The sequence below is a fragment of the Pleurodeles waltl genome, chromosome 3_1 (assembly GCF_031143425.1).
Source record: "Pleurodeles waltl isolate 20211129_DDA chromosome 3_1, aPleWal1.hap1.20221129, whole genome shotgun sequence".
NCBI classification, from domain to species: domain Eukaryota; kingdom Metazoa; phylum Chordata; class Amphibia; order Caudata; family Salamandridae; genus Pleurodeles; species Pleurodeles waltl.
Genome location: NC_090440.1, coordinates 1,479,925,501 through 1,480,069,679, shown reverse-complemented (window position 1 = coordinate 1,480,069,679; position 144,179 = coordinate 1,479,925,501).

Genomic DNA, 144,179 nt, shown 5'->3' with positions numbered 1-144,179 from the left:
CAGTGTATTGGGAGGCATATCTGAGTCAGGTTTACAAAGTGTGTGGTGGCGTCCTCCTCGCTAGCTACTTCAAGACGTTTAAAGCAGTGGTCCAAGTAACGAGATACTAAAGGCCTCATTTACAAGAATCTGAGACATCGGCTCCCATCCATCAGATTTCTTGCGCTGCCCTATGACCCCTTAACAACACCATGGATGCACTGTATTTACAATGCAGAGCTCCATGGCATACATTTTCACAGATGCGTCAGGAATTCTGATGCATCTGTGGCTCGAAACTGACGCATTGCGGGACTCGCATCAAAAAACTGGTTCTACCCTAACAAAGCGATGAAGGGTCGGTTTGTAAATGTGGAGCAGTGTAAAGCACTGCTTGCTCCTCCGTTGCGTAAAAAAAAAAATGATGCAATGGTGGTGCAAAGGCCTTGTAAATGAGGCCCTAGGAGTCCCTTGACACTTGCCTTGGTGACTGTCCCTCAAGGACTCCATTGACTATCTTCTATATGTGCACCTTTGATACTCTGCTGGTTCACACCACTCGTTGTAAAGTATAACTTAGCACCATGATGCAACAACAGTCCTTTAATGACCCGAGGTGTGTGTAATGCTGCATGCAAATACGTTTAGCACCTGTTTTAAAAATGTAGAGACATTCAGTTATTTTTCTCGTATCCATTTTAAACTGTGTCCTATATGGTGATCGGAATGGTCCCTTTTCTATGGAACCGTGAATGGTTTCTTGAAAATGCGCCAAAAAGCTAGATGTATTCTGATGTATATATCTTTGTACTATATTTACTCTCGGTTATGATATTTACTTTTATTGTTTATTATGACTAATTCTTGTGTTCTGCTTGATTTTAGTTTCAATTTTAAATTTTCGTTTTACAGATTCAAAATATGCAGTCACTATAATCAAGCCGTTAAAGATTTCATGAGTCATAAGCCTTACATTTGATTAAAACAACACACAGAAAATTACTAAGGATACATTGGCTTGTAATATTTACAGAACTAAAAAGGAAATGCACAGGTGAAAGGCCTTTTCCACCCAATCGTCTTGATGTTAATATTATACAAAGGGACAAAAAGGAAGTATGCTTGGGCGCGAGAATCCAAAAGAGAGACCAGATGGGAGGCAATGACATCTTTGTCTAAGACCAAAGATGTACCGTATGTAGAGTTCTGGACAACTTGAGTTTTTTTTATAAGACAGCAAGAGAGGCCAAGAAATAGTGAGTTGAAGTAGTCTAGGCCGTCTAATATAATTGATTAAATAATAGTTTTCCTGAACCATGAAAGAAGAATTAGGGCAATCATATTGAGCACCTTTAAAAAATGGAAACATGTAGAGGTGACTTTGGGCCTAGCATGAACGCCAAGATTGGCATAGATGATATTGTTGTGTTATATTCAAACAATTATTCTACTTGATAATTCCAGAGGAGATGATATGAAAAGTACAACTCATATAAAATTTGATATCGCCTTTGGAACCTATTGGCTTTGCCAATGCCTTTTGGTGATACTGCAGAGCATCTTCAATATGGTGTGCAGCATGACCACATCATTTTACAGGACCAACCATGCGTCATTACGCATGAGTGCCTACAAATTGACGTAAACGTTTTTTTTTTAACTTACCAATTTGCTGCGTCTCCCCCAAAACATAAATAAATAAATTACAAAAAAGGACTGTGAATGTGGAGGGCAATGGTGGAAAGAGTCTGGGGATCAATAGGGAGTGGCCATGGTATAGGGAAAGCAGCATATAAGGGAGAGCAACATGGAGGAGTATGCATACGAGTGAGAAAAGCAACATGAAGCATAGGTAAAGCAGGGAGATTGGTAGGCTAAGTATATAAGAGAGCTTGCAACACGAGGAAGACAGTAATATGGAGAGTGTGGAACAGTTATTTGGCAGGCAAGAGAGCAGGAAAATACATGCACTCACGTGAGGTGCTTAGGCAAAAATAAAAAAATTGGGGCCATATTTACAACTCTGGTTGCGTTGCTGTTGCACCACACAATGTGGTGCAACAGGGACGCAGCACCTAAAGCAGATTTAAGAACCCAAGCAGGGACACCTTAATGTGGACTTGCATGGCTTCATAAATGTAAAGTATCATAACGAGCCAAAAAACGCTGCATTGCATTAGTCTGCCTTCAGAAGGTGTTCCATGGATGATGCATGCGTGTTCTCACACAACTCCCATGGATTTTGATGCATTCACAGATTTAAAAGACGTTATGAACCTGGGAATGTGCCAAAATGCTACACCTTCCCAGGGGAGGTGTAACGAGGAGAAATCTCTTTATTGGCATATCTTCTGCTGCACACATAGAAAGAGGAAAATGCTTCTGTGGATGGTTTTTGTGCAGGTAGGTGTCGCTTTCTGCTAAAAAACAATCCTGCATGCAACGCAGGCACCATGCTGCAAGGGTGCATGTGTTAGTGCTCCGCTGCCAAAAGGGTTCCAGCACAGGGGAAAAGGCAGGAATGTGCTGTATTCTTTAAAATACTACTCATTCTTGTCCTTTCCCTGTGAATCAGTGAAGCACAACAAGGTGACTTGCTGCGCTGCACTCTGTCACTTTTCCATAAATATGGCCCTAGTTCTCAAAAACAAAGAAGTGAAATGATAGAAGCCAGACAATTGGAAAAATTGTAAAAAGGCTATGCTTTAAGTGAGGGATGAAAAAATGGATGGCAAAGTTAGAAACACAGAAAGCTACTGAATAACAGGTGCACAAATGGGATAGACAATCAAGCGAAATAATGTTGACCAATGGGCAGGCTTTAATCCCCTGTATGTTCTTAGTAAGAGCTCAACAGATCTTTTGCAACCACACAGCTTGCTCTGTCTTTTAGGCTCAACCTAAAATTGATTGCTTTTCAATGTATCAGGTGTGACATGATTGGAGGGATTAAAATTAAAAAGATACTTATACTTTCAAGATATCATGAACACTAGCAGAACGACCCTTTGAAGGTCAACAAAATTGAATTGAGATTATTTTTTGCACTATGATATAATCTCAGAATAAAGATCAATAGACGGACCTTGATTTTGCATGCATAGAGCAACTTAGGAACCACTCATAAATGACTCCCTGTACAGGGCAAAAGCTAGGACTCATTTTTGTATTTGATGTGACAGAGAAACACACAGCCACTAGAGTTCAAATGACCCAAAGGCGTGAAAAATCCTCTCACCCAGGGGCACCTGTTTCCCCCCCACTAGTAATAAACCACCATACATGATTCATATTCCTCAAGATCTGTACATTCTCTGAAATTTCAACTTCATCAGAATATACTCTGAAAGAGTGATAGATGAGGGACTGAGAATAAAGGATGTGGCTACAGAGAAAGGGATTGATAACATCATCAAATATATAGTGTTAGGAATATAAATAATATTGCAAATTAATGATATCAATGAGTAACCTATCAATGTTCTTTCAGAGGCACATAGTAATATGTCACAGTTCTAAGTCTAGTCTCCGTACCAGTACTCTGTGCTTCTAAGTGTAGATAAGTTTTAACCACTTATTTTAATGACCTGTTCTATACTTTTTCCAGAACATTTCCTGCAATACTTAAGTAAGAATGTAAAATAATTCAATGCCTCATGGTCTGAATCTTCAAAATGTTCTCCATCAACAATTTTTAGAATTCAATGGCTTGCTATAAAAGTTCCTGAAATGTTTCCCACAAACAATGCAGTGAATTATATGAAGAATGCTGTATAGTATAGAAGGTGGGATCATCTATGGGGGGCTCATGTACGGAAATAAGAAATGTGTGTGCCATGCCAGAAGATATTTTACCATTCTGTTCTATCAGGTGACTGGAGGATGGCAGACAAGGACCCAAATATATGGCTGAACCAGATGTCAAAAAGAGTCCCTTGAAACTCGAGGCAAAGGATCAAGGGAGATGATCTAAAAATGGTGCACAAAGATGATACATTAACGCAAAGACCAACAGCGATGAAAGCAGAACGGCAGCCTCCCACTGAGTAGCATTTAGCAGGTGTGATTTCATTTTGTAAGTATAAAATATACATGATGAAAGCCACAGCAAGAATTGTGGGGCATGCAGTCCAATATTCAAAGACAATACAGCTCACTTTAGAGGATTGAATACCAAGAAGCTTGCTACCCTCAGAAGGCATACAATTGACTCAGGGCTTACACTTTTGTGTAGGGTCCTAACACCTTCAGTGGGCAGTCAACATTAATGGAACTGTGTATTGTCATAGAAGAAAGCAGTACAGCTAAGTTAAGGAACTTGCTATCCCATCTGGAATAAGGACTCCTCATGCTGCTCTTATATCCAACCATTCCTGTTGGGCATGATCACACATGTCATGAAGTGACAGTGCAGCTGTCAACTAGGGATCTAACAAAAGTGATGAAACTGATCTAGCCAAAACAGGAGAGATTTGCACTTCCTAAGGCGGAAACCGAACAGGAACTTTTGTAGATGAGTTCCACCTCCTGAGAATGGGTTGAAGTCTATGTATCTACACAACTGAGGGTCGTGGTGGGGATGGAAAATAGCAGACAAATGCACAGAAAGAAGCAAACAGGGACAAATAAGCTAACCGGTGATGGAGAGTGGGATAAACAATTCAAGTGTTAGTCTTTTCCATAGAGAATTGAATATTGGCAAACTAAGGGCTTGATTACCATTTTGGTGGTCTGTGGTTTGCCATGGCAGCAGAGCGGTTCGACTGCCATCGGCTTGGCGGTCAGACCACCGTATTACGATACATACAGTTTCTTAGAGGAAAGACCTCTGCGGTCCCCCCGACACACTCCAGGCAGCGCAGACCACTGTGGTGGCTAGACAGGCCGCTCTGGTCAAAGGAGGCAGTGTTTTCACCAGACACATTATGATGTTGCCTTCTGCCAACATGACTGTGGCTGTCCAATAACCACATTCCAGCTGGCAGAAACGGAGAGTATAAAGGAAAGAACTCACCTGCAGGTAGCGTCATACCTCCTGTGCTGCCACTGAGCCAATCACACATGTGCTTCTGATGATGAACGGTATGAGCATACACCTACCTGTGTCATTAGGCTCAACAACAGATTGTCGTGTCATCATCCACATGAAATGTGGGTCACACTATGTGGTCCTAGTACACTAGTCATTGTGACCTGGGTTGGAGTCATTCACAAAGAATGACACATTCACAGCCATAAAATGAACCCTTAGGCAGGTCACTGAAACTGCACTGCCACACTCCACAAAAACACATGTCTGCTTATCGTAGGCACAGGGACAGTGAGGTGTACAGAACATTGTGTCACACAACAAAAAACACCACATCATCATCACATCTACCAACTCAACTGACACCCTCACATTGCTCACATGCCATGGACTGACCTTGGATTGAAAACACATATGTAGGGATGTTTTGTGTAACCCAAATACACCTCTAATGAAACATCCCTGTAATGACCCACACCTATCACCCACATTACAACACAATGGAATTTCAGTGGGGTGCACAAGATTTAGTGAGACAAAATATCCAAAGGGCACAATGTAAACACTACCTGCACAATAGGGATGGGGGCAATGGGAGCGCTCCTGGAAGGATGTTGCCCTGAGACACATTTCACTGTGCACATGCCCTAAAACACCATTTGCATTTGCACAGGAACTGTTCCTACATGTATCTCAGGAACAAACAATTGTAGAGCAAATTGACATGCCAATCTGCCAAATTGCAAGGCAAAGATGCGAATACACCAGATAGAATGTGGGTCATACATGTAGATGAAGTAGCTGAAAGGTACACACATCAAAATGAACACATGGTCAGTCAAATGTAAAGGAAGGTAGCACAATTGAACACCCTCCATGTCTGGACAAACAAAACTCAGGTTCCCACACATGAGACGAATGTCCAGTCCCTATGAGGGGAACAGCATACATGCAATTGGCCAACCCAAGATGAAATACTTACTATTTCAAACATTATACAATTGAAAGACACCTCAATTGGATTACCACCCACATATCCATGCAGTAAATATCTAACCTTGTCGTCCTGGGTGACAGTAGCACTGCCTACAAAGTCAGATTTGGCCAACCACAGCAAATGTATTAGCAATTCAGGCGAAACACACACAGCTACAGGCATACAACACAAAATATTCAGTAACAACAGAAAACTAGAAATGTAATGGAAGGCCAAATGTGTATAGAAAAAGAACAACATCTTGGGTTTATTCAATGCAAATGATTCAGGTCAAAGGCCATTGGCCAGTCAATATTAGTCCATACACCATACTGTGCGCAAGATTGACTCCTCCACACTAAGGGGTATCAAGTGGGCATGCAGGCACCTCAGGGACCTTGCTTGGGTGGGGTGGGGTTGGACTTGGGATGGATGAGTTTGGGTTTGAGAGGGGGAATGTTTCTTTGGGAGGAGGGGTATGGGTGCTTGTAGGGTGGACAGGTGTGACACAGGAGATCTTGGAAGTGGAAGGAATGGTTTGGTATGTGGGTGGGGCATCTTGGGTTTGGCGGGGTGGAGAGAACAGGGGAAAGGGCAATGTCAAAAAGTAAACTTTCTTTGGGAAAATGGGTAGAGTCAACAGGAGGGACTGGGGATTTGGAGTTTGAGTGAGTGGTAGTCTTGTCTGTGGGTGTTGATGCTGCTGGTGAGTGCATGTATGAGGTATGCATGTGTTTGGGTGGTATCTGTTGCATGCATGAGTGTGGGCACTTGCATGTCATGGGGACTATCAGGTGGAGGTGCTGGGTGATGTGAAAGTGGTGGATATGTCTGTGTCTGTTGGGGTGGTGTCTGTGGGTATGGTGGAAGTTGTAAATGTGTCTGTGTCGGTTGGGGTGGTGTCTGGGGTATAGTTGATGTGATGGATGTGTCTATGGGTGTTGTAGTGGTGTCTGGGGGTATGATGCCTGAGGTGTGTGGGTTGTGCAGTGTCTTTGTGTATGGTGGATGCAGTGGATGTGTCACTGGGTGTTGTGGTGGTGTCTGTGGGTATGGTGGTTGTGGTGTGTGGATCGGTGTCAGCAGTGGGTTGTCTGTAAAAATAGTGGCTTTTGTGGTGTCTATCGATGACTATTGAGTTCCTCGCGTGCTGGTGTTTCTTGTGATGCTTGTGTCTATGTGTGCTGCTTGCCAGTTTTTAGGTGGGTGTATGCAGATGTGTCTGTGCTTGGGACAGGTAGGGAATAGGGAATTTGGATTGGGAAGAGGGAGGTAGCTGGAGGAGGATTGTGGGGGGTGGATGGCTGTCATCAGTGAGGAGGCTAGAGTCTGAAAAGATCTCTGTAGACCAGACATGTCACTGTGAATCTTCTTGGGATGCATTTGTCTGCTGAAGTTGGCTTACCAAACCATGGATGGCATTCACAATGGCAGTCTGCCCGACTGAGATACTCCTCTGGAGGTTAAGAGTCTCTTTACTCAGGAACGCAGGGGTAACAGGGACTGGGGGTGAGGTGTTTGGGGCGAAGGCAATGCCCACCCTCCTGGGTGAGTGGGTACGGCCAACTGGGTGGGGAGCAACAGGGAGGGTTGCAATAAAACTGGGGGTGGCAGACAAGGATGATACCGGAGCAGGTCCTGATGGGTCCACCACCACTAGAGAGCAGCCCCTGGAGGTAGAATCTGAAGATGATGAGCTCAATCCTGCGTCTTCTGTAGCACCCTCTGGGCCACTGGGTCCCTCTGTGTCGGTGGTGTCATGAAAGGACATACTGTGGCCAGATGCTTCCCCACTTCGTTCTGCACTGTCTCCTTTGCTTGCCTGGGATGATGCTGCAAATACTAAGAGAAATGGAGTCACTATATGTTCCTGATCACATTTGACCAACAGCTGTGATCAGCAAACATTATCATGATGGAAAGTAGTCCCCAGCAGCAAACTCCATCAAAGTGGCACCTACATTTACCACACAATATGCATGCATGCATGCCACATGAACTGTCAACAGTTGTCCACAGGACAATTTGAATCTCAGACAACTCCAATTGCATGGATGAATTGTGCAACACAGGAACCATTGAACAAGTAGGATACATCATCACCTTCTATGGTTTGCCTCATAGCGCATACTTCAGTTACCTATTATCATACAATAGTAGGCCAGTGCCAAGTTCAGTCCACAGATCCCCCACAAAGTCACGCATACATCTATTTGACACATACACAATACGACAATAATAGTAAATGAAGGTTCAAAATTCTGGCATGTTGCTGAAAGAAGTATAGTAGCCTGAAGAAGGTGGCATGGAAATACCCATGTTACAGTGGAAACAAATCATCAATGCTCACTTCACCATGTGTAAAGTGTCCTAATGGAGTCATGGAGGTTGTACTAATGTTGCTCAGATATCCTAAACATCTAGCATGGAAATGTACACTGTAGACAAAATGTGCAAATTGTCAGACATATGTGTCTGCAAAATTCACAACACAATGAATCAGCTAGCCCCAGGGAAATCACCTCATGTGTATGGCACGCCTTACAATGACATACTCGGATTGCATCAGTAGAAGTCAATAGTCCTTTTAATGTTGGAGAGGTCCAGGGAATCTCAAGTACTTGTAGAATGCCCACAAAATGTTGCCCAATGGAACACTACATCACTGTCTCCATTTTGGTCCGGCAAACCCAAATGTCCATAGATGAATGGTTGTACCTAACCACATATGATTCCCCCATCTTTGAAGGAACAGCCATTACACACCGCACATCACATTCCAGCAGCAAGCAGAGGCAATTCAGAGAGTGGAATGGCTCTCCCAGTACAGCTCTCACAGCACCGCCCCAGCCCCGCCACAGCACTGATCACTAGGCTCAGGCCCTGGGATTCCTGTCCTTCCCAGCTTCTTGGCTCTCTTGGAGTGTATTGGAGTATATCGTGTTTAAGCGGGTGAGCAGGGGAAGCGAGCTGGGGAAGCAGTGAAGCGGCCCCCTCTGGCCCCCGTTCAACAGCTCAAGCCGACTATAAACCATTATTCTCAGGGGATAATTACCGGCGGTAAGCCTCATTTAAAGCTGGACTGGGCCAGGTCAGGTGGGGTGGACAGGTTTAAGAAGGACCTTAGTTTGAGGGTTGAGGGCAAAGATTTACAGTAAGGCCTGTGCAGTTCCTTGCCCACCACCCCTTCAGCCACCTTGCTGGCACAAGCATAAGCATAGGCACGCTGTTCGCTGTTCACTGCTCACCGATCATGGCTCACCGTGCAGTACGTTCTTCAACCCAGCAACAGTACTGCTTGATTGAGTCTGTCTGTGCCTGCTCAGCTGGAGTTTTGAACTGGCAGAGACTTTCCGTTTTAATATATTTTTTTAATTTTTAAAATTTGAAAACATTTATCTTGATGCAAGGAGTCAAGTACTGCCATCCTAGGAAGGTATGAGGTTTTCAAGTACAACCGCTGTAGCTGGCAGATGCTGAAGCCCTAGGGTCCCACGGAAACAGCCTGGTTAGACTAGGTACGGCTTGCACTGAATCTAGTGTAACCCACTCGCTAGCCCCAACTCCATCAATTCCACCAACTGAGCTTCATTTGAGCCTGATAACTAGCTCCTACTGATGGTTGGTGTGCAGCCGCTGCAAGGAATCAAATGTTGCCATTCTAGGAGGATAGGAGATGTGTGAGTGCAGCGGCCGTAGCTGGCAGCTGCAGAGTGTGTGCCCTAGGCTTCCGCTGAAGCGGTCTGGTCAGACTGACTGTGGCTTGCGGTGAATCTAGTATGACCCACTCGCTATGCCCGACACAATTAATAACACCAAGTGAGCTTCAAGTGAGCAGGCAAACTAGCTCTTGCTGATGTTTGGAGTACTGACGCTGCACGGAGGTTGCAGCACATCAATCCTTTCTGATGTTGGTCCCCTGTATAACATGTTTTAAGCTTTGGACTGCAACCACAGTACTGCAAAATGTTTTATTCAGTAGCCGACTGTAGCCTATAGTACCTGACTGCAACAGCACGTAGGTGTCCTTCCCACTCGTTAGTGGTGGTCAGCCAGGAGGAGGCTTGGTGGCAGAGCTCGTATCATTTGGACTCACAGAAGATAGGAAAAAGGAAAAAAGCTGCAGATCGTATCAATTAACCCGGGCCTAAGTACCGTGGGATAATGAGATCAGGGAATTTCTGCCAGCCACCAATGGGTAAATCTCACAGGCAAGCCTTACTGTTAGAAACGGGGGGCCAGATGTACCAAAGGATTTTACCCATTCTGTGTCCATGGGAAAAAGGTTTAGTACATATGGCCCCGGGTCCCTAGTTGGCAGAATTATACACCCTTGTCTGAGTAGGGACCACAATCCTAGTCAGGGTAAGTCACAACACAACCTAAATTATCATGTGCCCATCCTCTGGTAGCTTGGCACAGAGCAGGCAGGCTTAACTTAGAAGGCAGTGTGTAAATTATTTGTGCGATAGCTCATACAGTAACACAGTAAAAACACCACAAAAATACACCACACAGCTTTAGAAGAATAGATATTATTTATCTGAATAAAGTAAGGTCAAAACGGTGAAAATCCAATGTACACAAGTGAAGTTATGGACTTTTAAAGATTAAATCCCACTAAAGCACTGAGAAATACAATAGCTCCAACTGGGGTTATCACTGTATCATTGATGGAGTCATTCCCAATAGTCCAATGCCACAGGCACCGGTCACAGAGTCACACGGACCCCTAGGCCCACTGCCTTTGAAAACGAGTCGTGGAGGTGATGCGTCGCTAGAGCCTGTGTTGCATCAGTCCCTTACAGCATCTGGGGAGGTGAGATGTCGGTTCCGCACTGCTAGGCAGGGGGAGGAGAGGCAAGGCATTGGTTCCATCCAGTTGCAGCAGGAGGAGGTGGTGCGGTGTCGGTGGTGAGACGTTGGTTCCTTGTGACACTGCGGGGTCAATGGATCCAGTAGGTCAATATGCAATGTGTTGACTTCACAGTGTCACAATCACACTGAAGGACAGCAGTATTGCAGCAATATCGGACTTGCATTGCAGGACACGGTCGTTGTGTGCTGCGAGGACCACAGAGCAGGCAGCAGTGTGGCATCGGGCATTGCTGAAGTTGGTCCTGGAGTTGCTAAAGTAAGAAAACTAGCTAGTAGGTGCAGTTTTGTTGGCCCTGAGACTACAGAACAGGTGGTAAGCTCAATCCATCCCCTTGGAGAGCACGTCTGGGGAAGGCTGAGTTCTTCCAGCAAAGTCAGAGGCCAACAGGCAGCAGGGCAACAAGCAGGGCAGCAATCCTTCTCAGCAAAGAAGTCCAGTCGAGTCCTTTGGGCAGCCAAGCAGTTCCTCTAACAGGGTTCAGGTGTAAATCCAGAAGTGTGTGGTTTGGTGGGGTCAAGGACCCAGTATATATACATCCAAAAATGCCTTTGAGGTGGGAAAGACTTCAAAGAATGATTTTAAAGTGCACAGGTTCCCTTTTCAGCACAGTCCTGTCTACCAGGATTTCTGTGGGGCATTATCAGTCCTTTTTGTGAGGACAGACCACTGGCCTTTTAAGTGTAAGAGAGAGCCCCTCAACCCTTCCTGACCAGGGAGACCCACTCAGTATGCAGATGAATGCAGATGTGACTGAGTGTCCTATGTTTATGGCTGTCTTGGTAGAATGCACAAGGGGAGCTGTCAACTAGCCAGACTAGACGTGGATTGGAGACAGGCTGTACGGCACAGATGGCAGTAAGTGCAGAGAAATGTTCACTTTCTAAAAGTGGCATTTCTAAAATAGTGATATTAAATCCAACTCCATCAGTAAGCAGGATTTCCTATTACCATTCTGGCCATACTAAACATTACATGGCTACTCCTTTCAAATCAGACTCTAACTCTTACAAGTATAAGAGGGTAGTTCTAATGCTAGTCTATGAGAGGAACAGGCCTCACATTAGTGGAAAACGAGTTTGTGAGTTCTTCACTACCAGGACATGTTTAATTCATAAGTACATGTTCTGCCTTTTACTTACAGGCACCCTGCCCTATGGGTTACCTAGGGGTGACTTATATGAAGATAAAGGGTAGATTAAGGCTTGGCAAGTAGTTTTAACTGGCAAGTTGAAGTGGTAGTGAAACCGCACACACACAGGCCTTGACATGGCAGGCCTGAGACGTGGTTAAGGGGCTACTTATGTGGGTGCCACAATCAGTGCTGCAGGCCCGCTAGTATTGAGGAGATGTGGACTAAATTTCAATGGTCTAGCAAGCAGCCCAACAGTAAAAGTTTCTGGATATTAGCAAACAACATAATGAAGGGTCAGGAACATCACCAAAATGCAGGCTGTGCAGAGGAGACTTGGTCAGTGTACGTGATAGATATGCATGATCAGCAAAATTTAAGTGCACAAGAATCAGCACCTTCAGAGAGACCAATAGATACAGCTCAGGCAGAGGTGAGAGATGTGTATGCCTCGGATGGCAACAGAAGGGTTATTGGAGAAATTGGACACCAACAAACCCAGGATATTTTGAGCGCACAAGAATCAACAGCTACAGAGAATCTGACAGAAAACTTGGATAGAGAGGACACTAAAAAAGAATTTAAGACAGACGGAGCAGCAGGACCCAATGGCCTCCCCAACACACTGTTTAAGCAGAACGCACAGTTTTGGGCAAAGTTCTTTGCACTGCTCTTCAACTACATTTAGCCTCAGAACAGCATTGCAACGTCCTGGAAGGGGAGCATTTTTCACCCCTTATATAAAATGGAAGTCACACCCAGCTGTGCAACTCCAGGCTGATAGCATTGACAGATGTGGAGGCAAAAATGTATGCGTCATGCATGTTAGAAGAACTTTCAGCCTGGTTGGAGATTAAATGTCTCATATCAAAAGCCCAAACTTGGTTTAGGGCTGGCATGGGAACAATAACTAGCTTTGTAACTTTGGGCTTCTTAATGGAAAAGGCCTAGATGAAAAAGACTAGGGCCCTGATTTATACTTTTTTTGTGCTATATTAGCATAACTTTTTGACGCAAAATCGGTGCAAACTTACAAAATACAATTAACCCCTGCTTACCCCCTTGGTAGCTTGGCACGAGCAGTAGGCTTAATTTCCGAGTGCTAGGTGTAAAGTATTTGTACCAACACACACAGGGGCATATTTATACTCTGTGTTCAACGGATTTGAGTCATTGTTTTTTTTAATGCAAATTTGGCGCAAACTTAACTCCATATTTATACTTTGGCGCTAGATGGGGTGAGAGTCATTTTTTTACCGTGGAAACCTACCTTGCGTTAATGACATGCAAGGTAGGCGTTCCCAGGCAAAAAATGACTCAAAGGCATTTGCGCCTTATTTATACTGCCATGCAAAACTAATGCATGAGAGGTCCTTAAAAAATGACTGTAAACTGCTTTAGAGTCATTTTTTAACACCTGAGTCAGGGCAGGCGTTAAGGGACCTGTGGGCTTATTTCCATGGTCTCCGACCCTGGAAGCAGTCCACAGGTGCCCTTCCCTGCACCCAGGGAAACCCCTTGCCACCCTCGCCGACCCCTGGAGGACACCCATGGATTGGGGGACCTATCTACAATAAGTAGAGGCAAGTTTTTTTTTTACGTAGAAGTGGCATAGGGGGCCCTAACTTGGATCCCCCTACATGCCACTGTGCCCAATGGCCAATCCCAGGGGACAGAAGTCCCCTGGGCATGGCCATTGGGCAGGGGGGCATTACTCCTGTCTTTCCTAAGACAGGAGTCATTTCCATGACGGTTGTGCGACCAAAAAAATGACGCTAGTCAGGTTATAGTCAATATTTTGGACTCTAACCTGGCTTGCACCATTCTTTGGCGCAGAACCCCCAGTCTTCCCTACACTTCCGCTGCCCGGTTAGAGTCATGTATTTTGACGCTAACCAGGCCGCAGTGCTGGCTAATGTCATTCCATAAATATGACGCCCGGCTGGTGTGTTGGAATGGCGGTGGCCGGCGCTATGCTTTTTTACGCTAAATATGGGCCACAGTAACCTAATGTAATCATATAAAATTACACAACATAGGTTTAGAAAAATAGGAAATATTTATCTAAACAAAACATGACCAAAACGTCAAAAATCCCCAAAACACAAATCAAGTTATCAATAACAATGCTAAAAGAGCCTTTATGTAATTTTAAACACACACTAACACTGTTAGCGTGAAAATGTACCTTGGGTGCATCAAAAATAACCCCGCCCGGGCGAGCGTGGGTCAATAAAGGGCTTGCGATGCGGCGATTTCACTCACGAGCAAGACCTTGTGTTGTTTCTCCTTTCGTCGGGTCGGGCGTGTTGTTTCTTCTCTCCACAGGAGGCCAATGCGTCGATCCGGTCAGCACTCTCGGGTGCGGGCAGGCCTTGCATCGTTTTCACATGCCCAGCAGTACTTGTGTCTGAAATCCAGCTGCACTATGATCTGAAAACCACGTAGCGCGGCTTGCGATCTCACCATCCTCCTTCAGCGATGCTGTGTCGTTTCTCCAATCCCGTGCTTCGATCTTTGGGTCATGTTGCAAGCGAACATAGATTTTCAGCTGCAAAGCCAGCGGCGTGTTGATTTTTCAGCCGCAGCTCGGTGTCGTGTCAATCTTTTCCCCGCACGGCAGTCAGTGCGTGGATTTCTTCCTCTTAGGCTGCCAGCTTCTCCTTTCAGGGTCCCAGGAACTGGATGGGCACCACTTGGCAGGGAAGGAGTCTCTCCAGAGACTCCAGGTGCCAGCAGAGAGAAGTCTTTGCTGTCCCTGAGACTTCAAACAACAGGAGGCAAGCTCTAAATCAAGCCCTTGGAGATCTTCACAAGAAGGAAGACACACAAATTCCAGTCTTTGCCCTCTTACTCTGGCAGAAGCAGCAACTGCAGGATAGCTCCACAACGCACAGTAACAGGCAGGGCAGCTCTTCTTCCTCAGCTCTTCAGCTCTTCTCCAGGCGGAGGTTCCTCTTGGTTTCCAGAAGAGTTCTAAAGTTTGTGGTTTTGGGTATCCTTCTTATACCCATTTTCTCCTTAGAAGTAGGCCTACTTCAAAGCAAAGTCTCTCTTGATTGTGAAATTATGCCTTGCCCAGGCCAGGCCCCAGACACTCACCAGGGGGTTGGAGACTGCATAGTGTGAGGGCAGGCACAGCCATTTCAGGTGCAAGTGACCACTCCTCCCCTCCCTCCTAGCACAGATGGCTCATCAGGGAATGCAGACTGCACCCCAATTCCCTTTGTGTCACTGTCTAGTGTGAGGTGCAACCAACCCAAATGTCAAACTGACCCAGACAGGGAATCCACAAACAGGCAGAGTCACAGAAATGGTATAAGCAAGAAACTGCTCACTTTCCAAAAGCGTCATTTTCAAACACACAATCTTAAAATCAACTTTACTAAAAAACGTATTTTTAAATTGTGAGCTCAGAGACCCCAAACTCCATATGTCCATCCGCTCCCAAAGGGAATCTACACTTTAATCATATTTAAAGGTAGCCCCCATGTTAATCTATGAGAGGGACAGGCCTTGCAACAGTGAAAAACGAAATTAACAGTATTCACTGTCAAGACATATAAAACACATTACTATGGCGCTCATTCCTACCTTGGCGGGCGGCGGTCGCCGCCCACCTGGCGGGAACCGCCAGAAGACCGTACCGCGGTTAAAAGACCGCGGCGGTCATTCAGACTTTCCTGCTGGGCTGGCGGGCGACCGCCAAAAGGCCGCCCGCCCGCCCAGCGGGAAAGCACCAGCAACGAGGAAGCCGGCTCCGAATGGAGCCGGCGGAGTTGCTGGTGTGCGACGGGTGCAGTTGCACCCGTCGCGATTTTCAGTGTCTGCCAAGCAGACACTGAAAATCTCAATGGGGCACTGTTAGGGGGCCCCTGCAGTGCCCATGCCAGTGGCATGGGCACTGCAGGGGCCCCCAGGGGCCCCACGACACCCGTTCCTGCCATCCTGTTCCTGGCGGTTTTTACCGCCAGGACCAGGATGGCGGGAAGGGCGTCGGAATCCCCATGGCGGCGCTGCTTGCAGCGCCGCCGTGGAGGATTCACAGGGGCAGCGGGAAGCCGGCGGGAAGCCGGCGGGAAACCGCCGGCTTCCCTTTTCTGACCGCGGCTTTACCGCTGCGGTCAGAATAGCCCCAGAAGCACCGCCAGCCTGTTGGCGGTGCTTCCTCCGTCCCCTAACCTGGCAGTCTCGGACCGCCAGGGTAGGAATGACCCCCTATATGTTCTACCTTAACCATATACTGCACCCTGCTCTTGGGGCTAACTAGGGCCTACCTTAGGGGTGCCTTACATGTAAGAAAAGGGGAGGTTTAGGCCTGGCAAGTGGGTACACTTGCCAAGTCAAATTTACAGTTTAAAACTGCAAACACAGACACTGCAGTGGCAGGTCCAAGACAAGATTACAGAGCTACTCATGTGGGTGGCACAAGCAGTGCAGCAGGCCCACTAGTAGCATTTGAGTTATAGGCCCTGGGCACCTCTAGTGCACTTTACTAGGGACTTACTAGTAAATCAAATATGTCAATCATGGATAAGCCAATTACATACACATTTTGTAGATGAGCACTTGCACTTTAACACAGGTTAGCAGTGGTAAAGTGCCCAGAGTAACAAACACAGCAAAAACAGAGTCCAGCACACATCAACAACCTGGGAAATGGAGGCAAAAATCTAAGGGAGACCACGCCAAGGATGAAAAGTCTAACACGTGTTCCTCCCAACTGAAAGTGGGTAGTAACTACCCAACCTCTTGGGAGTTCTCATCACTAAGGTGGAAGAACCTGGACAGACCATTAGCATTGGCGTGTTCTGTACCAGGATGGTGTTTTACCGTAAAGTTAATCCCCTGTAGGGAAATGGACCACCTCAACAGTTTTGGATTCTCACCCCTCATCTGCATTAACCATCTGAGGGGCCTGTGGTCGGTCTGAACCCGGAAGTGAGTCCCAAACAAGTAGGGTCTTATCTTCATCAGCGCCCAGACCACAGCAAACGCTTCACGTTCTATGGAACTCCACCTACGTTTCCTGGGAAGTAACCTCCTGCTAATGAAGGCTCTGAGTTGATCTAGGCCCTCTTCATTAAGCTGTAAGAGTACTGCTCCAATACCATGCTCTGAAGCATCTGTTTGCAAAACAAACTCCTTGGAGTAGTCAGGTGCCTTCAGCACAGGTGCTGTGCACATGGCAGACTTCAGGGCATCAAAAGCGGTCTGGCAAGCTTCTGTTCAGATCACCTTTTTCGGTTGCTTCATAGAAGTCAACTTAATCAAGGGGGTGACAATGGTGCCATAACCCATGACAAACCTTCTGTAGTATCCTGTGAGACCCAAAAAGGCTCTCACTTCAGTCTGGGTCTTGGGAGGCTCGCAAGCCAGAATGGTATTGATCTTCAGCTGTAGGGGTGCCACCTGTCCGCTTCCCACCTAGTGTCCTAAGTACACCACAGAACCCTGCCCTATTTGGCACTTTCTTGCCTTAATAGTGAGGCCTGCCATCTCCAGGCCCTCTAACACTCTCCAGAGGTGTCATCCAGGTATGCGGCACTGAACTCATCCAGCCCAGCCAACACCTGGTTGACCAACCTCTGAAAGGTGGCAGGGGCATTCTTCATCCAAAATGGCATGACTTTAAATTGGAAGTGTCCATCTGGGGTAGAGAATGCTGACCTCTCCTTGGCCCCTTCAGTTAAGGCAATCTGCCAGTACCCAAATGTTAAGTCAAAAGTACTGAGGTACTTGGCAGCTCCTAACCAGTCAATGAGCTCATCAGCTCGGGGGATGGGCTGTGCGTCAGTCTTGCTGACCGCATTGAGTCCCCGGTAGTCCACCCAGAACCTGAGTTCTGGAGTGGCACCAGGTGCAGCAGCCTTTGGGACCAATACCACTGAGCTGGCCCAAGGACTGCTGGAGTGCTCAATAACGCCTAGGGTTAGCATTTTGGATACTTCATCCTTAATGCAAGCCCTGACCCTGTTAGTCACCCTGCAAACCTTTTGTTTAATGGGTGTACTGTCTCCAGTGTCCACATCATGTGTGCACAAGTATGTGACTCCTGGGATCAGGGAAAACAGTGAGGCAAACTGTCCCAACTCGTGGCGACAGTCACACTGCTGCTCCTTAGTCAGGGAGGGGGAGAGGATCACTCCCGCCACAGACCCATCTTTTTCTCCTGCAGACAGGAGGTCAGGAAGAGACTCACTCTCCTCCTCCAACCGATCATTTCTCGCAAGGAGCATGGACAGTTCAGTCCACTCAAAGTGCGGTTTGAGGCGGTTGACATGCAGGACCCTTAAAGGGTTCCTTGGAGACTACAAGTCCGCCTGGAAGGTGACTTAATTCTTGCACTCCAACACCTCAAATGGCCCAGTCAACTTATCCTGGAGCACCCTAGGTACCCCTATCAGATACCACTTCCTTGGGGAACCCCATCTGGGTACAACCCCCCACCAGTGCACAACCCACCACAGGGGAAGCGACTGACCTCAGAAGAATGGCTTCTGGGTACCGGGTGGCATGGTCCACCAAGACCGGGATGACCCTGTTGCCCAAGGCTGTCTTAGGGTCTAGAGGCCCCACAATGTCAATACCTAACCTCTCAAAGGGAGTACTGACCACAGGTAAAGGTTGGAGGGGAGCCTTACATTCCCCACACACTTGCCATTTGCCTGGCAAATTGGCCAGGACCTCCAGTATGCAGCAGAATGCTTGTGCATCTGGGGCCAAAAGAAGTGGGAGACAAGCTTCTTATAGATCTTGTCCTGCCCCAGATGTCCTGCCAAAGGGACATCATGAGCCAATCCCAGTAGGAAGACCCTGAAGCACTGGGGTACCACTAGCATATGAGCTGAGGCAGGCTCAGGAACCTTAGGCCCACTATACAGGAGATCATCCTCCCAATAGATCAGGTGAGTACTGGGCTCCTCGCCAGCCGCCTGGGCTGCAGCCTGCCGCCACAATCCCTCAAGAGTAGAACAAATTTTCTGTGCTTCAAAGAATGCTTCCCTGGTGGGGCCCCCATCCTGCTGCCACTGCAACAGCTCAGGGACCTCCCCAAGTTTAGCCACCTGTTCCCCTGTAGGCTCTGGAGCATCCTCCTCAGGCTCTGCCTCCTCCCAGATCGTGGGAACTTCTGGGGCTGGTTTCCCATGTCCCCTGCCCTTCCTCTTCTTGGCGGTCCCCTGGGCCACTGTTTCAGGCTCCAGTGGCTCTTGACCACACTGACAGGCTGGCATTGGATACACATACCCACCCAGGAAGACTCAACATCTCCAAGTGAGACCTGTCTTCCACCTCCTTCCAAGGGGAATCCTCCAGGTCATTGCCTAGCAAACAATCAACAGGCATGGTTGGACTCACAGCTACCTTCAAGAAACCTAAGACCCCCCCCATTCAAAGGGAACCTGTGCCAACTGGACAGGTGCTCTGAGTTGTCGACTGCAACTACTTGGTGAAGTACCCGGGGATCAAACTGCTCTTCAGACACCAGTTGACTCCTCACTGTAGTCACACTGGCTCCTGTGTCTCTCAGAGCCTCCCCCCTCTGTCCATTGATGGTCACCCACTGCCTGTACTTCTTAGTGTTCTCAGGCACGAGGGTTCTCTGGACCACCTCACTGTGCCCTAGTGAGACAAGGGTCATCTCAGCTGGTTCCCACCCACCTGGAACCAACTCCACCCTTAGCGCTACACCGGCCAAACCCTGGGACGTGGCACCAGTGTGTGCCCGTGTACTTTTGGGGCATTTGGGGTCCCCCCTTACATGACCCACCTGGTCACCTGCACAGCACTTACGTGGGGGACCACCTGCCACTGGCTTTCCGTTTGGAAAACCATGGTTGCTTCTCACTGGGGGGGTTGGGAATCCTTACCCTGGGAATCAGTTTGGGGCCCTTTGGTGAACTCCCCCTGTTTACCCTTACCCCCCCTTTCTTCTGAGAGGGACCCTGCCCACCCTTGGCGTGGTCTCCCCCATACCTCTTTTGGACCCTGGTGCTCTCCCAGCGGTCCACTTCCTGCACAAGCTTCCTGGGATCAGTCAGCTTGTTGTCAATCAGGTGCTGGCACAGCTCTGGAAAACATAAACTGAACAAGTGCTCCCAAGCAATCAGATTGTAAAGCCCCTCATACGTAGTTACCTTACTGCCCTTCACCCAAACATCCGGTGACCTGCAATAAGAGTCAACACATTCCAACCATGTTTGGGATTCCTTCTTCTTAGAGGACCTAAACTTGTGCTTATACTGCTCAGGGATGAGGCCATATCTTGTGAGTAGGGCATACTTCATGATAGTGTAGGTGAGACTCTGATCATCCCTTAAGGCTGTCAGTGTATCCCTTCCCTCTACCTCAAAGTGCTTCCACAGAGCCACCCCCCAATGAGCTTCAGGGACAAGATTCATGTGGAGAGCCGACTCATACCCCTTGAACCACAAGTATATGTCATCCTCCCTTTTGTAATCCTTCACTAGGTCTTTTGGGATGTATACCCTTCTTTCAGGCTGGACTGTACTGTTGCTGCCACCATCTCTACGAGACTGGCTCCTCTGATCTAACCTTTTTAAGCTAAGTTCATGAGCCAGTAGGGTTTTTCTTTCCTCAATGGCCATCATTCTTTCCTCCCTTTCTCTCTACATCTTGAACTTCAGCTTTCCCAGCTGCAATTTGTACTTTCTCTCTGCCCGTCTGACCTCTAATTCTTCAGGAGTCAGACCCTTGGATAACACACTGCTACCTGCCCTGGAGACTCTCTCCTTGGACATAACAGGCCCACCCACTATACCATTATGGATGGATTGCATCTCCTCCTCATCCTCCTCTTCCTCCTCTGGTGCCCCTCAGCTTCTTTGGCTTCCACCCAGGCCCTCAGCACCTTTTGCAGCTCCTCCTTCTTGGATGAGCTCTTAATGGGGCAGGCCAAATCCTTACAGAGCTGTTTCAACTGAGCCACTGTGTAACTCTCCAATTTCTCTATGTCAAAAGCAGCTCTAGCTGATGCATCTGTAGATTGAGACATAATGAAGAGTCAAAAACAAGTGCAAAGTTCCAAAGGCAGAAAAATAAATTCCCAATGAAGTTTTAAAAAATAAAGTCAGTCAAGGGATCAGCAAGAAATATAACAAAAAGGAAGTCCCAAAGAGAAATGCAAAAATCACAAGACAAGTAGTATGTGGTCACGTAGTGGTCTGAACTCAGAACAGTAGTGTACACTTAATCATTGTATGTCAAGTACAAATACAAGTCCAATCCCACCGGCTGATCACCAATGTTAGAAATGGGGACATTGGTTGGCAGTCAGGTTACTCTCTGTCCAAGCAAGGACCCTCACTCTAGTCAGGGTAAAAGAGAATCACCCTCAGCTAACCACGGCCTACCACCTTGGTAGCTTGGCATGAGCAGTAGGCTTAACTTCAGAGTGCTAGGTGTAAAGTATTTGTACCAACACACACAGTAACTTAATGAAATCACTACAAAATGGCAAAACACAGGTTTAGAAAAATAGGAAATATTTATCTAAACAAAACAGGACCAAAACGACTTAAATCCACAATACACAAGTCAAGTTACCAATAACAATGCAAAAAGAGTCTTCATGTAATTTTAAACACACACTAACACTGTTAGCGTGAAAATGTACCTTGGGTGCCTCAAAAATAACCACGCAAGGGCGACTGTGCGTTAAAAAGGGCCTGCGATGCGTCGATTTCTCTCATGAGCGAAACCTTGCGTCATTTCTCCTTTCGTCGGGTCGGGTGTGTCGTTTCTTCTCCGCGCAGGAGAGCGATGCGTCGATCCGGTCAGCACTCTCGGGTCTGGGCAGGCCTTGCGTTGTTTTTACACGCCCGGCGGTACTTGAGTCGAAAATCCAGCCGCACGATGATCCGAAAACCACACAGCATGGATTGTGATCTCACCAGCCTCCTCAGCGATGCTGTTCATCGTTTCTCTAGCCCCGTGGTTGTGACACACACGTCAGAAACACCAGAAACACCAACCACAACATTTGCATTTTGTCAAGACACCAAAGCAGACATGTTGATAAGTACAGGGCCATGACTACACACTTTTGGAGTTATATGCAGACTAAACCACTAATCTGCACAACGCCTACAATGACTAAGCAAGCCTAATGACATCAGGTAGCCACGTCAAGTGACATGTACTATGATGCAAGCCACAATGGAACACTACTCGCCAATATGGCTTCCGAAGGGTAAACTCCTTAGGTCTGACTGGGCAAACACATTTATACTCTGCAACACTGACTCAATACATACAGGGCCTGATTCTAACCTTGGCGGACGGCGGAGGCCGTCCGCCAAGGTTCCGCCGCCAAATGACCGCACCGCGGTCACAAGACCGCGGCGGCCATTCTAACATTTCCTCTGGGCCGGCGGGCGCTCTCCAAAAGAACGCCCGCCGGCCCAGAGGAAATGCCCCTGCAACGAGGACGCTGGCTCAGAATTGAGCCGGCGTAGTTGCAGGGGTGCAACGGGTGCTTTTGCACCCGTCGCGTATTTCAGTGTCTGCATGGCAGACACTGAAATACTTTGCGGGGCCCTCTTACGGGGGCCCCTGCAGTGCCCATGCCATGGGCATGGGCACTGCAGGGGCCCCCAGGGGCCCGCGGCACCCCCTACCGCCATCCTGTTCCTGGCGGGAGACCCGCCAGGAACAGGATGGCGGTAGGTGGTGTCAGAATCCCCATGGCTGCGGAGCGCGCTCCGCAGCCATGGAGGATTCCCCCGAGCAGCGGAAAGTCGGCGGGAGACCGCTGACTTTCCGCTTCTGACCGCGGCTGAACCGCCGCGGTCAGAATGCTTGTGGGAGCACCGCCAGCCTGTTGGCGGTGCTCCCGTGGTCGGTGGCCCTGGCGGCCACCGGCCGCCAGGGTCAGAATGACCCCCTCAGTCCCAAAGGTAACCTCCATAGTACAGACTTTACCCTAAGACTTGAGTGACAATGAAAGGGCTGGCATGGTGGGCTTGTAAAGTCTCTACCCTGTGCTTGTGTGGACATGTGGCCTACCAAATGCTGACCCATGCCACTTTAGGGTATGTTTCTGTGGTATGTACTTGTACCACATAACACACCTTTGAACATATGCGGCAAACCTACAGAGATGACATCCAACATATAAAGATATGTTTGGTTCATTTTGTGCTATGTAACCAAGCTACTGAGTCACATGCCATGGCCTCCCAGGAATCTACACACTATCTGCACTGTGGGTTTGTCAATTGTGCTGTACTTTATACCTGTACTGGACAAATAAGACTTATGTGAAGGTGATAAGGGAGCTGTGGGAGCAAGGGACCTGTCAAGAGTCAAAGACACACATTGACAATGATACAAAATGTACATATCGACCAGTTCTGGGATTTACTTCAGTATCCATTCCAAATCTAGTCAATGGACTGAGGCATTCAGGGCAAGTATTGCCACTAGAGGCTCATATTGGCTACATGACAGGATCTGCAGGTCTACAGGGAGTAGGCCCAGTGCCACAGTGCATAGGCCCTGGTTTCCCCAAGCAAAGAATACAGAACCCCACTTCCATGCATGACAGTACTTCATGTGGCCATCAGCAATATGGCTTGTGGGGCAACCTAAAGGACAGAATTAGTCATTGTCTGCCTTCCAGACAACAGTTTGGCAAGGACAGATGTGGGGTGGAAGATCTGTGGCACAATACACATTGCTTAAAAGATCCTCAAATGACTCAGACAAGGTGCATATTCAGCTCATGCAGGCATGCACTTTCATGTTGTCTAACATGTACAATAATCATAAACAAAGAAATGTCATTGTATGATAGTAAAGTCTCCTTGCCTATTTATGTGTGTCCAACACAAGGAGGATCTAGGGCCTCAAAAAACATCACACAACACAATGTGAATGTCCACAACATATAGTACTGGTGTCCAATACCTTCACCATGTATATCCCATTGATGCCACACAAACTGCAACATTAGGCATACAAGAAGTCCTACTGGCACACATGGGCACATTGTAGCCTGTGAGGAGGGAAAAGATGGTGTTGGACAGAGACAATTGTGCCCATGAAGTACTTACCTGCCCCTGTGGTGAGCCATAGAGCTGACCATACAAGGGGAGGACCCTGTCCAAAAGCCTCTCCAGCTCCTCTGGAGAGAAGGGAAGGGCTCACTCACCTGCTGTCCATGACATCAATGCTCCCAGAGGTGGCGCCCAGCAGCTGAAGGGGTGGAGGTGGTGTTGGCAGCAGTGTCAGGAGTCAAGTGACAGATTTTGCAAAAAGCGGCACATGTACGCCACATACGAGGTCATTACAGCCAATGGACACAGCCATTGACCTGTGACCGCCACTGGCAACAACAGTAAACTATGGCTGTGTTTGCTGCAGTTGGTACCGCCCACTGAACAGATGACTTCCACTGGTGGTCCCGGGCGTTCCCTGACATCCAGTGGAGTAGTCACTTATGTCCCCACCCTGCACTTTATGAATGACACATTTTAGTATTTACTTCACTTGTAGAAATGCACAGCTCCATTTCTCTGTACATAGGCCCCGCATTGTTTTAGCGTCACATGATGCATTCTGTTCAAATAGATTCAACCTCAGACATAGATTGAGATAGATCATGTGTAACCTGCTATTGTGAGTTATTAATTCAGTTAGTTGACCAGGAGATAGACGCCAGGTGAGATCCTAATTCATTGGATGTCCAATGAAATAAAAGAGGTAGGGGAACATGTAAGCAGACAGGTGTGGAAGAAGAGTGCTTCAGTCATGAGGTGGTCACATTGCCATTATGTAGAATGGGGCACATTGACAGTCCATAGGTCTGATTAGTCAACAGTGGGTAAGAGAAGTGGGGATGTAGATTGTTCTAGGGAGACTGACACAATCTTAAACACAGAGCTAAACAAAAACTGTCTGTGGGCCACAGACTGTAGCTTGGAAGTTTTATGGATGAGATTTGTTTCTTCCAAATCTTCATCCTCTGATGTGTGTGATGCCCCATGTGCCAGAGATTGTGCTAGAGTAAGAGTTGAGGGACACACACACACACATCAGGGGCAGAAGAAGTTGAATCGTAGTTCCCAGTAGATGTCATCTGTGGAACGATGTGAGGCATCACTGCAGCAAGGAGAAACTGCTGATTTCTCAACACAGCAGCAACGTCACTGTGGTAGGTAGCCAAGTACTCTTTGATGGATACCAACTCCTGCTGCATGGACTGCATGACAGTGAGCATTTCCCTAGCCTGTTGGGAACCTCGCTTGTGTCACTTTGGTATGGAATTTGTTCATGCCTCTGACTAAGGATGCCAGAGATTTTGGTCAGATACTGTTTCAGTCCATGCAGTGGGGAGTGGGTGCCTCTGATGGCAGCAGAATTGTCCCTATTGGGACTGAGGCACCTCTGTAATTCACCTAAGCTGCTCACCATGGTCTCCATCCTCACCTACACATTTTGTGTCAGTTCCCGCTGGACTCCTACTGCTTGAAAACAATGTCTGGGTTAAGGGAGTCCAGGGCTCTGTGCGAGCTGGCAGGTAGTGTGTGTGTTCTGTTGGGTGAGTCATCTAGAGACGCTGCAATGCTGTGTGTCCTCCCTGCAACTGGAGATGGTGACCAGATTGAATCCAGAATCGACTGGATGGTGTCTGGATTGATGGTTGCTAGCTGGTCATCAAGATCATCTTGGAACTCCGGGACAGGCAGTTGGCCAGGAGGGATTTCTTCAGTGTATGTAATGTTATTCTTTCCTACTTTTAATGGAATGGAGGCACACATCAAGTTCCCAATTCACGGGCCCCTGGCTGCACACAGCACCACCAGGACATGAATTTGGATAACCCTCTGTTAACACATTGTGCAAGTCCACATGTCAAAGTCATGTCACCTCTCAGTTATGCAGCTTTTCATTTGCAGCTGCATTTGACTCATTTCTTGGTCTTCATTGAATCCCATTTGGATGCCCTGGGTGTTGTTTTGTGGTGTACCCATGCCAGAAACATAGAATCAGGGAGAATCTGTTGCATTGACAGTTCTGCATTTTAGGGATTGTGTCAGGTCCCTTATGTCGCCCCACATATTTGTAGAAGTGATGCAAAGTGGGTAACAGTTAACGTGCAAACTCCATATGATTTCTTGTTTTGTGTGCATTATCCTGCATAATCCATAGTAAGATGCACCCACCTTGTGTGTATGTGCCCATACAAGGAGGTGTCCCTTCATGTTGAAAGGGGATCATCCCCTCAACACAGGCTCCCTTGTGGTATTGTGCAAATAGGCACATGGCAGCAAATTGGCAATTTAGAAGTGACAAAGAGCTGTTGTTGGTGCTCCGTCACCTCAGAGATCAGTATTTTATGTGCTTTCCGACTGAACCTGCACTTCTGCTTCCTTTTCCCCTTGTCCTGTGACTCTGCATGGGCATCCTGGCTGGTACCTGGCTCACTGGGCCCTCTCTGGCGTCTCTCCTGTCCAGATTTCCCAATTTTTTGATTTGCAGTCTTCTGTTTGGCGTTTTTGCAGACTTTTTTTGAACGCTTTTTGCCAAACAGTGACGCTATCACAATTAGTGTCAGGTAACGTGCCGCAAAACAGGTTAACACTACTTTTCCAGCAATAGCACCATTTACTTTTGCGACACTTCGCTTACGTTAGTGCCCTTTCTGTGCCGGTAAACTTTCCTTACCCCCATGTTGTGCAATATTGTAAATATTGTGCTTATATGATGCAAGGAAATGTCATAGCGCAGCATTATATTTTTGATTCATAGCGCAGTTTTGTGCCATTTCTTATAAATCTGGGCCGTTGTGTTCTAGATGCTTGCTATGTGACTTGTGTCATATATATGGTTTCATGCCTATGCTCCTTGTTTTGTTCTTTGTACAAGTACCTTCACCATGACATCTTCATGTGGGCATTTGAGAGTTGTGACATTGGCAGGTATGTGATGCTGTTCTGACATACGAAGTGGACATGAATTGTTCCAGGTAATGTAGGTCACAGAGGGGCATATTTATAAGCCCCTGGTGCCACCTTGCACTGCCCTAACATCATTTGTTTAATACTAAGGCTTGCATTGCACCACTTTGCAAACCCTTGCACCACATTATGCCCCTCATTACAACCCTGGCGGTCAGTGGAAAAAAAAATGGGATTACGACTGTGGTGGAAACCGCCAACATAAACAGCCACTTTAGCACTCTGACCGCCACGGCGGTAGAAACAAACAGCGCTGCGGTCACCGCCACAGACAGGTGGAAGACAATGTACCGCCCACTCTATTATGAGAGGCCAATCCACCACCTTTTCCGGGGTGGAACCAACGCGAACAAAAACATGGTGGAAACAGGACTTGGAAGGGAAAACACTCACCGCTCCACACCCCACGAGGAACCAGGACGCCATGGAGCCAGAATTCCAGATACTCCCTGCAATGGTATTCCTGCTCCTGTATCAGGAGCACCAAAGACGGCGGCGACGACCACGGTGAGTACTGCACCTACAACACAGGGGACGGAGGAGGGAAAAGAGAGTGACACACACAAGCAACACGCAACACCCCCTCCCCCACCCTCACCCACAACAACATACACACAAATACATGCTACAACATTACATTTACACCCCCTCGACCCCCCTGGAAGAACGCAAGGACAAAAGGAAATTAGTTGAACGATTGTAATCATGAAAAAACCAGTAGTCAAAACTCAAAATACAGTATATACAGATATGTACGCCAACTACACAAGTCCGGATAGTGCACCAATAATTGTCCGTGGACCATTGGGCCCAAAATGCATGGGCGAGGCCCACACTCGATACCAGACTTTAAACGGAGAGAACACTGCAGGGGCATCAGATCGAAATTAAACAGGCACCTCAGGGGGAAGGGAAGGGGGGCACCTCATCCAGATGAGTGCACGACGCCACTGCTCCACGAGGGGCTCCATGCCCACTGCTTGGTCCTGGGGAGTGCAAAACCACGGTCTCTCAAGTCTCTCCAGTGGGTGGGTTGCCCACTGCATTACCCTGGGGAGTGCAAAGCCACAGTCTCTCAAGTCTCCCCAGTGGGTGGGTTGCCCACTGCATTATCCTGGGGAGTGCAAAGCCACAGTCTCTCAGGTGGATGCCTTTCTCCACTGATTCTGGAGGGGGCTTTGTGCCCAGAGTGCTTCATCCTGCCAAGGACTGAAGTAGTGGTTGTGATACTCCACTGGTTCTCGAGGGGGCTTTGTGCCCAGAGTGCTTCATCATGCCAAGGACTAAGGTAGTGGATGCCTTTCTCCACTGGTTCTGGAGGTGGCTTTGTGCCCAGAGTGCTTCATCGTGCCAAGGACTTTCGGTAGTGGATGCCTTTCTCCACTGGTTCTGGAGGGGGCTTTGTGCCCAGAGTGCTTCATCCTGCCAAGGACTGAGGTAGTGGTTGTGATACTCCACTGGTTCTCGAGGGGGCTTTGTGCCCAAAGTGCTTCATCCTGCTAAGGACTAAGGTAGTGGATGCCTTTCTCCACTGGTTCTGGAGGTGGCTTTGTGCCCAGAGTGCTTCATCCTGCCAAGGACTGAGGTAGTGGATGCCGTTTTTCCACTGGTTCTGGAGGGGGCTTTGTGGCCAGAGTGCTTCATCCTGCCAACGACTGAGGTAGTGGATGCCTTTCTCCACTGAAGGTGGTGCATCATGGAAGCTACTGACCACTGGGGATGGCAGCCATGTCTGCGCTGGTGCCACTGGCTCAGGATGTCGTGGGGCCGCTGGCGGTGCTTGTGGCAGTCTCTGTGGCAGCGGTGCTCGCGGCGGGCTCTGTGGCATCAGTGCTGGCGGCAGACTCTGTGGCATCGGTGCTGGCGGCGGACTCTATGGCATCGGTGCTGGCGGCAGTGTCTGTGGCAGTGGTGTTTGTGGCGGGCTCTGTGGCATCGGTGCTGGTGGCGGACTCTGTGGCGGCGGTGCTGGCGGCGGGCTCTGTGGTGGCGGTGCTGGCGGCGGGCTCAGTGACTGCGGTGCTGGTGGCGGGCTCAATGACAGCAGTGCTGGTGGCGGTACATGTGGCGGTGCAGGTGGCGGTCTTCTCCGCCGTACAGGTTGGCGTCCACGTGGACAGAAGGTGTGACACTGGTCGGTGACACCATGCCCTCTCCTTACCTGCCCTTTATTTTCTGACCCTTCCCCACCTTGGATGGTGGCGCAGCTGTCTTGTTACTATCCCCTTTCGTTTTCCCTGAGCCCTTGGTGGCAGGTGTTTTCGGCTTCTCCCTCCGGGATGTGGACAACTTTTTTACTTTAGCAGGTGGCGGAATGTCCTTGCCCTTGCTCCATGGCACACTGGCAGCCCTCATGCTTGGCGCACTCCAATAGCCCGCAGTTGCTGGCACCACTGTGCCCGGTGATGTGGTGGCTGAGGTGCTGGGTTGGGACCTGGAAAGCCTGGCCCTAGGGGACGGACGGTGAGGGAGGTGTAGGGAAGAGGTCAATATTAGCCAGGAAAAGTTTTTTAGACACACTGGGACGGGTAGATGGAGTGGGTTTGGGAGTGGAGGAAGAGGTAGTGGTTGTAGGAGGTGTACATTTGCTGAATTTGGCTGAAGGTGCATGGGCTGGAGGCTGTTGTGAGGTGGATGGCTGTTGGGTGGGTGCATGCCTGCATTTGTATACTTTGGGAGGAGGGCTCACAGACACACTGGGGATGTGTGAATGGTAGTGGGGGTGGTGGGCATGCTGGTGATGGAGGTAGTGGCTGACGATGTAGTGCATGCAGGTGTGAGTGGAAATGAGACAGGGAGGGAGGAGGATGACGTGGAGGAGGGAGACACAGTGGAGGCAGTGGATGTTGGTATGTGTGCATGGGTATGATGCTTGTGTGAGTGCCTGTGGGATGTGTGGTGCTTATGTTTGCCAGAGCCACCCTTGTGTGTTGAGGTGTGTGCATGCTGGTCTGATGGTGTGCTTGGGATAGGCTGAGGTACAGGGGATTGGGTCTGGGTGGAGGAAGTTGGAGGGGGGAGGCCTGACACAGGAATTATGGCTGCCATCAGTGCTGATGCCAAAGCCTGAAATGCTCTCTGTTGGGCTGCCTGGCCAGAATGAATGCCCTCCAGGCATTAATTTGTTTGTTGCAAATGCCTCTTGACACCCTGGATGGCATTCCCAACGGTAGACTGCTCAACAGTGAGGGATCTCACGAGGTCAATAGTCTCCTCACTGAGGGAAGCAGGGCTGACTGGGGCAGGGCCTGAGGTGCCTGGGGCGAAGGAGATGCCCACCCTCCTGGGTGAGCTGCCAAAGGACACATGCTGAGGGGCTGCTGGGAGGGCGGTGCTGGTAGGGGGGTGGCGGCTGTACCTGTTGATGCGGGGGTCACAGAGGGGCCTGCTACCACAAGGGAGCTCCCATCAGAGGAGGAGTCGCTGTCGCTGCTGTCACCTCCTGTCCCCGCCGTGGATCTCCCCTCGCCCTCCGTCCCACTGGTGGCTTCAGACTCCGTTGTCTCACCCTTCAGGGCCAAGTGGGATGCAGCTCCCTCCTGCTCCGGTGCCACTGCTCCTCCGCCTGATGATGCTATTGCACACAAGAACAGGGAGACCACAAAAAGGTGGGGGGGAGACAGAAGAAAGACATGTTCAGTCCATGCAATACCACTACCGTTGGCGGACACTACAGACACAGCAGCCCTCTGCACTACACCATGCACTTATAGTTCCTAGATTAATCACATACCCATGGAGTACAAGGCCTATGCCCGATTGCTGCACACATGGAAGTCACAGGAGCCTGACTAGGTGAAGATGGCTCTTACCACTGGTAGGGTTGGGGTGCCACATAGCCTGCCTCACAAAGGGTCCTTGCCTACAAAGCTCGCCCTGGCCTAGGGTAACCTACTGCCCACCTCCCCCACCCAGACACCTCGTAATGCGCGCAGAGTCAGATGGATGTGACGGGACTCACCCTATTGTGGCTGCTGTGATGCCCTCAAGCGCCCATCCAACTCTGGATACGCCACTGCCAGGATACGGAACATCAGGGGGGTCATTGTGCAACGGGCACCCCTCCCACGTTGGGAGGCCATCCCCAGCTGGGCCTCCGCCGTCTTCTTGCTCCAGCGGCGAATGTCCTCCCATCTTTTCCGGCAGTGGGTGCTCCGTCTGTGGTGGACCCCCAGGGTCCGGACGTCCTTGGCGATGGCATGCCAAATATCCTTCTTCTGGTGGGCGCTGACCTAGAGGAATAGTACAGGGGGAAAAGGAAAAACTTCAACCGTCCGGACATGTCACAGTCATTGGCCCACGTTCCCACCATTGCCCTGACGCACATTCACTCACAGTCCGCTCATGCAGGGCTCAGTCCCCCCCATGTATCTTCCATCCGCAACACTCCAAACAGGCATTGCCCATGCAGCATGCTCACAGTGTACTTACCTGTTTGTCTGGAGGACCGTAGAGTAGCGCGTATTGGGGGAGGACCCCATTCACTAACTTCTCCAACTCCTCCGAAGTGAAGGCAGGGGCCTTTTCCCCAGACACATGAGCCATCGTCGCTTTCAGACTGAGGTCACAGCAGCACTTGCAGTGTAGGTCCTGTCCTGTCAAAGGTCAGGTATCAAGTGAGTGAACAGACCTACCCTTTTTAAGTTGTATATGGCGCCCCTAGCGGGCCTGGTACGCTCTTTTAGTTTCCAGATCGTATCCTATGCTGATGATACTCAGTTGATTATTCCTGTATCTTGCAACTGGGAAGAATCCAGAGAGATATTTTGACTCTGCATGGCAGCAATCAGTAACTGGATGGCCAGCAATTGGCTTAAACTTAATGGGGATAAGACAATTATTATGTGTTTTGGACGTAATAATATTCCCTGAGACAGCAGTTGGTGGCCAGAAGCCTGTGGGGGATGCCCTTCACCCAGTCTTTCTGCCAAAAATCTTGGCATTATATTTGACAGCTCTCTTTCCTACAGATCAACCAAATAGTCAAAGACTGCTTTTGGATCCTAAAAACTCTTAGGAAAATTATGCACTTTTTGGAGGAAGACTTAAGAACGCCGGTCATGCTGGCTCTTGTCACTTCAAGACTGGATTACTGCAATGCACTTTTGTTAAATGCCCAAAAAACTTCCCTTGGCAAATTACAGTCCATTCAGAATACGGCGGCCCGCCTGATTTTGAATCTTTCCCAGTCCTCTTCTGCCAGTAGCAGTTTAAAATTACTACACTGGCTACCTATTAATAAGATAATTATTTTCAAGACTCTCTGCTTAACTCATAGAGCTTTACAGTTTGAGGGTTTGCTAATACCTGACGTCCACCCTGCGACAACACCAACCTACCAGAAATTTGAGATCCTCTTCCAAACATATGATTCCGGTTCCCCGATGTAATAGGGCTAAATAGGGGGACCATGCGTTTACGGTAGAAGCCGCAAGGCTATGGAATGCACTACCTCTTGCGCTTCATCAAACAGCCACCCACACCATTTTTAGAAAAAATCTGAAAACTTGGCTTTTTTCTCAATAGGCAGGCTGTCTTTTTTGGAGGAGCACTTTGTTTTCCCGTTTACTTGCTCAGTTTAGCGCTTCGATGCATCTTGCCGGAATGCGCTTTATAAATAACTCAATACAATACAATATAAATTGGCGGTCACATCTGCGGCGGTGCATACCGTCACCGCCGGCGTACATCGTCATTGGCTCCTAAGACGTATAGGGTCCAATGTTAACCAATGCAGGATTGCGCTGGGGTCTTCGACCGCCTACTGCAACGGTGTAGAACGCCAGCGCAGTTTCAACATATCCCCTTGTCCCACCTCACAGGTCAGGCAGATGCCATTTCAGGGGGCCACATGGCATTAATAATAACTGCGTCACACCTATCTAGGCCTTGCATACACACAGTAACAGGCACATTGCGGATTGACAAATGTGTGCTAATGACTTTTTGTAATACCTCAGTGTTGGATGACTCTCTGCTCGCTGTTCTCGTCCATAGGGCACGTCCACTGGGGAAGGTGATGAGATGGCGGCATCCTCCGGCTTTCAGACCGCTGGTGGACCTGTCAACAATGGAAGAGAGACATGTAATAGTAACCTACAGACTTGATCGTGCAACAATCCATGAACTGTGTGCCCAGTTGGAGCCAGAGTTGATGTCAGCTATCCACCATCCAACAGGAATCCCCCCTCTAGTGCAGGTCCTGTCAGTACTCCATTTCCTGGCAAGTGGGTCTTTTCAAACTACAGTGGCCATTGAATCAAGGATGTCCCAGCCTATGTTCTCCAACGTGTTGTCCAGGGTGTTGTCTGCCCTACTGAAAGACATGCGCAGCTACATCGTGTTCCCTCAGGTGGAGGATTTGCCTACAGTGAAAGATGACTTCTATGCCCTGGGACATATCCCCAACATCATAGGTGCCATTGATGGGACACATGTGGCCTTGGTACCGCCCCCCGCAGGAGTGAACAGGTGTACAGAAACCGGAAGAGCTACCATTCTATGAATGTGCAGATGGTGTGTTTGGCCGACCAGTACATCTCCCATGTGAATGGCAAGTTTCCTGGATCAGTCCATGACGCTTACATTCTGAGGAATAGCAGCATCCCTTATGTGATGGGGCAACTCCAGAGGCACTGTGTGTGGCTAATAGGTGAGGACAAGGACCCTATACCCTGTAAGTAGTTGTCTGGGGTTGTCCGTAAGGGTTAGTGTGTGTCTAACAGTTGGCCCTCAACATTTGCAGGTGACTCTGGGTACCCCAACCTGTCATTGCTACTGACCCCAGTGAGAAATCCCAGGACAAGGGTAGAGGAACGCTACAATGAGGCACATGGGCGAACTAGGAGAGTGATTGAAAGGACCTTCGGCCTCCTGAAGGCCAGGTTCCGATGCCTCCATATGACAGGTGGTTCTCTCTACTACTCACCAAAGAAGGTGTGCCAGATCATCGTTGCCTGCTGTATGCTGCACAACCTGGCTTTGCGACGACAGGTGCCTTTTCTGCAGGAGGATGGTCCAGAAGGAGGTCTTGTGGCAGCTGTGGAGCCTGTAGACAGTGAAGAAGAGGAGGCAGAAGAAGAGTATATCGACAACAGAATCAACGTTATCCAGCAATACTTCCAGTGAGACACAGGTAAGATGTCTCACACATCTCATGCTATTGTTTGAGCTAGCATAGGTCTGTCACTTTCACCCACTGTATGGACCCTGACTTGTCACTTTGCCTTTCCATTTCACAGATGTGGGTCCCACTGTGTGACCTCTGCTATATTACCTCATGGACTAGAGCTGTGTTACATCAGTATGTTGACAATACAATTGAAATTTCTACATTCCATAGGTATTGCAAATACACATTAGTGAAAGCACAGACTGACTTCAGATTGTTTTGTGAATTATGTGTGTTTAATTCTGTGCAAATAAGTGGAGGGTGTTGTAAAATGGTCAGGGGTGATGGTGGAGGAATGTCCATGGCAGAGTCCAGTCTATTTGTTTCACAGGTGCATTGTCCAAAGGGGCATAGGAAGTGGAGCTAGGGCAGTTGATGAATGGACAGGGTGACAAAGTGCGACAGAAGGATGACATTCAGGGGGGTCTCATTTCCTGGCGGGGGTCTTGGCATTGTTCTCTGTCTTTGTCCTGGATCTCAGGGACCGTTTGCGGGGTGGTTCTCCATCTGCAGGGGGTGGGGTGCTGGTGTTGTGGTCCTGTGGCGGTGCCTCCTGTCCACTAGCGCCGGCGGAGGTGGTGGGCTGTTCATCATCCAGGCTAGTGTCAGGGGCCCCTTGTTGTGCCACAGTGTCCCTCCTGGTGTTCACAAGGTCCTTCAGCACCCCTACAATGGTGACCAGGGTGGTGTTGATGGACTTAAGTACCTCCCTGATCCCCAGATACTGTTCCTCCTGCAGAAGCTGGGACTCCTGAAAGTTGGCCAGTACCGTTGCCATCGTCTCCTGGGAATGATGGTACGCTCCCATGATGTTGGAGAGGGCCTCGTGGAGAGTGGGTTCCCTGGGCCTGTCCGCCCCCTGTCGCACAGCAGTCCACCCAGTTCCCCTGTTTTCCTGTGCCTCTGTCCCCTGAACCGTGTGCCCACTGCCACAGCCCCCAGGTCCCTGATTTTCTTGGGGTGGTGGGTTTGCCTGGTTTCCCTGTAGTGGTGGACACACTGCTGCTTGACGTGTCCTGGGGACAGAGGGATGGGCCAGATGGGTGGGTGCTGTGCTGGTGTTTCCTGAGGGGGGAGGCTCTGTGGTGGCATGTGCCTGTTTCAGGGGAACCGACTGTCCCGAGGTCCCAGATGGGCCGGGCTGGTCATCTTGATCCAGTTGGACAGAGCTGCTGTCATCACTGTGGGCCTCTTCTGTGGGGGGATTGGACATGTCTGGAACCTCCTGTCCGGTGACATTGAATAGGGGTCCTGCAGGGGTGTAAAGGCATGATTATTGCATCTGTGTGTGACATTGTGTGCAATGGGTGGGTGACCCTGTACTCCAGTGCTTGAATTCTTGTCTAGGACCTTGTGTGATACTTGGTTTGGGGTCTGTGTGGGTATCTGTAGTGGGCATGCTTTGGTGATGGATGTCCATGCTTTGGTGTTGCATGCCGCGCTTGGTGTTGGGATTGGTGGGTTGTGATAGTGGGGTATATGTGAGGTGTTGGAGTGATGGCGGTGAGGGTGAGGGTGGGGTATGTGATGGCATGCAGGTAGGGTGGGGGATGTAATAGTTAAGATCTGACTTACCAGAGTCCATTCCTCCTGCTAGTCCTGTGAGGCCCTCAGGATGCAGTATAGCCAAGACTTGCTCCTCCCATGTTGTTAGTTGTGGGGGAGAAGGTGGGGGTCCGCCGCCAGTCCTCTGTACTGCAATCTGGTGTCTTGAGACCACAGAACCCACTTTCCCCCAAAAGTCGTTCCACCTCTTCCCGATGTCATCCCGTGTTCTTGGATGCTATCCCACTGCGTTGACCCTGTCTACAATTCTGCGCCATAGCTCCATCTTCCTAGCAATGGAGGTGTGCTGCACCTGTGATCCGATTAGCTGTGGCTCTACCAGGACGATTTCCTTCACCATGACCCTGAGCTCCTCCTCAGAGAACCTGGAGTGTCATTGAGGTGCCATGATGTGGTGTGGGTGATGTGTGAGGTGGTGTCGGTTGTGATGTGTGAGGGGATGTGTTTGTATGTGTTTTCTGAGGTGCGTGGATATTGTGTGTGTGATGGTGTTGTGTGCCTGTGGATGCTAGTGTTTCTGGTGCTGTCTCTCTCTCCGAGCTTCTTTCTCAATTTTGGTCATAAGGGTTTGTGGGTGATGTGGGTGTGTGTTTTATATTGGATTGGGTGTGTGGGAGTGGTGTGTGTATGTTTATCAGGTGTGTGTATTTCAAATTGTCCAATGTGGTTGTGTTTTGTAAATTTGTGTGTATTTTGAGCGCGGCAGTGTGTACCGCCAATGGTTTATCGCGGTTGAAAGACTGCCGTGTGGATTCGTGGGTCATGATAGTGTGGGCGTATTCCTGTTGGCGTGAAAGTGGAGGTTTTGTTATCGCCAGCTTATCACGGACCTTCGGTGTGGTGGACTTGTGTGGGTGTCTGGATTTTGGCGGATTCTGGGCTGTGGGTCGTAATAGCTGTAGCGGAATTCCGCTGCCGCAGCAGTGTGTTGACAGTCTTCTGCACGGCAGTGAGCGGGATTTACCACCAATGTTGTAATGAGGGCCTATGTCTGTGTCAGGCATAATGTATGCAAGAGGGCTTCCTGACGCAGGGAGGCCTGAAAAAAATGGCACAGTGAAATTTACAAGATTTCACTGTGCCATTTTTTCCATCATGTGTAACGCCTGCTCGGAACAGGTGCCATTTTAATCAATGGGCTTCCCTGTGCTTTGCTGCACTAGCATCAAAAGTTTTGACACTAGTGCAGCAAAGATCCACAATAGAGGCAACAAATTTGATGCTATTGTCCTAACGTCTGCCATGGTGTACTGTATTGTAAATACAGCACAACCATGGTGTTGTTAGGAGGGACAGGGACTTTGCAAGAAAAGTGGTGCATCTAGACTGATGCACTAATTTCTTGTAAATATGCCCTAGAGTTTGGGTCTAGTAGACCTGTGCCAAGAGAGCTTGCACAGTGTTAGAAGTTTAGAAGTGACCATTGGACTTGTTTCATGTCCTGTGTTGGCCCTGATGGCTCATGTGTGTCATCATGTGGTCAGACCATGCCAGTTCCCCTTCACATTGTCTAACACTCTTTTTGTATGACCTATTTGTAGCTGTTGATATGTTTCATCATTGTAGGCCACAGTGCTTATGCCAAAACACTGACATATGCATGGGTCATACCACCAGATGCCTGAAGTCTGGTTTATAATAACCCTGTGATCAGAAACTGTTGTACTGTCATCTGTATGAATCTTGGATTATGTGATGTTGGATTACTCTGGTGTGGTATGTGATAAGGCTCAAGTTGACATCTACCACTTCAATGTTTGGCTATTCAGAAAGACAATGGGGGTCATTACAACATTGGCGGTAAAAGCCGCTTACCGCCGTGCAGAAGACCGCCAATACACCGCTGCGGCGGCGGGAGACCGCCACAGCTATTATGACACACATCACGGATTCCGCCGAAATTCAGACACCCACACAAGTCCGCCACACCAAAGGTCAGCGATAAATATGCGGAAACAAATCCTCCACCTCCACGCCAACAGAAACACGCCCATGCTATTACGACACACGAATCCACGCGGCGGTCATTCAACCGCGGTATTCCATTGGCGGTACACACCGCCGCGTTCAAAATACACACACAGCTCCAAAACACCGCCACATTGGACAATTACAAATACACACACCTGATACACATACACACACCACTCCCACACACCCAACACAATATAAAACACACACCCACATCACCCACAAACCCCCACGACCACAAATTAGAGACGAAGGCCAGAGAGAGACAGCACAGAATAGATAAGACCATCACACAGAGGCACACTACACCATCACCCACAAAACATCCGCGCACAAAACACCACATACCACTACACTAACCACACTCATCAACACATACAACACCCCACACATCACACACACCACACCATGTCACGCCAAAGACACCCCCGCTTCTCCGAGGAGGAGCTCAGGGTCATGGTCGAGGAAATCATCAGGGTAGAGCCACAGCTATTTGGCTCATAGGTACGGTACACATCCATAGCCAGGAAGATGGAGCTATGGCAAAGAATAGTAGACAGGGTCAACGCTGTGGGACAGCACCCAAGAAATAGGGAGGACATCAGGAAGAGGTGGAACGACCTACTGGGGAAGGTGCGTTCCACGGTATCCAGGCACCACATCGCGGTACAGCGGACTGGCGGCGGACCCCCACCTCCTCCCCCACAACTAACAACATGGGAGGTGCAAGTCTTGTCCATCAGGGATGCTGCTATTCCGCAGGATATAGGCGTCATGCACTGAGCCAGGGAACATTGCACTTACCTGCGAGATGTACTGGTCTGCCAAACAGACCATCTGGACATTCATGGAATGATAACTCTTCCTGTTTCTGTACACCTGTTCATTCCTGCGTGGGGGGACCAGAGCTACATGGGTCCCATCAATGGCACCTATGACGTTGGGGATATGTCCAAGGGCATAGAAGTCACCTTTCACTGTAGGCAAATCCGCCACCTCAGGGAAAACAATGTATCTCCTTACGTGTTTCAGCAGGGCAGACAACACTCTGGACAAGACGTTGGAAAACATAGGCTGGGACATCCCTGATGCCATGGCCACAGTTGTCTGAAAAGACCCACTTGCAAGGAAATGGAGCACTGACAGCACCTGTACGTCAGGGGGGATTCCAGTCGGATGGCGGATTGGTGACATCAGGTCTGGCTCCAACTGGGTACATAGGCCCATATTTATACTTTTTGACGCAAAACTGCGCTAACGCAGTTTTGCGTCAAAAAAATTAGCGCCGGCTAACGCCATTCTGAAGCGCCATGCAGGCGCCGTATTTATTGAATGACGTTAGCCGCCGGCGCCGTCTAGTGTGCGTTAAAAAAAACGACGTACACCAGGCAGCGCCGGCGTAGGGGAAAATGGAGCTTGGGCGTCAAGAAATGGGGCAAGTCAGGTTGAGGCAATTTTTGCGCCTCAACCCGATTTGCGCCATTTTTTTTTCACTCCCAACCCCCATAGAAATGACTCCTGTCTTAGCAAAGACAGGAGTCATGCCCCCTTGCCCAATGGCCATGCCCAGGGGACTTCTGTCCCCTGGGCATGGTCATTGGGCATAGTGGCATGTAGGGGGGCACAAATCAGGCCCCCCTATGCCAAAAATAAAAAAATAAAAAAAATTACCTGAACTTACCTTAATGTCCCTGGGATGGGTCCCTCCATCCTTGGGTGTCCTCCTGGGGTGGGCAAGGGTGATAGGGGGGGTCCCTGGGGGCATGGGAGGGCACCTCTGGGCTCCTTCAGAGCCCACAGGTCCCTTAACGCCTGCCTTTTGCAGGCGCTAAAAAACGGCGCAAAAGCGGCCGTACGTAATTTTTTTTGACCCGCCCACTCCCGGGCGTGATTTTTGCCCGGGAGTATAAATCCGACGCACATGCCTCGGAGTCGATTTTTAAGACGTGAACGCCTACCTTGCATCTTATTAACGCAAAGTAGGTGTCCACGCTAAAAAATGACGCTAACTCCATGGACTTTGGCGCTAGACGCGTCTAACGCCAAAGTATAAATATGGAGTTAGTTTTGCGTCGAAATTGCGTAAAAAAAAACGACGCAATTCCGGCGCAAACGGAGTATAAATATGCCCCATAGTTCCTGGATTGTGGCACGGTCAAACGGGTAGGTCACGATGACATGTCGCTCTTCCATTGTCAACAGGTCCACCAGTGGTCGGTACACCGGCGGATTCCGCCACCTTCCAATATGTCCCAACTGACAGTGCCTAAGAAGGACAACAGCGAAGAAACTGTCAGCATTCCTCCAGGTATGTACCCACAGTCACACACAAGACTACAACAGACAATTAACCCATCCGGGAAAGGTTTTGAGTGTAGGCCTCGGTATATGTGACGCAGTAGTAATTGAAGCCATGTGGGCCCCTGAAATGGCGGCTGCCTGACCTCTAAACTGGGACATTGGAATTGTGGGGTAACTGCGCTGGCGTTGTACACCGTCGCAGTAGGCGGTCGTAGAGCGCGGCGCAATGCTGCATTGGTTAACATTGGACCCTATGGGTCCCAGGAGCCAATGAACAGGTGCGCTGGCGGTGATGATGCACACCGCCGCAGACGTCACCACCATTTTCTATCTCTTCAATCACTAGATACCTGACCTTCGACAGGAGAGGACCTACACTGCGAGTGCTGCTGTGACCTCGGTCTGGAAGCGACGATGGCTGCTGCGTCTGGGGAAAGGGCCCCTGCCTTCACTGCACAGGAGTTGGAGAAACTTGTGGATGGGGTCCTCCCCCAGTATACGCTACTCTACGGTCCTCCAGACCAACAGGTTAGTACACAGGGAGCACGTTGTATGGGCTAGGCCTGGGTGGAGAGGGCTGGGTGGATGAGGGAAGGGGGCAGAGTACATAGAACAGTCATGCATGGGGATGAATGGGCCACAGGGATAGAGTTGGGAGGGGGCCAATTACAATGATGGTGCTGTAGGTAATGACTGTTCCTCTTTCCTTGTGCATGTCATGTAGGTCAGCGCCCACCAGAAGAGGGACATTTTGCGTGCCATCGCCAAGGAAGTCCGGACCCTGGGGGCCCACCAGAGACGGGGCACCCACTGCCGTAAGAGATGGGAGGACATTCGCCGCTGCAGCAAGAAGACGGCGGAGGCTCCGCTGGGGATGGCCTCCCAACGTGGGAGGGGTGCCTGTCGCACCATGACCCCCCTGATGTTCCAGATCCTGGCGGTGGCCTACCCGGAGTTGGATGGGCGCTTGAGGGCATCACAGCAGACACAAGGGGGTGAGTACAACCTCATTCTGCTGACTTTGCGCGTAGTAGAGGGGTCTGGGTGGGGGAGGTGGGCTGTGGGTGTCCCTAGGCCAGGGCGAGTTAGATAGGCAAGGCCCCTCCGTAAGAAAGGCCATGTGGCACTCTACCCCAGCTCCAAAAAAAAGGCAAATTGATGTATAGTTGCCCCTTTGCCATCCATGTGGGCAGATTTCTACCATTGCCATGTAGGCCATATCCCAGAAATTGCATGTGCAGAGGGCAGGAGCACGGCGTAATGCAGGGGGCTGCTGCGTTTGTCTTGTCCGCCAACGGTAGCGGTATGCCATGCACTAAAACTCTCTTTCTTCTGTCTCCACCCTTTTTCTGCTCTCCCTGTCCTTCTGTACAACAGCATCAACAGGCGGAGGTACAGTGGCACCGGAGCACGAGGGAGCTGCATCCGATATGGCCATGGAGGGCCACACCACAGACACTGAATTCACCAGTGGGACGGAGGGCGAGGGGAGCTTCACGTCGGCCACAGGATCACCAAACAGCGGCACGGACTCGTGGGCCGATGGGAGCTCCCCTGTGGTGGCGGCACCATCTGTGCGCCCCACTTCTACAGGTACAGCCGCCACCTCCCCTACCAGCTCCGCCCTCCCAGCAGCCCCTCAGCGTTTGCCCCGTGCCCGCTCACCCAGGAGGGTGGGCATCACCTTCGCCCAGGCACCTCAGGCCTTGCCCCAGTCACCCCAGCTGCCCTCAGTGAGGAGGCCATTGACCTCCTCAGGTCACTCACTGTTGGGCAGTCTACCATTGTGAATGCCATCCAGGGTGTAGAACGAGAGTTGAAACACGGTAATGCATTCCTGGAAGGCATTCATTCTGGTCAGGCTGTCCTTCAGCGAACCCTGCAATCTCTGGCCTCAGCACTGATGGCAGCCATTGTCCCTCTGTCCAGCCTCCCCCCTCCAACTTCCTCCACCCAGACCCAATCCCCTGTACCCCAGCCCATCCCAAGCACACCTACAGACCAGCATGCACACAAGTCAACACACACAAGTAGCTCAAGCAAACATAGGCACCACACACACCACAGGCACTCACACAAGCATCAGACCCATACAGACACAGCAACATCCACTGTCTCCACTGTGTCCCCCTCCTCCTCTTCTCCCTCCTCCCACCCAGTGTCGTCTACACACACACCTGCAAGCACCACATCTACAGGCACTAGGACTCGCACCAGGACACCCAGCACCACAAGCCGCTCACCTGCACTCACCACCTCCACTGCCATTTACATGTCCCCTGTGTCCTCTCCCAGTGTGTCTGTGACGCCCCCTCCCAAAGTACACAAACGCCGGCAATCACTCACCCAACATCCATCCACCTCACGAGAGCCTCCACTACCTGCACCTCCACCCAAAACAGCTAAAGTGACACCTCCTACAACCACCTCCTCTTCCTCCACTCCCAGAGCCCCTCCAGCTACCCATCCCAGTGTACGTCAGAAACTGTCCCTATGTCAAATTGACCTTTTTGCCCCCACCCCCCCTCCAATTCATCAGTCCTGTCGTAGCGCCTCAGCCAAAAAGCCTCCAGTATCAGTGGTGCGTGTACCAGGTTTTTGGAGTACCCCCTCCACCAGGGCAGGCAGTAGGACCCGGAGCCAAGGCACTGTCAGCCCACCCCCTGTAAAGACTCCGAAATTGGAGAGTGGACGACGGGACCGTGTCAAGACTCCTGGTGGGACAAACAGTGACATGGGATCCAAGGCGATTGGTGAGTCATCTGTAACTCAAAAGAAGGTGGGGAAGGTCCCGAGGAAGTCTCCTCAACCTGTTGTGAGTGTCACGGCGGAGAAGTGCGCCATCATTTCCGGCGGTCCAGACACAACTGCCAGCACCGTCGTTACTGGTCAGGAGACCACCGCCAGAGTCATAGCCAAGGAGGGCTCAAGTATCGTTACTGGTCAGGAGACCACCGCCAGAGTCATAGCCCAGGAGGGCCCAAGTATCGTCACTGGTCAGGAGACCAACGCCAGAGTCATAGCCCAGGAGGGCCCAAGTATCGTTACTGGTCAGGAGACCACCGCCACCGCCGTAGTCACAGCCCAGGAGGGCTCAAGTGTTGTCACTGGTCAGGAGACCACCGCCAGAGTCATAGCCCAGGAGGCCCAAGTATCGTTACTGGTCAGGAGACCACCGCCACCGCCGGAGTCACAGCCCATGAGGGCCCAAGTATCGTCACTGGTCAGGAGACCACCGCCAGAGTCATAGCCCAGGAGGGCCCAAGTATCGTTACTGGTCAGGAGACCACCGCCACCGCCGGAGTCACAGCCCAGGAGGGCTCAAGTATTGTCACTGGTCAGGAGACCACCGCCAGAGTCATAGCCCAGGAGGGCCCAAGTATCGTTACTGGTCAGGAGACCACCGCCACCGCCGTAGTCACAGCCCAGGAGGGCTCAAGTGTCGTCACTGGTCAGGAGACCACCGCCAGAGTCATAGCCCAGGAGGGCCCAAGTATCGTTACTGGTCAGGAGACCACCGCCACGCCGGAGTCACAGCCCATGAGGGCCCAAGTATCGTCACTGGTCAGGAGACCACCGCCAGAGTCATAGCCCAGGAGGGCCCAAGTATCGTTACTGGTCAGGAGACCACCGCCACCGCCGGAGTCACAGCCCAGGAGGGCTCAAGTATTGGCACTGGTCAGGAGACCACCGCCAGAGTCATACCCCAGGAGGGCCCAAGTCTCGTTACTGGTCAGGAGACCACCGCCACCGCCGGAGTCACAGCCCAGGGGGGCTCAAGTATCGTCACTGGTCAGGAGACCACCACCAAAGTCATAGCCCAGGAGGGCCCAAGTATCGTTACTGGTCAGGAGACCACCGCCACCGCCGGAGTCACAGCCCAGGAGGGCTCAAGTATTGTTACTGGTCAGGAGACCACCGCCAGAGTCATAGCCCAGGAGGGCCCAAGTATCGTTACTGGTCAGGAGACCACTGCCACCGCCGGAGTCACAGCCCATGAGGGTTCAGAATCTCACAGCCCCCCTGGGCAATGATGGAACGTCAAGCCACACACCAACATCCAGTGTGGAGTTCGTCATGCCACACACCAATGTCCAGTGTAGAGTTCGTCATGCCACACACCAATGTCCAGTGTGGAGATCGTAATGCCACACACCAATATCCGTACCAGAACCGCCATGGCAAAGCACCGCTGAACAAGGCCAAGACCGCCATGGCTAAGCACCGCTGAACAAGGCCAAGACTGCCATGGTGAAGACCGCTGAACAGGGCAAAGACCGCCATGGTGAAGACCGCTGAACAGGGCAAAGACCGCCATGGCTAAGCACCGCTGAACAAGGCCAAGACTGCCATGGTGAAGACCGCTGAACAGGGCAAAGACCGCCATGGCAAAGCACCGCTGAACAAGGCCAAGACTGCCATGGTGAAGACCGCTGAACACGGCAAAGACCGCCATGGCAAAGCACCGCTGAACAAGGCCAAGACTGCCATGGTGAAGACCGCTGAACAGGGCAAAGACCGCCATGGCAAAGCACTGCTGAACAAGGCCAAGACTGCCATGGTGAAAACCGCTGAACAGGGCAAAGACCGCCATGGCAAAGCACCGCTGAACAAGGCCAAGACTGCCATGGTTAAGACCGCTGAACAGGGCAAAGACCGCCATGGCAAAGCACCGCTGAACAAGGCCAAGACTGCCATGGTGAAGACCGCTGAACAGGGCAAAGACCGCCATGGTGAAGACCGCTGAACAGGGCAAAGACCGCCATGGCAAAGCACCGCTGAACAAGGCCAAGACTGCCATGGTGAAGACCGCTGAACAGGGCAAAGACTGCATGGCAAAGCACCGCTGAACAAGGCCAAGATTGCCATGGTGAAGACCGCTGAACAGGGCAAAGACCGCCATGGTGAAGACCGCTGAACAGGGCAAAGACCGCCATGGCTAAGCACCGCTGAGAGACTGTGGCTTTGCACTCCCCAGGATGGCACAGTGGACAACCCACCCACTGTAGAGACTTGAGAGACTGTGGCTTTGCACTCCCCAGGATGTAACAGTGGGCAGGCCACCCACTGTAGAGACTTGAGAGACTGTGGCTTTGCACTCCCCAGGATGGCACAGTGGGCAAACCACCCACTGAAGTGACTTGAGAGACTGTGGCTTTGCACTCCCCAGGATACATCAATGGTCATGGAGCCCCGTCGTGGATCTGGCTTCGCATTCATCTGGCTGAGGTGCCCCCCCTTCCCTTCCCCCTGAGGTGCCTGTATTGTTTCTATCTGATGCCCTGGCAGTGTTCTCTCGGATTTTGGTCAGGCATCTATTGTGGGCGTCGCCCATGCATTTTTGGACTGTTGGTGCACGGACATTGTTGTGTACATCTCTGCACTACTTCTTGTATTGTACATTTATTTATGACTGATTTCGTGAAATATATATCCGTAAATTTTTTGATGAGTAGTATATTGGCACAATACAAAGTTTGACCGCTATTCGCATTGTCTTTGCATTCTTCCGGGGGGATTGTGGGTTGTTACTGTGATTTTTGTGACTGCATTGGTGTGTATGTTGTAATAAGCGAGGGTGGTGGTGGGGATGTTTGGTGGGTGTCCCCGTAACTTTTGCCTCCCCCCTCCCCGTGTCGTAGGTGCTGTACTCACCGGTTTGTTCTGCGCCTACGTCGCTGTTGGTCGTAGATGAGCAGGAATGCAAGGGCAGGTAAGATTTGTAGTTCCGGCTCCATGGTGTCCTCGTTCCTCGTGGGATGTGTTGAGGTGAGCGTTTTCCCATAGCACAAGCTGTTTCCGCCGTGTTTTTATCCACGGTGAATCCGCCCGGAAAAGGTGGCGGATTGGTGTGTTGTGATAGTGTGGGCGGTACATTGTCTTCCGCCTGTCTGTTGGCGGTGACCGCCGCGCTGTTTGTCTGTACCGCCGTGGCGGGCGATGTGTTAAAGTGGCTGTCTTAGTTGGCGGTTTCCGCCAGGGTCGTAATTCCCTTTTGTTGTCCGCCGGCCTGTTTGCGGTATTACCGCAGCTTTAACACCGTCTGCCAGGGTTGTAATGACCACCAATGTGTGGAAAATTCCTCCTTTCCATGGTCTGGCGGTCTCTTCCTGTAAATATGTTCATTTACTCAGTATGAGTCAATCATTTATGATTTGCAATAGTTCAAATCTATTAACAGCCTATGTCAGTGGTTCCCAACCTGTGGTCCGGGGACCCCTGGGGGTCCGCAAAACCTAGAAAATTTAAATATATGAACAAATATTGACAAATTAGGTACCCAGCTTCCAGTAATGACTCAGGTGGGGGTCCCTGGATTCCCATGATGAGTCAGTGGGGGTCCATGAGTTCCATTAATGTTAAAGTGGGGATCCACAAAAATCAAAAGGTTGGGAACCACTGGCCTATGTGCTTAACACGTAATGCCATTTCTAGTTTGACCAGATACTTGCATGAATGTGTTTGTGGGGATTGTTGTAATCTTCAGCTGGACACTGTATGGATGCAACATATTCCATCTTGAGCAAGTACCTTGGATCATCATGATGTGGTTCACATGGTCTGGAATATCTACATTGCTAAATGTGAAATCAAATACAGCAGACCATGAGTCAATTATGGGTTATTCAATTGGAAATCTATGACTAAAAGAAAACATATGTGACATGACTCAACAAAAAAACAAATGTGAATTAGTCAGTCATGGGGAATGAAGTCCAAAGCCCAGAGTATTCCTCCTATTGGAAATGGAAAGTGGTCCAGGATCAGGCTGAATGTGTGACACACAAAGGAGGACCTTAAGGAAGAGGATTATTGCTGTCAGTGGTGGGTGTTTTACCATTCAAACCTTTCTTTGCTGGACATCCTGACTTGTGAGGGGGATCAGCTGCTGCAGAGGCAGGGGTTTCTGCAGCTGTTTGTGACTAAGCAACTAATGAGATGTGCAGAACAGTCATACGTTGGAAGATGGCCTGAAAATGACATCTTACCACAGTGAAGCCAATGTAGTGGCAAGACTTGGCTTTGACTATTTTGAGGCCTAGTTGAACGAGATGTAGACAAACCCAGGACTTTGTTGCAAATGTGCACAGTGATGTGACAATATGTCTGCTGCCAATACCAATCTGGTGATGCAGCTTGATGCCTTAGAAATATTTGCTATACACACTGAGTAAGGTGCGAAGTCCAGAGTACCCCTCCCATTGGAAATGGAAGGTGGTCCAGGCTCAGAGTGAAAGTGTGACACATAAAGGAGGATCCTATGGAAGAGGATTATTTCTGGCAGTCGTGGGTGTCTTGCCATCCACATCGCCTGGATTCTTTGCTGGATGTCCTGACTTGTGAGGGGGAGAACTGCTGCTGCAGAAGCAGGGGTTTCCCCAGCTGCCTTTATTAGGGCACAGATGTATTGCGCCATGATGTAATTACTACACAGGAAGGGGTAGATGTTTGGAGTAAAGCCCTGATCAGTGTGGTGTTAATTTCCCACAGCACCCCTGTTAGGATGCTCATTTTGGTATTATGGGTATTCATTCTTTTCAATCATGACTCTCTGCAGCTGCTTAGTGTCCCTGAGCTGAGTCAACACCTGGCCAATCATGCCTTGGGACCCCTGATAGACCCCTACCAAGACATAGCTGATGGTGTTCTGGCTGACAGGCAACCCCAATGGCCTCACTCTGCTTGCCCACAACATACACCCTACCCCCTTGAGCCTTTGCCTTTGGCACAGTATGCCCTCTTCAACTGGTTCCTGGAACATCAGTGGCCTGAGTGTCAAATTGCACCTCAGGATCCAGGACTAGGGGAGGCAGAAGATGATAGAAACTGTGGTAGGTGCACAGTTTGGGGGCTTATTGTTGACTAGGATGTTGAAACAACATGGCTAGGAAGAGGCGTTATGGGCACAGTGAGACTAACTGTTGCCATCTGACCAGGTTGCCCAGATGTGCCAGAACCTTCCTCCACATCCACAAGGAGTGTTGTTGTCAATGAGGGCTTCAAACATGGGGTCAGTGGTAGCCTTTTCTGTGGCCTCCATATGACCAGTGGCAGATCCACCTGTTGCTGAAAAGTTTACTTTGTTATTGGTTGAATTGTGACATCTACCTTCAAAGGTTTTCTGTTACAGTAAGCAGATACATTGGACATAGTTTTGTTGTAGATAATCCTAGTGCGCCAAGTTGCCATGGTATTGGGTTATTTGACATGACATGCATGAAGCATGCCTAACCTATTTGACTAAGAAACTAATGAGATGTGCAGATTAGTTGCACTTTGGAAGATGGCCTGAAAATGACATCTTACCACCTGTGAAGCTAATGCAGTGGCAAGATATGGCTTTGGCTATTTGGAGGCCTAGTTGAGTGAAATGCAGACAAACCCAGGACTTTTTTTTATTTTTTTATGCCAGTGCAATTACATTCCATAATTCAGAACTTGATCCTAATACATCATCATGACATACATTTTTATTTTTAAGATCAATCTAATATATTACTATTCTTGAGAATGCCCTTGTCCCATAAATAATTGAGCCGATCTATCTATAAGTGTATCTGCAGGCGCGGCCTACTAGCTTAGTCTCTATGGCTCATCCTAACATAGTCGTTTTGCACATTGTACATCTTCCCCCATGTACCCTGGTATCTACGTAATGCTCCGATTCGCTGGGCATACAGCTTTTCTTTCGCATGTATTGCCTCCATCCTCACTACCCATGCCGCTCATGTGGGGGGTGTTGGTGATTTCCACACCTGAAGAATCAGTGATTTGGCTATCAAGTTGCCCACAAATACTATTTGTCTAGCGGAAATAAACAGATCTATGTTTTGCGTGATATCCCATAGTGCCACTAATAGACTAGGAGCTAAGTTGTACGATATCATGAAACTCATCTTATGGAAGATGTTTTCCCAATACCCTGCCATGTGCTTGCATGAGAAGCACATATGGAGCCAATTCCCCTAAGTCGTTTGACAGTGCGGGCACATGCCTGATGCCTCCGGGTACATTTCCTTTATTCTGGCGGGGGTATAATATAGCATCCATTTGAAATAAATTGTATTTCTTTTAAATTCGCCCCTTTAAGTGCTTTTTGTGACACCGCGTTGTGATTTCGTCATTGTTGTATTCCTATTTTAATCCCGGTAATATCTTCTATTTTGACCAACAGTAGGGATATCGCCTTAACTAAGCACCGTCCCTGAAGTATTTTATACCATCTGCCAATGCCTAATTGGTTATTATAAAAGGCCTGAAAGATAGCTTCATTGGAGTCATCTATTACTTTTTCCACTGACTGCAAAAAATGCTGAATTTGGCAGTAAAATAATTTTAAGCTCTCTGAAATGTCATTTTTCTCCATTATGCACTGGGTTCATGGTTTTATATGATCTCCCATAAGAAAGTCTGCTAGGTTACTAATCCCTGCCTCTTCCCACTTTTGAACACTTCTTTGACTAATTTCTAAATCTATCATCCATGTATCACTAAGGGCCTTATTACAACTTTGGAGGACGGTGTTAATCCGTCCTAAATGTGACGGATATACCACCTACCGTATTACGAGTCCATTATACCCTATGGAACTCGTAATACAGTAGGTGGTATATCCGTCACATTTGGGACGGATTAACACCGTCCTCTAAAGTTGTAATAATGCCCTAAGTCTCATTGATGGGTGAATCCTACAAATTTGATATTTAGCCTGTATTAAAGATAATCTAGTCTGCAACATTAATGGTACCTTATATTTTACCCTTTTTGGGAGGCGGGGATGCTTAAGAAATCGTGGAAGCTGCATATTTGCTTCAGCCAACATTTGATTGAGATAGAAATTAAGATTTGGTTTTAGCGCTGCTCTTGATGCTTAATCCAGAATAGTAGCTTCATAATAGGTTTGAATATTGGGGAGTGCCAGCCCCCATCTTCCACTGATGAAGTTAACTTCTCTAACAACACCTGATGCTTCTTATGGCTCCATATGAATTGTCTAATTAATTAATCCAGCTCTTGGAAAAACGTTTTTGGTATTCTCCAAACTATGCTAGAGAATACAAATAACAACAAAGGGAGAATCATCATTTTGACCAGTGCAGTCCTTCCTATTATCATCATGGTGGATTCCTGCCATTTCAATAATAATCCTTGAATCTTTTTCAGAACCCTCATGAAGTTCAATGGAAATAAGTCTGCTGGATTTTTAGACACATATACGCCTAGGTACCTAATGGGGCTAGCAGATGAATATAATACCTGAATATCTTTTGGTAAAACTGATATTTCTGCATTATACAAAAGAGCTTCTGATTTGGACTGATTGATTTTATAACCCCGTAGGTCCAAAAAAGCCTTGCTCTTTAAAAAAGCTCTATCAATATTTTGCAAATCTGCACGGAGATATAAAATCATATCATTGGCGAATAATTTCGCTTTGGGTGCTAAGGGGAGCAGAGCCTGTATATATTGGTCCTGCCGAATTGCTGCGGCCAGTGGCTCGACAAAGAGCGCAAACAGCACTGGGGATAGAGGGCAGCCCTGCTGCGTGCCTCGTGATATCTGAACCAGTCCTGCTATTTGGGTCTGATATTACCGAGACCTTGCATTGGGCCCCTACGTATAACCTTCGCAACGTCTGGATGAATTTCCCTGGAAAACCGAACTTCCTAGGACCATCAACAGTGCTTCCCATTGAACTAGAGCAAATGCTTTTTCCACATCGAGCATTATAATCTCCACCGGATAATAATTATGAGAAAAATAATCCATTGCCTGAATCAAAAAATTAGTATTGGTGGACAATAGCCTTCCAGCTAGAAACCCACATTGATCCTCATGAATCAGTCCTTGCACCACCTGGGCCGTACAGACCACGAGTATCTTGGTGAGTAATATCTAGTCCTGATTTAGGAGGCTGATCGGACAATATGAGCCCGGATATTCCGGTGGTTTATCCTTTTTAGCAAAACGAACTACTATAGCCCTGGAAAATGCTGAAGGGACCTCAGCTCCTGCTAATATTTCGTTAAATAGGTCAAGTAATATTTTGCAGATTTGATCCTCTATTATTTTATAAACCTCCACAGGAAGGCCATCTTCTCCTGGCGCTTTTCCATTGGGGGCACCCCTTATTGTCACTACTACTTCATTAAGAGTGATGGGGGACACTCATATATTTTGTGCCCCTGGGTCTAAGCTTGGCAGTATCACTGAATCTAAAAACTGTTTAATCTGTAAACTATTTGCTTGCATTGTCTCGGTACACAGCTTGCCATAGTGCAAGATAAATACTTTTTCTATCTCTTTAGGCTTACTAACCATTCTGCCCAGCTCTTCATCAAATGTAGTTTTTATTACATTAGAGTTGGATCTCTTTTTAACTGACCAGGCCAGACATCTACCTGCATGCTCGTTTTCTTCGTACTGCTTTGGAAGCTTGTATGTCTATTAAGAATCTCTCTAGATAAATAGAAGTCCCTTAGTTTGGCCTGAGTCCTTTTCAATGTTATGTCCATCTCTGCACTGGGTAATAATTGATTTTGTTTTAATGCACCCACTGAAGTAAATTGTTTTGATCATGCGCTAATTTCCCTAGGTAATCTTTAAAGGAGTTTGCCTCTCCACGTAAATGGGCTTTAGTGTCCCCCCAAATGCTAAAGAGAGGGGCTGTATTCTTATTAACCACTAGAAATTCTGTAACTGACGCTTTGACCTTTGCTACCCAACCTTCCTCTGCTAGGAGGGATCTATCCAATCGCCACTGCGGACGGGGCTGCGGATTTCCTAATTTGCTAATATAAACCCATGGAACGGAATCATCTGAAAAGGAATTTGTAAGTATTCCTGACCCCTGCCACTGCATTGCAGTTGAGATCAGAATAAAATAAATTCTTGATGCCGTATTAAACCTTTTCGAGTAGCATGTAAATGCTTTCTCCTGGGGATGATTCGCCCGCCACACGTCTACTAAGACTAAATCGAGATCAATTTCAGAAGTATTTGAGAGACTCTTGGTTTATTTGGTGCTTTATTCCTATGTGTTGTGTCCAATTTGATGTTAGGAATTATATTAAAGTCCCCTCCAATTATAAAATAGCCTGACAGTGAAGATAAGTGGATATATAATTCGCTGTGTCATCCTCTATAGGGCCATAAAAACTCACAAAATTGATCTCTTTTATCGCCAACATCGCTGTAACTACTATCCATCTTGCCTGTGGATCTCTAAAAACTCTCTTTATTCTCCCTATGAATTTTTTCAAAAGCAAAACAGCCATGCCTCGTACCGCAGCATTAGCCGATGCAAAGTAGGTATGGGCGATATATGCAGGAAGTTTAGGTGGCTTGCTATTAGCCTTTCAGTGGGTTTCCTGTAGAAGGATGACTTGGAGTTTACCCTTATTATTTGCTCTGTTTAGATTGCACAAAGCTACTCTTAACTTGTAGTCAATCACTCCTTCGTATGCCACCCCATCATCCCCCTGGCCAATTGTAATTCGACAAAATATTTAGTTATGCTTGTTGCATCTTAAATCTCATTTTGAAGTAAAGGATATAGCTAACTGGCCTCCACCTGTATTTTTGCCCTGACTCCACCTTTGCCCCCTCCCCTTCCCACCCTCATCAAGGGCCTCACCCGTCCTGAACCCTTCCTCCCCTCCCTTAGTCCCTGTGTGCCCCTCCATATACCATAGCCCTGCCCCCCGTACCCCAAAGGAGAGTGCACTGACATGGCACTCCTGAAGCCTGACCTCATGTGATCAACAAGACCGACATGCGGAAGAATCCATGGAGAGAAAGACAAGAGGGGCGCATATAAAACATGATGCGTCTACTCAAAAAAGCTGCAATTATCCATAAGACATCAATTTTTTTTCCTGCTCTTCTCCCTTTCCCCGCTCCCCCTACTTGCTACTTGTCTTGTCGCCTCTTACCCCCTTATCCCCCCTTACGCTATCTCCTCTCTCCATCCACCCCATTTACCTACACTAATCACATTATCTTTGCTTTAAAGATGCTAAAAAGCTCTTTGCATCCTGTACGCACTGGAAGACGTGCGCTTGTCATTTATGAAGCACTTTGTGCTTGGATAATTGTACAATACCAGCCGGAGCTCCCAGCCCTTTAAAGTCGTCTATCAGTGTAACAAACTCCCGTCGTTGATGAGCTGCGATGATAGACATATCCGAAAACACATGAAAGCTGAAGGTGTCTCCAGATTTAAAGTTTTTCTTTTTGATTGCTTGTGAAAGAATCTGCTCTTTGATCCTATAGTCACCGAAATTGACTAGTATAGTATGGGTATGTTTTAGGTTTGCAGAACGTGTAAATGGTACCCTATGTGCTCTCATTATTGAGAGATCCGCCACAGTTTTTGCAGATTCTGGAAGAATGCAGTTGCAGATGAGATCAGAAACCACCTTGGTTATGGATGAGGCTTCCTCCATCTCTTCCGGTACTCTTACAAACCTCAGGTTTGAGCGCCGAGATCTGTTTTCCATCTCGTCCAACTTGAATTGGAGATCCTCTAATTCTGATTGGATCTGGGGTATTGTTGATTCCGCTTGACTTCCTGCATCTTCAAAATCTGAGACTCTCTGTTCCACTTGAGTTAATCTTGTAGAGAGACGGGTTAGATGAGTGTTTAATTGGCTAAGCTGGTCTTTGGTCTCTTTATGAGCCACCTCTTGGGATAGCTTTATGCTCGCAGCTCCTCTAATACCTGCCTCTCCCATTCCTCCGTTGGAAAGATACCAGGCACCCTGCATGTTGAACTGTGTGTTGCTAGGGCTGGGGCTAGGGGTAAAAGGGAGTACACAGGCATATTCACTAGTGCTGGTGTTCGATAATATCAAGTCAGGCATAGATGGAGAGGAGCTCTCTCCTACAAGATCTAGCGTCATATTAGAGATTATAACACTATCTGTAGCCCCTGCTCCGGCTGACGATATTGCTTCCTCTTGATCTACTTCTTTATCCCCCTCCATTTCTGGAGCCTTCAGTGTCCCTTCAGCATTGTTGCTGGAGGTTGAGAACAGGGGATAAGTAGATAGCTCCTTATGTTGCAACCTTGCAGCTGATGCAGCAGGGGGTGGGTTGTTAGAAGGGGCAATTACTGATGGAGTGATTGCTAGAGGGGGATGCACTGATACCCTTTTTGGTTGTGCTGGCCTTAATGCTGATGTCTCATTATCTTCTGCTGAACTGGGCACTGATAGCACAGATAGCAGAGACAAGGCCGACGAAGGAGGAGGTACATGCTGTGGTGAATCCTGTGCCCCAGTAGAAGTTCACAGCACACCCCCTGAAGGCAGATGCTCAGAGCTACATCTCTGTCTACCCGTGGCTGGAGTCAAGGTCTTAGTTTTAGGGCCCTTAACATATTTGCCCATTGTCCATGTCTTGCAGGTTGTGTATCAAGTCATCCGTTTCATATTAAAAAGCCCCAAAAAGAAGCAAGATGCCAAAGCTCAGAAAAACTGATTTAGGACAGCATATCCTTTTAGCTATCCCTCCAAGGATCTCTTGCTACACACAGATCCGTAATAATGAGGCAGAGAAGGCAAAAAGCCACGTTTTACGTCTGTCTCTACAGCACCTTTGTGCCCTTACGCATTCGGGTAAGTCCATCTGGAGCACCGATCATTGATTTCCAATGATAAATGCCTGCGTTGCCCTGTCCCCTAGTCCGTAATTAGCCTATCGCTAGATCTCCACCCCACCGCAGCTGTAGTATATGTTACCTTATCAAAAAAAAAGGGAGAGTCAATCAATCAGTAAAAGTCTATGGAATTCGATCCTTAGAGTACTGATTCAGACAGCCCATTAAGAAATATTCTCTCAAATAAGTCCATTGTTGGGGCTATGCCTGTAAGACCCCACCCTGATAACCCTGCCGCCTTCATTACTTATCTGGGTTCCTCGTTGGGGAGTCTTGAAATCGCTGTATGTACTCAGGATCAAGAGGAGGAGGGAGACTCGGACCCTGATCTTGTGGTCGATGCTGGGCAACCCCCACCTGATTGCCTCTGCTCGTGCTTTGGGCCATTGAAATCACTGCTAGCCGATCCGAACGATCTGTGTTGCTGATAGTCCCAAAAAAAAAAAACCTCTGCTGGTTCGGCGCCCACTGCGTCATCAATAGCATTCCTAAGTCCAGCTGGACGCGGCTCTTCGCTTGAGCCGTTCCCAGCTCGGTGCGCTGATAACTGATGGCCGAGCGGTTCCTCAAGGAGGGCCGAGGTAGTTCATTAAAAGACTCCTGTGACGTAGTCGTCGGCACGCATCTTCCCCTTCAACAGTCAAGAGTCGAAACGGTTCATTTCATTTTACAGGGCGGCAGCGTGATCATTGGTGCTCCGTTCCACCCGTCATCTTGCTGACCTACGAGGCTCTAGTCCTGGAGCATGACGGGAGCTCCCACGGGACCTCGCTTCCAGACAAACCCAGGACTTTTTTGTATATGTGCACAGTGCTGTGTCAATGTGACTGCGGCCAGTGCCAATCTGGTGATGCAGCTTGACGCCTTAGAAACATTTGTTGTACACACTGGGTAAGGTGTCATTCCTGTCCTCAATAGTTTAATCTTGGGTTAGCAGGTCAAGATGGAGCTAGATAGACAGATACGTCTCTGACTTGAGCATGATCTGTATCTTGGTCACTCCCAGGGCGCTCCCAGGTGAGTAAACTTCAATTGATAGTTAGCAAGCAATGGTGTTTGGACAAGTGCACATTGTGCTGGTGGTGGAAGTAACTGAAACAGGGCCTTCTGGGAGTTGCGGTCAGCCCGCTCTCTCTACGACACACAATATACAAATTGTATTCTTCCAGGTGAGTACACTACAGTTGAGAGTTAGCAAACAAGGGTATGTGGACAAGTGCACACTGGACTGGTGTTTGGAGTTACAGATACAAGGCCTCGTGGATGTTGCAGTCAGGTCACTCTCTATACTGCACTTCTGCTCACACTGTACAAATTGTATCCTCCCAAGTGCATGCACTTCATGTGGAAGTACACTAACAGATGTATTGGGCCAAATGACCACCGTGCAAGTGTTTGGAGTTACAGAAACAGGGCCTCCTGGTCTTAGCAGTCAGATCTCTCCCTCTACTTCCCAACACCTGACATATGTTATGCTTCCAGGTGAGGAAGCTTCATGTGGGAGTTCACTAACAGATGTATTGGGCCAAGTGAACACTGTGCTGATGTTTGGAGCTACAGAACCAGGGCCACCTGTGAATTACAGTCAGGTCCCTCTCTCCATGACATGCACTATACAAATGGTATCCTCCCAGGTGAGTACACTTCAATTGAGAGTTAAGACACAGGGGTAATTGGACAAGTGCACACTGGGCTGGTGGTTGGAGGTACAGAAACAGGACTCCCCGAAGTTGCAGTCAGGAAACTCCCTCTACTCCCCAACACTTAACAAATGTTGGGTGTTATATATGTGTATGCAGGCTGCATTTAGGTTTGAGCTTACATTTACATTTGGGACATGCTATCCTGGAATGTGTTTTTGGTATTGTGAGATTTACAGGCACCATTTGGACATATGGCATGTGATGGGCCTTGGTAGCTGTGATGTTTGGTCCAAAAATACACATCGAAAGGCTCAAAACTCAGGCCTTCTGGGTATTGAATGTTGGTGAGGTACATGAACAAGGCAGTGGTGTTTGACCTGACAGCCTTAAGGTGGTCATCCCCCACCTTTTTGCCTGCCTCCCTGTTTTTGGTAGTTTTAGGACTAACCAGTGCTAAAGTTACCTTAAACATGGTAACATTGGTTTATTCCCTATTGGCATATTTGATCTACTTGGAAGTACCTAGTAAAGTGCACTACATGTGCCCAGGGCTTGTAAATTGAATGCCACTAGTGGGCCTGCAGCACTGATTGTGCCACCCACATACATAGGGTAAACAGGTCATGTTTAGTATGGCCAGAATGGTAATAGAAAATCCTGCTTATTAGTGAGGTTGGATTTTATATTACTATTTTAGAAATGCCACTTTTAGAAAGTGAGCATTTCTCTGCACTTCAAATCTATCTGTGCCTTACAGCCTGTCTCCAATCCACGTCTGGACTGAGCTGGTTCACAGCTCCCTTGTACATTCCACCCAGACTACCACAAACAGGACACCCAGACACATCTGCATTCATCTAATATTGAATGGGTCTTTCTGGGCTGGAGGGGTGGAGGGCCTGACACTTACATTTCAAAGGTGAGTGGCCTGCCATCACATGATGGACTGCCAAACTCCCTACTGGGACCCTGGCAGACAGACCTGTACTGAAAGGGTACCTTGTTCACTTCAAAACCACTCTTTGAAATCTCCCCCACTTCAAAGGCATTTTTGGGTATATAAACTGGGTTCTTGACCCCACCAGATCAGACCCTTCTGGACCTGAACCTGCAACCTGTCAAGAGGAACTGCCTGGTTGCCCAAAGGACTCATCTGGACTACTTTGGTGTGAAGAACTGCTGCCCTGCTGTCGGCCTGCTGACTTGCTGGCCTCGGACTTTGCTGAGAAGTGCTCTTCAAGGGCTTGGATTGAGCTGGCCTCCGCTTTTCTGAAGTCTCAGGGCCACTCCTTGTGTGCCATACATCAACACACAGCCTGCTGGAAACAATGCACAGCCTGATCTGCAACTAGAAAATCACAGCACAGCTGAACAGGAACGACGCAGCCCGACTTCCTGAGCAAAGATAGGTGCAGCACCAGCGTTGTGACTGGAAATTTGATGCACAGCTCTACCGGATCGACGTACAGCCGAGCCGGAATGGTGCAGCCTGACTTCCCAAGTGAAGAATCGATGCAGCACCTGCCGTGTGACAGAAAATTCAAAGCATCACCTTCCGGATCGACGCAACACCTGTGACTTCTTTTCACACAGCCAGGATTTTCCCTGCATCGTCCTTGGGTGTCAAAAGATCCCTGCATCGGAGTGAGGAACCAAGACTGTGTGCCGAAAATCAATGCAAAGCCCCTTGCAGCTGAACTGTGAACATGCACGACATTGCAGTTTTGTGGCAGTTTTTATGTTGTAACTTAGCGGAATCCACTTCCCCAGGTATTCCTGTAAAGACCTCAGGATTCAGGACCCTACAAGCTGCAGCAAAGAAACAAGATGCCTCCTACAATATTGTATCTCCGGCTCCTCCCAACAACTGCAACATTTTCCCAGCTGTGCATCCTCTGAGGACAGTCTGTCTTCAGCCAGCATCAGAAGGAAGAAGGAATCTCACTTTGGGTGAAGGAGTCACTCCACTGCTTCTGCAGGCACCAACTGCGATGATAACCGGCTGTGTGGTTCCTGCAACACCGGTGGTATACTGAAGTGGTCCCGATGGTCCTCTCTTCCAGCTGTCAAACTTGGGTGGAGGTAAGCCCTTGCCTGTCCATGCAGGACAGTACCCCCATGCCCCGTGCCCTTTGCAGCTGCTAGGCTTGTTGGCATCCTTTCCACAAGATCTTCAGGCATCTTGAAGTTCCACCCCCCAGCACTCTGTTCTGCGATGCACAGCTCCCAGAGTGGTTCTCCAGTGGCGTGGGAGCCTTTCTCGTAGTGCTGCGTGGGCCTCTTCTGTGACTTTCTTGTCTCCATCCTGTGGGACTCCTGTGGGGGCTGCCTTGACGTTTGGGGGCTCTATGTGTCACTGAGGGCCCCCTCTGACTCTCCCTACTGGGTAGAGTCCACCTGGTCCTTCCTGGTCCCCGGCAGTTCCACTTTCCGCTTACCACTCATTTTGAGTGTGCCAAGGCACGTTGGTGGAACCCAAAGACACAAACCTGACTGCAATCCAGCGTGGGACATCACCTGCATCCTCCAGGAACCCGACTTTGTCTTCTTGTGTGCAATGTTGACTCTTCTTCCTCACCGGTGGTTCACATCTTGCACCTTCATCCTGGTGGGTAAGGGCTCCTGCCCTTCCTGGACTCTGTGGTGCTTCGCTGACTTTATTCTACGGGTCCTCTTGTCCAGGAATCCATTGCTGGTGTCTTGCAGTCTCTTCAAGGCTTTGCATAATTCTACTTATCTCCTCTGTGTGTGATCAAGGGAATTTACTGTGATTTACTCCTGCTTTCCTGGAAGCTGTGGTAGGTTGTGGTACTTACATGTGGGCTTTCCTAGTACATCCAGCTCCCCTCTACATACTACACTTACCTAGGTGGGAGACCAACTTTCGCATTCCATTTTTTTAGTATATTGCTTGTGCTCCCCCTAGGCCTATTTCTATCTATTGTGATTTTTATTAATTACACTGTTTTCTAACTGTTTGTATGCCTATTTCTGCATACTAGTATATATATCTTGTATATTACTTACCTCCTAAGGGAGTATAGCCTCTATGTTTTTTTGGGGTATTTGTATCACCAAAATATAGTACTTTTATTTTTGTAACACTGAGGCCCTCATTACAACCCTGGCGGTATTTTGGAGAAAGGTACTGCCAACAGGCTGGCTGGGCCTCTCCTCAAAATATGACATTGGTGGTTTGGCTCAAGCGAAACCGACAGTGCACCACTCCGTCTGCCAGGGCGGGAACAGCCTCCGCACTGGAGACTTCAGTCTCTAGCCAGGCGTCCGTCACTGTCCCACCCACGGGATTGTGATCCCGCCTACCACCATGGTTTTCGTGGCTTTTTTGTGAAAACCATGGCTCCACAAATGTTCTTCCCTGACACTGATAAGGGTCCCCCCTGCCCCCCTTCCCAGAGTCCTCCTCCACCCTCCCCCTCCCAACACCCCCACGACATACACGCACCTTCGCGCACCAACATACACACACATACACACACTCATACCCACAATTACCCACGCATGCATACATGCATTCACACACACATCCACACACACTGAAATACATACATGCACACAAGCATTCACACAACACAACATACACGCACACTCACACCCATTCATGCACACACGCATTCCACACGCCACACAACTGCATGCATGCACACACTAACATACATCCCCACACACACACACAAAACCCCCCTCCCCTGTCGGAGCACAAAACTTACTGTCTTGCAGAGGGTCCTCCGGCAGGAGACGGGACGTGGCGCTGCTGCCAGCAGCACACCGCCAGGCCGTATCATGGATCATGATACAGTCTGCGGTGGTCTACTGGTGTGGCGCTGCTGTTGGCAGCAGCGCCACCTTACTGCCGCCATGAGACTAGCCGGAATTTCACCAGCCTTCTGGAGCAATTCCGGCTATGGTCATAATATGGCAGATGGTAGGTAGCCACTGCAACGGTGTTTTGGTGGCAGTCACCGCAGCAGTAGGCGGTCATTATCGTCATTGACATAATGAGGACCTGAGTGTTTTCTTTCATGTGTGTAAGTAGTAAGTGTGACTGCAGTGGTATTGCATGAGCTTTGCATGTCTCCTAGATAAGATTTGGCAGCTCATCCACAGCTACCTCTTGAGAACCTGGCTTCTAGGTACTGACTACACTACACTAATAAGGGATACCTGGTATAAGGTGTAAGCACCATAGGTACCCACCACACACCAGGCCACCTTCCTACAATCTCCCACCTGGTTTGTGGGCATTGTTAGGAATCTTTAGAAGTAGGTACAAGATGGGAATCTGTGGGTATTCACATGTGAGCAAGCTATTCTCCTCCACTTTGAAAAAGGGTATATCTTTGCAATCAACTAGCATATTCCAATAGGTGTTGACGTCAGCCACATATTCTTTGGACTCAATTTTAGTACAACATTCTGCAGAGTTGTTTCCCCTCCCCATCTACATACGTAACAATTGGCAGAACCATAATGTTGCCACCTCCATCTGATGATTTGATAATAATATCAGTGTCTGATTCTAGAAACATTAGGTCTTTCAGCTGCCACCACATCAGGTATTTCCTGCCTTTGTATTGACTGCATATTATCACTTGCAGTACCCTATTTAAAGCGTCATGAAAAGTGTCCGTTCTATCATAAGGAAATGTTGGGATGAATCTAGATTTAAGGTGGAACTCACTAGAGATTTGCTTAATAAATACATAAATCATCTAGATTATCCTATACACTATTGTACTTAGGAGTATCACAATATTCCAATTAATTTAATGTGATAAGCATATTTACTTCATTAATACATAAATCAGTATCTAATGTCAGTTTGGGAATATTAGTCCCTGTCCCTAGCAGTTCTTATTTTGTTTTTGCACATTTTCACTCATTTCAATTTACACATGCATTAAATTATTACATTTGTGTCTATGTATGATTAAAGGCAGTATATGGGGAAAAGGAGAGATCAAATTGTATAACACTCAGGGCCCGATTGCGACTTTGGCGGTCCTAAATAGACTGCTGAGCCGGCGGACCCCAGAAAGCTGTATTACAATGCAAACAGGCAGGACCGCCAGCCGCCAAGCAAAAAAGGCAAAAGCCATCTGCCGGGAAGCCTGTATCTAGGGCGTCTGACCTCCAGCACCGTCAGCGCCACGGCCAACCATTGAGCATCCTACAAATACACAGTCAACATAGCAGTCTCCTCGTGGCGGTTAGTCAATGCTGGTTGACCACTGCGGTACACGGTAAGCCAAGTAACAAAGAAATGGAGTGGATGAACTAAAAAACAACACAGCTGACATTCATTGGTCCAGTAGACATACCTGTAAATCACCCTAAAAAACACACCACTTCACAAACCACAATCCTTTGCCTTTCCAAAGGGAGCCAAAGAACCAGGACCAATGTTTTTTGGGATTTTTTATAGATTGGGCACCCATTTTTCCACCATCCCATACACTGCACACACGCTCCCTATTGCACTTCCCCTGTTAAGTAAGTCCCTATGAACCATTTTATTTGTGCACCATGTCACTTTCCAAAAATCTCTGTTTTTCAGAAGATGAGTTGAGGGGCATGGTGGATAAAATCTTAAGAGCAGAGCCACAATGTTTGGAGCCCAAGTCCAGCACACTGCTCTCAGTAGGCAACTAGAAATGTGGGACAGGATAGTCGACAGAGTAAATGCTGTAAGCACCACACTGTGAACGAAGCACAACAGTAGGAAGAGGTTCCCTGGTCGCAGGCAGCAGCTGGAGGCCAATAAGGTTGGCAGTGGCCCTTTCAGGGTCCCATTAAGATTCTTTCCGTGGGAGGAGAAGTGCAGTTTCGGCGGTCAGACGTCAAAGTGGGGGTTGCAGAGCATTCCTGCTGGAGTTTTGCAATCTGAATCTGAGGACCCGCCCAAAAGAGAGACCCTAAGTAGCCCTGAAAGGGGGATTGGTCACCTAGCTGGGTGACCACCTATCAGGAGGGGGACACAGGCCACTCAGATGCTCCCAGAATTCCCTGCCAACTTTGAATCCAAGATGGCAAAACCCAGGGTCCGTCTGGAGGTGCTCTGGGCACCACTCCTGGGATGGTTTTATGGACATAGGAGTGGTCACTCCCCGTTCCTGTGTCCAGTTTCGGGCCAGAGCAGTGACTGGTGGGCCCTGACCAAGTGTAGACTGGTTTATGCAAAAAGGGCACCAAATGTGCCCTTCAAAGCATTGCCAGTGGCTTGGGGAGGCTACTGCTCCCAAGCCTGTAACACCTATTTCCAAGGCAGAGAGGGTGTAACACCCCTCTCCCAATGAAAATCCTTTGTTCTGCCTTCCTAGGCTTGAGCTTCTCAAGCAACAGGAGGGGAAAAACCTGTCTGGGAGGTGGCAGCAACTTGGGCTGGTTGGAAACCCTCAGAAGGTTGTAATGGCAACACTGTTGGTCCTCTAAAGAGCCCTCAGAGTGCATGGAATCATACAACCAATGCTTGCAAAAGCATTGGGGTATGATTGCAACAGGTTTGATACAAAACATGCCTGTGTTCAGAGGTACCATTATGTAGCTGGATATAGGTATTGACCTATGTCCAGTACACGTGTAAAATGGCATCCCCGCACTCACGAAGTCTAGGAAAATGGACCTACACCCTGCCCTCTTGGCTGGAAGGCCTGCCATAGGGGTGACTTATAAGTGACCTGGTGCAGTGTAAAGTGGCAGTGAAAGGGTGGTTGACTTTTTCACGCAGGCTGCAATGGCAGCCCTACAGAACCCCTTGCTTGGGCTCCCTATGGGTAAAATATATGTTACAGCCCATAGGGATCCCATACAACCCCAATGACCTGGGTACCTAGGTACCGAGCACTAGGGACTTGTAATGGGGCACCAGTGTGTCACTTGTGGGCAGAAAAGGGGGGTAAACATACCAAGAAAGATGGTACTTTCCTACAGAGACCAATTGTATAATTTATAGGAAATCTCTTAGAGAATACCCCAGTTCGTAGATCCTTTCCTCAGAACCTTTGTAGAGATACTGCCTTCTGACATTGAATCCTTCTTCACAAATACCATGCACATAGTTTGAATATAGGCTTGTAAATAATACCTCAGGGCAAGATCCATATACAAACACTCACACACAAGTGATCCTTAAGGTGTTTGAATTTCGTCCTACTAACAACACATTTATGTTCCAAGACAAACCTGTGGTATTGCCATGGGTACCTGTTTTGCTCCTAGTTATGCAAATCTATTGATGGGATGTTGTGAGGAGAAAGCATTTTGCACACCTACTTTAGCATTTTACTTAGAATGTGTTACACTGTGGCTGAGATTTTTAAACAATTTGTTTATCGTCTGGAATGGGTGAATGAATAATAATTTATTGTGCAGATAATAAAATCCAATACAAAAAAAGCAAAAAAGCAAAAAAGCAATCAAGAATAAATACCCTCAGAGACTAAATTCGAGCTAAAAACACACCATAAATTAGACACCCATGGCATATAAAAAAAGACATTCCTGCCTAAAAGTGTAAGACATCCTGAGATATAAAAATAAAACAAACCACCCAAACCGGTGCCCCGCATAGTACACAAAGACAAAGTGCATAGGCACAACCCTAAAGTGCATGGTGCACTAAATAGGAATTGCACTAAACATCAACATATGCCATTAGAACTCCTCGACCTAACCAATAACAGGCAATGTGACAAGAGCGTGAAAAGATTCAGAGAATACCTGTTCATTGCTTGCAGTGCCATTGAATTTATATTGTGCAATCTTAATAAATTTAGTCAATAACACATTTAGCATTGGGTTGCCTGGGTCTGAAGACTGAATGATAGCCTGCGACAGAAGCAGATTACCAGTTCATTCCATTTGCTCCGAAGCAAAAATCTACCCTCCTTTAATAAAGCTAGACACAGGCAAACCACAGTATCAGTGGCTTCATCCGCATTACTACAGCCTCTACATGTCACATTGTCCCTGGGGGGTGGCTGCCATTGGGGCAGATGTTTAAAAAAAAAACAATCGCCCATCCTCAAGGCCATGAAGGCCTTTTTCAATAAGACATACTTGGCTTAAAGGATTCGATTACTGCCCAGGCATGCTTCCTTTGAACGAGGAAGGAACAGTCTGAATGATAGTAGTACAGTTGAATAGGCCTTTGAATATCTAGTTTAAACTTAGAGTAGGGGGGCGGGTTACTTGCCCAAGGATCACCAGCTTCTAGTTGCCGTTCACATTCAACCAAGAAATGAGAATGAGTACACTTCGATTTTGACTCACTAATTTCTTGCCATCCGTGTGACCATCCGTGGCCTGACGCAATTTATAGCAAAGATTCAAAAAAGCACCAGCACCAACTGCCACCAAATCCGGAATCCCAAATTCCAACCGTACCTGCGCAGGTGAAGCCAGGCGTGGGACATGAAAGACTCTCTTGTAGATTTTATTTACCAGCCTATTTAGTAGGCAAGAGCCTTTGCCCAACAAAATTTCTTGGCCGTAGGCCAGCAAAGGGATAATCTTTACTCTCATAACTTCCATTAGGGATGATGGGTCGGCCCCTTTAAAACTTTAGATAGTTTAGAGAAGGCCACCTTCATTGCCACAGCTTTAAGTTCAATTTCCTTCTTATGTTTAACAAAACTGCCCCTGGAATCAAAATATACCCCTAAATATGTATAAGACTGGTCAAAGACAGGTTTACAGCTTTTATAATACCATCTAAAGCCCAAATGTTTTTTCCTCCCAAAGGAGACCACTTTTGTTTTAAGCAAATTGACTTCCAATTGATTTGTGGAAGTATAAGATGCAAGTTGGTTGAGCAGCCATTGGAGGCCAATCTTAATGCAACTAAATAGTGCAAGATCATCAGCATAAAGCAGATGAATGACGGAAGACCTTGTCAAAAAATGTAACCAGAACAATTTTAAATTAAAGTTTACATGTAATGTAAGTCACACTAATATTGTTTTTATTGGCATCTCAATTCGTAATTTTAAACAACAAATTGTTACGAAATTATATCAGAAAGTAACACTAGGTAATACTATACCCCATGCTTACAGCAGCCATCCTGATGCATTCAAATTAAATATTCCATATGAAGTACTGTTCAGATTCTACAGAAACTGCAGTGGTAATGATCTTTTTAATTGATAAATAAATCATGCTGAGTAGATTTAAAGATAGAGGTTAATCCAGTGGGTACTGGGTTGAGCAGTTCAAATGATTACCCTTTCAAAGCTGGCATCGGCAGGTACCTCTGCAATGCATCTGTTGGCCGTTAGCCTATGCTGAGGAGGCTTTAAAAAGGACCCTCTGCTGCTCACACCAGAGGGATTCCTTTTTTTCATTTTGAGCTCAAAATGGTGGGCAAGGAGCTTTTGCAGCAGCCCAAGGCATTTTTAGTTGTATCTCTACCCAGTGGATGCATGCTTGGTGATCCCCACATGGGATCAGTCACTAATCAGTGATCCTCCCACTAGACACCAAGGATTTTTGGGAGGGGGAGAGACCTTTTCGACAAGGGATTTTGCTGGCCTAACCACCCCAAACATTTAGGGCTTGATTTAGAGGTTGGCATACAGTGCTACTCTGTCACAAATGTGTCAGATAGCCCATCCACTCTATTATGATTCCATTTCATCCTATGGAAATCATAATATGGCAGATGGGATATCGGTCACGTTTGGCATGCAGTAACCCATCCACAAAACTCTAAATCAGGCACTTAGTCTTTCTGCTCCTCTGAGGTGGTAGATTGGAGGTTTCACACAATCCCCAGGGGGTGTACAAAGCCAAATAGACGAGGGGTAGATACACCAATGCAAAGGGTTGAGGGCTGACTACCAAGCATAGAGCTATGCCCTCACTCCCTAAAAAGGGCAGTATGATCTTTCTTACCCTCACCCTGACTTGGCACATTAGGGAAATTGTACCAATCTGCAGCAGGAGGAGACATAAGTCCTACTAGACATCAGGGATTTAAAAAATAAATAAAAGAGATGGGGATGTCTACCATGGGCATGACCATGTCCCGACCCCAAAAAAAGAGCGGACTAGTCTTTCTTCCTCCCAAAGGTCAGATTGAAAGTTTGCGCCAACCTCGCTCTTCTAGGGGGGTAGAAATGCCACTAGACACTGGACATTAGATAATAAAAAAGGAAACAAATGGGTGGGGGCTTCCCCCCATGAGCATGGTCATGTCCCCGTCCCAAATAGGGTGCAGCAGTGTTTCAGCCCCTTGTGTGGGGCACACTGGAGGTTTGCTCCAATCTGCCTCCCCCAGGTGGCAGAAAGACCACCAGACACCAGGGAAAAATAGAGAAGAATTAAATTAAGCAATGAGGGCAGTCTATCATACACAGGGCCATGCCCTTACCTCAAAAAAGCAGTGCAGTCTTTCTGCTCTCCCCCCCCCCAGGTAGAAGATTGGGGGATTTGACCAAATCTGCCTCTCCGGGGAGCAGAAAGCCCTCTAGACCACACCACTTTAAAAATTAAAAAAACCTTGGTTTGATCCCTTTCTGTTGAAGGTACAAGGCCTAGCCATACAAGTGGGGTAGCAATTGTATTGGTACAAGTAGGGGAATGTTGGGTGGTAGGAATGTTGTGCATCCCAGTGGATTCCATATGTCTATGGCACATAAATGTAAGTAAAATTTATGAATTTAGGAAAGTTTGAGGTTTGGAGCGTGTTGTGGATAAGACAAATATGGTGTTCATGCACACCACATTGAAACCCCCCAGGTATCTAGGGTCTCATTTACAAGAAATGATGGGTCACTGCTGCAGCACAGTGCTCCATCAAAATGTTTAACGGCATGTAACGAGAAATTCTAAAGCCATGCATTTGCCGTATGTACAAAACAACGCTTTATGGCGTTAGGATCTGGGCAGCATGAAAAAAAAATTACACTAGCATGTGTGCGGCATCGTAAACTCAACTGACGCTAGTGCTGCAAAGTGACGCTGGCCTGATTAACAGCATGTAATCTGACGCTAGCCAGCCTAGCGTCACTTTTGCACCTAAAATCGTCAGAAAAACACCAGCAAAACACTGTTTCAAAAACAAAATACAAACAAGAGATGCTGCAGAAACAGTAATGGAGATCCCTGAAGACCAGATGCCCCAGTGATACCCCAACAACCCCAGTACCAGCCAGGGTGTCTAGACTCCCACAAGAAAGGAAGAGGAAATGCAGGTTTAGAGAGGAGGAAAACAGCATCTTGATCCGTGAGGTGATGTAGCATCAACAACAGCTATTCATCACTTCAAAATTGATTTTAGGGAAGTAAGAGGCCATATGGTTAACTGTAAGAAGCGCTGGCATGATTGCAAATGCAGAAAAAAGGGGAAACTGGCCAAAGGCAGCATTGCACATCGGAAGTGGGAGTCCAGCAGCTCAGGAGGAGCTAGATGACTTGGAGGGGATGGTGGCATCCCTGATGAGTTGGTGACCAGCGCCCAGGGATATGGCAGCGTAGCATATGATAAACTAGAGCAACCACAGGGTAAGTCGCAGTGTGAGGCAACTGGGTCTGACTGGGCAACGCTCGTGGCACACCAGGAAGGAGAATGATGCAACAATGTCTCTTGGTGCCACATGTACAATTTGGAGAAGGTCAAACATGGATTTAATAAAGGGATACCAAGAAACACCTATTCACCACAAATCATGGCACCCATGGAGGAACTTAGGCTGAAGTGGGTGGGCTCACAGATGTGGGATTCAGATGTAGGAACTTGCCACCAATCACTACACCACTAGAATGTGTGGTGAGGTCCCAATAATTGCTGCCTGTAACTGTTATAAATGAGGTCACCAGTTGGCAGTGGTTTGCACCTTGTCCAAGTAGGGACCCTCACTCTAGTCAGGGTAAGGTAACCACACAGTTAAAATAGCCCCTACCCTCGCCCTTGGTAGCTTGGCATGAGCAGTCAGGCTTATCTCAGAGGCAATGTGTAAAGTATTTGTTCACACCACACAATTATAGTGAAAACATCACAAAAGTACTCCACACCAGTTTAGGAACTTAGCAACGCCTTTGCCACATTTTTCTGACACAAAAGTGGTGCTAACCTAGAGCCATATTTATATTTTGTAGCTAAACCCATCTAGCGACCCAATTTCAGAGTTAGAGTCATTTTTAGGGAGCGTCACCCCACCTTGTTTCATTTTGCGACAATGATATGCAAGGTGGGCATTACCTTCCCAAAATTTTTTATCCGTCTAGCGCTATATTTACTTCCTCACACAAAAATGATGCACTTTAACAAACCAGTCCACAAAAATGATGCTAAGTTCGATTTGTGTCAAAACGTAATGCCTGGTCAGGCCAGGCATTAAAATGAGACCCACACACTACTACATAAGGAAAACACACAGAAGGAGCATTGGAAATGCTCTGGACAGTATGGATCTGTTATTGTTCCAGCTCGGCACACACTATAGACAACAGTGGTGACAACATGTCCTCCTAGCACCACCGCAGCAACCCCAAACACCACCACAGTAGTCACAAAGGCAGTGCAGAAGGCAGAAGAGGATATTTTGACAGCGCACAACCATCCTTGCGCTGAGGGAACAAGATGTCATCAGACTCTACCGTCTGAAGCGGGAGTCAATTCTATGCCTGCTGCACAACATTGCACCAGACATCACTGCAAGGGTGGAAACTCCAACAACTATCCCACCCATGACCAAACTCCTGGCTGTCCTTCATATGCTGGCATCAAGATCGGTCCAGACAACTGGGGAACAAGTGGGTGGTATCTCCCAGCCATCCTTCACGGCCTTCCTTCCAAAGGTTCTGGATGCAATCATCAGCCTCACACCCACCACATCGGGTGGCCCAACATCCAACAACTGCAGCAGGAGAACAAGCAAAACCTGCATGTACTGGGTGCAATGGACTGCACCCATGTCCAACTTGTGCCACCTGCTGCAACGGAGCACCTCTATAGGAACAGCAAACACACCCATTCCATAAATCCAAATCCAAATATCCCGGCAACGTCCATGATGCCTATATATTCCGGCACTCCATCATCAATGAGAGGTTCCAGGATGGGCAATATGGAAATGGGCTACTCGTAAGTAAGCCACCATACCACTTATTACACAGACAACACACCAAACTTGAAGATCAAACAATATATACACCACACTAAACACACATGGACAGGGGAACACAGATGTACAGAAAACAACACATACCTCACATGCCACACTACACCGCATTCATTGCACATCACACACACATACACCCATATGTACATAAGACAGGTACAACCTGACTGACACACCACGTGAAGGACAGGTGGAGCTATGTCCCCTTTGCATACAGAAGCTGGGCCCAAACTACTGCAAGTGTCCACAGGTTGACACTGAAAGAAAGATCCCTTACACATAACACCTAACAAGGAATAGCTATGCGAATGGCATTGGCCATGTCAACATAAAGAAAGTCACATTTCGGCACAGCCCCACATTTGTCATGGGGTAGTAGCCTCTGGCGGCACCAATATCAAATGCCATCCAAGTGTTGCCATCACAACCTAAATATCACCAAAACACACCGGACATACCCATTGTATTCACCCTCACCCGTCTGGTGCATTGTGCTGCACACATAGGAATACAACTTCACCAGCCATAAAAGACTAAGGACCTCATTATACCAATGGTGGTAAAAACCACCTGCCGCCGATGTGATGCCCGCCAAAATACCATTGCTGCAGCTAACATCTGTCTGCCATATTATGATCACTGCCGGACTTCCACCACAAGAAGGGCAAAAATCCGGCAGTGATCATAATGGCGGATGGTGGGAAGCTCTTGCTGCTACCACCATCACTGCCACACCAGTTGAACGCCGCCAGCCGTATCATGACCTGTGATACGGCCTGGCATACACAGGCAAGGTGCACCACTACCTATGAAGGATCTTTGGTGTCAAGCGGACAGACCACCAACTCAAACACAGGTGGGCAAACCTCATGGCACGAGTAGGAGATCTCCTGGATCACCTGGTGATTCAGATTGGGGGACCAGTTGGTAGGTACCTCTTTTGTATTGAAACATCCTCATTTGCATGTGCATGACAGAAGCCATAAGGCTGACTGCACCATGTTTTGTCAAGGGTCAGGACAGGAAGTTTAGTGTCAAAACCAAACAATATTTAAGAGAGTTTAGCAATGCATTGGTTGCAAACAAATTGCACATTCCTCTTTGTGTACATTGCGTATCACATATACAGCAAAAAGTGTCAAATATCAGACACACATATGCAATGGTGCAAGGGTACATGTTTCCCATGGACAAAATTACATGTCCATCACGGTCATTACAACTCTGTAAATGGGGTAAGTAATAAAGTTGAATTGATGGGAAACATGACATAAGAGTATTGTTAGTCATGGGTGTGTGGGTGCAGAGAGTCATGTTTGTGCAGAGTGACATAACAGGTACACAAATGTAAGAAGGAGTGATTGTATCATGATGCAATATCTGTATCTAATTCTTTTAAGGTAATATTGCCAATGGAGGTAACTACTACCTAACCAAATGTCAATTTTTGTCAAGTGCAAGCATTGTGGCAGTGGGAAAGGCTGGTGCCACATGACAGCAGAACCAGGCCTGATAGCTGTATATTCCTGCCATAGATAGCACACAAACAATATAGCATTAATGTCAACTTGGTTACACTTCTCCTTTATTGGAGTCAACTTATATTTCTGCCTAATGCTGGATGATTACCTGACTGTTCCCTTGTCATCAAAAAGCCAATTTCCATATTGCACATGTGACATATTTATGTATGGTACTAAACATGCCAAGTACAACATCAGTGCCCTGACATCCTCCATGGTTTGCCATATGTTATATATGGCACACACATGATGGAGGTATTTGTTGGTGCTATGGGACCGAAAACAGGGAAGCATCTGAGTGGTTGCCTGTTTCTTCACATAAATCTACTGCAAGAGTCAAAGCTTTAGTCAATGGACAGTACCCTGTCCCCTAGATTGTTAAAAGTATGTATCTGAAACATGTACATATGTCTTCCACTCAAATCTGTGCATATTCTGGTGTGAGAGCTTTGAACCACATATGTGAGAAACAGGTGCAGCGCAGTGCTGTGCCAACATCAGCAGCACTGCGCTGCACTGGATTTTAAACACAGGCCTGCCACGTATTTCCTAGAGTATAGGGCAGGCCTGCATCTGCACCTGCACCAGCATATAACTCAGCAGCCAGCGCCAACGGAGGCATACTTGGAACACAGGGCAAGTGTGTCTGTGTTGAGGGGAGTGTCTATGTGCAGGAAGGTATCCCTTCCTGAACATAAACAATCTACAATGGTGATATGCCACTTCTATGTGTGCTGCAGAATCCAGCCCACATAGTAGTACTAAAACATCCATTATGTTAGATTGTAAATGTGCAGGAAGGGACGTATACCTGCACATAAGCAAACATCTATAGCATTTTACCTCTTCTGAGGGTGCCTTCACATGATGCACACATATTAGAAGCAAGAAACAAGGACGTATTAAACCATTCCTCATGTCTTTGAGATGCTAACTCCACCCCTGGGATGTTGTAACTCTTTTGGCGCTGGCAGTGAGTATGATGTCTTGTAAATCTGAGGTAGCGTCAAAAGCTGTGGGTGTTACAATGGGTTGGCCACTGCAACAATCACTGCATACCCCTCTGATGCAGAATACTGCGTCATGCTGCTCTATATGTACATGGAGGCATTATGCAACAAAAAGCGACATAACAGATCCTCGTACATATGGTGCAGTGAAAAGCACCACAGGGGCATCATGGAAAGTGACGCTCCGGTGGTGTGAGGGGCCTCTTTAATCTGGCTGTTAGAAATGGGGTTTCTGGTTGGCTAGGGTATGCACCTCATCCAGGCAGAACCTACCCACTCTAGTCAGGGCAACGGAATTACACGTCCCAGATAACCCCTGCTCACCCCCTTGGTTGCTTGGCACGAGCAGTCAGGCCTATCCCAGAAGCAATGTGTAAAGCGTTTGCACAATACACACAACACACGTGATGCAAAATGTACACCACAAAGTAAACACAACATTGAGCTATGTAAAAATAATCTGTATTGCACAAAACATAATTAGACCAACATTACACGTAAGTAATACCCTGATAACTTAGCAGTTGTCAGAATGTTACACAACTTACTAATACTCTGCAAGAATACACAGTTGTCACATTAGAACACGTAAGTACTCAGGATTCTGCAACATAAGCAGTAGTCAGGAATTACAATATGAGTTATATGCACTTGTCATGAATAACCCCTAAATACCCATAAAAGGAAAATTAGAAAACAGATCACAAGTCATAAAAATACATATCAGCTTGTCATGCTCAAAAAAGAAACATCAGCACATATATGTAATGTCATTAAAGCAGGTAGCAATATATAAACCCCCCCCCCAAGGTTCATACTAGGCTCACTGAGCCAATATTCCCTAAAAGTACCTGATTGTGAGGAAGAGGCACTCCTCGTGCCTAAAAGAGGAGCATAGGGGGCCCCCGGCGCTCCTGTGCACAAAACGGGGGCCATAAGGTGCTTCTGGGGGAGAGGGGCGGTCAGCACCCTCTCCTCACGGTAAACAGGCCCCTCTGGGGGCCCACGATTTTGGTGGGGAACTGCCTCGGCCTCCTCAAACCCTGTCTGTGGGGTGGGGGCCAAGCGAGGCCCAGCAAACAGTTATGGGGGTGAGAGGAAGGGGGCCCCCGTTGAGGTCTCCCTTCCCCGTTCTGCAGATACCAAACTGCCCATTTTCAATTAAAAAGGAGCGTCCTGCTCCTAGGGCAGAGACTGGGAGAAGGGGGTGCTCCCCACTCCTTCCCCCGAGTCCTGCGGGAGGTTTTCGAAGTTCGGACCCCCCCTGGGGCCTGAGAAGACACTCGCCCGCACCAGACGTGGTGCTCGAGTGTATTCGGAGGATCCTGGGCCGCGCAGTGAAAGTTTAGTGGCAAGTTGGAGGCGGCAGTTCCCCCGGGGTGCTCCCAAGAGCAGACCTTACCCTGGCGTGCCGACAGGAGAACGCATGCTCCACTTGGCTACTTCATGTGCCCCAGGGGCACTGGAAAGGGCGCGGTCCTCGCGCTGAATGTAGAATTGACGACCGGGTTGCGGCGGTGATTTGGGGACAATTAAAAGAGCCATTTTCAAAGCGTTACAGCCAAATCTGCAGCCCGGGCTGCGGCGGTGATTTTCTCCAGTCAGAAAAGCGCGCTCTTGGAAAAAGTGCTTTAATGGTCAAAAAGGAGCGCTCTCAAAGCGCTAGACAGCAACATCAGCACTCCTCGTGCTGGAAGAAATGTACAGAGGTCAGGGGCCACAGCACCCTGCCTCTGGAGACAATTGGTGAGGAAGGGGGAGCAGGGCTGGAGAACCCAGCAGCAGGTCAGCACAACAAGGGGTTACCAGCAGTGGCAGTTCCTCCTTGTGACCAGGCAGGTCACAGGTCAGCACAGCAGCAGCCCAAGGTGGTCCTGGTGACTCCTTTCACAGCATCCTGCCCAGCTCCAGTTAAGGTTCCTGAAGTTCCCAGAATGTCCCAAAGATGTCTAAATTGTGGGGAAAATTCCCTTGTACTTATATTGGGTTTACAGTGTGTTTTACAATGGCAGGGAGAGGAGGTTCCAGCCAGATACAACTGGTTCTGGGAGTGCCCCCTCTCTCCTTTCAGCACAGGCTCCAAACATCAGTGGGGGGTTAACGACCCTATTGTGTGAGGCTAGGGCACAGTCGTTACAAATGCAGGTGTGCCCCGCCTCTCCCTTCTCTCAGCCCAGGAAGGCTTTACAATGTGTAGATGCACCTCTGTGACTCCTCCACCCTCCATGTGTTCAGGCTGTCTGAGAAGTATGCATAAAGCCCCAACTGTCAGTCTGCCCAGACGTGGATTGGAGACAATCTGTAAAACCCCAAAGTCATAAGCACAAACTTTCTAGAAGTGGCATTTCTGTAATAGTAATAAAAAATACACCTACATCAGTAAACAGCATTTCTCACCACTATCACAATCATACCAAACATGCCTAAGCTACCCCTCATAAATCAGACAATACCCCTTACACATAAGGCAGGGCATTTCCAATGCAATCCTATGTGGAGGCAGCACTCACAGCAGTGAGACACCAAGTTAGGCTGTTTGTCACTACCAGGACAGGCCACGCAACATGGCACATGTCCTGCCTTCTACATGTATGGCACCCTGCCCAAAGGGCTAGCTAGGGCGTACCTTAGGGGTGGCTTACATGTAGTAAAAGGGGAGTTCTGGGCCTGGCAAGTACATTTAGATGCCAGGTCCCTGTGGCAGGAAACTGCGCACACAGGCTCTGCGCTAGCAGGCCTTAGATATGTTTGAAAGGCTACTTCAGTGGGTGGCGCAAGCAGCGCTGCAGGCCCCCTAGTAGCATTTAATTTACAGGCCCTGGGTATAGGGATACCACTTTACAAGGGACATAGAGGTAAATTAAATATGGCAATTAGGTATGATCCAATCATACCAATTTTGTAAGGGAGAGCACATGCACTTTAGTACTGGTTAGCAGTGAAAAGGAAAAAATGATCTGAGTCAAAACGTCTGTCAACAAAGGTCAGAAAAATAGGGAGGCAAAAAGCAAAAAGTCTGGGGAATGACCCTGTAAAAGGGCCAGGTCCAACACTGGCCCTTTGTCTTGCAGACAGAAATGTAATGGTTGGCAGCTGTTCATTACTAACACAGAGTTTACTAACTTACTCAGCTAAACAAGTTGAATGTGTAACAGTTGTTCATGATCATAAATGTTAGAAAATTTCCAAACTATGGCAGTCATTACAACCCTGGTGGTCGGTGTTAGAGCGGCGGTAATACCGCCAACAGGCCGGTGGTAAAATATTTGTAATTACGACCGTGGCGGAAATCGCCAACAAAGACAGCCACTTTAACACTCCAACCGCCACGGCGGTACAAACAAACAGCTTGGCGGTCACCGCCCACAGACAGGCGGAAGACAATGTACCGCCCACACTATTATGGCAGGCCAATCTGCCACCTTTTCCGGGGCGGATTCACCGCGGATAAAAACACAGCGGAAACAGGAATCCCAAAGGGAAAACGTGCACCTCTACACACCCCACGAGCAACGAGAACGCCATGGATCTGGAACTCCAAATTCTACCTGCAATAGGCTTCCTGGTCCTCTACCATGAGCACGAACACCGGCGGTGAAGACCAGGGTGAATACTGCACCTATGACGGAGGGGGGAGGCAAAAAACAGGGACACACACACGCAACACCGCCACCCCCACCCTCACCCACTACAACACACACACTAATACATATCAATACATTACAGTTACACCCCCCAAACCCCCTAGAAGAATGCAAAGACAATAGAAAATGAGTTTAACCATTATAATATATTAAAAGCAAGTAGGCAGAAATATATATATACACCATGTACATAATATATACCAAGCATAGTAGTCCAGGTAGTGCACTAAGAAAGTCCGTGGAACACTGGGACCACACGGTATGGGTGAGGTCCACACAAAATCCCCGACCATGACGGAGAGAACACTGCAGGGGCTTCAGACAGGAACTAAACAGGCACCTCAGGGGGAGGGAAAGGGGGGCACTTCAGCCGCTTTAGTGCACGACGCCAAATCCACGAGGGGGCCACATGCCCACTGTTCCATCCTGGGGAGTGCAAAGCCACAGTCTCTCAAGTCTCTACAGTGGGTGGGTGGCCCACTGTTCAATCCTGGGGAGTGCAAAGCCACAGTATCTCAAGTCTCTACAGTGGGTGGGTTGCCCACTGTTCAGTCCTGGGGAGTGCAAAGCCACAGTCTCTCAAGTCTATACAGTGGGTGGGTTGCCCACTTCCATATCCTGGGGAGTGCAAAGCCACAGTCTCTCAAGTCTATACAGTGGGTGGGTTGCCCACTGCCATATCCTGGGGAGTGCAAAGCCACAGTCTCTCAAGTCTCTACAGTGGGTGGGTTGCCCACTGTTCAATCCTGGGGAGTGCAAAGCCACAGTCTCTCAAGTCTCTACAGTGGGTGGGTTGCCCACTGCCATATCCTGGGGAGTGCAAAGCCACAGACTCAGAAGTGGATTACAGTCTCCACTGGTTCTGGAGGGGGCATGGTGCCCAGAGTGCTTCATCCTGCTAAGCACAGAGGTAGTGGATGACAGTCTCCACTGGTTCTGGAGGGGGCATGGTGCCCAGAGTGCTTCATCCTGCTAAGGACAGAGGTAGTTGATGTATCTCTCCACTGGTTCTGGAGGGGGCATGGTGCCCAGAGTGCTTCATCCTGCTAAAGACAGAGGTAGTGGATGACAGTCTCCACTGGTTCTGGAGGGGCTTTGTGCCCAGAGTGCTTCATCCTGCTAAGGACAAAGGTAGTGGATGTATCTCTCCACTGGTTCTGGAGGGGGCATGGTGCCCAGAGTGCTTCATCCTGCTAAGGACAGAGGTAGTGGATGGATCTCTCCACTGGTTCTGGAGGGGGCATGGTGCCCAGAGTGCATCATTGACCCCGTGACGGACTCAGTTGCGTCAGTGCCCCTGCCACTCATGGGCTAGCGGTGCTTGAGACGGCGGTGCCCTGTTCAGCAGTGCTTGAGGCGGCGGTGCCCTGTTCAGAGATGCTTGAGATGGTGGTGCCCTGTTCAGCGGTGCTTGAGGCGGCGGTGCCCTGTTCAGCGGTGCTTGAGGCGGCGGTGCCCTGTTCAGAGGTGCTTGAGATGGCGGTGCCCTGTTCAGCGGTGCGTGAGGCGGCGGTGCCCTGTTCACCGGTGCTTGAGGCGGCGGTGCCCTGTTCAGCAGTGCTTGAGATGGCAGTGCCCTGTACAGCGGTGCTTGAGGCGGCGGAGCCCTGTTCAGCGGTGCTTGAGATGGCGGTCTCCATTGCAGGGTCTCAGCTGCTGGTGGTCCTTCATGGCCCAGCGGTGCTTTTACTGGTGGTCCTTCATGGCCCAGCGGGGCATTTGCTGGCGGTCCTTCATGGCCCAGCAGGGCTGGCGGTCCTTCATGGCCCAGCGAGGCTTTTGCTGGCGGTCCTTCATGGCCCAGCGGGGCTTTTGCTGGTGGTCCTTCATGGCCCAGCAGGGCTGGTGCTGGCCTCATGGCCAGGTGGGCTGGTGCTGGCGGTGGCCTCCTGGGCAGCTGGGCTGGTGCTGGCGGTGGCCTCCTGGGCAGCTGGGCTGGTGCTGGCGGTGGCCTCCTGGGCAGCTGGGCTGGTGCTGGCCTACTGGGCAGCGGGGATGATGGCGGTCTTCTCCGCTGTGCTGCTCTTCCCAGACTTGCTGGGTTTCTTGTGGCCCTTCCCCACCTTGGAAGGAGTCACAGCTGACTCCACACTCCCACCTGTACCCCTGGGAGCAGCTTTGGTGGCTGGAGTCTTCCCCCTCTCCCGCCGGGCACTGGCCAACTTCTCTTGCTTCACAGGTGGGGGACTGTCTGTGCTGTGGCTCCGTGCCACACTGGCTGCCCTGGTGGCCGGTGCACTCCAGATTCTGGTGACTACAGGCACCACTGGTCCCGGATATGTTGTGGCTGAGGTGCTAGTTCGGGACCTATGAGACGGACGGGGTGGGGTAGGTGTGGGAAAGAGGTCAAGGTTGGACAGGAAAAGTTTTTGGGGACACACTGGGACGGGTAGCTGGAGGGGGTTTGGGAGTGGAGGAAGAGGTGGTGGTTGTAGGAGGTGTACGTTTGGTGACTGGGTGAAGGTGCATGCGGTGGAGGCTGTCGTGAGGTGGATGACTGTTGGGTGGGTGTGTGCCTGCGTTTGTGTATCTTGGGAGGGGGTGTCACAGACACACTGGGAGAGGACACAGGGGACGTGTGAACGGTAGTGGGGGTGGTGACTGCACGTGAGCGGGGTGTGGTGGTGGGTGTGCTGGAGAGGGACGTAGTGGCTGTAGAGGTAGTGCATGCAGGTGTGAGTGTAGACGAGACTGGGAGGGAGAAGGGAGACGAGGAGGAGGGTGACACAGTGGAGGCAGTGGATGTTGGTGTGTCTGCATGTGTGAGTGCCTGTGGGATGTGTGGTGCTTATGTTTGCCTGAGCTTCCCTTGGGTGTTGAGGTGTGTGCATGTTGGTCTGTAGGTGTGCTTGGGATATGCTGAGGTACAGGGGATTGGGTCGGGTGTAGGAAGTTGGAGGGGGGAGGCTAGAGACGGGGACAATGGCTGCCATCAGTGCTGAGGCCAGAGTCTGAAAAGCTCGCTGAAGGGCCGCCTGACCAGAATGAATGCCCTCCAGGAATGCATTGGTTTGTTGCAACTGCCTCTCTACACCCTGGATGGCATTCAAAATGGTAGACTGCCCGACAGTGAGGGACCTGAGGAGGTCAATGGCCTCCTCACTGAGGGCAGCAGGGGTGACTGGGGCAGGGCCTGAGGTGCCTGGGGCGAAGGTGATGCCCACCCTCCTGGGTGAGCGGGCACTGTCAAAGGCTGAGGGGCTGCTGGGAGGGCGATGCTGGTAGGGGGGGTGGCGGCTGTACCTGTAGATGCGGGGGGCACAGATGTTGCCGCCACCACAAGGGAGCTCCTATCAGAGGACGAGTCCGTGTTGCTGGTGTCAGCTCCTGTCCCCGCCGTGGAGCACCCCTCGCCCTCCATCCCAATAGTGAATTCAGACTCCGTAGTGTCGCCCTCCAGGGCCATGTGGGATGCAGCTCCCTCGTGCTCCGGTGCCACTGCTCCTCTGCCTGATGATGCTAATGCACACAAGAACAGGGAGACCACAAATAGGGGGGGGGTAGACAGAAGAAAGACATGTTGAGTGCATGCATTACCGCTACCGTTGGCGGACACGACAGACACAGAAGCCCCCTGCACTACGCCGCTCTGGGGCTCCACTGTTCCATTCCTGGGAAATGGCCTACAAGGCTATGGATGACATCTGCACACATAGATGACACAGGGGCATGACTAGGTGTACTTGGCACTCTACAGAGGTGGGCTGGGGTGCCACATGGCCTGCCTTACGGAGGGGCCTTGCCTAAGGAACTCGCCCTGGCCTAGGGAAACCCACAGCCCATCTCCCCCACCCAGACACCTCCACTGCATGCAAAGTCAGCAGAATGAGAGTGTACTCACCCCCTTGTGGCTGCTGTGATGCCCTCAAACGCCCATCCAACTGCGGGCAGGCCACCGCCAGGATCCTGAACATCAGGGGGTTCATGGTGCGACAGGCACCCCTCCCACGTTGGGAGGCCATCCCCAGCTGAGCCTCCACCGTCTTCTTGCTCCAGCAGCGAATGTCCTCCCATCTTTTCCGGCAGTGGGTGCTCTGTCTGTGGTTGACCGCCAGGGTCCGGACGTCCTTGGCGATGGCACGCCAAATATCTTTTTTCTGGTGGGCGCCGACCTGCATGAAATGTACAGGGGAAAAAGAGAAGTTATTACCAACTGCACCTTCAAAGTGATTGGCCGCCATCCCTACCCTTGCCATGTGGCACATGCGTTCACTGTCTTTCATGCAGGCAGCACTCTCCCCCCTTCCTTCTTACATCCCGCCCGCTCCACACAGGCATAGCCCATACAACATGCTCCCTGTGTACTTACCTGTTTGTCTGGAGGACCGTAGAGTAGCGTGTACTGGGGGAGGACCCCATCCACGAGCTTCTCCAAATCCTCCGATGTGAAGGCAGGGGCGCTTTCCCCAGACACTCGAGCCATTGTCTCTTCCAGACCGAGGTCACAGCAGCACTTGCAGTGTAGGTCCTCTACTGTCGAAGATCAGGTATTGAGTGATTGAACAGATAGAAAATGGCGGTCACGTCCGTGGCGCTGCGTACCGTCACCGCCGGCGTACATCATCATTGGCTCCTGGGATCCATAGGGTCCAATGTTAACCAATGCAGCATTGCACCGCGGTCTTCGACCGCCTACCGCGATGGTGTACAACGCCAACGCAGTCACCTCACATCCCATTGTCCCACTTTACAGGTCAGGCAGCCGCCATTTCAGGGGCCCACATGGCTTCATTTCCAACTGCATCACACATACCTAGGCCTAGACTCAACACACATACAGGCCACCTTTTGTGTATGATTGGTGTTCTGGGTAAACTGTGGGTACGTACCTCTGAGTTGGTTGACTCTGTGCTCGCTGTTGTCCTTCATAGGCACCGTCCGCTGGGACATGTGAGGAGATGGCGGCATCCTCCGGTGTACCGACCGTTGGTGGACCTGTCGACAATGGAGGAGCGGCATTTGATTATCACATACAGGCTTGACCGTGCCACAATCCAGGAACTGTGTACCCAGTTGGAGCCAGACCTGATGTCAGCAATCCGCCATCCCACAGGAATCCCCTCTCAAGAGCAGGTGCTGTCAGTGCTCCATTTCCTTGCAAGTGGGTCTTTTCAAACAACAGTGGCCATAGCATCAGGGATGTCCCAGCCTATGTTTTCCAATGTATTGTCCAGAGTGTTGTCTGCCCTTCTGAAACACATGCGGAGCTACATCGTTTCCCTCAGGTGGAGGATTTGCCTACAGTGAAAGGTGATTTCTATGCCCTGGGACACATCCCCAACATCATAGGTGCCATTGATGGGACCCATATGGCTTTGTTACCCCCCCACAGGAGTGAACAGGTGTACAGAAACCGGAAGAGTTATCATTCTATGAATGTACAGATGGTATGTTTGGCAGACCAGTACATCTCCCATGTGAATGCCAAGTTCCCTGGCTCAGTGCATGACGCCTACATCCTGCGGAATAGCAGCATCCCTTATGTGATGGGTCAACTCCAGAGGCACCGTGTGTGGCTATTAGGTGAGCACCTGGAGGCAAGTCAGTGGGAATGGTTGTCTGGGTCTGGGGATATCCCGATATCCCTCCAGGTTAGTGTGTGTCTAACAGTTGTCTCTCACCATTTGCAGGTGACTTTGGTTACCCCAACCTGTCATGGCTACTGACCCCAGTGAGGAATCCCAGGACAAGGGAAGAGGAACGCTACAATGAGGCCCATGGGCGAACTAGGAGGGTGATCAAGCGGACCTTCGGCCTCCTGAAGGCCAGGTTCAGGTGCCTCCATATGACATGTGGATCCCTATTCTACTCACCAAAGAAGGTGTGCCAGATCATCGTGGCCTGCTGTATGCTTCATAACTTGGCTTTGCGACGACGGTGCCTTTTCTGCAGGAGGATCGTCCAGATGGCAGTGTTGTTGCAGCTGTGGAGCCTATGGACAGTGAGGACGAGGAAGCAGAGGAAGAAGACATGAACAACAGGGACTCAGTGATCCAGCAATATTTCCAGTGAGACACAGGTAAGAGTACAGACCTGACTACTACATGTACTTTAACACTACTACCTCTCTACTGTCTGTCGTTTTCACCCAGTGTATGGTCACTGAGTTGTAACTTTCCCTTACGATTTCACAGATGTGGGTCCCACTGTATGACATCTGCTTAGATTCCTCATGGACTAGAGCTGTGTGACATAGGTATGTTGACATTTCACTTGAAAGAGAATTTTGTCACTGTAATTGCTAATACACTATTTTGAAATCACAGACAGACTCCAGATAGTTTGTCGCTTTAAGTGTGTTTATTTAAGTGCTCAATATTGGAGGGTGGAGTGAAATGGTGAGAGGTGATGGTGGAGGAATGTCCATGGCAGAGTCCAGTCTATTAGTCTCACAGGTGCATTGCCCAAATGGGCATAGGAAGTGGAGCTAGGGCAGTTTAAGGATGGACAGGGTGACGAAGTGGGACAGTAGGATGACAATCAGGGTGGTCTCATTTCTTGGCAGGGGTCTTGGCATCGTGCTCTGTCTTTGTCCTGGATCTCAGGAACCGTTTGCGGGGTGGTTCTACCTCTGCAGGGGGTGGGGTGCTGGTTTGGTGGTCCTGTGGCAGGGCGTCCTGTCCACTAGCGCCAGCAGAGGTGGTGGGCATTTCATCGTCCATGCTAGTGTCAGGAGCCCCTTGTAGTGCCACACTGTCCCTCCTGGTGTTGAGTACTTCCTTCAGCACCCCTACGATGGTGCCCAGGGTGGAGCTGATGGTTCTGAGTTCCTCCCTGAAACCCATATACTGTTCCTCCTGCAGCCGCTGTGTCTCCTGAAACTTGGCCAGTACCGTTGCCATCATCTCCTGGGAGTGGTGGTATGCTCCCATGATGGAGGAGAGGGCCTCGTGGAGAATGGGTTGCCTTGGCCTGTCCACCCCCTGTCGCACAGCAGCCCTCCCAGTTCCCCTGTGTTCCTGGGCCTCCGTCCCCTGGACCTTGTGCCCACTACCACTGCCCCCAGGTCCCTGTTGTTGTTGGGGTGGTGGGTTATTCTGGGTTCCCTGTAGTGGTGGACACACTGCTTATTGACGTGTCCTGGGGACGGAGGTATGGGCCCGCTGGGTGGGTGCTGTGCTGGTGTTTCCAGAGGGGGGAAGGTCTGTGGTGGCCTGTGACTGGGTGAGGGGAACCGACTGTCCCGAGGTCCCTGATGGGCCGGACTGGTCATCTAGATCCAGTTGGACAGAGCTGCTGTCATCACTGTGGGCCTCTTCAGTTGGTGTTGTGGAGATGTGTGGACCCTCCTGTCCTGTGACTTTGGGTAGGAGTCCTGCAGAGGTATAAAAGAATGGTTATTACATCTCTGTGTGTCATGGTGTGCAGTGGGTGGGTGACCGTGTACCCCAGTGCTTGCATTCCTGTGTGCGACCTTGTGTGAGGATGGTTTAGGAGGTTGTATGGGTATGTGCAGTCGGCATGCTTTAGTGATGGGTGTCCATGCTTTGTTGTTGCATGCAGGGCTTGGTGTTGGGATGGGTGGTTTGTGATGTTGGGACATATGTGAGGAGTTGGGGTGCTGGGGGTGAGGATGAGGGTGGGGGTATGTGCTGGCATGCAGGTAGGGTGGGGGATGTAATAATTAAGATTTGTCTTACCAGAGTCCATTCCTCCACCTACTCCTGCGAGGCCCTCAGGATGCAGTATAGCCAAGACCTGCTCGTCCCATGTTGTTAGTTGTGGGTGAGAAGGTGGGGGTCCGCCGCCAGTCCACTGAACCGCCAGGTGGTGTTTTGAGACCACAGAATGCACCTTCCCCCGTAGGTCGTTCCACCTCTTCCTGATGTCCTCCTGATTTCTTGGGTGCTGTCCAACTGCGCTGACCCTGTCCACTATTCTTCGCCATAGCTCCATCTTCCTTGCTATTGAGGTCTGCTGCACCTGTGCTCCGAATAGCTGTGGCTCTACCTGGACGATTTTCCCCACCATCACCCTGAGCTCCTCATCCGAGAACCTGGGGTATCTTTGCCGTACCATGGGGCGGTGTAGGTGATGTGTGGATGGAGTGTGTGGTGTTAAGTGTGCTGATATGTAGTGGTGTGTTGTGTGAGGTGTGTGGAAGTTCTGTGGGTGATGGGGTTGTGTGCCTGTGGATGCTGTTGTTCTTGCTGGTGCTATCTCTCTCTGGCCTTCTTTCTGAATTTTTGGTCGTGGGGGTTTGTGGGTGATGTGGGTGTGTGTTTTATATTGTGATGGGTGTGTGGGAGTGGTGTGTGTATGTGTATCAGGTGTGTGTATTTTGAATTGTCCAATGTGGCTGTGTTTTGTAAGAGTGTGTGTATTTTGAGCGCGGCGGTGTGTACCGCCAATGGAATACCGCGGTTGAAAGACCGCCGCGTGGATTTGTGTGTTGTGATAGTGTGGGCGTATTTCTGTTGGCGTGACGGTGGAGGTTTTGTTTTCGCCAGTTTATCACTGAACATTGGTGTGGCGGACTTGTGTGAGTTTCTGAATTTTGGCGGATTCCGAAATGTGGGTCATAATAGCTGCAATGGAATTCCGTGGGTGCGGCGGTGTGTTGGCGGGCTTCTGCACGGCGGTAAGCGGCTTTTACCACCAGGGTTGTAATGACCGCCTATGTGTTCCTTTTATGTCTTGCAGGTGGACCTCCAACCCACCCAATTTGAGAGGTTTCCCAGTTTGAAGACCCTGATGCACCCAGTAAGTGTCACCTTGTGCGTCACATGTGTCATTCCAGGGTTGTGTGTGAGAGGGTATGATGTGTGCAATGCAATTTTACAATGGCATGTGTGACCAATAAGATAACATCATCTAAGTTTGAGTATTGACATTGTGTTTGATGCAATGTTGAGGAGGTAGATTAAGTTGATTGTTTCACAAATTCCAATGTGTGCTATGATGGAATTGGGGGTGTTAGGAAAAGAAAAGCATGCCCACATACACAGTGATGTCTGTCAAGATATGTGAAAGAGATGCTGTTTATCTGATTAGCATGCCCGTTGCCAACATATTTGTCAAAGCACATGTTACAGCACTGTGTGCTTCAAGTTGCTTAAATTTGCTCAGGACATGGTACAAATGATGTACATGTGTTGAGGTCTCTAGGGGGCTTATCAAGGAGACACTTGCACCACCGGTGTCTCACTACTCTTATGAAATAAAGTAATTCAGTGGCCGCGCAAGGAGTCTTATTGTGCTGGGCAGCAGTCAGTTGAGTAGACTTTGAGATTTCAGTTCTACTCCAGGTGGATATAGGACAGGTCTATGGATTGTAGCAATCATGATGTGTGCATATTAACCTACATGATCTACCAATCAGGATAATTGTGAGTGAGCTTGGTCACTGTGTGTATAGAAAGTAGATAGTGAGCATTTAACTCGTACATACAAGATGTAAAACATGCATGTGCCCAGGTAGTTCAATAATAAGGAAAGCTGTTGCTGCACTCAGTGCAGCACTACTCTTTCTGTGCTTCTCAGGTCATCCCTACTGCTATCATGTGTGCCCTGCATAAGAAATTGTTCATACCATGCCACAGGGTAGGGGGCAATAGGTACAAAATCTGTAGACAGTATAGATGTTCTGTTCAGGCTTAGGGCAAAGGATATTGGCACTAACCCTGAACTGTACATAGAGGCCCATTTTAAGCAATAGTGTGCCCCCTTGCAACACCTGCTCTGAGCAGGTGTTAACCATAGGAAACAGAAATGATGCATTTTAATTGCTTAGAATTCCTGGTGTCATTTTTCCTGGCCTCCTACCGGGTGAACCGCACATTGCATCCATGATGCCTGGCCAAGGCTTAGTGTAGCGCAAGGGGTGTCAAAGTGGTGGAATGCATGCATTGTGCCACTTTGTGACTATGGTACAGGAATTTGGGACTTGTTGGGCCACTTGATCCTCACAAGGATGATGACACAAATGTGGCTCAAGGAGGCACTAGCCCAACATACCTCGGGGCCCTAATGGTCATCCATGGATGGATGTTAACACTGTGACCTGAACATGAACCGTAGATGGCTGGTAGGACGTTTAGGGGCTCATTCTAACCCCGGCGGGCGGAGCACCGCCGACAGGCCGGCGGTGCCCCGCAGGGCATTCTGACCGCGGCGCTTTGGCCGCGGTCAGAAAGGGTAAACCGGCGGTCTCCCGCCGGTTTACCGCTGCCCTCAGAATCCCCCATGGCGGCGCAGCTTGCTGCGCCGCCATGGGGGATTCTGACCCCCCCTACCGCCATCCTGTTCATTGCGGGAAAGCCGCAATGAACAGGATGGCGGTAGGGGGGGTTGCGGGGCCCCTGGGGCCCCTGCCGTGCCCATGCCAATGGCATGGGCACGGCAGGGGCCCCCGTAAGAGGGCCCCGCAAGGTATTTCAGTGTCTGCCTTGCAGACACTGAAATACGCGACGGGTGCTACTGCACCCGTCGCACCTTCCCACTCCGCCGGCTCGATTACGAGCCGGCATCCTCGTGGGAAGGGAGTTTTTCCCTGGGCTGGCGGGCGGTCTTTTGGAGACCGCCCGCCAGCCCAGGGAAAAACTCATAATACCCTCCGCGGTCTTCTGACCGCGGAGCGGTATTATGGGGGCGGAATTCTGGCGGGCGGCCTCCGCCGCCCGCCAGAATTAGAATCACCCCCTTAGTCTTTATTTGGTCACTGACATTGTTGTGGAATGGCTGGTGGACAACATGTGTCATCTGATGATGCTGTGCACACTGCATGGTTGTTCTACCTCTACTCAATGCAGTATTTGATGTCATGTTCTCCTCATGTTTTAGCTGCCACTTTGACCCCAGCACAGAAGCATTCTTTTGATAAGAGGGCCGAGCATTTCCGCCACATCATGGACGTACAAGCAGTGTATAGGAAGGTGTCCAGGAGATATCAGCAGAAGTCATCGAGTTCTTGGCTTGCCTTCCCACACGGGGGACCTCCTAAACAGGCTGCAAAAGGGCAGAGCACATTGTGAACCACATCAGGGGTGCCCCAGTTGGTCCAACCCCCCCATGTCCACAGAACCAATGGCAACACAAGCACATCAACAGCCACCTGCAGCTGCTACATCCTCCAGCTTTAAGGCGGACATGAGGAGGGACATAGCAGCTATTATGGCCAGGTTGGACAGACTGGAGCAGGACAATGCTCTCAATTACAAACTCTTAGTTTTTTGTAAAAAGAAGCTGAAGAAGCTCTAATCCAGTATCTGCACAGCCTCCCAGTTCCTTCCCTTCTCCTGTTGTATCTTGCATTTCATTTTAGTGGGTTTTAGGTGTGTAGTAATAGATTAGGTAGCATAGATTAGAATAGAGAACGTATAGTTGGGGATGGGTTTTAGTTTCATTTTTTGTTTTTGGGGTTAGGTGGGAGGTTATGTATGGGACTCTGTAAACCAAACAAAAAAATGAATACAAAATTCCATAAAATATATATTTGTGTAGGATATAGGTTAAGTTATCATATTTGTAGCGTTAGTTTATGTTGTCCTACTCGTATCTTGGCCCTTAAGGAGGGGTGGGGGAACAATGTTAAGTGGGTGGCGTTACGTGTATAAGATAAGTTTTGATTAGGATAGATAGCTGAAGGGGTAAGTTTAAATAGGTTAGTATAGGTTAGCAGACTGTGGTATAGTGTTTAGTTTAGGTTTTTATGAGGTGTTGTTTTTAAGTATAAAAAAATCCTGTTAGTTGTAGACAATTAGGAGTCCATGATGATGGAGTGTCTGGGTGATTTCATGTGTGCCCTGCTTAGAGCAATGCTTAATGGTATGGTTTCTGCAATGAATTACATGTATGACTATGTGTATCCCTTATGACCAAGAAGCTGTCTGATTGGCTGCAATATGACATCAGCTACAGGAAAAAAATGTCATCCCCAGTTCCTGACAATCACATTGTGTATATATACAAATTATTTGACAATAATCAACTGTCATTGCTGAGGTCTGTCACAGTTATTCTTGTAAAGTGTAGCACATTTTACTTCACCTTATTTGTTGTCTATCCTGGCACACTGACAGCTGACCATCACTGATCAAGTTTGCCTCTACAGTTCCTCACATATTTGTTGTACTAGTGATATCATCAGGCCAATTTCCAGACACTTGGGTTCTGACCCACACATGCCATATGTCAACTTCCACGGATATCTGTTTGATACATACTTTTAAGGCTCTGTAAGTTGGTTGTAGTTCACAACATTATCAGTCACCTTTCTCATGTTAGAGTCCTTGTGTGTGGTTTTGTGTCTGACAGTAAGCCAAACATGTCATTAGGTTCCGTTCATATTGACATAGCTTCACACAATGCTTATATTTAGATGAGTTGATGGATCACAGTAAAAGATGGCATGATACATGTGAATATGGAGATTTATTTACATGTGCAAGTTTTGTTTCCAATGCAGTACAGTGTTCTGTTTACTGACCCCATGAGAGATCCAGAGCCATTTATTGTTCATTCAGAATCCAAGGGTGAGGGAAATATCATGAGACATGTGTAGGGGTAGTGTGCATTAGTGAGGTGGTGTCCAAATTGACAATAGGTAGGAATTGAGACCATGACATTCCATACAACATCAGTCAACAGTGGTAGAGTGAAGAGGACACATTGCCAGCTGTCACAACACTGGCATGATCTTAAGCACAGAACTTAAGAGATACTGTCCATGTGGCACAGACTGTAGCTACCGGATGGGTTCATGTGTGAATGTTGTTGCTTCCAGATCTTCATCCTCCAATGTACCTTGTGCCTCCTGTGCCATGGGTGGTGCTGCTGTTGAAGTTGATGGGGGCACAGACACATCAGGGGATAGAGTTGAGGAATCAAAGGTCCTGACAGCTACATTTGTAGAAACACATGAAGCATCACTACAGCAAGGAGGAACTGCTGATTTTGCAACACTGCTGCAACATCATGGTGGTACGCAGCCATGTTTTACCTGAGAGAGGCCACTTCCAGCTGTGTGGACTCCAGGACATTTTGTACAGTCCCCAGCCAGTTACCTCATCACTCCCTCTAGGCTGCCCGCCACAGTCTCCATCCCCACCAGCACCTGCTGTGCTAGCACCTGCTGGACTCCTATAGTTGTCCTCTGAAAAGTAATGTCTGGGTCCTCAGAGTCCAGGGCTGTGGCAGTACTGGTTGATGGTGCATGTTGGTTGTTAGATGGTTCATGTGGAGACCCCGCAATGCTGTGTCTCCTCCTTGTGACTGGAGATGGTGTCTGGAATTAACCCAGGAGATCCTGGAGAGTGTCAGCATTGATGGTTGTCAGCTTGTCATCCATATCATCGATGAAATCCAGGACAGGCAGGTCCGCAGGAGGGAGGCAATTATCCTCTCCAGTGGGAGAGAGAAAGGTCAGTTTTTGACTATGGTGGCTGTGGACATGTGCCATCATTTATTTGCTGCTGTTGGCTCAGTGATATGATACTGACCCCTACATCAAGGCACACATTTGTGGGCCCCTAATGTCCCACATTGACACCTGAGCATCATTTCTGTGGAGTGACCATTGGCACAACCTACCAGGCCCGGTGCCCCATATGTCAAACCCACCTTCATTGTTCCATCATAGTATCCTCTATAAGTGCCCCTTAGCTAGACTTGACTGTGTTACATGTGCATACCATAGGTGTTGTTCAGGATTAGTGCTCAGACGACAAGTGGAGATGTACAGAGCAACTTGCCATCAGGTTGCACAGATGTTTGAGTGAATAACTGACTCCTCTGCAACCCTACATGTGCTTTTAGCGTGATGGAAGGGGGTTTGCTGTTCACATGTATCCTCCAAGCCACTTTGAGGAGTGTATCCAGCATCCTGCCCCAAATACCCATCCCTGCACAATTGAGTTGATGCAGCAGTGCTGGGCAAGCTGAGCTGTTGCACTGCATGTTTGTCTGAATATAGGTGAATATGTGGCAATTTGGTCATACACAAACATCATTGTGTTCAACCCAAGCATAGGTATTTTAGGAATTCTACTCCAGTGGTGGATAGTAATAGGTCAGGCATAACATGCCAAGGTGATGCACCTTGCATGCCTTCCGCAGGCATATGTATCATATGTCCCTTTCACACATGACACTGCATGTAGGAGGCATTCCATGTGAACATCTGTGATCTTCCCATGCTACACATGTATGAGCCCCACAGCTTGGGATGCCTTCGATTAAGTGTAGTCCTAGACCTCAAGGGCGGCGTAGTAGTGACAAGTGGTTGTATGACAAATTTGTAGTTCTACAGATTGTTGTTGATTATTTGTGTTGCATTATGCATGACAAAAAGGCTCTCAATATGACCCTGGCGGTGAATGATAAAGAGGCGGTAATACCGCTAACAGGCTGGCAGTAATTACCACCAAATTATGACCGTGGTGGTAATTCCTATAGACAGCCAATGTACCACACCAACCGCCAGGGCGGAAACAACACTCACCACAGCAGTAGCCGTCAACAGCCAGCCGGAAGCCAAAGTACCACCCACCATATTTTGACACATCAATCCACTACATTTTCCAGAGTGATACCAACGCCATCAAAAGCCTGTCGGAAACACATCACAGAAGAGAAAGGACTCACCATCGGAGACGCAGGGAAGAACAACGCACCATGGAACCGGAACTGCAAGTCTTCCGGATCCTCATCTATGTCATGCTCCACCTGGAACACCAACGCTGATGAAGATGACGACGGTGAGTACAGACGCCTAGCACACAAGGGAGGAAGGGAGGAAAAGGAGAGTGACACACACACGCACAACACACATCCGACACACACACAGCATACACAGAACCAGCTGCACATGAAAAACAATGGCACACGATACATAGCACAATAATGCAAGAACAACAAGAATGCACTAATGAGAATGTATTGATATAAACAGCTACTAAATAATCTAATTGTAAGTGAAACAGATATGTACAAATGTACACAAAGGGCCACTGCCCAGTCCAATGCACTAAGGACCCACATGACGACACGGGAAGGCCCAAGTCGAATCCGGACTTCATGCAGAAAGAACTCTGCAGGGGCATCAGTTTGCAAGTGAGGAGGCACTTGCTGAGGGTTGGGGGGGCACCTAAGCCGAATACGGGAACAACCCCACTAGTTCTGGAGTGGGTGACTTTCCCACTGGTTCTGGAGGGGACTCCATGCCCATTCATCAGTGCTGGAAGTGCAAGGCCACAGTCTCTCATGTGGGTGACTTTCCCACTGGTTCTGGAGGGGATCCTCGGGTTTGTGCCTGTTCCCAATATGCCCACCTCTTGGCAGCTCTAAACTCTACAAGCCGTTATAGCACAGAGTTAAAGAATGGCCAAGCGGGGGAAGGGATTTTAGGTTGGGAACAGCGTGTAAGGGGACCTGTGGAAGGAAAAGTCAAGAACACAATAATCAGATTATAAACTTTGACTTTCAGAAGCTTTGTTCAGGATAGCTATGGACTGATAACATGAATGATCAAGAGTCTTCATATATCATAACCTTATTAGCTCTGATTACCTGGAAAATAAATAAGGATTACGCAAGCTTTCATATCAGCGTTTCTTTAGAATACAATCTGAGGCTCAGAACCTTGAACTAACTCAAGTCATTCTTTGAATAGAAACTACCTAATAACAATGATCAGTAAACACATTGGTTTTCAGGAATAATCTACGTTAGGTTCATGATTGATATTGCAAAGGCACAATATAACAGTAATCAATGAACACATTGGTTTTTAGGAATATACTGTGATAAGCTCATGAATGATACTGCAAGGACACACTTTGTCTAGATCTTCAAGATTCAATTGCTTAAGAAATATTATACACTTTATATATTCAAAACTGTTTAGAAATGATTGCGCTTTCCGCCGATCTGAAACACAAGGGTTAAATGCCAAGAATGACTTTCGCACTCTGCCATTGATTCAACCTTCAGGATCTAAATGTCAAAATACGATCGCACACTCGGCCGATCTGAGTTGCAAGTTTAATTGTCAAAAATGAATCGCACACACTGCTGCCAATTCGATCATCAAAGTTCAAATGTCAAAACATGATCGCATACACTGCCGATCTGAACTAAAAGCGTTAAATGACAAGAATGAATTGCGCACACTGCTGCAGATTCAACCACCAAGGTTTAAATGCCAGGATACGATTGCGCACTCTGCCAATCCGAACTGTGAAAGTTAAATGCCAAGAACGAATCGTGCACACTGCTGCCGATTCAACCATCAAGGTTTAAATGCCAGGATACGATTGCGCACACTGCCGATCTGAACAGTGAAAGATAAATGCTAAGAATGAGTCGTGCACACTGTTGCCGATTCAACCATCAAGGTTTAAATGCCAAAATACGATTGTGCGCACTGCTGATCCGAACTGCAAGAGTTAAATGCCAAGAAAGAATTGAGTACTCTGTTGCTGATTCAACCATCAAGAGTTAAATGGCAAGATACTATCACGCACACTGCCGATCCGAACTGCAGGAGTTAAATGCCAAGAAAATCATCGCACACGCAATGTAACCAAAAGGCCCAAAACTCGAATATTTCTGGAAACGGAGTCGGGGCCTAACCCGACCTCCGCCTTACTGCCCTGCTTGAAGATCACCAAGGAAATGAAGACAGGGCCTGGAAATCCTAGGTAGGCCTTCGGAACAGGAGCTCAAGAAAATGCTGCTGCTCTGCACCAGGACCTCTGAATAGTGAGCACGTGGAGCTGGCTGGGTCCCTTAAATAGACCCAGGCCCCGTCCACGTGCCACAACCAGCCAGGCTGCAGGAAGGGATTCTAGAAAGGCTCAGAATAGGGACCACACCTTGAAAAACTGCAGCAATGCCTTGAAAAGGAGCAATACATTGCAAACAGCATTAAATATTAAAGATGTTTCAACATGAATCTCTGCATTGCAAAAGGTTAACATACTGCAATAATATATAATGCATGAATTATTACATTTCACAAGAGTTAGTTTATTGCACTACTTCACCCGTAGAGCGCGCGCTGTCCTGATGTTGACAGCTCCATGCCCATTTGTCAGTGCTAGGGAGTGCAAGGCCACAGTCTCTGTCTCTCCTTTGGGAAACATGCCCACTGCTCCTGGAGGGGGCCCCTCGTACAGCAGCCCCTGGATGGTGGCCTACATGCCCTCCGCTGGTGGTGATGTCTGTACTGTGTTGTCTGGAGGTGAGGGCTGAACTGTGGTGGCAGGTGGCGGTGCCTACTGGACAGTCTCTGCTGGCAGTGAGGGCTGAACTGTGGTGGCAGGTAGATGTGCCTCCTGGGCAGCCTTTGCTGATGGTGAGAGCTGAACTGTGGTGGGAGGTGGCAGTGCCTCCTATGCAACCTCTGCTGGTAGTGAGGGCTGAACTGTGGTGGCAGGTGGAGGTGCCTCCTGGGCAGCCTCTGCTGGTGGTGAGGGATACACTTCCTCAGCTGGAGGTGGGGACCCCTTGACCACTGGTGGTGGTAGAGGTGTCACCCTGACAGCCTCCGCTGGAGTTGAGGGTTTCTTCCCCTTCATGGCATGAGCAGTGGGATCCTTACCCTTCCTGGCAGGGCTTGAGGGCTTCTCCCCCTTCATGGCAGGTTGTGTGTGTTCCTTAGCCTTCCCGGCAGGAGTCGAGGGCTCCTTCACTTTCATGGCAGGAGGTGCAGGCTCCTTCATGGAAGGAGGTGTGGGATCCTTCACCTTCTTGGCTGGTGGAATAGGATCCTTCACTGACTTGCCACCATGACTAGGTGGTGCCACCACTGTCCGCGTGGACTGTTAGGCTATGGTGCTGGGCTGGGTCAATGGGATCCTGCTCTTATGGGCAGGACGGAGGCGGGAGGCAATAGGCGAATTTGGGCAAGGAAAAGCTTCTTAGGGAAGGTGGAGCGGGAGGAGGGATGGGAGTGGAGGTCGAGGGAGTGGTTGTAGGAGGTGAACATCTGCTGGATTTGGGTGCAGGTGCATGGGCAGTATGCTGATGTGAGGTGGATGGCTGTTGGGTGTGTGAGTGCTTGCATTTGTGGACTTTAGGAGGGGGTACAGACAGGGTAGGAGAGGACACAGGGGATGAGTGCATGGATATTGTGGAGGTGTCTGCTAGTGAGGTGTGTGTGCTGCTTGGTGTGGTGATGCTGGTGGTGGATGTTGATGTAGTGCATGCATGTGTGAGTGTGGATGTGACTCGGAGGGAGGTGGAAGTGGAAGAGGAGGGGGAGACAGTAGAGGCAGTGGATGTGGTTGTGTCTGCAACTGTCTGGTGTTTGCGGGAGTGCTTGTGGGATGAAGTGTGGTGCCTGTGTTTGAGTGTGCCACTCCTGGGTGCTGTCTTGTGTCCATGCTCGTCTGTATGTGTGCATGGGATGGGTTGGGGTGGAGGAGAGAGGGAAGTGGTAGTTGGAGGGGGGATCAATAGGAACTGAGACAATGGCTGTCATCAGAGATGAGGCCAGAGCCTGAATCGATCTCTGTTAGACCCCCAATCCACCGTGGATGCCGTACATGAATGCATTGCATTGCTGCATCTGGGATGCCAGCCACTGGATAGCATTCATAATGGTTGACTGCCCTACAGAGATGGATCTCAGGAGGTCAATAGCCTCCTCACTCAGGGCAGAAGGGCTCACTGGGGCAGGGCCTAAGGTGTCTGGGGCGAAGGAGATGCCCACCTTCCTGTGTGTGTTGGCACGGGCAACTCACTGAGGGGCCACTGGGAGGCAGTGCTGGTACGGGGGTGGCGGCTGTACCTGCAGCTGGGATGTTCACAGAGGTGTCCGCCACCACCAGGGAACTTCCATCGGAGCAGGTATCTGAGTCTGTACTGTCACCTCCTGTCTCTGCTGTGGTGCTCCCCTCGCCTTGTGTCCCACTGGTTCCTCCGGAATCGGTAGACTCTGCCTCCTGGGTCCTGTGGAATGCAGCTCCCTCTGTCTCCGGTGCCCCTACTCCTCCACCAGATGATGCTACTGTAAACATGGACAGGATGACAGAAAAAAAGGAGGGGAGCGAGAAAAAGGAAACACTGGGTCAATTACTGCACCAGTGCCACAGTTGGCACACACAGCACCATCACACACAGGAATCAGGCTTCAGCACTGTGCATTGCACTGCCAGTGATTTGGTAAGATACCACAGCAAGATGAGGGCCACACACCACCAACTGCACCCCTCCTGGGACCCACAAAGCCCTGATGACTGACATGGAATGTTAACAAGCTAGGTTACCTTTGCCATACACCCATCACCCTAGAGTTGACTCATGCTGCAATGTCTGGCCTGGCCTTAGGGGCACCTACTTACTCACAGCCACCACCCGCATCCAATGCCACCTGCCAAATTTTTTAATAATGCCCACTACTCACCCCCCTGTGGCTGCTGTGATTCCCTCAAGCGCCCATCCAGATCTGGGTAGGCCACCGCAAGTATGCAGGCCATCAGGGGTGTCAGGTTCCGACAGGCACCCCTTCCTCATTGGGAGGCCATCCCCTGCTGGGTCTCTGCATAAAATACTAGTAGTCAAGTTGTGTTCAAGAGTGTTTATTGTAGTGCTATGAAATTGAGGGAAAAGTGCAATGGAACGGGGTGATGATGGAGGAAGGTCCAGGGTATTGTTCCAGTCTGTTTGTAGCACAGGTCCAGTGTCCAACGGGCCATAGGAAGGGGAGCAAAGACAGTTCAAAGTGGACAAGGTGACAGGGTGGGACACAAGGGGGACAATCAGGAGAGTCGTATTTCCTTACGGGGGTCTTGGCAATAGTCTCTGGCTTCTGCCTGGATCGTAGGGAATGTTTGCAGGGTGGTTCACCTTCTGCAGGGGTGCTAATGGCCTGTTTGTCCTGTGGCGGGCCTTCTGTCCACTAGCGGCAGCGGAGGTGGAAGGTTGTTCATCTGTTTGGCTAGTGGCAGAGGCCCGGTGGGGTACCATTTCCTCCCTCATAGTATTGGCCATGTCTGTCAGCACCACTGCAATTGAGACCAGGGTGGTGTTGAATTCTTTCAAGTCCTCGCTGATCCCCAGGTACTGTCCCTCCTGCAGCCGCATGTTCTCTTGCAACTTGCCCAATATCTGGGCCATCATCTCCTGGGAATGGTGGTATGCTCCCAGGATCGCAGTGAGCGCCTCCTGAAGAGTCGTTCCCTGGGCCTGTCCTCACCCTGTCGCAGAGCAGTCCTCCCAGCTTCCCTGTTGCCCTGTGCCTCTGTCCCCTGAACCGTCTGTCCACTGCCACTGACCCCAGGTCCCTGATCGTCCCGTGTTTGTGGGGTGGCCTGGGATCCCTGTAGTGGTGGACACACTGCTGATTGACGTGTCCTGGGGACAGAGGTATGGGCTAGCTGGGTGGGTACTGTGGTGGTGTTTCCTGAGGGGGGAGGCTCTCTGGTGGTGTAGGAATGTGCCTGGGTAACCGACTGTCCAGAGGTCCCTGATAGGCCAGGTTGGTCATCCAGATCCAGGCGAGCAGAGCAACTGTCATCACTGTGGGCCTCTTCTGGGGGGGGATCGTATGTTGCTGGCAACTCTTCTCCGGTGACATTGGCTGAGGGGACCTGTGGGGATGTAAATGCAGTGTTATTGTTTCTGCGTGTGACATTTTGTGCATTTTGTGTGTTGCCCTCTATGGTTGTTGTTGCCCTGGCAGAATTGCCTTTCAGTGAGTAGCTATTTGGTGGGTTAGTTTATTCTCTCCAGTGTGCATGCAGTGGTGATAGGTGTCCATGCAGGTCTGTGAGTGGTGTCCATGCATTGGTGTTACATGCAGGGCTTGGTATTTGGATGAATGGGTTGTGATGGTGGGGTATGTGGGAGGTGGTGAAGTGATGGGAGTGAGGGTGAGGGTATGTGATGGCATGCAGGCAGGGGGATGATAGTAAAGGAGATTTGACGTACCAGAGTCCAGTCCTCCTCTTACTCCTGCCAGGCCCTCAGGATGCATGATTGTCAAGACTTGCTCCTCCCATGTTGTTAGTTGTGGGGAAGGAGGTGGGGGTCCACTTCCAGTCCTCTGCACAGCTAGTTGGTGTCTTGCTGCTGTGGAACGTACCTTCCCCCGTAGGTCATTCCACCTCTTCCTGATGTCATCCCTTGTTCTGGGGTGTTGTTCCACGGCGTTGACCCTGTCCACGATTCTCTGCCATAGCTCCAACTTCCTAGCAATGGATGTCTGCTGCACCTGTGCTCCAAATAGCTGTGGCTCTACCCTAATGATTTCCTCCACCATGACCACCAGCTCCTCCTCAGAGAATCTGGGGTGTCGTTGTGGTGCCATGGGTGTAGTGTGAGTGGTGTGGGTGTGTGGGGTGATGTGTTGGGGCGTGTAATGTACGGTGCGTGGATGGTGTATAGGTGATGATGTTATGTGGCTCTGGTTGTGTGTCTGCTCTTGCTGTCTCTCTCTTATGGCAATTCTTTCTAGTTGTAAAAGGTTGTGGGTAGTGTGGGTGGGTGTTTTATAGTGGTGTGAGTGTGGTGTGTGTATGAGTGTCAGGTGTGTGTAGTTTGAATTGTCCAATGTGGTGTAGTTTTGTTTGAGTGTGTGTATCTTGAGCGTGGCAGTATGTACCGCTGTAGGAGGCTGGGCTGGCTTGTAGTGAGCACCAAGGGGTACTTGCACCTTGCACCAGGCCCAGTTATCCCTTATTAGTGTATAGGGTGTCTAGCAGCTTAGGCTGATAGATAATGGTAGCTTAGCAGAGCAGCTTAGGCTGAACTGGGAGACGTGTGAAGCTACTACAGTACCACTTAGTGTCATATGCACAATATCATAAGAGAACACAATACACAGTTATACTAAAAATAAAGGTACTTTATTTTTATGACAATATGCCAAAGTATCTTAGAGTGTACCCTCAGTGAGAGGATAGGAAATATACACAAGATATATATACACAATAGCAAAAATATGCAGTATAGTCTTAGAAAACAGTGCAAACAATGTATAGTTACAATAGGATGCAATGGGGAAACATAGGGATAGGGGCAACACAAACCATATACTCCAAAAGTGGAATGCGAACCACGAATGGACCCCAAACCTATGTGACCTTGTAGAGGGTCGCTGGGACTATTAGAAAATAGTGAGAGTTAGAAAAATCACCCTCCCCAAGACCCTGAAAAGTGAGTGCAAAGTGCACTAAAGTTCCCCTAAGGACAAAGTAGTCGTGTTAGAGGAATAATGCAGGAAAGACACAAACCAGCAATGCAACAACTGTGGATTTCCAATCTAGGGTACCTGTGGAACAAGGGGACCAAGTCCAAAAGTCACAAGCAAGTCGGAGATGGGCAGATGCCCAGGAAATGCCAGCTGCGGGTGCAAAGAAGCTTCGACTGGACAGAAGAAGCTGAGGTTTCTGCAAGAACAAAAAGGGCTAGAGACTTCCCCTTCAGTGGACGGATCCCTCTCGCCTTGGAGAGTCGTACAGAAGTGTTTTCCCGCCGAAAGAACGCCAACAAGCCTTGCTAGCCGCAAATCGTGCGTTTGGCGTTTTTGGACGTTGCTGGGGCCCAGAAGGGACCAGGAGGTCGCTAATTGGACCTGAAGAGAAAGGGGACGTCGAGCAAGACAAAGAGCCCTCACTGAAGCAGGTAGCACCCGGAGAAGTGCCAGAAATAGGCACTACAAGGATGCGTGAAACGGTGCTCGCCGAAGTTGCACAAAGGAGTCCCACGTCGCCGGAGACCAACTTAGAAAGTCGTGCAACGCAGGTTAGAGTGCCGTGGACCCAGGCTTGGCTGTGCACAAAGGATTTCCGCCGGAAGTGCACAGGGGCCGGAGTAGCTGCAAAGTCGCGGTTCCCAGCAATGCAGCCCAGCGAGGTGAGGCAAGGACTTACCTCCACCAAACTTGGACTGAAGAGTCACTGGACTGTGGGGGTCACTTGGTCAGAGTCGCTGGATTCGAGGGACCACGCTCGTCGTGCTGAGAGGAGACCCAAGTGACTGGTAATGCAGCTTTTTGGTGCCTGCGGTTGCAGGGGGAAGATTCCGTCGACCCACAGGAGATTTCTTCGGAGCTTCTGGTGCAGAGAGGAGGCAGGCTACCCCCACAGCATGCACAAGCAGGAAAACAGTCGAGAAGGCGGCAGGATCAGCGTTACAGAGTTGCAGTAGTCGTCTTTGCTACTATGTTGCAGGTTTGCAGGCTTCCAGCGCGGTCAGCGGTCGTTTCCTTATCAGAAGGTGAAGAGAGAGATGCAGAGGAACTCGGATGAGCTCTTGCATTCGTTATCTAAAGTTTCCCCAGAGACAGAGACCCTAAATAGCCAGAAAAGAGGGTTTGGCTACCTAGGAGAGAGGATAGGCTACTAACACCTGAAGGAGCCTATCAGCAGGAGTCTCTGACGTCACCTGGTGGCACTGGCCACTCAGAGCAGTCCAGTGTGCCAGCAGCACCTCTGTTTCCAAGATGGCAGAGGTCTGGAGCACACTGGAGGAGCTCTGGACACCTCCCAGGGGAGGTGTAGGTCAGGGGAGTGGTCACTCCCCTTTCCTTTGTCCAGTTTCGCGCCAGACCAGGGGCTAAGGGGTCCCTGAACCGGTGTAGACTGGCTTATGCAGAATTGGGCACATCTGTGCCCAAGAAAGCATTTCCAGAGGCTGGGGGAGGCTACTCCTCCCCTGCCTTCACACCATTTTCCAAAGGGAGAGGGTGTCACACCCTCTCTCAGAGGAAGTTCTTTGTTCTGCCATCCTGGGCCAGGCCTGGCTGGACCCCAGGAGGGCAGATGCCTGTCTGAGGGGTTGGCAGCAGCTGCAGTGAAACCCCAGGAAGGGCAGTTTGGCAGTACCAGGGTCTGTGCTACAGACCACTGGGATCATGGGATTGTGCCAACTATGCCAGGATGGCATAGAGGGGGCAATTCCATGATCATAGACATGTTACATGGCCATATTCGGAGTTACCATTGTGAAGCTACATATAGGTAGTGACCTATATGTAGTGCACGCGTGTAATGGTGTCCCCGCACTCACAAAGCTCAGGGAATTGGCTCTGAACAATGTGGGGGCACCTTGGCTAGTGCCAGGGTGCCCTCACACTAAGTAACTTTGCACCTAACCTTTACCAGGTAAAGGTTAGACATATAGGTGACTTATAAGTTACTTAAGTGCAGTGTAAAATGGCTGTGAAATAACGTGGACGTTATTTCACTCAGGCTGCAGTGGCAGGCCTGTGTAAGAATTGTCAGAGCTCCCTATGGGTGGCAAAAGAAATGCTGCAGCCCATAGGGATCTCCTGGAACCCCAATACCCTGGGTACCTCAGTACCATATACTAGGGAATTATAAGGGTGTTCCAGTAAGCCAATGTAAATTGGTAAAATTGGTCACTAGCCTGTTAGTGACAATTTGAAAGTAATGAGAGAGCATAACCACTGAGGTTCTGGTTAGCAGAGCCTCAGTGAGACAGTTAGGCACCACACAGGGAACATATACATGCACACCTATGAGCACTGGGGCCCTGTGTGACAGGGTCCCAGTGACACATACATATAGGCCACAAACCTATGAGCACTGGGGTCCTGACCAGCAGGATCCCAGTGACACATAACAACCATACTGAAAACATAGTGTTTTCACTATGAGCACTGAGGCCTGGCTATCAGGATCCCAGTGAGACAGTGAAAACAGTGACAAACACCCTGACATACACTCACAAACAGGCCACAAGTGGGGGTAACAAGGCTAGAAAGAGACTACCTTCTCACACAACCCCCCCCCAAACGAAGGACAAAAAGGCTAACCTTGGCCAGTTGAGACTTTATTGTCTAAGTGGTGATAAGTAGAGAGTAGCTCTGCAATAGATTGGTTACTCCCTTTATCATCCACTATATGGTTACTTCCCTGTGGGGATGTAAACCACCCTGTTTGAAGTTTTTTAGCTAACCAACAATGTGAAGATGTATTTTCAGAGTTTCTATCAGTAAGTTTTAGTTTAGAGCAGTGGGAATTATCCACTGAACCTATTTGTAATGATGGAAATGCCAGACAGGGATGCTGTCTCAGTAAAGCCATAGCTGGGCAAAAACTTTGTCCATTTGGCTGGAAGAGAGAACAGGGATGCTGTTTCTCTTGAGTTGGAGCAGGGCAGGGATGCTGTCCTATGAGCTCCACACTAGGGCAGGGATGCTGTCCTAAGTGTTGTGAGGCAGTACAGGGTTTCTGCACTAAAGTTTCTCTGGGAGGGTTGGAGGGATGCTCCATGTTAACTAAAATGGTGCTCTTTTTGTCACCAATGTTAGTTATCCCACAGAGAGGTACTTCTACCTCAGGGAGTCCAGCTATGCCAGCTGATGATTCCCTTGGAACAGGTGCCACCCCAGGAGAGGTTTCTCCCACCACAGGAATGGTATCCTGAATGGTAGGGTTGTTAGGGGATACTGTGATACCCTTTTTACCTGTTGATGGAGAGGGATCCTGAGTTTTCAGGCCTTCTCTCCTTTGCTTTTTCATTTCAGTAGAAATGAGAGGGAACAATTCCTCAGGGATGCCCAGCATGGCTGCATGGGCATAAAACTCTACATCAGCCCAACCTGAGGCCTCTAGGTCATTACCTAAGAGACAGTCTACAGGTAAGCTAGGTGATACCACCACCTGCTTAGGGCCAGTAACTCCACCCCAACTAAACTGAATTATAGCTAAGGGAAGAAACTTAGTGGAGTTATGGACATCAATAATCTTATACTGTTGTCCAATGATGTGTTGTTCAGGAGGCACTAGGTTTTCAGTCACCAAAGTGAAACTGGCACCTGTGTCCCTGTGGGCCAAGGCCTCAACACCATTTATTGAAACTGTCTGCCTGTACTTATCCATTGTAAGGGGACAAGCAGCCAGTGTGGCAAGGCCAATGCCACCAGGTGTGACAGAAACTGTCTTGGGACTGATTACATCAGTTTCCACTATGGACCCATAAGTGAACCCAACTACACCCTTTGCTTGACTGTTGCCAGCAGTCCCACCACTAGTACCACTACTGCTAGGGGCACTAGAGCTTGATGTATTAGTGGTGGTAGGCTCAGGGGGTTTACCTGGACAGGACTTATCCCCTGGCCTATGGCCTCTGTTTTTACACACAAAGCACCAAGGCTTTTTAATGTGTGCAGGTTGGGAAGAAGAGGAAGAATTTGTTTTATCCCCACCCTCTGAAGAGTGTTTAAGATTTGAAGTGGGATCTTTGGTTTTACCCTTATCCCCATGCTTATCTTGAGATTTTTCACCATCTTTCTTCTTATTGCCATCTTTGTCACCCCCTGTATGAACTTTTCTGTTCACTCTTGTTCTGTCCCATTTGTCTGCCTTCTTTCCCAATTCTTGGGGAGAGGTCAGATCAGAGTCTACCAGGTACTGGTGCAACAAATCAGACACACAATTATTAAGTATATGCTCTCTCAGGATTGTGTTATACAGGCTTTCATAATCAGTAACTTTACTGCCATGTAACCACCCCTCCAAGGCCTTCACTGAATGGTCAATGAAATCAACCCAGTCTTGTGAAGACTCCTTTTTGGTCTCTCTGAACTTTATCCTGTACTGTTCAGTGGTTAAGCCATAACCATCCAGGAGTGCATTCTTAAGAACTGTAAAATTATTGGCATCACTTTCTTTCACAGTAAGGAGTCTATCCCTACCCTTTCCACTAAATGATAGCCATAGGATAGCAGCCCACTGCCTTTGAGGGACATCCTGTGCAACACAGGCCCTCTCAAGTGCAGCAAACCACTTGTTAATGTCATCCCCCTCCTTGTAAGGGGGAACTATCTTGTGCAGATTCCTGGAATCATGCTCTTTTGCAGGATGACTATGGGGAATACTGCTGCTGCCACCATGGGTATCTAAACCCAACTTCTGTCTTTCCTTCTCTAATTCAAAAGACTGTCTATCCAAATCCAGCTGTTGCTTTTTAAGCTTCAGTCTGGTTTGTTCCACCCTCAACTTATTGAGTTCCCTCTCTAACATTCTGTCATCAGGGTTGGTGGGAGGGACATTTCTAGAAACAGAGCTATGATGGGAATGAACAGAAGGAGACCTGTCCCTTACAGGAGCCACCCTAACAGCTTGGTTAACAGAAACATTACTACCAGTATGGTGAGAATATATGCTTTTGCTATGATGTGAGACAACACTATTTCTCTGGTGTGGCTCATCATCATTACCATCTATGATAGATTGTCTAGTAATGGGCAGGCTAGGAAGTTTCTTTCCTGAATCTTTTCCTGGGGGAGTCCCTGAATCAGATTGGGAACTATTAGGTACTTTTTCAACAGATGGGGCACCTATGGCCTTATCCTGTTCTCTAAGCATGTTAAGTAACAGTTCCAAGGAAGGATTCTTCCCTACACTCAAACCTCTCTCTATACGGAGACTCCTTGCTCTTTTCCAGCTAAGGTTGTCATATGCAAGTTTGGACAGATCAACACTTTGGCCTGTGCCAGACATTTTTTAGAGAGAGTTAAAGTGATAGAAAAAGAGAAAAAAGTTTTCAGAACTTTTTGGAAAGACAGAAAAAAACTTTTTAAACTTTTAAGAACTTTTTGAAAGTTTAGGAGTACTTTTCAGCACTTAGAAAAGAGTGAAAAGAGGAAATGCAAAACTTTTTGGCTATGTGTATATACACTGACCTTGTTTTGTATATTTTTCTCTTATGAAAAGTACAATGACAAGAGTGGTAAGTAGTCTCAAGCACTTATCCCACCACTGCACAACCAATGTAGGAGGCTGGGCTGGCTTGTAGTGAGTACCTAGGGGTACTTGCACCTTGCACCAGGCCCAGTTATCCCTTATTAGTGTATAGGGTGTCTAGCAGCTTAGGCTGATAGATAATGGTAGGTTAGCAGAGCAGCTTAGGCTGAACTAGGAGACGTGTGAAGCTACTACAGTACCACTTAGTGTCATATGCACAATATCATAAGAGAACACAATACACAGTTATACTAAAAATAAAGGTACTTTATTTTTATGACAATATGCCAAAGTATCTTAGAGTGTACCCTCAGTGAGAGGATAGGAAATATACACAAGATATATATACACAATAGCAAAAATATGCAGTATAGTCTTAGAAAACAGTGCAAACAATGTATAGTTACAATAGGATGCAATGGGGAAACATAGGGATAGGGGCAACACAAACCATATACTCCAAAAGTGGAATGCGAACCACGAATGGACCCCAAACCTATGTGACCTTGTAGAGGGTCACTGGGACTATTAGAAAATAGTGAGAGTTAGAAAAATCACCCTCCCCAAGATCCTGAAAAGTGAGTGCAAAGTGCACTAAAGTTCCCCTAAGGACAAAGTAGTCGTGTTAGAGGAATAATGCAGGAAAGACACAAACAAGCAATGCAACAACTGTGGATTTCCAATCTAGGGTACCTGTGGAACAAGGGGACCAAGTCCAAAAGTCACAAGCAAGTCGGAGATGGGCAGATGCCCAGGAAATGCCAGCTGCGGGTGCAAAGAAGCTTCGACTGGACAGAAGAAGCTGAGGTTTCTGCAGGAACGAAAAGGGCTAGAGACTTCCCCTTCGGTGGACGGATCCCTCTCGCCTTGGAGAGTTGTGAAGAAGTGTTTTCCCGCCGAAAGAACGCCAACAAGCCTTGCTAGCCGCAAATCATGCGTTTGGCGTTTTTGGACGCTGCTGGGGCCCAGAAGGGACCAGGAGGTCGCAAATTGGACCTGAAGAGAGAGGGGACGTCGAGCAAGACAAAGAGCCCTCACTGAAGCAGGTAGCACCCGGAGAAGTGCCAGAAACAGGCACTACGAGGATGCGTGAAACGGTGCTCGCCGAAGTTGCACAAAGGAGTCCCACGTCGCCGGAGACCAACTTAGAAAGTCGTGCAATGCAGGTTAGAGTGCCGTGGACCCAGGCTTGGCTGTGCACAAAGGATTTCCACCAGAAGTGCACAGGGGCCGGAGTAGCTGCAAAGTTGCGGTTCCCAGCAATGCAGCCCAACGAGGTGAGGCAAGGACTTACCTCCACCAAACTTGGACTGAAGAGTCACTGGACTGTGGGGGTCACTTGGACAGAGTCGCTGGATTCGAGGGACCTCGCTCGTCGTGCTGAGAGGAGACCCAAGGGACCGGTAATGCAGCTTTTTGGTGCCTGCGGTTGCAGGGGGAAGATTCCGTCGACCCACGGGAGATTTCTTCGGAGCTTCTGGTGCAGAGAGGAGGCAGGCTACCCCCACAGAATGCACAAGCAGGAAAACAGTCGAGAAGGCGGCAGGATCAGTGTTACAGAGTTGCAGTAGTCGTCTTTGCTACTATGGTGCAGGTTTGCAGGCTTCCAGCGCGGTCAGCGGTCGTTTCCTTATCAGAAGGTGAAGAGAGAGATGCAGAGGAACTCGGATGAGCTCTTGCATTCGTTATCTAAAGTTTCCCCAGAGACAGAGACCCTAAATAGCCAGAAAAGAGGGTTTGGCTACCTAGGAGAGAGGATAGGCTACTAACACCTGAAGGAGCCTATCAGCAGGAGTCTCTGACGTCACCTGGTGGCACTGGCCACTCAGAGCAGTCCAGTGTGCCAGCAGCACCTCTGTTTCCAAGATGGCAGAGGTCTGGAGCACACTGGAGGAGCTCTGGACACCTCCCAGGGGAGGTGTAGGTCAGGGGAGTGGTCACTCCCCTTTCCTTTGTCCAGTTTCGCGCCAGAGCAGGGGCTAAGGGGTCCCTGAACCGGTGTAGACTGGCTTATGCAGAATTGGGCACATCTGTGCCCAAGAAAGCATTTCCAGAGGCTGGGGGAGGCTACTCCTCCCCTGCCTTCACACCATTTTCCAAAGGGAGAGGGTGTCACACCCTCTCTCAGAGGAAGTTCTTTGTTCTGCCATCCTGGGCCAGGCCTGGCTGGACCCCAGGAGGGCAGATGCCTGTCTGAGGGGTTGGCAGCAGCAGCAGCTGCAGTGAAACCCCAGGAAGGGCAGTTTGGCAGTACCAGGGTCTGTGCTACAGATCACTGGGATCATGGGATTGTGCCAACTATGCCAGGATGGCATAGAGGGGGCAATTCCATGATCATAGACATGTTACATGGCCATATTCGGAGTTACCATTGTGAAGCTACATATAGGTAGTGACCTATATGTAGTGCACGCGTGTAATGGTGTCCCCGCACTCACAAAGCTCAGGGAATTGGCTCTGAACAATGTGGGGGCACCTTGGCTAGTGCCAGGGTGCCCTCACACTAAGTAACTTTGCACCTAACCTTTACCAGGTAAAGGTTAGACATATAGGTGACTTATAAGTTACTTAAGTGCAGTTTAAAATGGCTGTGAAATAACGTGGACGTTATTTCACTCAGGCTGCAGTGGCAGGCCTGTGTAAGAATTGTCAGAGCTCCCTATGGGTGGCAAAAGAAATGCTGCAGCCCATAGGGATCTCCTGGAACCCCAATACCCTGGGTACCTCAGTACCATATACTAGGGAATTATAAGGGTGTTCCAGTAAGCCAATGTAAATTGGTAAAATTGGTCACTAGCCTGTTAGTGACAATTTGAAAGTAATGAGAGAGCATAACCACTGAGGTTCTGGTTAGCAGAGCCTCAGTGAGACAGTTAGGCACCACACAGGGAACATATACATGCACACCTATGAGCACTGAGGCCCTGTGTGACAGGGTCCCAGTGACACATACATATAGGCCACAAACCTATGAGCACTGGGGTCCTGACCAGCAGGATCCCAGTGACACATAACAACCATACTGAAAACATAGTGTTTTCACTATGAGCACTGAGGCCTGGCTATCAGGATCCCAGTGAGACAGTGAAAACAGTGACAAACACCCTGACATACACTCACAAACAGGCCACAAGTGGGGGTAACAAGGCTAGAAAGAGGCTACCTTCTCACAACCGCCAATGGTTTACCGCCATTAAAAGTACACTGCGGTGATTCGTGGGTCATAATGTGATGGGCGTAGTTCTGTTGGCGTAACGGTGTGGGTTTTGATATTGCCAGTTTATCACTGACCTTTGGGCTGGCGGACTTGTGTGTGTGGATGCATAGTGACGGATTGGTATGTGTGTGTCATAATATGCTTGGCGGTTATTCGCCGCTGCGGCATTATGGTGGTGGCAGTCGGCATGGCGGTAAAGAGGATTTACCACCAATGTCAAAATGAGGGCCTTAGTGTCAAAAAACGTGCCGCTAATTGTGCTAATGCTACTTTTTAGCATTAACAGCCTTTTTACTTCCAGCAGGTTGCAAAGGTTAGCGTTATTTCCTTTCTTTAGCGCCATTGTATGTCATTTTATAAATGTGGTGCACATATGGTAATAAAGAATGGAGTTAGCTGGTGGTAATATTTTTGACGCACATCTGCACAGCAATGTCATCTACGCAGGCAGCACTGAAGTTCTTCCACATTCCACATTCCAGCCAGGACCTGGTTAACCAGCCTCTGGAATGTGGCAGGGGCGTTCTTCAACACAGAACTGGTACTGTCCCTCTGGTGCTGTTAATGCCGACCTCTCTTTGGCCCCCTTGGTTAAGGCAATCTGCCAGTAGCCAGATGTCAGGTCAAACGTGCTGAGGAACTGGCAGCTCCCAACTGGTCAATGAGCTCATGAGCTCTGGGGATGGGGTGTGTGTCAGTCCTGAGACTTCCTCCTCGATGCTGTTTCTCACTCTGTCAGTCAACCTGTAAGACTTGTGCTTCAGAGGCAGAATGTCACAGTATCAATCTCATGGGTTCATCTGTGGACGACCCCACGGGGAAGTGACAATAGGGAGGCAAACTGTCCCAGCAACTGATGACAGTCCATCTGCTGATCTAGGGTCAGAGTAGGGGAAAGGATCATACTCCGCACTGACTCATCCTCCTCTTTGGAAGACAGGAGGTTCACTATTTTCTTCCACTTCATCATCTGTGACCAAGAGCATGGTCAACTCAGACCTCTCAAAGTGTAGTTTGAGGTGGTTCATGTACAGAACCCTAAAAGGGTTCCTAGGAGTCTGCATGCTGACAAGGTAGGGGACACTGCTCGTGTAGTCCTCCACCTCGAATGGCCCAGACCAATGGTTTTGGAGAGCATAAGGTTTCACTAGGGCCACCACCCACACCTTCTGGCCAGGGTGGTTTTCTGGTCATACCAATGTTTCATGTTCTACTGGCTAGCTTTCATATTCTCCTGAGCGAGTTTCCGGAAGCAGTCTATCTTGTTCCTGAAGGGGAGCATGTAACAGTAATAAATGTAGGGCGGCTTTTTGGGAGTTTGCTCCCAGCCCTCCTTCACCAAAGTGAGAGGCCCACATAGAAGTTCAAAAGGGCTGAAGCCAATCTCCTTCTGTGGTACCTCCTTGCTAAATTACGCAACAATACCTTACCTAACACTAACTATCTAAAAACCCCAACAATAAAAAGAACTATATACAAGAGAATGGGAGGTAAGTGTAAATTGGGCCAGCCAGCTCCTTATGGCTTGCAGACGGCTGCCTTGATTGCACAGAGCATCCCTATAATTTGTGCCTGTTTTTTTTCCATATTGGCCATATGTAGTTTTAGGTCAGCCACCTCCTGGTGCATGTAGCGATCAAAATCTGCCCACTGGACATGTGGTAGGGGCTGTGCTGGGGCTGGCACAGTTGGTTGTGCCTTGGAGGGTGATGGACCTACTCCTGCAGGCCTACTCCTGTAGGTCGCCCACGCCTTCCCATGGTGGTGTTGGGTGGAGGTGTCTGGTTCTCATCTGGGTGCCCCTTGGGGCAAGGCACTCCATGACCCCCATGCACATTTCCTCTTGTACATCTTGCCCATCTTTCTAAATGTCTTCTTCACCTGGCAGATGTGGGTGTGTCAGTCCTTGAGTTTTTCAAAGGTACACCTCTGGGATGGGCTCATGTTACCTGAGTAAAGAGTAAGAATTCATGTCAGACAAAAATTTATTTGGCAAATGAACATTAAGCATGTCATGTAAACACAATCAGCAGTCATCACATGATGCACATCGCATATCACAAGAACATTTGAAAAGATAAAACAGACATTCATCTGCTCAATATCCTTCTTCTCCATTATGGTAAAAGTACCAAGTCTAAGCTACTGTCACACAAAAGAAATGCCCCGTCTTAAGACATCTGTGGTTTGCCATGTCGTCATTGTCTATGGTTATGAATAATGTTGTATTGTGACCATGGCATGGCACATCCGTTATGTTGTATTGCTCATCAATGCCCCTTCTGCATACTCCATTGCTTTTGGATCCATTGTCATTTATCAAAGTCATCTGAGCAAGGACTGTGATTCCGATTGCATGTCTAACAACATTATGAGCCTGATATGGCAAGGACACATATCTGGACGCATTGCTACATGGAATCTACATGTTCCAGGTGTCATTGGTAAGTATGGATGGCGGATAGTACACTCACATCACCCAGAAAAGCATGACATTACTCCCATAATCTACTCATGCCAGTAATTGGTGGGCATTGCCATGACTCCCACTTAACTCCAGGGAAACTGGATGGGTTCCACTATGCAGTCCAATGCCTGTACCTATGTGTTCAAAATTCACGCCACCTTGCTGCATTCCAGCACTTAGCACAGCCATTTAATTGGTGGGTGCATGCATGCTCTACAATGCATCTGCCACAGGGATCCCGGAACAGCATTGGCAACTGCAGATCATTGAATGAACTTGTTTGCATTACATCCTGTGGACTATCAGGGGCCAGCACTATCTGAAGATGAATTGGGAATTAGCATGGGGCCAAAAACTGTTGTATGGACATCCTTCTAGTCTAACACAAATGTCCAGATGTCTGAGGCTGAACATTCTTGCACAAAACAGCCATGCCCACAACACAGGCATGGTGGAAGAGTGCCTGATTTGGTGCTTGGTCCTAATTTGTGCATAACCACAGGGGGAGAGGACAGAAATGCCCTGTATCTTGTAGATATGCAGCATTTCTGTCTTTTCCCAGAGGCCCAGGACAGCACAGCAAGACACTTGTTGCACCAGACTGTGTTTCAGGGCTTGTAAATAAGCACCCATGTGTGGGCTAGCCAGACACATCAGACATGGATTGCACAGTGAGTAACAACTGCCTGTCTATGCATCTGAAAACCTTTTCTCAGGTATACAGTGCCTTGCCATGTTCACTTATGAGTCCACATCCATATATGTTTACAAATCCTGGCAATGTGTTCATTTCTCTTTGCCCATACCAGCAAATTTGTGGTCTCTCAGTGATTGCAATCAGAACCTCCTTGACATTAGTAAGACTCAAATGCACATCCAGGGGTGAACCTCACCCTTACTGACCAAAAAAATGCACAGCCTATGGATGTCTCATTGTCATACCTTGGAAGGACAGGCTGACATGTACACATATGTGATGTTACCATACATATATGTTTCAGGTACATTGTTTAGGATTTTAAAATCACTCACTAGCCCAAGATTTTCCAAGGCAAGCTGAGAGTAATGGCACTGAGAAGTTGCATGACTCATAGCACACAATCAGACGTGACTCCCAATACTCCAGCCTCACTATTATCATCACATGTCCATGACTATGAAACATACAACAGTAGTTAGACATCCTTCGCCCTCACTTGACAGACATCCTTAGATGGCTACAGAAATTTGCCTCAGTGACCGCACTCTGTCGTGAATAAAACTGGCCTGAGGTGGAAAAATGTATTCAGTTTAAGGCTTTATGCTTTGCTTTCAAAACTAGAGCAGGAATTGCTCCTGCCTACATTTCTGACTTGATTAAAAGGTATCAACCTACCCAGGACTTACGTTCCAGCAACCTCTCTCTTTGCCGTGTGCCCAAATTTAAACTCTCTTACTTGGAGGCCTGCTTCTTTTCCACTGTAGGTCCTAGGCTTTGGAATACTTTCCAGCACAACTCAGATCCGGCACTTCACCAAGTACTTTTTGGAAGCAGCTGAAGACATGGCTTTACTAATCTTCTTTAGTTAGCTCCCCTACCTGTATCATATAGACCTGTAAAACTCTGTTTGTGTGGCTGTTTGCGCTTTAAAAGTATCGGATAATAATATCATTAATGTCATTGCCGCATGGCCAAAGACAACACACATACATTTTCTCCATTAGCAAAACACTACATTCTTTTTTCAGGTACAGATGTGTGTGTGACATATACATGTTTGGCGTTCTGCATGTTATGGCTATGTACAGAGTTACACACATCCTGCCTCATCTACCTGAGACATGATCCCCTGAAGTGTCCCAAAATTGCATTCCTAATGCTAAGGGACATCGCCCAGGGCAACACATGTTGACATATGCATGGGCATGGGCATGGGCATAAGGCCATGTTTCTGGCTGCACACAGCACATGAGCTGACATGTGCACTGTGGTGCTAACAGGAAAGTGTCCGATAGGTATGCCAGGGACACTGCACAGTGTAGGACCACCCAGTATTCTGATAACTTTGTGTCATACCTTGTTTCTGACATGTATTACATGTGTGACCTGACATTTGTCAACCACTGACACAATTGGCTACAATTAGCAGGTTAAGTGTCATCCTGCACCACCAGAGCAACATGTCTGGTGAGTTTCTAGGGCACAGTGTGCTGGTCACAAGCACAAGACTGGTAATGCACCAGTGTCCAATATCTCCTCAGGGGGAGCATCGCAGTCAGTGGTTCAATGGAATTTAAATGGCTTTTTTATCCACATGTTTGAACTTCCTATGTGTGCTGCTGTCTACAGCACACATAGACAAAGGACAACACCATTGAAGGTTGGGTTGTATATGGGCAGGAAGGTGTCCCTTCCTGCAGAATGTACACTTGTCCCTGACGACCATGTACCCTTGCAGCATGACAGAAGAGTGGCTGCATTATTAACCATCAATATTTTGGGGGGTGGCACATGGAACAAGGACAGGAATGTGCCCTACGTCATGATGGCTGTACTTGTCAGTGATGTTGTACGGAGCAGCAACATGACTTGCTGCCCTGTCCTGTGTCCTAACTTAGTAAAGTAGGCCCTAAAGGCACCAGTGATCTAATTGCAAATGCAATACAGGAATCACTCACAAAGACTTTATACTTACCAATACTTCCACTATCCTCAACCCTGAGGTAGTCCAGAAGGTCACGCTCTTGTGTCACGATGTCTGCCTACCAATGCTTCACCTAGTGGGCCATCCGTTCAAGCTCAAAGATCTGTAGCACATTAAATTGAACATTCCACCAGCCCTGCTTCCGTGCCTCCTTCCGGTAGCCCTGGATCAAGCATCCACCGATTGTCAGCATGTTCGGGAGGTAGTTGGTGACCAAGCAGATAAACCCACCCAACTCCTCCGCACTCATCCCACGGACCCTTCACTTCCCTGGCATGTCCACATCCAAACCTAAAATGGCCCTAATATTTTTTAAAAACTACCTCAAACTACCCCAATAGACTAAACTATACCAAGGACAAACATCCCCCAATACACACTTAAAACAATACAATAGACAGAACAAAACAGACATCAATGACACAACAGAGACAGAAGGCAGCATTATAGACTCCTCCCCCAACAGTCCTCAACACAGTTCTAACAACACACAATCTCTCTCAACCACAGACCACAAAACTGTGATTGTAAGATAAAGTGAAAGTAACTTTGCATTACCTGGTTTGTAAAATGTCTGAGCCATTGCATCACTTCCTGTGCTGCTGCAACATGTTTTTGGCCAATGAGTCATTTTTTTTGCTGCTCCACACAAATGCGTGGATTTTGCAGGAAGCATGACAAAGCACCATGAGGAAGTTCTGGGGTGTCCATGGTATGTGTCAATCTTTGGTATACACGATGGCTAGAAAATGCACGCATTGGAAAGAGAAATAAAGATATGTATATGTGAATGGTGTCGTGGAAATCATTTTTCTAGTAATATGGGGTGCTGTGGTGCCTGTGAATAGTTGTGTTTCACACACTCCTCTCTTTCAGTGTGTCCAATGTATGTGTAGACAGTGTACATAGGTGAAAGTACATGCATCACAAGGATTAAACCATGCATAGGCCACATTTCCTATGTTTCGTGGACGGGACACCTTCAAAGGGTTGCCCCATGTGCCAAATATGTGTTGGCACCTCAGTCCAATGTTCATTTTACCACCTATTGATGCCATGGACAAGCCATGGAATGTGGACCTCACACTCACATTTAGGACAGCCCAGACATCAGACAATATGTGCTGCATCCCAAATTGCAGACAGACAGCAGGCTGTCAAGCAAGAGAGGGGGCAATTACAGTGTCTGGTGCAGGCAAGTATTGTGATACTTGGGGACTCATTTTCAAGCCCTTGTGCCACCGGAGTGTCACGTTTTGCCACACTCTGGTGGTGCTTTGCCATGGTCCATTTTAACAAGGTGGCTTTAAGCCACTTTTCATGGCTTAACGTTGCCTTGTAAATATGGGCAGCCCCGGTGCAGTTTTTTGCGGCAAAGAGGCATGCAATGGGTGTTGCTGTGGGCGTGCCCACACAACACCCATTGCTTTTTGACACTGCAACAGATTTACAAGGAATCGTAAACCTGAGACAATGCCAAAAACTAATGCCTCAGCAGGGGTGGCATCAGAGTGGTGCAATAAGGATAAATACTTTTATTTCTCTTCATTTTTTGCTCTTTCTATGTGTGATGTATTCTCCATTCTGTAGCACACATAGAAGGAGAAAATTGCAATTAGTGAAGGTGTCCCTTCCTGCACATAAACAATCACCCCTGCAATGCAGGCATCCTAATACAAAGGCCCCAGGGTGGCTGCATTGGAGATGATTTATCGCCAGTGCAGGGAAAAACAAAGGGATACACCATATTCTGGCAAAAATGGCACATCCCTGCATTTTGGAAATAACGCAGCTTGGCTCAGCAAAATTGCTTGCAGTTCTGTGCTGCACCAACTCCTCGTAAATGAGGCCATTAGTGCACACATGTGTATGATATGTGAATGGTGCAATTTGTTCATGATCCCTCCATCAAGGTGCCTCCCATCAGGGGACACACTGCCAGCTTGCCACGGGTTATTTTATCTGCCCCTGGCATCACATTTGACATACAACGGCCAGTCAAAACCTCCCTGCCCTATTATCTACTGGGGAATTATAGGTAGTTGGATTCAACCTCGCACTCTTACCTACTACGGACTTACAGAAGTCTCACATTGGCAATTGTGCTTGTGCCAATATAACACATGCCTTTCATTCAAAGTAGTGTCCCTAGGGCTAATTAGCAGACCCAGGAAACAGCCAGTGCTATATACAAACTGGATGATGTTCTCACACTGTGACTGGGCAGACAAAATGGCCACACACTGCTTGTGATGCTATGTCTTATCTTACTTAAATACACTCTTTCTTGTTATCATGCTCTTATGACATTGTGTGAGTCACTCACGCATGTACCACACACATGACCTGTTTTTTAAACTCAGAATTGTTGCTGCTATTGAGGTTACGTTTTATGCTTGCTCCCCATCTTCCACATACTTTTTGTCCAGCTGCTCCTGCCCTTCATTGTCATTGGACCATGGGAGATTATGGCCTGCATATGTGTTTGGCAATATGCAGCACAGAAGTAATGGTTTATTGGCTATTGGTGGGGAGTAGGGTAAATGGTCCCAAAGCCTATCCTAACTCCAGGAGTAATACTGGGGTACTCTGGGAGTCCCCTCCACAATATAGCAGGCCCTGCTTAGGCCACGATTTGGACTATGCTGGGATTCCATTTGGGTGTGTTTGTGAGGAGTAGTCACCCACAGCTACAGACTCTATCCTTTGTCAGCTGCACAGGGAGTAGGGTTAGTTTGGGATAATGATCATTACAGTTAATAGACTCACATTCTATGTCCGGATGTATGCAGACCTATTGCTAAGTGTGAGACATGCTATGGCATTATTTGGCAAACATGTAAGATGATCACTGATTTGCTGGAAGTTGTACTACACATACAGATGTACTCTCCTCTGTGTGATACACTTACTACTTGTCAAACATGTGAGTGCAAAAGGTGTGGATGTTGTGAGTTGTCAGCAGCTTAGGCTCATAGAGGTAGCTATAGCAGAGCAGCTTAGGCTGAACTAGGAGACATGCAAAGCTCCTACTATACCACTTATATCAATTAGCACTATATCATACGAAAACACAATACTCAGAGTTACTAAAAATAAAGGTACTTTATTTTTGTGACAATATGCCAAAAGTATCTCAGAGGATATACTTCCCTAGGAGGTAAGTAATACACACAAAATATACACATACAACCAAAATCAGGTAAGTAAACAGTTAGAAAAGTAGTGCAAACACTGTAGAACACAATAGAATGCAACAGGAGAAAATAGGCCTACGGGCAACACAAACCATAAACTCCAAAAGTGGAATGCGAACCATGAATGGACCCAAGGCCTAGTGCAGTGTGTAGAGGGTCGCTGGGAGTGTAAGAAAACACTAAGGCCCTGTAAAGTAGGAGTAAATTTACCCTACTACCCCAGAAAGAAAGTAAAGTCAATATAGGGGATTTTGCAAGGACAACAACTGACTGCAAAGCACTGAAGACGGATTCCTGGACCTGAGGACCTGCAAAGGAAGGGGACCAAGTCCAAGAGTCACAAAAGTGTCCGGGGGGGCAGGAGCCCACTAAACCCTGGATGAAGGTGCAAAAGGGCTGCCTCTGGGTGGAAGTAGTCAAAGATTCTGCAATAACAGAAGGTGCTAGGAACTTCTCCTTTGGTCAGAAGCTGTCCGACGGCGTGCTTGAGGATGCAGAGTTGTTTCCACACAGAAAGACCGCAAACAAGCCTTGCTAGCTGCAAGAATCGCGGTAGAAGGTTTTGGGTGCTGCCAGGGCCCAGGAAGGACCAGGAGGTCGCCCCTTGGAGGCGAGACAGAGGGGGCGATCAGCAACACACAGGCCCACGCAGAAGCAGGCAGCACCCTCAGAAGCACCTGAACAGGTGTTCAGAAGATCTGAGCACGACTGTCGACTCGGCACAACAAAAGGGAGTCCCACGAAGTCGCAGTCCAACTCAGCGAGTTGGGCAATGCAGGACAGAGTGCTGGGGACCAGGGCTAGGCTGTGCACAAAGGAAGTCTTGCAAAAAGTGCACAGAAGCCCTAGCAGCTGCAGTTCACGCAATACATATGATTACTGTCTGGCGTGGGGAGGCAAGGACTTACCTCACAAAATTTGGACAGAGAGGCCACTGGACTGTCGGGGACACTTGGATCCAGCTCCTGTGTTCCAGGGACCACGCTCGTCAGGATGAGAGGGCACCCAGAGGACTGGTGATGCAGAAGTTTGGTGCCTGCGTTGGCAGGGGGAAGATTTCGTCGACCCACAAGAGATTTCTTCTTGACTTCCAGAGCAGGGTGAAGGCAGACAGCCCTCAGAGCATGCACCACCAGGAAACAGTTGAGAAAGCCGGCAGGATGAAGCGCTACAATGCTGCTGGTAGTCTTCTTGCTACTTTGTTGCGGTTTAGCAGGCGTCCGGGAGCAGTCAGCGGTCAATCCTTGACCGAAGTTGAAGAGGGAGATGCAGAGGAACTCTGGTGAGCTCTTGCATTTGTTATCTGATGAGAAACCCAAAGGAGAGACCCTAAATAGCCAAAAGTGGGGGTAACAAGGCTTGAAAGAGGATACCTTCCTACACAACCCCCCCTCCCCAAACGAAGGACAATAAGGCTAACCTTGGCCAGTTGAGTCTTTATTGTCTAAGTGGTGATAAGTGGAGAGTAGCTATGCAATAGATTGGTTATTCCCTTTATCATCCACTATATGGCTACTTCCCTGTGGGAGGTAAACCACCCTGTTTGAAGTTGTTTAGCTAGCCAACAATGTGAAGTTATATTCTCAGAGTTCCTATTAGTATGTTTAAGTTTAGAGCAGTGGAAATTGCCCACTGGACCTACATCAAATGATGAGAATGCCAGAAAGGGATGCTGTCTCAGTAAAGCCATAGATGGGCAAAATATTTGTCCATATGGCTGTAAGAGAGAACAGGGTTGCTGTTTCTCTTCAGTTGGTGCAGGGCAGGGATTCTGTCCTTTGAGGTCCACACTAGGGGAGGGCTGCTGTCCTAAATGGTGTGAGGCAGTGCAGGGTTGCTGCACTAAAGTTTCTCTGGGAGGGTTGGAGGGATGCTCCATGTTAAGTAAAATGGTGCACTTTTTCTCACCAATATTAGTTAGCCCACATAGAGGTATTTCTACCTCAGGGAGCACAGCTGTGCTAGCTGATGGTTCCCTTGGTACAGGTGCCACCCCAGGAGAGGCTTCTCACACCACAGGAATGGTATCCTGAATGGCAGGGTGGGTAGGGAATACTTTGATTCCCTTTTTACCCGTTGGGGGAGAAGGATCCTGAGTTTTCAGGCCTTTTTCTCTCCTTTGCTTTTTTATTTCAGCTAAAATGAGAGGAAGCAATTCCTCAGGGATACCCAGCATGGTTGCATGGGTATTAAACTCTACCTCAGCCCAACCTCAGGCCTCTAGGTCATTACCTAAGAGACAGTCTACAGGTAAGCTAGGTGATACTACCACCTGCTTAGGGTCAGTAACTCCACCCCAACTAAACTGAATTATAGCTAAGGGAAGGAACTTAGTGGAATTATGGACATCAATAATCTTGTTTTGCTGTCCAATGATGGGTTGTGCAGGAGACACTAGGTTTTCAGTCACCAAAGTGATACTGGCACATGTGTCCCTGTAGGCCTGAGCCTCAACTCCATTTATTGAAACTGTCTGCCTGTACTTATCCATTGTAAGGGGACAAGCAGCCACTGTGGCAAGGCCAATGCCACCAGGTGTGACAGAAACTGTCTTGGGACTGACTACCCCAGTTTCTATGATGGACCCAAAAGTGAACCCAACTTCACCCTTATTTTGACTGTTGCCAGAAGTCCCACCACTATTAACACTACTGCTAGGGGCACTAGAGTTTGATGTATTAGTGGTGGTAGGCTCAGGGGGTTTAGCTGGGCAGGACTTATCCCCTGGCCTATGGCCTTTATTTTTACACACATAGCACCAAGGCTTTTTAATGTGTGTGGGTTGTGAAGAATATGATTCATCCCCACCCCCTGAAGAGTGTTTAGGATTTGAAGAAGGGCCCTTAGGTTTACCTTTATCCTCATGCGTATCCTGATATTTCTCACCATCTCTCTTCTTGCCATCCTTGTCACCTCCTGTGTGAACTTTTCTGTTCACTCTTGTTCTGACCCATTTTTCTGGCTTCTTTCCCAATTCTTGGGGAGAGGTCAGGTCTGAGTCTCCCAAGTACTGGTGCAACAAATCAGACACACAATTGGTCTCTCAGGATTAGATTATACAGGCTTTCATAGTCAGTCACCTTACTGCCATGTAACCAACCCTCCAATGCCTTCACTGAATAGTCTACAAAGTCTGTCCAGTCTTGAGAGGGCTCTTTTCTGGTGTCTCTGTATTGTTTAGTGGTTAAGCCAAATCCATCTAAGAGTACAACCTTCAAAGCTTTGTAGTTATTACCATCACTTTCTCTGACAGTAAGGAGCCTATCTCTACCCTTTCCAGTGAATGATAGCCACAAAATAGCTGCCCACTGCCTTTGAGGGACCAACTGTACCATACAGACCCTCTCAAGTGCAGAAAACCACTTGTTAATGTCATCCCCCTCCTTGTAAGGGGGTACTATCTTATGCAGGTTTCTGGAATCTTGCTCTCTAACAAGATTGCTATCGAAAACACTGCTGCTGCCACCATAGGGAACTAACCCCAACCTCTGCCTTTGCCTTTCCACATCCAGAGATTCCCCATCTAAGGCCAGCTGCTGTGGTTTAAGCTTCAGCTTGGCCTCTTCCAACCTCAGCTTTCTGAGTTCCCTTTCAATTAAGTTATCCTCAGGGTGGGAGGCTTGGGAATTGTGAGACACAGAAGAAATGTGGGAATTGGCAGAGATAGACCTGTCCCTAACTGGCTGGATTCTAGTAACCTGACCTTTAGGAGTGAAAGGTGCCCTACTAATGTGTGACCCCCTCCCACTACCATTGTCACTAGGTGGTCTGCTAGCTGACTGGTCCTTGGAAGAACCCTCCCCAACAACCTCAGGGGAATCCTCTGAGTCTGACTGAGTACCTCCTCCTCTACCTCCTGGTCTTGGAATGGGCCAGATTGATTCTGTTCACTTTCTAGGAGAAGGCTGAGGAGAAGATCATTTGTAGGATTATTTCCAATTGCTAAACCTCTTTCAATGCAGAGACCCATCAAACCTTTAAAGTTTAGATTCCCATAGGTTGCATGGACAACTGTGGGAGTAAGCTCTACTGCAGACATGACAGAAAAGGTTTAGGACAGAGAGAGAAAAAGGTTTTTAGAACTTTTAAAAGAACAGAGAAACTTTTTCAGAACTTTTTAGAAAGTTTTAGAGAAGGAAAGTTAAACTGTTTAGGTCAATGTGCATATTCTGAAGTACGTGGTATATGTTTTTCTTATGAAAAGCACCAATGACAAAGTGGTAAAGCAGTTACAAGTACTTTTCCCACCGCTGCACCACCAATGTAGGAAGCTGGCCTGACTTATAGTGGGTACCTTGTGGTACTTACACTTTGTGCCAGGTCCAGCTATCCCTTATTAGTAGATCAGAAGTGTTCTAGCACCTTAGGCTGATAGAGGTAGCTATAGCAGAGCAGCTTAGGCTGAACTAGGAGACATGCAAAGCTCCTACTATACCACTTATATCCCTTAGCACCATATCATAAAAAAACACAATACTCAGAGTTACTAAAAATAAAGATACTTTATTTTAGTGACAATATGCCAAAAGTATCTCAGAGGATATACTCCCTTAGGAGGTAAGCAATATACACAAAATATACACACACAATCAAAATCAGGTTAGTAACAGTTAGAAAAGTAGTGCAAACAGTGTAGAACACAATAGAATGTAATAGGAGACAATAGACCTGGGGCAACACAAACCATATATTCCAAAAGTGGAATGCGAACCACAAATGGACCCCAGGCCTAGTGTAGTGTGTAGAGGGTCACTGGGAATGTAAGAAAACACTAAGGGTGTCCAAGATACCCCACCCAAGACCCTGAAAAGTAGGAGTAAAGTTACCCTACTACCCCAGAAAGACAACAAAGTTGAGATAGGGGATTCTGCAAGGACAACAACCGATTACAAAGCACTGAAGACGGATTCCTGGACCCGAGGACCTGAGGACCTGTGGTTTTCCTACTCTCCCAGAGATTCTCTACGCACTACACTTGTCTAGGGGGGAATTCGTGATTCGCATTCCACTTTCTCAGTATATGGTTTATGTTGCCCCCTAGACGTATTTCTTCCTATTGCATTGAATAGTATTTTTTATTGTTTGTACTATCCTATGACTATTTACTTACCTGATTTTGGTGTCTAGTGTATATATTTTGTATAATACTTACCTCTAGAAGGAGTATAGCCTCTAAGATATTTTTGGCCTTTGCATGTCTCCTAGTTCAGCCTAAGCTGCTCTGCTACAGCTACCTCTATTAACCTGCTAGAACACTACTACATTTCACTAATAAGGGATAACCGGACCTGGTATAAGGTGTAAGTACCCAAGGTACCCACCACAAACCAGGCCTGCCTCCTACAATAACCCACATGGGCCACAGCTGCCAACTACCTTCCAAGACCAGATGGAGGTACTTAGGGTCTCTCTGTCTAAGATAATTCACCAGCAGTCGACTCCTATGTTACATCAAAATCCAGATATGCAAGGGCCCAAAAAGGGGCCTAAAGCCTGAAGTGATCCATTTACCTCCGAGTTGGAAGACTCCTGGTTACAATCAATTTTCATAACAAATGATGAGGATCTAATCCAGGCTTTGAGGTTGAGAACCTTTGCCATGTCAAACACCAAAGAGCGGCATTTGGCTCAATCATCATGGCCACAGGAGCCAATACTTTGCTCTACCAAACCATAACAGAAAAGAGTACCTACCACGCTTATCAAAATTTCAAGTGGTTGGAGTGATCTACAGTATGATGCAGGTTTTCCAAACAAGGGAGTAAACACGCTCAGCAACATGGGCATTCCAGCTAGCAGTACCTGTAAATGGTCTCATCCAGACAGTAGAAACATAGATAACTTTCCCAAAGGTCAATTTCAAGATGGGCAGTTCAAAGATAGGGATTTTTACTCGGCTACATTCTCCGCTATTTAATGTTCTGCACACCTCAACTGCAGCACTTAATATGCAATCGGATAAATTAGATCTGCAAATTGACCTAATGAACATCATGGCAACACATTTTGCTGACATCAACCGTAAACTGCATAAGTTAGCCAATTGGTCGTTTGTCCTAAAGGCAACAAGTGAGCCACAAAACTACTTTTGTAAAGGTGGACCAATTATTTACAAGCTGAGCACGCTGCCTATCCTCTTATACAATATAGTAGATGTATTAAAAACAAACGAGAGTAAATCCTGTCTACCCAGTCAAGCAATTTAACAATTAACCTATCTAGAGCCTAAACATAATAAATCAGGAAGAGAATTGCCCAGTGATCAATATCCTGACTGAACAGTAACAAATGAGAAGAAGGATTCAGGCACAATCACCACTTGCTTAAATTCCAGCCTAAAAGTTCAGAGTAGTCCACCAAATCCTTTGAATATTTGTAGCATCTCTCTGACTAACAAACTGGGGGATCAGACGCCTAAGCCCGAGACTCCTAGAACAAAGCACTCTGATGAACCACATGCACTGATGCCTAAGCCTCCAACCAAAAGACAAAGAAAAATGAGCTGGAAAGGCCAGGAAACAAATCCTGTGAATATAGTGAAGACAGCAGCAGCAGTAATTTCTACCCTTTATTTACAGTGCAAGAAAAGCTGCCAACACAGAGTTCCCCTCCTCCAAGACAATTGCAGGCACCTATGCGCATGAAAGCTATACGGACAAGGGCAGCAAATGGCTCATTACACTTAATTGCTGACGATATACAATCACCAGTTTCCTCCATCATATAAACCACGTAGTGCACAGGATGACGGAACAACACCCACCTAATCCATCCTGTCGGGATATGAGGTATGCAATGCAGAAGGTCTTGCTTTCATTTAAAAAAACAGAAATAAAGGGATGCTCTATGACAGCGGCAGCAACCGAGCCAGCATACACACCTAGCAAGTGGTCGGAAGCGCAGCTCAGTTCTTCACCATCCCTGCATGATTTTCCAAAGATGCCGTCAATAACAACAACAAAAGCAACGGATGGTTCGCAGGTAGAGGCACTGGTAATTTAGATACCACCAGGGAATCTGGCACCTTCAGTGCATATAAAGCTGCCCACTCAAGAAGACCCACTGCAATTTATAGTTGATCACGTGGGTGTCAATATGGGTGACTTGCAGAGAGACAAGCCACAATTACAGAACCATTGTGGCTTAGAACAAACAAAGTCTGTTCACCAGACCAGTGCATCACCATCCTGTGCAAAATGTTTGCGTCGTAGTGCTCAGACCACCCAGCTCAGGGAAAACATAATAGAATCATCCCAAACTCAAATTATACCATGAGGGTGGGAACAATCAGTAACAAGTAGGGTTTTACAACCACAAAAGTAATGATTCATAACAAACAAACTTCTACCATGGATTTGCAATATAAGTCTCCTTGAATCAGTCAAGTGGGCCATCCTACGACGGTCCAAAATAGAGAACAGCGAGAGACCAAATTGCTGAGGAAATCAGCAGTACATGCAATTACAGATCATGCCTCCCAACTTCAGCATATCAATAATTCGCCAAATAGCTGGGAATCCAGGCAAATAATTTTAACTCCACAGTACACGTCACCAGGCCAACATGTACACTTTAAACAGGGGCAATAACCTGAGGCTGCTAGCCGAGTTGCCGTTATCCCAGAATATAGAATCTAAAGATTTAATATCAGTGAAATTTCTTCCTAGTAACAAGCCCCAGGGTCCAGAACAAACACACACGACCTAGACATCAAGGGAAATCTCCACACTGATTTTGGATGCCAAAAACAGTTTGAGGTATGGGGGATAGCCCTTTCAAAGCAATCTAAGCCATGCTACCCTTTTTCCTTATTGGCCAACAACCCGAAAAATTAAACCACCACTTTAGCTTCCAATATTGTGTACCCGCACTAGGAATGAAAGTGACTGAGCCATGGAAGAGGCAGCAAGAAAGGGAGGAAACTATTGAATTGTGTTGTAATAGTATTTATATAGCGCTTACTACCTCTGACGAGGTGTCGAAGTGCTTTTCAGAGAATAGCACGCTACTCCGGAACCAAACAAGAATTAGTGGTGGATTAGTATAGGGAAATATGAGTACAGTTTTAGTATTATTATAAGTTAATTTGAGCCGTGCTAATGAGAGTTTTTTAGTTAGATTGAGTGGAGTAATGGAGGGATGGAGGATGAAAGAATCCAGAAATGTTAATTGGGAGTTTATGGTAATAGGATTTAGGCTTGGAATGAGTAAAGGGAGGACGGAGGAGGGAAGAGTCTGTGGAAGGGGTTAGGGAGATCATAGTAGCAGGGTGAGATCAATGAGGGAGAATATGTAGGGTTGTTTGGGAGATCATGGTAGTAAAGTGAGGTTTGGGTGAGTTAGATGTGGAAGCGGAGGGAAGAGCTTAGGCAGAGTTATTTAGGAGATGAGAGTAGTAGAATGGATTTGGGATGAGTCAGAGTGGGAATGGAGGATAGATTGAGAGAGACATGACATATGGTGATGGGTAGATAAGTGTGATAAGCCGAGAGCAGGGATTCATAAGTATCTAGTATAACAACTTATCTAGGAGTTATGAAATGACCTATGAACATGTTAAGCATAGAATAACATACACACACATGTATATATATGTACACACACACACACACATATACACATATGAATATACACACAAATGCACACATATATGTACATACATATACATATTTAAACCATGAGTAAATACACTTAGTTAAACAGGTTTAAAGAGTGTGTGCATAGTTTATTGTTATGAAATAGCAGCAATACATATTTTCTAAAGAACTATATATAACTAGAATATACACATAATCAGAAAAAATATTTATCAACATAGGCATATGCAGTCCATAGTTGGTGGTTATGAAGGAAACAGCCAACTCTTGAGTAGTTTTCTGAAGACAAGATAGTTATCTGTGGCTCTCATAGTTGGGGGTAATGAATTCCATAGTTTGGCTGCTTGAACGGAGAAGGATGTCCCACCTCTAGTCTTTTTCTTGTATGGTGGTATTCTAAGGCGGGGTGCCAATCTTGAGCGGAGGTTTCTTTGTTGAATGTATTTGGTTATTTTGTTTCTGATAAAAAGCGGTCCTGTTCCATGTATAGCTTTGTTGGTGATACAAAGCAGCTTGAAAGTGCATCTTCTTGCAACGGGTAACCAGTGTAGTGCTCTCAAGGCAGGGGAGATGTGGGCTTGTGGCTTTACATGTAATAGTAGCCTGGCTGCGGAGTTCTGAATACGTTGTAGTTTTTTCATAATAGAGATGATCCATGGTAGAGGCCATTGGCATAATCCAGTTTGGATAGTACAAGCGAGATAGTAGCTTGTACCTTGTGTGGAAATCCGAGGTGGGGAAAGATGCGTCGTAGAGTCTTCAAGGTGATGAAGCTTGTTTGTGCTAATTTGTCCACTTGGGCATTCATAGTTAACTTGGAGTCAATGGTGATGCCAAGATTTTTAACTTCCTTGGATAATTGAGGAGGTGGTCCGAGATCGTCAGTCCAGGCGCACAGTGGGTCATAATTTTTCCAGTCACCACATATGAGTATTTCTGTTTTGGAGGCATTTGGTTTCAGATAGATCAAGGTCATCCAGTGATCAAGGGCTCTGAGGCAACTGAAGATTTCTGAGTTTTCAATGTTTTTGGGGCATTCTGATTTAAGTAGTATTGGTGTTTCATCTGCATAGTTGTAGCATGTGAGATGAAAATCATTGATCAGTTCTGGTAATGATATCATGTAGATGTTGAAAAGCAAATGTGAGATGATTAATCCTTGGGGGACCCCTGCTTTTGTGAGGTAGGGTTTGGACGAGAAGGGGGGAGAATAGATGATATTAGATCTGTTTTGAAGATAGGATGTAATCCAGTCAAGATCAATCCCTTCTATGCTGTCTTTGTGGAGACTTTGAATTAGGGTGTCATGGTCAACCGTATCAAAGGCAGCCGAGAGGTCCAAGAGAAGTAGTGCAGCAACTCCATTGCGGTCGACTGTGTTTTTAAGATCATCCCAGATTGCTATGAGTGCCAATTCAGTGCCTTTTCGTGGGCGGAATCCAGTTTGGAAGTCTGAAAGTATAAAATGGTCTTAAATGAATTGTGACATCTGGGCGAATGCTGCTCTTTCTGTCAGTTTGCCCAGGAAAGGTCCATTTGTGATCGGTCTGTAGTTGTTGGGGTCCTGCGGGTTTGGTTTGTTTTCTTTAATAACGGTTGTATGTGTGCCTTTTTCAGGTCTACAGGAAAAGTTCCTGTAGTTGAAGAGTTGTTGATGAATTTTCATACAGGTATGGCAGCAGAAGTAGATAAAAGAATGTTCTTGAAGATGTGCGGTGGACAAGGGTCAGAAGGGCAACCAGAAGGTCTGCTTGCTTTGACCAAATCCATAAATTCACCCTGGGACTTTTATTTGAAGGACTGTAGAGGCTGGGTTGGTTTATTCTTAGAAGGTATTTTAGGAAAGGGGTTGGTGCTGATGGTTTTCTTCTGTTTTAAATAGGAGTCCAATGTGTCTGCTTTGGTTGTGTAATGAGTTGCCAGTTTGTTTGTGAAATCATGAGTAGTCGGATGACTTCCTTCCATGCATGTAGGTTTTCGAAATTCATTGAGAATTTTATAAAATTATTTGGTTGTAGATTTAGCATTTTAAATTCTGTCTGAGTAGTACCTTTTTTTTAGCTTTTTTGATTGATGATTTGTATATTCTGTTAAGTTTTTGTAGCTTCAGTTTGTCTTGACTGTTGTTTGCTTTGACCCAGGTCCGCTGCAACTTTCTGATTTGTTGCTTTATCTTTTTAAGTTCTGTGTTTCTCCAAGGTGTTGGTTTTCTTTTGTTGTGTTTAGTTTTTCTGAGTGGTATTATGATATCAAACACTTCCTGTAGCCACTCATAAAGTTTTGGAACAGAATTAATTGTATTTAGATCTGTGTTGGCTGTTAGTTGTGTTTCTAAGTCATCAAAACTGAGTTTGCTCCAAGGTTGATAGGTGCATGTATGTAAGTAGTTGTGGGGTGTGTTGATTTGTGGAGTTTTATGTCAGAAAGTTATCAAATGGTGGTCTCATCATGTGATTGGCATGATGCTATGAGCGGTAACTAGTTCAGGCTTAGCAAAAATGACATCTAGGATGTGTCCAGTGATGTGTGTGTGATTGTGTACAATCTGATGTAGGTTCAATGCGACTAGGCCAGTGGTGATAGCTTTTGGATGGGGCATATTGGGTTTGTCAAACCAAATGTTTAGGTCCCCAAGAATGGATAGGTTTGAGTATAATGTAATAAGGTTTGAGACTGTATCTAGAAAAGCATCTGGGAATGTCGAGTTGTTAGGTGGAGGTCTGTAAAGGAGGAGAAAGTTACAGGAGGAAGTTGGAGTAGGGTGGCATCTGGTGAGGAGGGCTTTCCAACCTTGGATGGAAATGTTGTCTGTTTCACTGAGATTTATTGCCTGTTTGAATATAATAGCTAGTCCACCTCCTCTCTTGCCTATATGGTTTTGTGTGATGGTTTGATAGCCTGGAGGAAGGGCTTCGTGCAACACTGGGGCCATGTCATCTCCCAACCATGATTCTGTTCTGAATAGTAAGTTAGGTTGTGCGTCTGTGAGCAGGTCGTAGATGTGGTGCTTGTGTTTTGAGAGTGACCGAGCAATTATGAGCTGCCAGTTTAGAAAAAGTGTGTTAGTGGCAGTATTGTTTTGTTTAGGAGAAGGGTAAGCAGTATAATTTGAACTTAAACTGGTGTGTTGTCAGTTGTGATAACTCTGTGAGGGTCACAATAGTATTGTTTTTCAATATAGTATTCCTCTTCCAGCAGTCTAGGAGGCATTTTGTTGGGTCTGTGTGTGTGTGGGTGGTGGACTTGGTGGCTGAGAGAGACATTAAGAGTGTACTGTTTTTTGTAGGGTAGCCTTATTCTGTATTAGACAAGGGAATGCGGAGTTGTTAAGAGTGGCATGTTGTTTATTTTGTTTGCATCTGTTTAATGCGGATGGAGTATGGGTTAGGGGTGGTGGAGGAGCATGTGGATCATGATGTAAGGCTCTAAATTGTGCAATGGAGGAGAGGCAAGTGAATGAAAGTTGCTGGGTTGGGGTGCTTGTGGTAGGTGTTTGTGAGAAGTGAGAATATAGGGGTAAAGATAGGACGGGACTTTTATTTTTTGTGCAGTCATGAGGGTGGGAGTGGGTGTGACGATAAGTATAATGAAAGTTTGTATTGATTTGATGAGCTGATGTGTGTGGTCTGTACTGTTTTTGTGGAATAGTGAGAGGAGATATTGATTTAGTTGTTTTCGGTGAGGGATTTGTATGTGAGTTAGTACTGGTGAGTGGAATTAGAGTATTACAGGGGGTGTTGATGTGTTTTGGAGATGAATGTATGAGGTGTGTAAGAGGGGATGGATGTGTGTCAGGGGAGTTTGTGTTAGTTGTGATGACTGGAAGAGGTAATTTATGTGGTGGAGCGGAGTGTGGGGATTGTATGGGTGTGTGTAATTGGTGAAGAGAGGGGAAGGGTGTTTGTAGATGGTGTGTTGGAAGGCTGGGTTTGGGCGTTGTTATGATGAAAGGTGGTCTGTGTGGAGCAAACAAAGGATAATGTTGGTTTGTATGAACAGGGAGTGTGCATCTGGAAGGCTGAAAGTAATGTATAATGTGGTTTTGTGTTGTATGGGTGATGGCAGGTTGTGTTAGTGGGAGTGGACGGAGTAGTTTGCTATGAGAATGCAGGGGTTTGACTGTTGTAGTTGTGGAAGATATGTGTATATGTGTTGTATAAGGGATATTGTGTTGGATGATGGGACATTGCAATCTGTCTGCGGTCAGTTTGTGATGCATGAGTTGGATGTCTTTGCTGATAATGTGTTTGCATGTTGATGAATGTGTAGGGAGTAAAATCCTTTCTGGTTAATAGAGAATTGGGCGGTATTTCGGGCCCTAGGCCCTACCAGTCCCAAACAGGCAGCTGTCCTTGTCCTCTCTGCCCTTAATTGAGACACCCGGGCTGAGACGCCCTGAGTCCTCGACATAAATAGCCCTACTGGCCAATAGAGATCTAGTCCTAACCATAACCAATCAGATTTGTAACCCTGATTCAAACAACCAATGGGAGACCCAGCCCTAATCACCAATCATATCCCTTACCTGACAACCAATCACAATCCCAGCCCTAGAACCAGGAACCAATTAGAATCTCAGCCCCATCCACCAATCACAAACCCCAGCCCCAGAACCAGGAACCAATCAGCATCTCAGCCCCATCCACCAATCACAACCCCAGTCCTTGAGCCAGGAACCAATCAAAATCTCAGCCCTATCCACCAATAACAACCCCAGCCCTAGAACCAGAAACCAATCAGAATCTCAGCTCTATCCACCAATCACAACCCCAGAACCAGGAACCAATAGAAAAAACTGCCCCAAAGAACCTATCACAACACCATATGCAACAACCAATAGGAACTTATATAAGGGGCAGGTTAAATGAACTCCAGTCCCTGTGGGCAGGGAGGAGGCAGCTGCTTCTCTATTCAGAATCTCCTTGGATACAGACCGGCTGAATCCACACTTCCAAGCTAGCAGAGTCTACTTTCCAGGTAAAGGAGAGATTGTTTTAAAAAAAAACACTGAAATACTGCTTGTCGCGCACTGTGAAATGTGGCTTTTTTACGGCAAAAAACAGGGACTGCAGACAGTTTGTAAACACAATTTAAATCACAGAAACAGATTATGCAGTCTCCTAAACACACTCTGCAAGATGTATGTAGCCTTTTTAGTTAGAAAAGGGGGGGGTGAGGGGGCTTTTATGCAGTCTTGTGCCACACACTAAAACAGAAATTCACACAGTTACGGGCAAGAGAACACCACTTTAAAAGGTCAAGCTGCCTGAAACCAGCGTACTAACTTCCAAACACTCGTAATTATGTGCCTGTAACCCCACATTCACAGAAGGACTCCCACATGGAATGGAGGTGGACTGCTCACACTTTAAATGCACCAAGGAACAACTGACTCCAAAACCATAATGCAGAAAATATGGAACAGGGTAATGCCGTAAGTATTATGTCCTGGAAGATCGCCGGAGCAAAAAGTCTAATCTCAGATGGCTTCGCACTAGCAAATAGCAGCAATTACAAATTAATTATATTGCAAGAAACATGGCTAATAGACCCCATTCATCTAAGTGGTTACGTACTACACCATATCAATGCCGCAAAACCAAACAGATCTGGCAGACCGAGTGGAGGCCTAGCAATCTACGTTTCAACAGCGCTACGTGCAACAACAGAGCAATTGGCATTCTCAGCTGATGATCTGCAGGCCATTAAACTCAGCTTTGGAGACAACCATCAAGCAGCTCATTTTGTTATATTTAACATCTACGCCAAATCCACGGAAAATCCGCAAAGCCCAGCTCTTCAAGAAATTATTGAACAAGATGGCAGAAATAATATATGCCCATCCCACCTGGGATATTCTAGTGACGAGTGACTTTAATGTGCATTTAATTCCTACCCCAGACCCTGATGAACAGCTGACCACAGAAAATGCTCTATGGTCAGCCCTGCCTAAGGTTCCTGAACTACGGAAAAAATTGGTTGGCAAGGGCGTGAAACTGGTTGACGCATTAGAGCATCTTGGCATGAGGGTTCTTAACGGTAGAACTAAATATGACACGCCTACAAGTTACACCTATTATAGCTCGAAGGCAGCCTTAAAAATGTGTGGAGAAGTGTAGCTCAATGGTTAGAGCGGCAGACCCTGAAGCAGAGATCTGGCTCAAGACCAGGGTTCCAGTCCCGCTTCGGCAGATCTTGGGCTCAATTCCCCTTGACCAGATAATTCTCGCCTCAGTGCCTAATCTAATTCATGGGTCCCACTCTGCAACTCTGGGCAATAGCTTGCTTAATCTCCACAACAGCGCTTGGATGCCTGGCTTCACCCTGGGGGTGCTCAGGAGTGGGTGCCTCACAGGGAAAAGCCAGGAGGGGTTCCATAGCGGTATGAGTACAGCGCCTTGAGACCCTAACGGGTGAGTAGTGCGCTATACAAGTGCTAATTTACATTTACATTTAAAAATAGATTACACTGCTGTGAATCTTTCTCTTTTGCCTGAGTGAGAAAATTCAAAATTGAAACCACCCTTCAAAGTGATCATTCATTCCAGCACATAGAGCTGAATCTGAATGTTCCATATTTTATGCAAGTCGCTGTAGAACTTGGTATTCTTTTAGCCAGCAACTTAAAACATCTGTCCTAGTAGGAGAACTCGCTATCGAGGATTAGCACAAAAATAAAAACAATGTACCAAACTGCAACTCTTTTACACACCTCAGGAGCAGAAGTGTGGACCACCTTTCTAGCCACATTATCCTCACTCAGCCCCGCTCCGCACCCAACAACGATGTCAACATTGCCACTGTTCTCAAACCTATCACTAAAATTGTTTTAATTAAGAAGGAAATTGAGGTATGAACTCAGAGGGATCAAAAAAGTCAATGTTACAGCATCCATGTTCGAAAGAATAAAGTCCCTAAGGAAAAACGATAAAACTCAGTTATAGATTGAACATAAGAAGGAGGAGGACAACTTTTGTCAAAAATGCTCTTCAACTCAAAACTAGCAAATTGCAGGGCCTTTTGGGCAATGGTTAATAGCATTGACCGGATGTCAAGGGATATCAATTACTCGTCTATCGCCAAAGAAAAATGGGCAAATCAATTGAATAACATTGTTTCCAACCAAGAACCATCTAACGCAAACCCATACTTAAAGGAGCAAGCAACTTCCAACTATGTCTGCCAGAACCACATAGGTTACTATACAAAGGCAGTATCTCTAGTGATTAAGGAGGCACGCAGGGACGGTGCACCTGGCCACAATACCCTCCCGTAAGTGGTATTCAAGGCTGACCCAGAATACTGGTCTACACCACTTGCAATTCTCTTCACAGAAGTAGAGCGAAGCAGAAATATACCAGGTAGTTAGAGAGGATTGTAGGAGGCTGGCCTGGTGTGTAGTGGGAGTATTGTTCTAGCAGCTTAGGCTGATAGAGGTATCTATAGCAGAGCAGCTTAGGCAGAACTAGGAGACATGCAAAGCTCCTGCAATACCATTTATATTCACACAGTACTTATACACAAGTAAAGACAATACTCAGTGTTACCAAAAATAAAGGTAGCTTATTTGGTTGACACAGTGCAGGAAAGTACCATCTTGCCTGGCATTTTACTTGTGTGTCAGTTTGTTTTTGCCTGTGTCACTGGGATCCTGCTAGACAGGACCTCAGTGCTCATAGGTGTGGCCTGAATGTGTGTTCCCTGTGTAGTGCCTAACTGTGTCACTCAGGCTCTGCTAATCAGAACCTCAGTGCTTATGCTCTCTCTGCCTTTAAAATTGTCACTGCAGGCTAGTGACCATTTTCAACAATTCTCATTAGCACACTGGAACACACTTATAAATCCCTAGTATATGGTACGTAGGTACCCAGGGTATTGGGGTTCCAGGAGATCCCTATGGGCTGCAGCATTTCTTTTGCCACCCATAGGGAGCTCACACAATTCTTACACTGGACTGCCACTGCAGCCTGAGTGAAATGACACACATGTTATTTCACAGCCATTTTCACTGCACTTAAGTAACTTATAAGTCACCTATATGTCTAACCTTCACTTGCTGAAGGTTAGGTGCAAAGTTACTAAGTGTGAGGGCACCCTGGCACTAGCCAAGGTGCCCCCACATTGTTCAGGGAATTTTCCCCGGACTTTGTGTGTGCGGGGACACCATTACACGCGTGCACTACATATAGGTCAATACCTATATGTAGTGTCACAATGGTAACTCCAAACATGGCAATGTAACATGTCTACGATCATGGAACTGTCACCCCATTACCATTCTGGTATTGGGGGAACAATTCCATGCATCCCCGGGGCTCCAGCAAAGAGCCCGGGTACTGCCAAACTAACTCTCTGGGGTTTTCTCTGCAGCTCCCGCTGCTGCCAACCCTCAGACAGGTTTCTGCCCCCCTGGGGCCTGGGCAGCCCAGTCCCAGGAAGGCAGAAAAAAGGATTTCCTCTGAGAGAGGGTGTTACACCCTCTCCCTTTGGAAATAGGTGTTAAAGGCCTGAGAGGAGAAGCCTCTCCTGGCCTCTGGAAATGCTTTGAAGGACATAGATGGCACCCTCCTTGCATAAGCCAGTCTACACCGGTTCAGGGAACCCCAAGCCCTGCTCTAGCGCAAAACTAGACAGAGGAAAGGGGAGTGACCACTCCCCTGACTAGCACCTTGCCAGGGGAGGTGCCCAGAGCTCCTCCAGTGTGTCCCAGACCTCTGCCATCTTGAATGCAGAGGTGTGAGTGCACAATGGAGACCTCTGAGTGGCCAGTGCCTGCAGGTGATGTCAGAGACCCCTCCTGATAGGTGCTTTCCGCTCTCTGTAGCCAATCCTCCTCTGAGGGCTATTTAGGGTCTCTCCTGTGGGTTTCTCATCAGACAACGAATGCAAGAGCTCAAAAGAGTTCCTCTGCACTTCTCTCTTCGACTTCTGCCAAGGATCGACCGCTGACTGCTCCAGGACACCTGCAAAACCGCAACAAAGTAGCAAGAAGTCTACCAGCAACATTGTAGCACCTCATCCTGCCGGCTTTCTCGACTGTTTCCTGGTGGTGCATGCTCTGAGGGCTTTCTGCCTTCACCCTGCACTCGAAGCCAAGAAGAAATCTCCTGTGGGTCGACGGAATCTTCCCCCACCAAACTTCTGCATCACCGGTCCTCTGGGTCCCCTCTCATCTTGACGAGCGTGGTCCCTGGAACACAGGAGCTGGATCCAAGTGTCCCTGACAGTCCAGTGGCCCTTCTGTCCAAATTTGGTGGAGGTAAGTCCTTGCCTCATCATGCCAGACAGTAATCCTGTGTACTGCGTGAACTGCAGCTGCTAGAGCTTCTGTGCACTTTTGCAAGACTTCCTTTGTGCACAGCATACCCCAGGTCCCCAGCACTCCGTCCTGCATTGCCCAACTCGCTGAGTTGGGACTTATTGTGAGATCCTCTTTTGTTGTGCTGAGACGACTGCCATGCTCAGATCTCCTGAACACCTGTTCAGGTACTTCTGCAGGTGCTGCCTGCTTTTACGTGACCTCTATCTGCTGCTGAGTGTCTCCTCTGTCTCCTCCTTCCAAAATCCTCAACAGCGACTCTTGCAGCTAGCAAGGCTTGTTGGCGGTCTTTCTGCGTGGAAACAACTCAGCGTCCTCCAGCACGCCGTGGGACACCTTCTGACCAAAGGAGAAGTTCCTGACACCTTCAGTTGTTGCAGAATCATTGGCTTCTTCCACCCGAAGGCAGCCCTTTTGCACCTTCATCCGGGGTTTAGTGGGCTCCTGCCCCCCCGCACACTTGCGTGACTCTTGGACTTGGTCTCCTTCCTTTGCAGGTCCTCAGGTCCAGGAATCCATCTTCAGTGCTTTGAAGTCAGTTGTTGTCCTTGCAGAATCCCCTATCTCGACTTTACTGTCTTTCTGGGGTAGTAGGGTAACTTTACTCCTACTTTTCAGGGTCTTGGGGTGGGGTATCTTGGACACCCTTAGTATTTTCTTACACTCCCAGCGACCCTCTACACACTACACTAGGCCTGGGGTCCATTCATGGTTTGCATTCCACTTTTGGAGTATTTGGTTTGTGTTGCCCCTAGGCCTATTGTCTCCAATTGCATTCTATTGTGTTCTGCAGTGTTTGCACTACTTTCCTAAGTGGTTTACTTACCTCATTTTGGTTTGTGTGTATATTTTGTGTATTTTACTTACCTCCTAAGGGAGTATATCCTCCGAGATACTTTTGGCATATTGTCACTAAAATAAAGTACCTTTATTTTTAGTAACTCTGAGTATTGTGTTTCTTATGATATAGTGCTATATGATATAAGTGGTATAGTAGGAGCTTTGCATGTGTCCTAGTTCAGCCTATGCTGCTCTGCTATAGCTACCTCTATCAGCCTAAGTTGCTAGAACGTTTCTAATCTACTAATAAGGGATACCATCAGGTACCCAATATAAGCCAGGCGAGCCTCCTACAGGGGTGTACAGCCTTTCTGCCATCATGGGCCCTGGCGATGGCTGGAGAATGCAGGATTTTTGGAGGTTTCTGATTTCGGCATCATTATATGATGCTGTGCTGTTAACTGCCACTGGTGGTCTTCTGTTCACCATCGCGACGGCTGTCAGCGGTGTTTCCTGCCATGTTTATAATGACCACCATAATGCAGTGGTCTACAATGGAGTGGCATAGTGTAGAGAGGCATCCAGTGGTGTAGCGTACAGTGCAGTGGTGTACATTGAAGTGACATACAGTGGAGTGACAGAGTAGTAAAGCGTAGAGCATAGTGTTGTAGAGTAGAGTTGCATACAGTGGAATAGCATATAATGGAGTGCAGTAGAGTGGAGGGGTGTACTGCGGAGTAGCATAGACTAGAGTATCATAGAATCGAGTGGCCTAGACTATAACGGCATAAAGTAGAGTGGTATTGAGTGGAGTGACATAGAATATAGTGGAGTAGAGTGGAGTGGCGTACAGTGAATTAGTGCAGACTATCATACAGTACAACGGAGTGACATAAAGTGGAGTGGTGATCTAGACTTGAGTGTGTTAATTGAAACATGTAGATATCATGTGGCAGGGATATACAATATGAGGTGTAAATGGTAATTTTTGCAGACTGTGTGAATAATGTATTGAGTTTTAAAGTTATAAGTTTGAAAAAATATAATTATCTATTGTGCCATGTATACCGTGGTACTTTTGCAGTATTCCGTGGTACATATCGATGAGATGTCATTATGTGATTTTCTAATAGCTGTGTTTACCAAAGGTAAAAGGCGGCCATGTAGTTTTAATCACAGTCTTGCTAGTTCTGTGGTCTGCATTTCGCTGCATTCTCTCTTAGACTCTTAGAAATAAGTAAGGTGTGTTTTTTATCCTGCAAGAGTGTTGTGGGATCACAGCATTTTTGCCAATTTTTTCCTCTGGTGGTCTGAGAGAGGCGGTGCATCTGGGTCCATCCATGGGCATGGCTGCCACGTTTTCAGATTGATTATGTGTGACATTTGCATAGTTTGCATGCACTTATGAGTAGCATTCAACTGTAAGCAAATCAATTAAAAGAGCTAAAATATAGGAAACTTAAAACTTTTGAGCTGTAAGAAATTCTGACAATAACTTGAAACTATTGCAAAACTCCTGAAGCCACTAACTTAAAACGTCTTTCTAAGAGTAATTCTATTATTCATAATGAGCTACTAGAGCACAGCTCTGGAATCACAGGGAGCGCCTCTATGCTTCCGGACTGAGGTGAATGCAGCTCATGAAATAACTGCGAGAAGTTCGGCGATAACACTATGAACTTAGGCCCATATTTATACTTTTTGACGCAAAACTGCGCTAACGCAGTTTTGCGCCAAAAAAATTAGCGCCGGCTAACGCCATTCTGAAGCGCCATGCGGGCACCGTATTTATTGAATGGCGTTAGCCGGCGTTAGCCGACCGGCGCTGCCAGGTGTGCGTGAAAAAAAACGACGTACACCAGGCAGCGCCGGCGTAGGGAAAAATGGGGTTTGGGCGTCCCAAAATGGGGCAAGTCAGGCTGAGGCAAAAAAATCGCCTTAACCCGATTTGAGCCATTTTTTTTGGGCGCCCAGACGCGATTAACATGACTCCTGTCTTAGCAAAGACAGGAGTCATGCCCCCTTGCCCAATGGCCATGCCCAGGGGACTTCTGTCCCCTGGGCATGGTCATTGGGCATAGTGGCATGTAGGGGGGCACAAATCAGGCCCTCCTATGCCACAAAAAAAAAATAAAAAAAATACTTACCACAACTTACCTTTTCTTCCCTGGGATGGGTCACTCCAGCCTTGGATGTCCTCCTGGGGTGGGCAAGGGTGACAGGGGGGCTCCCTGGGGGCATGGGAGGGCACTTCTGGGCTCCTTCAGAGCCCACAGGTCCCTTAACGCCTGCCTTTTGCAGGCGCTAAAAAACGGCGCAAAAGCGGCTGTACGTCATTTTTTTTGACCCGCCCACTCCCGGGCGTGAATTTTGCCCGGGAGTATAAATCCGACGCACATGCCTCGGAGTCGATTTTTTTGACGTGAACGCCTACCTTGCATCTCATTAACGCAAAATAGGTGTCCACGCTAAAAAATGACGCTAACTCCATGGACTTTGGCGCTAGACGCGTCTAACGCCAAAGTATAAATATGGAGTTAGTTTTGCGTCGAAATTGCGTCAAAAAAAACGACGCAATTCCGGCGCAAGCGGAGTATAAATATGCCCCTGAAAATTCTCGATACCATCTCTCCAAAGTGTTTGAGGAAATCTGTATTTGAAAGGGATTGTATCTCAGCTAATGATCTCGCAATCTGGAGAGCATACTTCTATTTTGCGGATGTCAAGGCGACCTGTTTCTGAAACAATAGCGCCTTCAGTCCACTCAACTTGTCATAGTTCACATTAATAGTATCTATGTGGGGCCACATTTCAGATACTTTTATCTCTCGTGTGGGGGGAAACAAAACATGTCCACAACACGTAATGACCTTCGTGACTGAAATTGCGTAGGCAATTCCAGGTCGCAAGCCGCAACAGCTTTCATTGTTCAGTAGAACATAACTTCCATTGGAAAGTACATGAAACACCGGAAGGAATCCAGGGGACGGGAGTACCCTTCAGAAAACAGGCCAAATTTGCGACCCCAGCATTGCTAAGACCGTGAAGAGACACCTGTTTGCATATCATAGAATGACGAACAGCAGTCTCACATTCACTTCCGCTAAGAAAGACCTCCTGTTCACCGTTCAGACATTTATAGACAAAGGGCAACTCCCACTCTTCTTTAATACAGCTATCTCCTAGCTGCTTATATCGTCCCACCGCAAGATGTTTCAGGCAGCTAAAGAAACGAAAGGTCGAAATCGGTAAATTAATAATGCCGTGCAAGAGCCAGATAGTTGAAGGACTCTCTGCTACCTTGAAGGGCAACTTATCTAATTTCTCAACTTGAAGCAGGGTGAAACGAGCCTCCCTTTTAGCCATTGTCTCTTGTTCCCCAGAAAAATTAAAAGCAGTGAATAGTTCACTCCCATTAATGTACTTCCATGGAATGTGGCCACTTTTCAGTGTCTGTAATGTCCAAGCCAGCTGCATGATGGAACGCAGCTGTGTTTGCCCATGATATAACCGGGACAAGTCAGTCTGAGTGATATCAATAGCAGACGACTCTATATTTGACAGCGAATAAAAGCGGTTGGACAGAGTGTTCATGCCATTGTCGACAACAGCTAACGTTTTTCCCAAATTCTCCTTATCTAGTTGCCTTAAACGAGCAGCAGCCTCAATCTGGGAAAGTTTCCAAATGTCATTATACATAGCATATAAAAAACGTTTTGAACGTTGTTTCCTAGGACCTAACAGGAAATCCAGTAAGTCTATACTGTCAGAAAGAGTGTTCAGGTGTTGCTTAACCGCTGTTAACGTGTTTGTCTGTACCCATTGCTGGCACAGCTTACCCACACTGTATGTTGTAATTATACCTGTATGTTGACCTGATAGAAAGCGAGGGTCAGGCCTGTGAATGGAAAAAAACCCTGAAGAGTTTAAGAAATGCTTTTGACACTCATCAGTGTCGGAGGGCCAAACCAACCACCCGCCGGGACGGGAAAGTGAAGAATTATATGTACCAGCCTTAACCATTGCATCTAGCCTGTCTTCTGAGACATTAAGAAAGTGTTGCCAATCTTTAAACTTTGTCGGAGTAGGGATACTGGGCGTGTTCAAGTCTTTAATTTTCGCTAACCCCAGACAGGACGTCTGCTCAATAGTGTCATTTAAGAAAATCATTTGCACGGGAATCAGGCATAATCGAAACAAAGCCTCCCTACCCTGTATCTGCCAATCTTGTGTCCCCCATATGCTTTTCAAATCAATAGTATCTTTCCAATATTCGTAACCCTCAGCCGAGAGCTGGGAAACAAAGGGATCTGAATAAATCAGTTTCGTATCTGTTAGCAAAAGTTTTCTAATTTGTGCCGGAGGTATTTTAAAATAATACGACTCTGCTTTTTTTGTATCATGCCCAGAAAAGTATGTAAATTTATCGCTGTAATACTTTGGACTCCCCACCTGTGGTGTCGAACAGTGTTCCCACTGTATATAGTTCAAGAGAGGCCTATATCTAGTTGCACGGTGTAGGTAGTGATGTCCCCAATTGTTATAGCAGAACATTTCCCCATAATTCATTGTATAATCATATACATCATCACTTCCAAAAGCGGAATAGTCCTTCATTTCAGCTAGCATTGAATCAACTGTTTGGACATCCCAATCATCAGAGACAACATTAGGTGTAATAACATCAGACATTGAAATTTTGAACACGTATGGTATTTGAATTATCTCTGTAGGCCAGGATATATTGAATGGAACTTTGTCCCACACAATCCCATCAGTAATTGGTATAGCTGTAATATTGACAGGGGACAAATTACGTCAGACCTTATGTGAAGAAAGATGTGGTGTTAAAATTTCATCAACAGGCTCCACAGAGGCACGATCAGCAATATAGTGACCATTAATCAGCAAAAAGAAAACAGCCACAAAACCAATCCATAAAAATAATGCAATAAATGTCAAACAGAACCATAGATAGTTCCATGGGTAGATAAAATAATTCTTTTTAAGCCATCGATACAGCTTACTACTTTTCGAAAGTTTGTCAGTCACATTTGAGGATGAATCCGAAGAAAAATCATCAATGTCAATGAAAATAGCCAGAGGAAGTCTCTGCAAATACAGGACCCGCTGAATGCTGATCCACCGCTCGTGGAAGTTCTTGATAGACAACGTCATTAGTCGTGGAAGTGTTTGTGTAAAATACAGCCAAATCTTTAAGCGGGGTGGTCACCGAAGTTGTTACTGGAACCAACAAAAGTTAATTTTCCACCCTCCCCATGGTCGAGGAAGTGTCTGGAACAGCAGTTGACATAGGTGCATAGTCAGTAGTAGTTATGTTCATCCTACTATGTAGATGGATGTCCTGTTGGGTAGTGAGAGGGGATCGGGAACCACCCAAGGGACCTCCTGGTCTACTGTGAAGTCTTGGCCACATGGTGTAATTTGATGTCATCAATGGAGACAAATCTATTCGATTTAGAACCAGACAATGGTGGAAGGATGACAGTCCTGGTTCCTTTTATTCCCAAGACCGGTACAGGTGCTCTGTATGATGGACCAAACTCTTTTTTCACAGCGATCTTCTCACAAACCAGATCCCCAACGTTAGGAATCCAGCCAGTCGAAGTTTTCACCAATTCCCTTATTCCTAAAGTGGCAGCACTTGCAGATGATTTATCATCACAAAATTGTTGAAGCTCCTGTAAAACAGTGAGACGTTCTTTTATGTCAAATGATGTTTCTGCTGCCACCATACCAGGGGCATCAAGATCGGGGACATACATAGGTATCCCAAAGAGAACCTCATATGGAGACTTTCCCCCCAAGGACCATCTTGGCAGATTATTCAGTGCTCTCTGGACCCCATATAGGTGATGTAACCAACTGCGGCCTGAACCTAATACTCGAGCTGTTAAGGACTGCTTTAGATCACGATTCTGCCTCTCCACGACCGAATTTCCCTCGGGATGGTATGGTGAGGAGTAATGGAGTTCAACACCCATCGTTTTCATGGTGTCCCTGAAAGCTTTAGAGGCAAATGCAGGGCCCTGGTCCGAATGGAATGCTGCAACCGCACATGTATCGATAAAGATCAGCAAATCTTTTATAACAGTCTGGGCGTCAGCTGACCGCTGTGGCCATACCCACAGGAATCTAGAACAGGAAACCACAGCCACTAAAATGTATTTGTATGCACCATCAGGCTGTAAGGGACCACAATGGTCCAGGTACACACATTGGAGTGGCTTGTCTGACACTAAGAGGGACGTCTGCGGAGGGCGTTTGATATTTGAGCCCTTAATCTGCTGACAAATGTCACAGCAAAGGACATACTGTTTAGTCCGTCGACATAGACCAGGCCACCAGTATCGCTGTTGTAGAATTGTTATAGTGGCCTGTATACCAGCATGCGCAGAAGCGACACACTCGTGTGAGGCTGTAATCAGCTATAATCTCTGGTCTTCATTGGGGAGTACGCGATCACCAACTCCAGGAATCGTTACATAAGCAACATTCTGTGCACTGATATGGTAAGTATAGTTCGTAGGGTATCCTTTCGGAAGGGTCTTGCCTGCAGCCGAAGCTTTAACGGCAATCAGTAGTTCATTATCCAACCTCGTCTGAGAACGAGTCACTGCAACCACAGAAGCCGTAGCTACTGATGCTTTGGCTGCTTCATCAGCCAATGTATTGCCGGCAACGTGTATTCCTACACGTTGGTGTCCTAATGTATGAACTACATGGACACATGGTAGCTTATCCCTAAGATCAGCCACCCTTCCCCACAACATTTTGTGTTTAATGGTGTTCCCTTTAGAATCTCTAAACCCGTTCAGTTTCCAATGATTGAGATATTCATTGTATGACTGGACGCAGTAATACGAATCACAGACGATCAAAGTGAGCGTTCCTGGCTCAGTATGTTCGAGCGCTAGAAGAAGAGCCTTAAGCTCGGCCAACTGGGCTGTGTAGTCCCCTAAGGTCTGAGTGTAGGTATTGTGAGGATGGAAAACTCTGTCTTCCATTATCCCGCACACGGCTGCGCAAGCTGCAGAGTATTGATGTTTAGTACCTACAGCCAGTTGTGCCGATCCGTCAGTATAAATGATAGTATTATAACTGTCCAGTGGCAAGATACGTAGAGGAGCAGGGTACTCCTGTTCATACTGGATAAATTCTTGTGTCTGAAGCCTGGGGTCAAACACATAATCAACATCAGTGGCGGTCAGAGACGTTGCCCGTTGAATCCAGCGTGGATGTAATGCCTTAGCATTTGGAACACTTGCTTTAGTGACAGCCTCTAAAGCCGGCACCGGGGAGAAAACAATAACCCATTTCCCCTGGGCAAGTGGCCTCTCCTTAATGACGGCCATCTGAACTGCTGTCAGAATCTTTTCTGTAGGTGCAAAACGTTTTTCAGCATTTGAGTATAAGTGTGATTTATATGCTATCGGCACTGTGTCATCCTCATTAAAGGTGACATAAGTAAATCCAAGGGCACCAGCAATTATTCTGATGACCAAATTTGTTTTATTGTCACGTGTGTATAAGTGTCTAGCTTCTAGCATGTCCCGTTGTATGTCCCTAAGGATGTGTGTGTGTACAATCCTCCATCGTCTGCTAGAAAAATTGGGCTGAATTAAGTCATATAGTGGTTTGATGCGTTCTGCATAATCTGGAATGTATGTTCTGCCAAAATTAAAGAAACCCAGTAGTGACTGTAATTTCTTAAGTGTGTTGGGAGGCTGTAGTTGAGCACACTTTCTAGAAAGTGTGGGGCCAGGCTCTTCCCCTCGTTTGATAGCTTATATCCCAGGAACAATACAGCAAGAAAGGCTATCTTGCTTTTCTTAAATTTAAATTTATAACCGAGGTCTGCAAATCCCAAAATGATCCGATCGACCCTCGCAAGATGAATATCGAGGGTGTCGTCAGTGAGATAGATATCATCCACATAGGACAATGCATCAGAATCAGGCTTGTGCAAAATCGATGTTAAACGGGCCGAAAACAGACCTGGGCTATTTTTATAGCCTTGAGGTAAACGACAAAAGCGTTTCTGAGAGCCAAATGAGATTGCACTTAGATCCCTACTTTCATGTGCTAAATTCTGGCAGAAAAATCCATTAGATATATCCAGTGTAGTTTTATATTTCTTACACACTATGGGGGTCATTCTGACCCTGGCGGTCGGTGATAAAGCGGCGGCCAACCCGCCAACAGGCCGGCGGTCAAAAAAATGCAATTCTGACCCTGGCGGGAACCGCCAACACAGCCCGCCGCATTAACACTCCGAACGCCACGGCGGAACAAACAAACAGCGCGGCGGTCACCGCCAACAGCCAGGCGGCAGACAATGTACCGCCCACCCTATCACGACCCACCAATCCGCCACCTTTTCCGGGGCGGGAGCCCCGCCGATAAAAACACGGCGGAAACAGACATTTCCAATGGAAAACGCTCACCTCGAGACACTCCACGCGGAATCCGGACAGCATGGAACCCGAATTGAACATCATACCTGCTCTCGTCTACCTGCTCATCTACCACGAGTACGAACTCCGGCGCAGACGTCAACGGTGAGTACTGCACCTACGACACACAGGAGGGGGGAGGAAGAAAGGTTACGGGCATACACATATGCGACCCCCCCAATATGTACACACCAATGCAGAGCAGGAAGTCACAGTGACACCACACAAAGACCCTTTAAAAATACGACACAACCAAATTTGGAATACATTTTCATGTACAAAAAAAGCACCTGGAAATAATTGAGCAACCGTGAAAAATATTTACAAAAACCAAAAAGATATACACATCAGTGTATCACTGAAGTAACAAGTCCTGCACATCCTATGAATCTAACATGTCCATGGGCCAAGGTTCTGCGAAACAAGGGCAAAGCCCACACACAAGACCTGAGTCCTTTGGAGAGAACACTGCAGGGGCATCCGATGTCAAAACTACAGGCACCTCAGGGGGAAGGGAAGGGGGGGCACCACAGCCACATGAGTCCACGACGCCAGATCCACGAGGAGCCACCATGCCCACTGTACCATCCTGGGGAGTGCAAATCCACAGTCTCTCAAGTCTCTGCAGTGGGTGGGTTGCCCACTGGACCATCCTGGGGAGTGCAAAGCCACAGTCTCTCAATGTCTCTACAGTGGGTGGGTTGCCCACTGTTCAATCCTGGGGAGTGCAAATCCACAGTCTCTCAAGTCTCTGCAGTGGGTGGGTTGCCCACTGGACCATCCTGGGGAGTGCAAAGCCACAGTCTCTCAATGTCTCTACAGTGGGTGGGTTGCCCACTGTTCAATCCTGGGGAGTGCAAAGCCACAGACTCAGAAGTGGATTACAGTCTCCACTGGTTCTGGAGGGGGCATGGTGCCCAGAGTGCTTCATCCTGCTAAGCACAGAGGTAGTGGATGACAGTCTCCACTGGTTCTGGAGGGGGCATGGTGCCCAGAGTGCTTCATCCTGCTAAGGACAGAGGTAGTTGATGTATCTCTCCACTGGTTCTGGAGGGGGCATGGTGCCCAGAGTGCTTCATCCTGCTAAAGACAGAGGTAGTGGATGACAGTCTCCACTGGTTCTGGAGGGGCTTTGTGCCCAGAGTGCTTCATCCTGCTAAGGACAAAGGTAGTGGATGTATCTCTCCACTGGTTCTGGAGGGGGCATGGTGCCCAGAGTGCTTCATCCTGCTAAGGACAGAGGTAGTGGATGGATCTCTCCACTGGTTCTGGAGGGGGCATGGTGCCCAGAGTGCATCATTGACCCCGTGACGGACTCAGTTGCGTCAGTGCCCCTGCCACTAATGGGCTAGCGGTGCTTGAGACGGCGGTGCCCTGTTCAGCAGTGCTTGAGGCGGCGGTGCCCTGTTCAGCGATGCTTGAGATGGTGGTGCCCTGTTCAGCGGTGCTTGAGGCGGCGGTGCCCTGTTCAGCGGTGCTTGAGGCGGCGGTGCCCTGTTCAGAGGTGCTTGAGATGGCGGTGCCCTGTCCAGCGGTGCGTGAGGCGGCGGTGCCCTGTTCACCGGTGCTTGAGGCGGCGGTGCCCTGTTCAGCAGTGCTTGAGATGGCAGTGCCCTGTACAGCGGTGCTTGAGGCGGCGGAGCCCTGTTCAGCGGTGCTTGAGATGGCGGTCTCCATTGCAGGGTCTCAGCTGCTGGTGGTCCTTCATGGCCCAGCGGTGCTTTTACTGGTGGTCCTTCATGGCCCGCCTGTTCAGCGGTACCTGTCTTCACGGCGGGGCCCTGTTCAGCGGTGCTCTTCTGCACGGCGGGGCCTTGTTCAGCGGTACCTGTCTTCACGGTGGGGCCCTGTTCAGCGGTACCTGTCTTCACGGCGGGGCCCTGTTCAGCGGTGCTCTTCTGCACGGCGGGGCCCTGTTCAGCGGTACCTGTCTTCACGGCGGGGCCCTGTTCAGCGGTACCTGTCTTCACGGCGGGGCCCTGTTCAGCGGTACCTGTCATCACGGCGGGGCCCTGTTCAGCGGTGCTCTTCTGCACGGCGGGGCCCTCTACAGCGGTACCTGTCTTCACGGCGGGGCCCTGTTCAGCGGTACCTGTCTTCACGGCGGGGCCCTGTTCAGCGGTACCTGTCTTCACGGCGGGGCCCTGTTCAGCGGTACCTGTCTTCACGG